This window comes from Sceloporus occidentalis, unplaced genomic scaffold (genome assembly GCF_023333645.1).
Source record: "Sceloporus occidentalis isolate IW3139 unplaced genomic scaffold, rSceOcc1.0.p SCAF_11, whole genome shotgun sequence".
In the NCBI taxonomy this organism is placed as follows: Eukaryota; Metazoa; Chordata; class Lepidosauria; order Squamata; family Phrynosomatidae; genus Sceloporus; species Sceloporus occidentalis.
The window spans coordinates 4,686,139-4,830,317 of NW_028316991.1; the positions used below are offsets into that span (position 1 = coordinate 4,686,139).

At 40.0% G+C, this 144,179-nt stretch overlaps 2 protein-coding genes across 2 annotated transcripts; both read right to left on the minus strand.

The window, feature by feature from the left end:
- Positions 1-55,049: 55,049 nt before the first annotated feature.
- On the minus strand, positions 55,050-67,593 carry LOC149305464 (PR domain zinc finger protein 14-like). The gene is made up of 8 exons (XM_089477526.1): positions 67,376-67,593; positions 60,901-61,583; positions 60,384-60,431; positions 60,134-60,291; positions 59,603-59,873; positions 58,527-58,729; positions 57,260-57,361; positions 55,050-55,277 (listed from the first exon to the last, which is right to left on the minus strand). The coding sequence occupies exons 1-8, from the start codon at positions 67,591-67,593 to the stop codon at positions 55,050-55,052; spliced, it is 1,911 nt and encodes a 636-aa protein (XP_089333652.1).
- An 11,109-nt stretch (positions 67,594-78,702) lies between these two features.
- On the minus strand, positions 78,703-118,036 carry LOC149305465 (nuclear receptor coactivator 2-like). The gene is made up of 20 exons (XM_089477527.1): positions 117,951-118,036; positions 114,225-114,397; positions 107,178-107,281; positions 102,182-102,359; positions 101,667-101,837; positions 100,427-100,528; positions 99,707-99,847; positions 99,462-99,606; positions 96,049-97,297; positions 91,371-91,584; positions 90,265-90,462; positions 89,647-89,859; positions 88,878-89,010; positions 88,496-88,661; positions 87,895-88,170; positions 87,495-87,584; positions 86,020-86,470; positions 84,692-84,866; positions 83,895-84,125; positions 78,703-78,886 (listed from the first exon to the last, which is right to left on the minus strand). The coding sequence occupies exons 1-20, from the start codon at positions 118,034-118,036 to the stop codon at positions 78,703-78,705; spliced, it is 4,680 nt and encodes a 1,559-aa protein (XP_089333653.1).
- Positions 118,037-144,179: the final 26,143 nt, after the last annotated feature.

The following is a 144,179-nucleotide window of genomic DNA, read 5'->3' on the forward strand; positions in this document are numbered from 1 at the left end:
CCAAATAGCTCTCTATAGCATGCAATTTTTCATCTTGTGACAATACCCCGGACCAGCCCCCAAGAGTAATCTCTCAAGCCAGAAAATAATGATGATGTTACGTTTTCACAGCACTTTTATAGTAACGCCACTCATGTTTGGTGGACATGTTATACATTTTTGACAATATAAAGTATGACAGTGGCTTGTGTATGATGTACCAGGAGATTTTTTTTTCTTCCACTATATTTTTGTTCCCATTGTTACGCATTGTCTTGCACAGTTCTAGCTCACTCTAATCTGGATTTCTCCACCATACACATTTGGTGCAAGCTAAGTCTTTAACATGATTGTTAGGGTTTTTTTTGTTATTTGTAGCAAATCAGTATCTGTTTCTTGTAAAAGTAAGAGCTATTCCTGTGTATTTGCAAAAAATCGTAGTTAAATAGACAGTCTGTGGTCCCATAGAGCCCCACCAATAATGAACGCATATTGAAGTACATTGTAAATACGTTCTATTTTCTTCTATTCATGCCCCTCTTGGGTGCACGAAGTAGCCAATCAGTGGCAAAAAAGTGCTCCTATTAAAACGAATGTGCATGTGAGGTGTCTCATTAGACCCCTTGGAACTCTTGTACAAGCCAGCGATGGCTTGAGTGTTGTACATACAGTGGCAAGCAGAAGCAGTCTTCTGATACACTCAAATCCATTAAACATTCTAAGCTCTTACAAAGAAATGACAGAGGAAAGAGGTGAAAGAGCCACAAAGGGAAATAAGTCCTCATAGGGCAATCTACACACCAGGGAACTCCGGTAGCCAGAGCCCAAAAGTTCCCAGGTATGGCATTCTAGTAGTGTGGCCAAGGGGTGCCACAACTGCAGACCTGTCTCCCTAGGTAGAACATACTGCTGCACCGAGCCCCGTTATTTAGACACCGCAGGCAACTGTCTGAGACACCCTGCTAAGACCAGCCATGACTCTACAGATCGTCTTTGATCGAGGTTAACATTATAAATAAGTCCAACCTATGCCAATAAAGTCATGTTCCTCAATTTACTTTCATTCATATTCCTTAATCAACCGTCAACAAATCGTCAAGAATATGACGATTCCATCATTTGCCACAAGGCACTTAGGATTTAGTGTGTCTAGTATCTTAGGATAAGAACATTTAGTTAAAATGTAGCTGTCAAAGTATTAAGTATTAAGTGAAAACAATGATTGTTTTGACAGAAAATATACAGTATGTGAAGTTTTTTTTTAATTTAAGTGGTTCTACGGATAAAAGCAAATATGGTGGAAGTACTGCATGTTATTCAGGGTCAGCATGGTGCTTCTCCAGAATCTCTAGATCTTCATAATGTTTAGTGAAGCTCCTAAAATGAAATGTTTAATGAATGGATGAAGAAACACCACTAACACTGACCATTTTTCCCATGGTCATTTGAATACAGTTATTTTCCGACCTCAGTTGATACCATAATGTAGTTTATGGATACAAACTGTTTACTTGGTTTGTGGTTTACAATATTTCTACTTCACACCATGCTCATCCCAAAACAGAATCTCTGAAAATGTTGTGGTTTTTTTCCTGGGCCAGTGAACTAATAACTGCGAAAGAACAAACAAAGGTCAAGCTTCCCTTCTGCTGTTATTCAACTACAGCTAGTTTTGTGGTTTGCAAAAATACAAAAGGAAATTCCAGCTCTCAAAACTCCAGACAGCTAAATGGCTGCAGGACACTGTGATGCCATTTTATACCCATACCTGGGAACTCTCCGGGTTTGACCCGGAGATTGCTGGGTGAGCGCCGCTCCTCCGGTTCTCCGGGCCAAGACCCGAATCCTCCGGGTTGCGGGAACAGGGTCTTGACACCCCGCCCATTTTTCCTTTAAATGGGAGTGTTTCCCCAGAGAGTAAACGCCCCCAACGTCAGCGGAAACTCCCATTAACGTCAGTGGGACTGCCAACATCACCGGGACCGCCCGCTGATGTCAGTGCGCAGTCCTGGCCGCATCCCGCAAGGGAAGCCAGAGCCGAGAAGTTCCCAGGTATGTTTATACCCTCTATCCTTTTTTCCTTTCCTCTCTCTTTTTAACACACCATCTCTCTCACTTAGCTCTCTGTGTTTTTGATTCGTCCTCTCCTGCACATAATACTATCCAGCACCCCAACAATCTGTGCACTCTGGCACATAACGTGATTCAGCAGCACCCCTCTTCCCTGCAAACAACATTGTGAGTCTCAAGAAAAAAAGGATATCAGGGTAAGAGAAGGGGAAAAGGGTTTGGGAATGAAAGAGGGACAATTGGAATGTATGATTATAAGGTTTAAGAAACTGATTTAATCCAAACAAAAATAGTGATTTATTAAATGTTTGGCTATTGTTTTCATAACAATGCAGCATTAATATTATCACAACCAATTGCCAATTGAAAAATACAATTCAGAAGTAAACTCCACATTACTGTTATTATTTGATGTAGGTTATATGCTTCGCTTAGCACAAGCGCTTTGTATGATTCATATTTAATGCAGTTATGCTGTCCTTAGATAACTCGAGACAATATATATCAACTGGCAGCCTCAGAATCTGTGCCAGCTAAGTATAATAACTCCCATCATGTGCAACTGTTGTCATTAAAATAACTTCAATAGTTAACACATTATATGCTTCCTAAATGGCCTTTCATCTTGGTGAGTTAGAACAATAACTGAAAAGATTAAGCAAGAATAAGAAACACAACAAGCATGACGCTCTCATATCTTATGATATACAAAATATAACCAAAAGTAAGTGGGCATCCCTCCTAATTGTTAAGTTTATATGATTCATCCACACTCATTGCCAAAGGGTATATAAAATCAAGCTCATAGGGAGCCATCCCCACCGACAAACATTGGCAGCATAATAGGTCATACTGAAGAGCTCAGCGACTTTAACCGTGACACCGTCATAGAATGCCAGCTTTGCTTCAATTCGGTTTGTGAAATGTTTGCCCTGGTCCACTGTAAGTGCTATTATCATGAAGTGGAAGCACCAAGGAGTGAGAAAAGGTCAGCCACAAAGCAGTAGACCATGCACACTCACAGAGGGGCAGAAGTGCAGAACACGTAACAATTGCCTGTACTCTGTAGCATCACCCACTACTTCCTCTGGAAGCAACATCAGCACTTCCGGAGTTTCATTAAATGGGTTCCATGGCCAGGGGCGTGCTGGGCAGGGGGGCAATTGCCCCCCAGGCCGCCCTGAATCCGGGCTGGCCGGCAGACGAACATTCATGGCAGCCGCAAAGTTAAAAACTAAGCAGCTGCCACCGGGACTGTCCACCGGGGGGCAGTCCGCCTGGAGTGCCGCTCACTGAGGGGTGCCGGCACGCCTCCAAAAACGATGCGCGCGGCAACTGTGGCTTGATGTCAAATCCCGGCGCACAACACTGAAGCCACGCCCACCGTCTTCCATGCTCTCTGCACCGGAAGGACGGGACAAAGAAGAGGAAGAATGAAGAGGAGGAGGAAAAGTGACAGTGCCAGAGGAAAGGTAGGAAAATATTAGTAAGTGTGTGAGAGTGATGGGTGTTATGCTATAGTTTATGATGAATGTGAATGAGGGTTTGAGATTGCATGGAAGTGTGGGGGGATACCATGGCATAGGGAGGCTGTCTAGGCATGATAGGAGTCTGATTGCTGTTATCATTATTTTTTTGTCCAACTGTGGTGTGTTAACAACAATTTTATTAAAAGTAAATTACATACCAAAATCGGACATAAAAATTCAATAACAGTATTAATAGATATATATATATGATTGCAAACAGCAATCACACGCCTATCATGCTAAGTCAGCCAGTACATGCTAGAACCTGGGCATGATAGGATTGTGATTGCTGTTAATTATATATATGTATATATAGGTATATATATATATATTAATATTGTTATTGATTTTTTTTTTGTCTAATTTTGGTGTGTTACTTTTAATAAAGTATTTTAAAAGTTGTTTTTTTTTTCCGTTTTTTTTTTCTTTTTGGCCAAATGAATGCAGAATTTTCAGTTTTGGTCCAGAATTTTCATTTCGCATCCCTACTATGTACTAAGCCAGTCACTGAAGTGGTAGGCCTACACCACATCAATGTTTGGCTTAGTATATAGTGATAGGGGTTGTACTGCAGTATTGTCAGTGTCTGGCTCAAAGTATAGGCACACATTGACGGTGGTACAGTGTAATCCCTAAGTATATAATGATAGCAGTTATGCTGTACCACCGTCAATGTGTGCCTCAGTATATAATAACAATTTTGCTGTACCCCTGTCAGTGTTGGCCTAACCATAGAAACTATGCAGTTTTAAAGTGTGTGTGGGTGGGGGTGCCACATACAGGATCTGCCACAGGTGCCAAATACTCTAGGTACGCCCTTGCGTCGTGCAGCAGTCAGGCCCAATGGCCATTCCTCAGCTCTTCGTCCCACGTCTTAAAAGGGGTGGGATAAAGAGCTGAGGCACGGCTATTGGGCGGCGCGGTGCGTGCACACCGGCCGCTTTAATTTCATTAGGCGCCGGTGGAGTGACTGCCGCACGACAGCCGCTTTCAATGTCGCTCGCAGCCGCTTTGGTGGCGCAATGGGCCACTTGACTAGACTTGCCCCCCAGGCCTTAGGCTGCCAGCCCTCTCCTGTCCATGGCTGACCAGCTCCACACAAGCCAGAGATCACTATGGGCAATACTTTGTGTCGACTGGAGTGATGTAAAGCACATCGCCACAGGACACTGGAGCAGTGGAAAATGCTCTCTGGAGTGATGGCTGAATGAGGATTTTGTAGATGCGCTGCCTGACTAAATCCATAACGACCACTGTAATGTAATGGATGAGGGACAATAGACTGGGGCTGTTTTTTTTAGAGTTGGGGAGCGTGGCCCCTTCGTTCCATCGAAGGGTAAGATAAATGCAACAGCGTAAAATGCATTTTGGACAATGCTATGCTTCCAACTTTGTGGCACCAGTTTGGGGAAAGCTTTTCCGCATGACTGTGTCCCTGTGAACAAAGCAAGGACCAGAAAGACACGATTGGATGAGTTTTGTGTGGTAGAACATGACTGCCCCGCACAGAGCCCTGACTTCAACCCCATCCAATGCTTTTGGGATGAACTTGAACATGGATTGAGAGCCGGGCCTTAACCTCCAAGGGCCTTACCTCACAAATGCTTTTTTTTGCCTGGATGGGCACACTCAGAAATATTGTAGAAACGCTTCCCAGAAGGGTGGAGGCTGTTATAGCTGTGATATTAATGCCCATGGATTTGGAATGGGAGATCCAACAAGCTCATATAGGTGTGATGGTGAGGTGTCCACTCTTGGTCATTTATGACACAGTATGTGAAGAGTAGCATGTTTAGACTGTTTTTTGCTGCCACCTTATGGTCACATGATGTATACTCTTCTGGCTTCATGATATAAGAAATGCTTTTGGGTTAAGACATAACAGATTTTCTTTCGTTGGTGTGATATTTCTTTCAACATTTTACATGCAGCCATGGAGTTATCCAAAGTGATATGCACAGTACTTTCGGAAAGTCTGTAAATTGCATAATTTGGGTATTCTATGATGTTTTCTTCCATTGTATTGTGGGCCATATTTACCTAAAAATGAAAGACTGACAATTTTACCATAGCATGTCACTTTTTGTGGCTGAATGCAGTAGTGTATTGGTAGTATTTGTTTATCTTTATATAAAATATGTAAATATTATCTTGTATAATCCAAAGCATTTTTCTCCTCTCTCTTTTATGTCATTAGATATACCGATCAGCACAATTTGGGGCGACAATAATAAAAGTGCATAACATTCGGTTGTGCCAAAATTTGGTGTAAGTGTAATTTTACCCTCATTTTTACCCTTTTGCTCTGATATTGCACCATTGACGTCTCTTTGATCTTCCAGATTTTAAGAAAGATATTAAAAGAAAATGTTACTGTAATTTGTGATGGGCCTTCTTTTCATCCTTTGTGAGTGCAATTCATTTATTTTTATTTTAGGTATAAACAGTAATTGTAAATAATCTCCATGATGTGCACTAAGCATGGCATGGGGTGTGCAATGATGTGGGGGTACAAGGCGAAGGGGGTTCATCAAACATCAGCAAGGGCTAAGTCAGGCTAAGAATTTGAGCCAACTTTTGACAAGCTGATTGCAGTCAGGCATTGGGTTCAAGACAACACAGGGATAGTAATTTATTGTATTGCAGTAGTGTGCTTATAACCAACTCAATTTTTTCTACATAGTTTTAACCCTTTGAATGTTATGGTCATTACATGTTTTCCACTTGGGAGGCCAGATAATTGTTTTGTAGTTTTGTTATTAAGATTTAAGCAACCACCTTACAAACAGCTTACATAAATGTAATGAAAAAAAAAATGATTTATGTGTGTTCATTATTTTTATATGAGGAAAAGCAGCCATAAAGGCAGGGATTGCATTAATTTAGATCTTGAGGAACTGGTTGATTGTTGTGGGTGATCAACAGTGTTCTGTATTAGAAGACTGCACATTTAAGTGTAAACTTCTAAGGAATCACTATGGCATCCTAGGCCCACTGTCGGGCCCTTGCCCCTGAGAGTTTCTGTTCTGTATATGTACATCCACTGTCTGCCAGCCACCAGAGAGGTCTTTAAAACAGGTCTTCCCCAGCGTTATTGCACCTACTACCTGGATGCCTGGAACATCTGTTGGAAATGATTGCAGACACCATGACCTGCACCTAGCTCAGTTAATTGATCATCAGTAAGTGTGACCATCTCTATAAAAACCTTGGCAGTTTGCTGATCTGGAGCATTCGGGTGTGTTTTAACACAATGCCAAGGAGGAAAGACTTTAGCAGAGTTATATGGACAGTCACCAATGTTCCCAGGAGTGGACGCAAATTCACCCCCAGGTCAGACCATACAATGCTCAGAGAAATTGCAAAAAAAACCAAGAGTTACATCTCAGACCCTACAGGCCTCATTTAGCATTTTCAATGTTAACAGTAAAATTAGAAAAAGACTAAACAAGTATGGTTTGTTTGGAAGAGTTGCTGGGTGGAAAGCCTATTTTATGGCAAGACAGGAGGCTCCATATTTTCATCTTTAATAAAATGTTTATTATCTCTACACCAAGGCTAGAGTAATCCCTAATTCTCTCTAAAACATGGCAGTAAGGCTAAGGTTTGCAAAGTTGCATTTGAACAAACCACAAGACTTCTGGAACAGTGTCCTTCGGACAGACGTGACCAAAGTAGAGATGTCAGGCCATAGTGCACAGCGCCACAAACCAAACATAGCATATAAGCACAAACACCTTATACCAACTGCATGGTGGTGGAGGGGTGATTATTTTGGCTTGTTTTGTAACCAGAGGACCTGGGAACCTTGCAGTCATTGAGTTGAACATGAACTCCTCTATATACCAAAGTATTCTGGAGTCAAATGTAAGGTCATCTTGAAGCTTGGACAAAATTGGGTAATGCAACAGGACAATGATCCCAAGATCACCAGCAAATCTACAACAGAATGGCTGGGGGGGGGAAAGAATCAAGGGGTTGCAATGGCCCAGTCAAATTCCAGACCACAACCTGACTGAAGTGTTGGGGGAGGACTTTAAGAGAGCTCCTCCATAACAATGTGAGAGACTAAGAAGGTCATACAGAAAGCAATTACTGTATTGGCTCGATTATAGGCTGCACCCTAGAAGTTTGGTGCTATTTTTAAGAAATAAATATTTTTGAAAAAAACACTCTCCCGCGCCCGGAACTGCATGTCCCGGGCGTCTGGCGATACAAATTGCGCATCCTTGCACTAAAGAGGAAGATCATGCAAAGTCACAAAGCGGGGTCACTGAGTGCTGAGGCGCTTGGTGCATAAAAGACACCAACATGCTGCTGATTTCAGAGCTGAAGAGTTCCAAACTTCCACTGACATTAATATCAGCCTGCCTGCCTGACCTCACAAATGTTCTACTGGATAAATGGACACAAATTCCCACAGAAAGCCTTCCCAGAAGAGTGGAAGCTGTTATAGCTGCAAAGGGGGGACCAACTACATATTCATTTCTATGTATTTAGAATGCAATGTCATAAAAGTTGGTGTAATGGTCAGGTGTCCCATTACTTTTGTCTATATAGTATATATATATATATATATATATATATATATATATACACACACACACACAGTACTTACTGCATCCTCCACTGCCCTCCATTAAGCTCCTTGTGCCTTCACTATGTTGCCCTCCTGGAAATGATATTATTATTGTTTTATTCATCATCTCATCATATAACTTACAGAAACAGATGAGGAGGGCCCTGCTCAAACGAGCTTACAATCTCTCCACCGTCATATCACTGGACCTGATCATATAGCCGATTCGTAGGACAGATGAGCGGAAACGGCCTCTCAGACCGATAGGGCCCTGGAGCTCTGTGTGTTTTGTTGTTAATATAGCCCTAACAATAAACCAGGGGTTTTGCAGGTTATGTGATTGCCAGCCATCTCTATGGAATATAAATCAAAAAAATAAAAGAAAGACGGTAATGTTTTTAAAAAATGGATCACAAATGCAACAGGAAAAAATTAAGGGTGGTAAGAAAGTAAAATAGCTTTACTGCAGAAATCAGGGGAAAGTTAGTACAATATAAGCAAATACCGGTATATGATAGGTATTAGGATATCCTGTCCTAAGACAAGGCCAAGACTAAATAAATGTAAAATATGCATTAGAAGAGCAAGAAGGTTCTAATCTATGGCAAGTTATGTGTTTTTAATGAGATGCTACATGGACCAAGTGCACAAAACTAGATTATTCTATGCGTTTTGGACTACAAATTGTGATCAGTTTGAGATATGTATGATAGCAGCCACACAATCCTTTAGGCTGATAAGATAAGGCATGCAATAAATTATGCTTTGATTATTTGTAAATCGTTGAGCCCCCAGACAAATTTGCCCTTTTTAAATTTATTTTTTATTCGGAGAAAAGCTTTTTCCAGTTTTGTCAGTTCTTGTATATGTCCACAAGAGGGCAGCACTCAGCAATTAATGTTTTACCTAGGTTTGGTTTTGGTTTCTCATCATGTATATACTTATTCTTGTTTTATTAATACCTTTTTGCTAGTATTTAAATGAACACTCCAGCCCTTTTAAGTAAAAGGCAAACGATTATACATGTTTGGCTAACATACATCCTGTTGGTTCCCTCTTAACCCTTTAAGTTTTAATGGCATTACAGCATTTGTTGGAAGTGTACTTGGGTAGGCTTTAGTGGAATTAAAGGGGAAGAAAGCAATTTGCATGCAGTAAAATGCCTTGAACTCCATGCGAAATTAACTCCAACTATTAAAAAAGTAGTAATTCATTTTTTACCTTCTTTACTACTTCCTTTTTGTCTTTATATATTATCCCCCCCCCTTTATGTCTTTTCCAATCATTTGTGTATTCAGCTACTCCTCTCTCTTATCTTGGGTTAACTGACACGATTACATCTACCCCATGTTTTACACCTCACCATTACATACTAGAATAGCATATTCCAAATCGTGTTTATATAAACAAACACATACATACGTGCAAATTGACATTTACAGTACATACACACATACACACACACACACACACATATATACACACATGGTATAAACTTGAATCTATTTGATTCAACTTTTTTTTACACTTGCGTATCTTATTTTCTCACTAGTACACTTTCTCACACAACTACCTTTGTTGGCCTAAGAGTGGGTGCGCCAGCAGCGGGTGAAAGCTCTTCTCTGGTGCCCCTTGTTGGGCCCCATCCATTGCCTACATCAGTACCAACTCAGTTACACCAGTGGGGCCAAATAAAGGCAGATCCGATTATCTCGCTCACTGGACCACTTGGAGGGAATGGGCCACAGTGCCTTGCACTGGCTGCACCCTCAATTATTCTGCCCCTGATATAATCCCTAAATGAACGTTGGGGGAAGATACTAATAGTTTATGCCGATAGAAGAAAGAAACAGTAAAAACCCACACTAAACTCAAAGGAAAAACCTTAATATGAATAAAAAGGGTTAAAACCAATATGCATAAAGTTATATGTAATGCAAACTTCCATTATAGAAAAAATGCTTGAGATGAAAGAATTCTGAAAAAATAACTACTAATGTCATGCTGTCAATTAACTGGCGCCACAAGATGTTTAAGTAAAAAGATAACTCCTTGTAGAAGCAATACCCAGCATGCCTGTCGGTGATTTAATATCTAGAATCGGTTAAGCGCTTTTAGTGCTTTTATTCAAAAATAAAGTTTCTTTTAAGGAAAGCACAGTAGGAGTAACACTTGTCCTTCCATGCTCACTGCGTGCCTGGGACACACGTGCCTTTCTGTATTACCCAGAACCTGGCGCAAACAGGTCCGCGTGCCGTCGGGCATGAGTAAGGTGACAAGTACCTAATTATTTTAGAATGATTTCACTTGTTTTCTTATTTGAGATTCATTTATTGTATGTATGACTTCCATTTCCAATCTTCCACCAAAATTGCGTCTTTTCACTCAGTTTTCCCGTTCCTATTTAGGAAATGTTACACATAAAATCAGAATTGTTTAGTTTTTTTCTGTGTGCTCTCATATTGACATATATTTGGCTTATTTTTCTGACTTTAGTAAACAGTGAAAATTAGTGGACATGCTTTGCTGTTTTAGGTGTACTATTTCATTATTGGCTGTACATATTATGCTTGTATCAGGGCCAGACTGGGGATGATTAAGTGGCCCTGCCAAATTAAGGGCAGTGGCCGTCAGCTGGATACACATGACCAGGGGAGGGCTGACAGCCTAAGGCCTGGTGGGCAAGTCTTGTCAAGTGGCCCATTGCACCACCAAATCAGCCCACCACCCATGCCCAACTTTTCCTGATTTTCTAACACATATTGATCTATTGTGATAGGATTGGGAGTACATCAGTACACTTAAAAAGTCATCATACATGCCTGAAGCCACAATGTAGTGCCACTAATCCTTTTTAATAAAATATGCAGAATGAAATAGATTAAATAACACAAAACCTATACTTTTCCTCTCACTAATTTCTGGGCCTAGAAAGTTTTGTTCTATAAAGTAACGACAAATTCAGGAGGGTGTTTTATCTCTGGATAAGTAAAAATTAAATAGTTCAATTTGTTCCTACAGTAAGTAACGTACCAGGAAAGAGATGGCCAAATACATAAACCAGGAGAGGCTCTGCCACACTGACACCCAAACACACACCAGGACAAGCTCTGCCACACTGACACCCAGACACACACACCAGGACAGGCTCTGCCACACTGACACGCAAACACACACACAAGGACAGGCTCTGCCACACTGAGAGCCAGACACACACACTAGGACATGCTCTGCCACACTGACAGCCAGACACACACCAGGACATACTCTGCCACACTGACAGCCAGACACACACACCAGGACATGCTCTGCCACACTGACAGCCAGACACACACCAGGACATACTCTGCCACACTGACAGCCAGACACACACACCAGGACAGGCTCTGCCACACTGACAGCCAGACACACACACCAGGACAAGCTCTGCCACACTGACAGCCAGACACACACACGCACCAGGACAGGCTCTGCCACAGCGACACCCAAACACACATGCACCAGGACAGACTATGCCACACTGACAGCCAGACACACACACCAGGACAGGCTCTGCCCCACTGACAGCCAGACACACACACCAGGACAGGCTCTGCCACACTGACAGCCAGACACACACACCAGGACAGGCTCTGCCACACTGACAGCCAGACACACGCACCAGGACAGGCTCTGCCACGCCGACACCCAGACACACACACGCACCAGGACAGGCTCTGCCACAGCGACACCCAAACACACACGCAGCAGGACAGGCTCTGCCCCACCGACAGCCAGACATACACACCAGGACAGACTCTGCCACACTGACAGCCAGACACACACATCAGGACAGGCTCTGCCACACTGACAGCCAGACACACACACCAGGAAAGGCTCTGCCACACTGACAGCCAGACACACACATCAGGACAGGCTCTGCCACACTGACACCCAGACACACGCACCAGGACAGGCTCTGCCACAGCGACACCCAGACACACACGCACCAGGACAGGCCCTGCCACAGCGACACCCAGACACACGCACCAGGACAGGCTCTGCCACAGCGACACCCAAACACACACGCACCAGGACAGACTCTGCCACACTGACAGCCAGACACACACATCAGGACAGGCTCTGCCACACTGACAGCCAGACACACACACCAGGACAGGCTCTGCCACACTGACAGCCAGACACACACATCAGGACAGGCTCTGCCACACTGACACCCAGACACACGCACCAGGACAGGCTCTGCCACAGCGACACCCAGACACACACGCACCAGGACAGGCCCTGCCACAGCGACACCCAGACACACGCACCAGGACAGGCTCTGCCACAGCGACACCCAAACACACACGCACCAGGACAGACTCTGCCACACTGACAGCCAGACACACACACCAGGACAGACTCTGCCATACTGACACCCACCGAACGGGCTAAGCTATAACAATAAAAAAAAATAAAAGGTCTTTTTCACACTGCTTTGTCGTTGACCCCTCCTTTTGTGTTATTGCCTTGTGTATCGCCCCCAGCCAGTACTATCTGTATTTATGCCCTCAGCCTGCCCCTCACTGTTACTTAAATCAATAGTTACTTAAATCAACGGCCCCAGCTTCCCCCCTTATGTGATGTAAAGTCACGTGACTCCGCTGGGTTCCTGCTTGTTCTGGGCGAGCAACGCAAAGCTAAGCGACAGGGTCCTTGTGGAAGTGATCACGGTTGCTGCAGGCTTTTGTCCCGCATTAAAGACGACAGCACGGCCGGCCTTTTTCTTTTGATTTATCCAGACAGTAGCCACACACTGCAGCGCCTGATCTGCCACTGGAGCACAGCATTATTAAATATAACACCCCATCCGACACCAGGTGGTCATTCCGGCCCAGTCTTTATATACAGTACTTAGTTATGCTGTTGATGATGTGTCCTGCAAACAGCATCGTTATGCCAGTGAGAAGAAATGTTTTATCTCAAAGCCACCAAAATAGACCAATATTTTTATAAATGCTGTGCAACACTGTATTATTCTGTCTTAATAATGTTTAATCTGCTGCATTCACTCATTATTCAATATTTAATGCATACAATATCGCTGTCATTATAGGACATTGCAAAAAGCGTAGCTGGTCAACCCTCTGGCACTAAAAGAGTTCATCACGTATCATATTGATAATGCAATTTAAGGCATAATGAATGTCCAGACTTCAATGTTCTCTTTAACAGCTGCAGTTTGTTCTTGCGTTATACATTTTTTAAAAACTATTTGTTTGGATGGTACATGAGACAGCAGAGTAAAAGTCCTATTACTGTAGCCATCCATGCCTTCTCGATGTCAGTCCACAGCCCCCCTACCAGCCACGATCCTCATAGAAGCACAGGTGGCTCATTCATTAGCACAGGGGGGATCTGTCAGTGGGATGAGACCCTGATTGCTCCATCTGTGCTCATCAGAATAAATTGAAAATTTGCACTGCTGAGGGTGTCCTGAATACAAAACTAAGGAGACCACACTGTCCACTCCTAACACCAGCATCTGGGGAACCTGGGGGTTAGCAACACATGTCATTTCTGAGACTATCCATGCAGTGAATAAAAAGAAAACATTTAAATGACAAAGTAACAGTGGTATAAGAGAAACAAAAATCGCTTGCCCAGAAACAGACATGCCATCAGCCTGATTTTTCAAATTTATTTACAAATTTTGTCAATTACAAATTCTGTATTACCAAAACTGTACTCAAGAGAACGTCTTGGCTAGTTAACCCCTTTTCTAGATAACAGCACGTATATCTTAGTTTTTATATTTTAAAGTCAAAGTTACAAAGTGATATTATTCAAAATAAAAGAACTATTAGTAATGGCTCTATATGAGGCTAACCATGAAAAAGAATAAAAAAAAAAGAATTTGATGGCCCATTTAGTCTGCCCATTTGTCCTGACGTAAAGACTCAGTCTGGTCTTGTCTGAGATTAAAGATAGTGAAATGCCTATCCAAAGCATGTTAAAATTAATTTACCGTATTACCCTCTACTACTTCTGATGGAAGGCTGTTCCATTTATCTATCACCCACTTGTGAAAAGTTTTTTAAAAAGTATTCATAAAGGGACCCCTTATGAAAAATTACTGCAGTTTTTCTGAAGTAATACTGCAGATTTTTGGACATGAAAAAACTGCAATACTGCACTTTTACTGCAGTATTACTGCACATTTACTGCAGTTTTACTGCATTTGTACTTCACTGTACAGCAGTATTACTGCACATTTACCGCACTTTTTTTTTATATTGCAAACCTGCAGTTGTACTTCAATGTACTGTAGCTTTATTGCATTTGTACTTCCGTACAAAAATAACTTCAGTAAAACTGCAGTACAGTGAAGTACAAATGCAGTACAACTGCAGTAAATGTGCAGTAATACTGCAGTAAAAGTGCAGTATTGCAGTTTTTTCATGTCCAAAAAACTGCAGTATTACTTCAGAAAAACTGCAGTAATTTTTTTGTAAGGGACAGTCTAATGTCCCAGGCAGCCTCCTGAACGACCTGCCTAGTAACCTTAACTGTTTTAAGTATTTGGCATTTGTAACTAACATAGAGTTGTGACTTTGGCCACTTAAAACATAACACTTGTGGATTCTGTAGTTTATTCAATGCATTTGCCACATTTAGGACTGACTTGGGTTAGGCAGCAACTGTAGTAATGCACCCTGATCATACCTCGGTGAAATATTTTGTCATTGCAATATCTTTTTTGAGCAGTGGGTGGCAGTGTTGCACAATTACTTTATCACCTACTGCATTAAATTGGATGAGTAACATTCTTCCTAGCAAAGAAACCAAAGTTGGCCAGTTTTGTCCAGGGACATCATACTCAATTGGGCAAGGGCCTCTTTGGATCTACATACTATTATTGAGGGCTGCACATTTATAAACGCAATTGTTCTTCACAGCTCACAGGCAGACATGAACACAACTCACAAAACCTAGAGATAGGCATTCGCACGAACAAATCAAAACATTCACAGACATGCAACTTACTGCATCACATATGTGAAATATAATGTGGGTTTACAGGATTTGCTTTCTATACACGGTACGAAAACATCATGACATTGCAGCATTCTGTTAATGGTACTTAAAATGTGGCAATTTTGATTTATTTTTGAAACCACTTGAAATATCAACATGACCCTCTGTCTAGTGCCATGTACCGTGCCACCACTATGCTTGCTGTGGTTACTTTTTTAGATTTTTTTTATATATAACAAATATTTATTGGGTATGCCACATCCCGTCCCATTGCAGAAAATTGTAACAAAACCCTTATTCATAGTAGCAGAATCACACAACTTACAGCTTTATAAATCACCCTGTTGTTTTTTTTTAATCTATAAAGCGGGATAGACTAATAACATTTCATTAACATCTAACATGTATAAAGGGAACAAACATAGTAGTGGTTGGCTCTATCTATTCACATTAAAAGAAGAATTCTACCTTTAACCATCTGTGAGCCTAAGCATTTTTCCGTTTTTGTGGACATAGCAAAATGTTTAAACTTGGTCTATGTTTGACGCCAATTCTTGTAATTAGCTTACGCTAAAGTGATTTCACAGGACGACTCCAGTCCCAAATATACTGTAAGGGGAAACTGTACATCATGTAATATAATTGGGAGTACCATACCTTAGCAGGGCCTTGTTAGAATGCATCAATAACATAGGCATCTAGTTCACCTAGACTAAAATAATTTTAGTAATGCATTTTGAGCGTCTGCCTGCCCCATCACACTCGGCTGGTCTGTTCCATGGACTGCAGCTTGTGATTCTCAGGAGCTTGGAAGTCATCTGTCTTCCACCCTCTTAATATGTTTCAGATTGTTATGGTTCGGAATTAAGCACTAATAAGATGAACATGTAGAAAAAGTCATTTGAATAGCCTGTATCATTAGTACTTAGCGAAGAATAATTCTGATATCTAGAGAAGACAATTTGAGGGTTAGGTAAAAATAAAGGTGTAAAGGGATTAAGGAGTGTGTGTGTATTTTGTGATTGTGACAATGCATAAGATTTCTCTTATTTGCAAAACATGAACCAAAAATTGTCATATTATATATTTAAATATCTGCTGCTTTTTTATGCCTAAAACTCTCCCCCACAAGGTATTGAACTTTCATTGTGTCTGTAATATTATTTACAATTGAAGGTGCTGTTCTACTTACACAAACATTACTTGCAGTCTATAGTCTAAAGGTTTAATCACATAAAAGCAACACATGAACCATTCTTCTATTTCTAGACTATCAATACCTGCTTTTGCGTAATGTGACCACTGAAAATAATGAATGAAGCAAAACTCTACTTGATTAGATAATTATTTCTGTGAAGGGTTTGGGCATTCAATAGTACTGGGAATTATGTTTCTTAAGCTGCACTTAGTTATACAATTGTTTAACATTCTTCAATGTAAGAACAGCACCTTTCAAATTCTACTTGCAATCTTTCCAGTTTCTACTTGCTGTATTTATTGTAAAGAACCAACCTTAGATAGTGTACCCATAAGGTTGGTTCTTTACCTAACAAAAAACCCAATAAAATTAGGGCTGTCCTGTCTTGACAACCTCAACAGGGTGACATTTCCATAACAGGAGGAATTGTTGTGAATATAGACACCCGTTCAATGCAGCTTTCAATAAGCTTTTTACAGCTAGAAGGTTAATGCTTATTAAACCAGTTAGACAACAACTCAGCTGGACTGGGATGCTGGATCGCATGATAATACAGCTATACGGGTACCTAATGAATAATACCAGATCTTAAATGCAATTTGGGTTAACCTTTCTATACCAAGTGATCTCCTTTCTTTTGTTACCCAGATAGTTTCAGTACCTCTGGGAATCCAATTGCATCTGATAAGGTTAAGTACCCGGCATTAGGAGGTAGTATATGTGTAAGCAATTTAGTGTATCAGAGCATGTTTACATTAATTAGGGGAGGGCTGAAAAGGGACACAGTGACCCCCTGGGTTGCTGTAATTTGAAGAATGTGGGCAACTAGTCCTTCCTTTTTAACATGCAATAGATAGATCTAGTTGTTACCTAAAATTATGTTATCAGTTTGTTCTAGTTGTGGGAAAGACACTTTGATCCATGAGCGGTAAAACTGACCCAGGATCCATGAACAAACCTAGCTAAGCAATGAATGAGTATATCCGTACTGGTGTACAATAGCGGACTTGCTCAAAATATTGCTGGGGGCTGGGGTGGTGCCACCATATAAACAGATTAAGCAGCTGGTTAGGGCCCTCCTTGTAGAGGGATGAGACACATTTCTTATAAAGTTTTATGACTGTGATGCATTTTCCTTCAAACACATTTTAGGTGATAGATATTGCGCATTCTTTGTATTCTTTGTGTTAAAGATCCTTTTGTGTAAGGTTGCCAACAATCTAGGACTTCCCTTCCATGGGGCAGCTCTCTGGGGTTGGAGGTACCATTGTTTGCCTTACCCTTGTGATTCATATCCGCAGAAGTTCTACTTATAATGAAATGTAACCCGTGTGCATTCACTCAATGGAATCAATCTGCGATGATTCTCTGTGCCAAAATAAACCCTTCTTATCTGCAAACAGTTCCTTGTTCGGATCTTACCAGCTCCTTAACAAGTTGGATAAATACATTATTCACAGCGACCCCTTATGGCCATCAACACTTGCCCGAGAAAAATATGCGCTCCCAGATTTTAAGTCTCCTTTTGCAATTAGATACTATTTTTAGTTGAATGTAAATGTATATGGTCCCTTTAAGGATTTTAATATAAGGCAGATATGTGGATCCCCTCTTTCCTACATACAGAAGCACACATGCTGCTAGTAAAAATGTGTTAACACCTACCGTGCTTTTGCATAGAAATCAGTGCTAAGCAAACTGTTTGCAAAGCATACATGAGTGTAATCTGGACATATTTGCCAAGCTGTGTTCGGTGTGACACTAACAATGACATCAGTAGAAATGTAAATGCTTCCATATTTAGCTAAAAGTGCCTCTTCCGTTACAGTGTTTGGCTTACAACTTACAGAACAGGAGCGAGCATTTTTCTTAAGTTTCATTTTTATTGATTTTCCAAAATGCTTAAAGAAACATGTTTAACTAATCTAGTTAATGCTAAATGCAGAATATTTGTTTGAGAAATGTATAATAAATTCTAATTAAGCAATTTAACAGAGTTACATTAGATTATATGGGGTGTATGTGTGTATATATATATATATATATAAAATCAGCATTACTGTTTATTTGTTTATATACTTTCAATTACTGAAATGCTAAAAGCCATTGGGACAATTTCCTTCACCCTCAGAAATAAAAACAAAATAATATTGGGTACAAATAACTTCATGAAAAATTTTTATTTTTAACTCCCTTTATAGTCTTAACTCACATTTAAATGCATATACTATCATACAATTACAGTACAAAAAACTGACAAAAATACAATTATATATATATATATAATGCTAATTAACTAGCCAGAGTTTCCTTACTAATGTTTGAAATTCTTTGCCCTTTTGTACATGATGACTAATGACACTGAATTCATTGATTCTGTATTAAATTATACCCATATATTGTTTGTTTCACAAATATCTGAAAAATAATCCTTGAGCAATTTGTGATCTTCGTTTAATGTATTGTCTAAATCTGATATTACAAGACTAACTGTTGTAGGGTTTTCTTTTATACGTGATTTTCTTTTATATTGTTTATTTACTGAGTGGAAATGTATTTGAATATATCTGTTGTAACTAATCTAGGGGTTTGCTTGGGAAGGCAGTCATTTCCGCTGAACCGTCCTTGTTAGAGAGCACTATGTGTACTTTATTGAAATGTATCTTTCTGGAGGCTGAATATGAAACCTTTTCATCATATATTATAATCGCTAGTATCTGACGTGCATCACAGACCAAAGGAGAGCAGCATGTATCACTCTTATTACTATGTGGGCATCAGATAGCCCCCAACAGTATGCAGACAGATGGCTCTGGCTAAAGTGCAGGATTGGCTAAATAGCTTTCCAACTGAGTGACTGTCTCAGAACACCGAGCGGGGCTGGGAATCTTCTAACCTCATAGAGTTTCCAATGGCAGTACGATTGTCAGTTACTCCAGAAACTAAGAAGTGTGCCCACCATAATGTCAGTTGTTAAGTTAATTGTGTGGTTACGATCTGTTACAACAATACATCTTCATTTTTAATCGTTGTTTTCTTGGCTTTTTTGGGAACGTCAGACAACTAATCATAGAAAAAATATATACCATATTATTCTGTGTGTTTTTCTGTTAAAATACCAGTTTTCTTGCCAACGTGGTTGGTGCAATTGACCACTGAGGGTTCCTTGTTTGCCTCATCAACTAAAATTGTAGTCTTGCTTGTCTAGATGAACACTACATCCTACATACTACATCCCTATACTCTCCTTTCGATTTTTTTTGTCTATTATAGAGAGTTCTCTATATGATGATGATGAACCATTTGGTTGGCTGTTTATAGAAAGTTACCATGCCGATGAATTTCATCTTATGTGAAATCTAATCTCCTCTTCCATGTCTATGAATAAGTGGGCACACGGTTGCAGGCATATCTAAGCTGCTCATGACCACACATGGAGAAGTTATTAATGGAGAACAATATTAATATTGTTCTTATTTCATATTATGATTGGGTCTTTCTTCATTTGTGACATTAATAATAGTTGTATTTATTATTATTATGTTTAAGCAGTTATTATTATTTATGTTTAGTGACAATAATAGTGCTTGCAATACATTGCATGTTTTAAAAAGAAGCATGTAGTCAAGTGTATGATTGTATATTAATCCACTCCTGCCAGTCCACATCATATGAGCCTTTTCAGTACCCTGGACAGGGGACATCATTTATAAGGCTATCTGCACCTAGGCTGAGATGGGTACATCGCACTTTGGGCCCTATGAAATGCGAGAATAATAGTTATTAAGACATAAGCGATACAACTGTATCAATAAAGTTGCCAAAAATGTGCCTTGTAATAATAGTGTCTCTCAATAGGATCTTTTGAAAATTCACTGTTTTTATACACATCTTCCAAAAACAAGTCCAGAGTAGGACCAGTGACGTACTCACTGCGATTGCAATGAAAATTCACTTTTTTAATATCAAATTGTCAATCAACAATCAGCTTCCATGATTGGTGAGTTAGGGAGTAAAGCAGGGCAATACACTTTAAACTAATTTTATTCCAAAATAAAACAACACATTTTTACTCACTTGCCAGAATCTTTAAAGTTACATCGAGTGCGGATATTGAATGCTTTATTTAGTCGTTCCCCATAGAGACACTTACAGGAGTAATTTGCTCGATGACTAATTGATCAGTGAAAAGGTTCCCTGCTTCCAGTCGCCGGTTGAACAGCATGAAAAATAGCTACAAGGGAACGACTCTGTCCTTAATCCATCCCAATTACAGAAAGTTAATATGCACAATAAACTTATCCCAGTCTATACTGAAAACGGTTTAATTAGCAGAGACTTCGTTTCCTACTCAATCATTTTGAAAATGTCATAGACGTTAAAAGTTATTCAGGTAGAAAAGTTCCGTGTCCTGGGATTACACTAGAATAACCTCATATGCCACAAAAGCTGCAGTTTTCATGACCCACAAACTGGTTGATCTCATTTGATCTTTGGTTCGCTACCACAGAATTCTCCAGTTCCACGTTTCTCATGGTTATTAGTCCCATACAATGGATACAGATGTCAACTGGGCCACTCGGCAACCTGATTCACAAAATATTGTGAATCTTATACTATGAAATATACAGTAAGCTATACATACACTTATATGTAATGTACAAACTGTATGTGTGAATTGTGTATGTTAATGCAGCATATTATTCTTGTGCTTTCATTTCAAGGGAATTATAGACTGTCTACGTATGTTTATAGATGTAGAACGTCTATAAACATAAAAAAACAGATTTTCTTCTACACCATTTACAATAAATATGTTTGTGCATTATATAAAATATATGTATTGTGTGTGTGTATATATATATATATATATATATATATTTATATATAGATGTGTAAATAGATAAAGGTTTTTTATTTTTTTCTCAGGTAATAAAATGGTTACTATACTTCCAGGTAGAAGCAATTTCCTAGTCACCCGAGTAAATATTGTAGGTTAAACATACAGCATGCCGTCAGAAAAAAATGTAGATAATTTTATACAGTGTGAATGGTGTCAATAAAGATAGAGAGGGATGTTAGAGGATGGGATAATGATGAATAATACATAGCTGACAGCTCAAGACCACATTCGAGTCAAGGTTAATAAACTTCATTCCCAAAGGGAGAGCTAATTCCAGAAAAAATGCTGTGTAGTGACTACGACAATTTAACCGTCAAGGTCAAGGATGTAGCCTACAGAACACATGCTATGGAGACCAAACGGCATTAGAAAGCATAATTCCCATTATATGTACATTAACAGAAAACCGATGTTCCCTTTAATTTGAGATTTCTTTTTTTTCCATCTATAATAAAATAATAATTACAATGTTTGTCATACTTGGGTTATAATTTCATAATAGTTTTGCAGTAGTTATTGTTGATAGGGTAATTTAAGCAGGTTAATAGCCCCTCTGTTTGAGTCACTAGTCAGGTTCTGGAGGCTTTTAAATGCAGGTAGATGGAAATATTTAAAACCAATCAGTTGTTTAACGTGAATGATTTATGTTGCTTATTTTAATGCACATGATCTTATTGTAATTGTAGTTGGAGAAGGTTAGTATATTTTTTGAGTTTCACTAGATTGACACACTTTTCTTTTGTGAACCTTCCAAAAAAATAAATTAATTTAGTTTAAGGGGAAAAAAATCATCCTAAAAAATAATTTGAAGAAAAACACCAAACACTTGATAAAAAAAAAATTGTCAAAAAAGTTAAGAATTTCATTGCACAAATTTGGGGAAAGGCGTGAAATTCTGATCAAATCTGAAAAATTAAATATAAAAAAAAGTATAACCCACAAATGCCCCGCAGTGAATCTGAAAACATCCTTGTCATGTACCCAGTCGTCTATTGACAAAGGTCAATCTAGACTGAAACGCTGAGTTTTAACACTAGGATGTGGTCTTCAGTGCGTTCCGTAAAAAAAAATGTATTCATAAATGTTTTTGTACTAATAGATAGTCATGCCCATGTATTTTTCATCAAGCAAGCCAACCATGCTTTTTTCCCCGTCTTTCCTCTAAACAACTGTCCATTCACTAAGAAGGTTTACTTTCCAAGCCTGCCTTCTGTGAGTCAGCTCTTCCTGATCTTCTGAGCATGCGCAGGCTTAGTTGACTTTTCCTTTAATCATGAATTGCCCATAAACAAGAACTAACTAATCCACATAATAAACCACATCCACAGCATGATATGCATTCACTATTTATTTATCTATTTAAATAAAGCAAGTCAAATAATTATAAGATTCTTGGGTGGTGAAACAAATAACTACACAAAATATAGTCCTTAATAGAACTTCAAACAGTTACAGATATCGGGGCTACCAGGGCTACCAGGGCCACCACTACTATATAGCAAAAGTAATTAACTGATCATGTAGGGGGTGCTGCTTGTGGTTATTTGCAGGCTCATGGAGAAAGGGGGCGCCACAGCACCCCTACAGCAAACGCTTGGAAAACCTAAGGCTGACCCAACAGACTGCCCCTTGTGTTTATCTACATCTTCTGAAACCTAATGTCCATAGCCTCACGCTTTCCAATAATCTACCCCAAGTGTATGCCTTTTTTTGGTTGAAGGTGTTCATTACAACCATAAAATCACAAATACTAGCAGACTCAGTTTAATTTTACCTAACAGGTGGACGTATTCTTGTCATATAAGAACATTCTGCTTAGTTTTTTCACATGTGAGATAATGATGATAAATACAGCCTTATTGATCCAAGGGAAGATGGAATCTTCAGTCAAAGGCGATACCTTTTATTAAGCCAACATAGAAAAATACGTAGTAACATAAGCTTTCAAGGCCTTAGCTGCGTAAACTGTTGGCGCTATATAAATAAAAGATAATAATAATAATAGCCATTTCTTCAGATGGAATCTTATATGAAAACAAGAATCAATTTAATGTATATGACCAGAAATGTTTCATTTTTATTGCATTTAGTATATAGAGATTGTCTGATTTTTGGGGGGTTTTAGTGTTTCTTGATGTTAGACTTATCTCTCTGTTTTTTTCTTCCTCAAGGGTTAATTTGAACTATTGTTTTAATTTATTTCCCCCAAAATGTATAGGTTAATAATATAATATTTAAGCCATTTTTTTACTGCCATGCTTACTCTTGAGAATAATTTTTCGCCTGTGCCAATGAGCTATAAAGGCTCTTAGCATAGTGTAGTTAGCAGTAGCGTGTTTTATGGTTACTATGGGCAATAGAGAGAGAACAGATAGCATTCTGTGCATTGAGACGTACACATCTGGACTGTAAATGGATAGCTCGATACGGTGTCTTCTGTTTACTTTGTCCTGCATCCTGTGTCATCGGAGTAGTGCTTCTTTACATACAATTAGTGGGAGGGCCGCGCGGAGTGTGCTGCACACGTGCTCGGCGCGATAAACCCCCATTAAGATGTAAAGTGTGCAGAGCCGTGGTAATTGTGACTGTATGTGCCCCCAGGCTTTGTTCTGATTGTAGCATCACGACTGTGTGGGCTTCTAACAACATTGCGGACTGGCCAACAAAGGGAGTTGGGCCGTAAGGTCTTTTGATGGGGGATGCACTCTGGTTAATCTTTTCTCTGTCATCATTGAATGTGTAGTGTTCTTTCAAATAGAGACAGAAGTTAAGAGCGGCAATTAAGTTCTTGACAGTGGAAGCAGATTGGTTTAATGCCACAAGCTGCACACAAGAAAAAGCCCATGTGTTAAAAATAAATAATAATAAATTGAAAAAGAATACATTTTAACGTTGTGAGTAAGAAAAGGGGCTCGAAGGTTTGTTGATCGATTAATTCGGGAGAAACTTGAAATGCTTTACAGTATTTTCCGTGGGATCTGCATTATAGTTCTTCATTAACGAGATAGCTAGAGTTACTTATTTCTAAATACAGTTTTATAGTGATAGGAAAAAATCCAAGGTTTATTTTAGCAAATCCAAATGTATATTTAAGATTGAAACAAGATCTGTTGGATAAAATAAGGCAAACAATGTATTTTTATGCCAACAATATAAAAATAAAATAATACAATTCTTTTGCATGAAATTAGGTATAATCCTCACCCGAGACATAATACCCACAAGGTATACTGATATAGCCTTTGTGTATATCATTTATATGTGATAATACTATTTGTTTTATACGATCAGTAAGACCTTTAGGACATTTTAATTGACTTCTAACATTCTTTAAGCTTCTTTAATTGAAAGTAGGAGCTTTGAATTAAACTGATTTAATATATATATAAGTTGTATTAATTATATAATTGATATGCATTTATTAATTATTTATTGTATGCATTTTCTTCATCAATATTATATTATAATATATATTATATATATTATATATATATAGAGAGAGAGAGAACTATTTAGCTAATTTCTGAATGTAATACTGCAAAGACTATCATTAATATATATATATATATATATATAAAAAAAAAAGTGCATATTAATAACATGTATTCATTATTTTGCACACCTGATCAGTATAATAATCAGTCAATAATGATTACAAGTGTAGGCAGGATTTGTTATACAGACTTAGACTACTCCATTCATTTCTATGGTGATAAATCCATTTCTCAAACCATCATTATATTAGATTGTAGAAGTGTTAGTGAAAAAACCAAAACTCCCTCTGTAAATCCAGTAAGCATGTTTGACAAATGACTATGTGTGCTATTCATAACAGGAACTACTAGGTGCTATAAAGGATCAACACTACTGTATAGTTATGCAATAAATGATGTTGCTGGTTTTAATTACAAATTTAACATTTTTAGCTTTTCAGGTATTATCGCAGAAGAATTCTGCCTTCTGTTTGTTATCATCTATGGAAAAAAATATTTTTGGGATTTGAAAAAAACTACTTATTGTTACCTTATTCCTGTGCCTTGCATTTAATTAATAGGTGTAAATTACCCCAAAGAATAGCTTCCACAATCATAAGGTAAAAGTGTCATGTCTGGAAGAGCAAATCACATTTTGTTGATGAAAGGGCATTATATTTACAAAGTGCTAAATCCCACAATGTAGAGGTGTCTGAACCTCTTGTCCCGAAAAAGCATATCTAATGACATCATTGTTATAAGGCTCTAGGGTGCACATCAAAGATCATTAGGCCAATTTCCTCATATATTACAACACTGACTGGGGTAATGAACCATCTAATAGGTCACCTTGGGTATTCTCTGTGTGTGTACTGTCTTATGGTGTTTGACCAAATCAGGCAAATACCTGTTTTATCCTTTCACCAGCTCCTATCAGGACAGGTGGGATTATCGTAAGGTGTGACAAACATGTCAGCTCTTCATGACTGAACTGTTAACTGATTTGTTATAATAGGGTGGCTTTGTGAATACTGTCCACACGTACTATGTTTGTGACAGGTTAAATGAAGATGTGCTGATGTTTGTGAAGAGTATGTTGAAAATACTTTACCGAAATAAGCAGGTAAAAGTAGTAGGCTAATTATGGTGACTGATAAGGGACCCACCCCTATGGTGCGTAAATGTACTAGGTAAAGGTACACAGGGCTATTATCAAGTATCTGTTATGGTGCCCTTGAGTGCAGACTCTAGGATGACCTTTCTACATAAACAAGTCCCCAAAATCCTGATACTCCCTTAAAAACAATTTAGTAAAATATCCTGTAAGAATCAGAAACCTGCTCAGGATGTTTCCATGTGCTGCAGGTTATTATTATGTTTTATATATTGGGGGGAAATGTTAACACTGAATACCAATGCTTAAAGGACCTTGAATGCCTCTCATGAATCATAAATGTTCAGATTATTAGCATAAAAGTCTTAACAGAAACTCAAAGATATTTGACTAACGACGCAGTTATATGAAGGCAATGCCAAATCCTCCGTAGGACAGGCTAGCCATGTGCCCAGAGCACTGCTGCATGCAATAGAGTAGAAAGGTGTCCCACCAACGCATACGTTCCTTGTCAATCAGAGCCGTGGCTAAACAGGCATCAAAGCTCTCTCAGCATTACGAGAAATATTTAACCAAAAGGCAACGTATGACCTGGGCTGGGATTTAATATCTGCAATTGTTCATATGAACGGTGAATACACTGGGCCAAGCTCACATCCGCTCAGAACAAAGCCGACTGTTAACTCAACTATTTGTGATTTGGGTCTCTGCAAATGCATGGAATGGGACCAATTCCCTGTCTGCTGGTAACCAGGCCCTTCTCACTATGGGGCCTCCAAGGCACGTGTCTGTCTTACAGAATGGGGAATCGAGGCAAAAATACAGATTACAGTAGGGAAACTTGCATGTGACCCTTCACATCTTTCAGTTCCTAATAAGCAATAAAAGAGGCTGCTCAAACATTTGTCATTTGTTGTTACTGCACAGCTGAATGGCCGCCAATCTACTATAACTACATAAAGCATGTCTGCTGCATCCCGTTATTTCAAGAGAATGTTTAGACATCCGGATTACTAGTTACAATAAATATGACAGAAGAATGGGTCTAAATGTGGATTTAAGGAAATGTTACATTTGAAGAACATTTATGGGACTTCCCTGTTTTTTTGAGTATTCTGATTCATATTTCAAAGCCTCTACGTTCTATAACATAAGAAAGATAAGACAGAAACGTAGATCTGCATCTTAGGAAGGCAGCAATGTTCACCGCTCTACCACCAAAGCTGAGCTTATCTGCAGATTTATTAGTAAATAAATATCAGTTTCTACCAATTATTAGGGTCCATTATGCAATCAGAGTACAGATCTATAGACCAGCCTAAAAACTACTATTGGGAAAAGAAAAAATGTCGGTGCGCTAAGCTAGTCACAGGCTCAAATAGTACAAATGTATAATATGAGGCCTACCAAACAGGTGTGAGCATGCTGCAAATACAGTGTGTTGGCTGTACAATGTATACAAAAAACAAAATACTGTCTGCGCTTCTTACCCTAATAAAGTTGGCAACAAATATATAAACATAATAATATAATTAAGCTCACCCGCCACGTTGTATCAGTTTATGGAGCCAATAACCTAACCACACTCATTAATAAAAAAGCACTATTAAGATCCAACCAGCAAAAGCAAAAAGCAGTGAAAATAGCCCATTGTGTGTTTTTGTGATCTGTGTCAGGTTTGTGAGGACAGCATTTGCCTTAGCTATGCTTTAAGTACTGCCCAAATAATACAGTCATGAATTGTTTTTTTCTTTTCGCTGTGTTCAAGCATTGTGCAAAGTATAATTTGAAAAGTTCAATATTGAACTCCATTTTGTAAACTGCTATAATTACATTGAGATTGGTGTTTCCATTTTACGTACAAATGTCTACCAATTAGTAAGTTATATCAAATCCGTTTTTACTCAGTATAGTGTGTATGTTTAAAGGCGTAAAGGCTAATTACAAAGTTAATTTTATATTACTTAGGAAAAATGTCATGGCTTAAAAGTAGCCCCAAAATACCCAAGGAGAAGAAACATTCTGAGATCATCGCATGATGAGATAAACATAAGACATGGTGTTCCATCTGCTACTGTAAACTGAGCAGGGCCAAAAGAAAGGGGTATTTCAGCACCTCGCTCCTTAGATGGCATTTAGAAAGGTTTCATTTCACCCAACTGTCTTGCAGTCTGGATCTAGAACAGGTGGAAAAGATGACAGATGTGCTTGTTCTACAAATCCCACTTTCAGCAACGTGTGACTGTATTTTAACCCCTTTGTTGTCTGACTGGTTTGATCAATCTAAGTAATCTAAAGAGACAGAAAGGTCAAATAAGACTCTCCTTTTGTTTAGTTTTTTTCTTGAGTTGTGTTCAGAGACAGTGAATTGTTGAACATGTATTCTTTTCAGGAATGCTCTTTGTTATGAGGTTGAATCGTGTTCACTGGTTAAGCCTTTTAAACAGCTATCTACACATTTTACTCAATACTCTTTAACATTCACAGCTCGACTATAATATGATCTAAAACATGGGTCCCTAGGGACAATTCCAGGCAGCACGATGCATCCCATATCAGCATCTGATTTCTCTGCTCTACTACAATGATTTTCCTCTGTTTCTGTGATTTTTTTAGTGATAATGTTCACAGATCACCATGAAAAATGTGGTGGTATGTCTCACCAAGGATGGCACATTTATGTGTTTTTTTTTCTCCTTTAAAAGGTTACCTATTGAATCAGTGAAGTGGAAAAGATATTTCAATTCAAAATTAGTAATCTACTGTGAGGCACCCTACTAACTACAAGTTACAATCTTAACTAAGACCATATGTAAGCACAGCATTGGTGGGGAGTTGTCAAACCATGTCATTAGAGTGACTTAGAGGCCTTCCATGTTCAGATGGTCCAGCATTGTTTGCTTCAGCACATGATGGGTTTCCCCACTTCACCAGCGATGTTACTGTTCTTCCATTAAGACAAGGAAAAAACCTATAGAATTACCTGGACTGGCCATCGAGTAAGCCAAGCAGATGCCTGGTATCCAGCTGGCGGCTGCACACCTTTGATGTATGGGCCACTGGTCCAGTAGCAGGGCCCATTTTTCATCCCGGTCACAGCAGCTGGGACCTGTCCCTGGCCAAGGTAGAGGAAAGTAAAACAAAAGATGATTTACATGGAAGGAGGGAGAAAGGTGGGATGCTGTGATAAGGGAGAGGTACTCGGATAGAAGGTGATATAGGAAGTCAGATGGTGCTTGTGTAACTGGTGGTGGGCCAAAAGCATAGGCTTGCCTAGGAGAGGTTGTGGGGTGTTGCCTCATCTATTACAAATGTAGTATGTATATCGACTGCCTAACATAATAATCTGTGGTCTTCCAGATTAAGCCTGATTTCCAAGCGTAAATTACCATGGGGTTACTCAGTTCTTTCCCCAAAATATTCTGGACAACATTTGCCAGCACCTTCATTCATTTAGGGTCTTAAGCAGCTGTAAAGCTTAAAGCTGGGCACATATTAGCAACAAAATGTATATGCCAGTTATACATAAAAAGGATGCACCTTGCTATATTCTCATTTTATTGTCATTCTCATTATTCCTATTTAATTATTGTTTAAGATGGATTTATTTCCCCATTAGAACTGAAGAAACATAGTTAAATTAATGGTGAGACGTTCACAGTAATAATACTAAACAGTAAAAACTTTTGCCCATTACAGGTATTAACAAACCATGACACCAAGCACTATTTTTTTCTCTACATTTGCTAGAACAGTTCCTGCATTAATTACAAAAGGTTGTATTTCTTGATCAATGTTTTACATTTTGATCAGTTAATGCATGTTTTTGTAAATGAAGAAGGGCCTTTAAAGACAGAATGCAACTTCCTATTTGCCATCATAAAAAATATAATTTGACAGCAAATATTTAATACAAAGGCGTAGGTCCTATATAATAAACTATGTTCTAAATGATTATTACACTTAAAATTAGCTCACATTTTCTTTTCGCTCCATCCACATCCGCATTTATTGTGTGGGGGGATGCATTAAACACATGTAGTCTCATGGCCCACAACGCTGCATGTTGGCACAATTGCCGGATTCAAATTAACGCAGAAATGTGATACCATTTGGTGAAAATAGGCTGCATTGTGTCGCATATAAAGGATATAGGATTTTCCGCATGTGCCCGTAATCTGCTAATTATTTTTCATTGTTTTGCTATGAGTTGTCACAAGTGCCAATTTTTGTCCTATTGATAAAAATGTATGTATGTGACACCATAAGTCATTACCATTGTGTATAAAAAGTTATTAGGTTTGATAAAGAAATTATTTATTTTCACAAAAAATGTTTAGGGCATAGGCATCACTTATTTACATTGATCCATACAATCAATTTGCATTGGATGCTAAAGTGCATAGTGGTTACATTTGTGTTAAAATGCTGAGTTCTCTCCTTTCTTACTTTATCTTTTTTTCTTGACTGATTTTCAGATGTTTTAGTAAACATAATTATGAAGTTGTGGGTTAAATTACTCAAATTACTTAATTACTCTCAGCGGTGATTTTTCTAAGGGGTTGATAGACTCATCTTCATGAGATAGTACTAAATGCGCTGAGATCAGATTATATGTTTATCAATTAGCTTCTTCCAAGATGCATTTCACGCAAGAAAATTATAAAATGTTTAGAATTGTATTACTGAAGGCAGAATAATGGTCAATAGCTTATTTTTTTGCAAGCAGAGAATGGCAACAGTTGTTATGTGTCGGCTGAGCAATTATTGAGGAAGTTGTTAATGTTATTATTTACCCTCTTCAATGCAGGAGTGCAAAGCTATTACTTATATATTTAACATTGGCAGCATCCAAAGGTCTTCACAAAGGGCTGGTACGGCATTGCGTCAGTATCTTGGGCCTGTAAAGGTGAGGCTGCTTGCACACGCAAAAAAAAATGCAGGTGATGTAAGAGAGTGAGGGAGGAAAAATGTATGTACGTTAGAGTGAGATTGCAATTATAATTGTGTGTATGAGCATGAATGTGTGTGTGTGTGAGCATGAATCTGCATGTATAAGTGTGTGTGAGCATGAATGTGTATGTATTTGGGTGTTAGGTGTGAGTATGTTAACATGAATGTGTATATGTAAGTGTGAAAGGGGATGTGTGTTCCATGAGTGTGTATGTGTGTGTGTAACAATGCAGGCCAGTGCATATGTGAGTTACAGGGAGACAGACATCTAATTTTCTACCTAACTAAATAACTAGTTTGCATGCAGTAAAATGGAGAGTACATGCAAATAGTTGCATTGAAATTTGGTGGATATATTCTATTTTATTATAGCTGGGTCGAGATTTCAGTAAAATCAGTGGGAGTTCAGCTTTGTGTGCTTGTGAGATGAGAAGTAGCCAATTGCATATACTCAATGCTCTACTTCCAATGTGACTAGTAGTACTCCAGACCTGGGGTAAAATATAATTAGAGGCAATGGGTTTTTTGGGTTGTTTTTTTTTTGCCCCAAACTAATACAATTGCACCTGAAGACCAAAATCAATTTATCTTAGAACACCGTTAAACATGTTTTTGTGTGTCATACCTCAGTGGCTTATTTCATCTTACTTATTAAACTGAAGGAGCAAACAGATCCTGATCAGTGCCACCTTTGCATTTCCAACAAAGAAGAAATGGAGATATGTGCTTTTCCTGCAGAAACATTTTTGATTGGCAACCAATAGCAGGATATACTGTAGAGCAAGATGGAAGTCATAACCCAGCACCTTCAGTGTCGGATGAGATGCCTCCACCAGACCACCATGGAGTAACCTCCCTCAGCAAGAAGGACTCAGAAAAGAATGTAGTTTGATTAGCATGGTACCATTGCCTTTTCATGGATAGGGTTCTGTCTTTGCTCAGGTCAAGAGCAGCTTTGGAGTGGTTTCATTTAACAGTAGATATTATTTTTGCTATGATCTAGAATGTTTCTTGGTTGTGTGTTTCGTATAGCAAATGAAATGATAGATGTCTAGTTCCTTATTCCTGTTTTCTTAAGGTACATCTGCCTTTAATTACCCTTTTCAGGGCCAGGAAGCTCTGATGACTTCATTAAGCTTTTCAGGGTAGTTCCAGTCCCTACCCTTTGGAGTAATTAGCCCAAACCTTATTAACTTCCCAATTGTGATCAATAAAGCACTGATGCTGAAAATCATACAAGAAGAGAGAGAAGGTAATTTCTAACCAGTAAATGACTGCACCTGAATCCCAGCCATCAACTGTTCTGCTTATATACAGTTAATTATATCCTTACCAAATAATTCTAGAAATAGATTAATTATATAAGCTAGTAATTTATAACATAATCATGGGTTTGTGCACACAGATATTTATTTTACGTCCTCACAGTAATTACAAAAGTGTGTTATCATTTATTTAAACTCAAACTTTTCACATATGTAGTTTAATTAGTTTTAAACTTTAGATTCAATATTCTGTAACTTTATTTTATGGATTGGTCTGATCACTCAAGGACGTACTTTAAATTTAAAGGATTTCAGTACCTCAGGCAATAGGTTCTGGCTAAACATTTTAAACCCTGATTATTTTACCTTTTTCCTGGAAATAGGGGTAGTGCTTGGTTGCTACATCTTTGTCCACCCCCCCCCTTAATATAACTGTGAACAGTGAAAGCTGTGACACTTTCTTCCCCAAAGAAACATTCTGGGGCTTTGCTCATGTATACATCATAAGGATCAGGAATGAGTAGATAAACTAAAAGGTTGATAATGAACAGTGAACAAGGGTACTGAGTCGCTATGAATAACTAGCAGTGTTCAGGTGTGACATAATTAAGCCATTTTTTGGAGGGGTGAATCGGCCTGCAAATGGTCTGAGTAGCTTCGCGCACCTCCATGATGCTATATTTCTAATGATTGCTTGGCGGAGTCCCTTTAATGTTTGTATGTTACTTTTTCATGAGTTTTCCCCTTAAAGCTAGTAAAGTTAGGCAAACACTCTTCTTCTTCATCAGGCATGGGCCTATAGTCAATGCTGGAAATAAATCTATCACTAGCACGTGAATAGCAGGTCTCCGCTAGAATTCAATATAAAAAGAGGAAACAAACTGAGATATTTTAGTCCAGTACATTAACTGATATCACCTTTTTTCCATTGAAGTCTTCAGGAAGGCAACATTGAATCTAGTTTGTGGTGTGTGCCTGGGTTGGGGCCAAAAACCTAGTGTTGACCCATGCTTTGTATAGATGCTCTGTTTGGGGATTGGGTTGTGATTTTGTTTCAGGACTGAGAACATCAAGGCTTTCTTTAGCTTCTTCTCTCTTATGAATGTATCGTATAATCCACTCTTACCTTTTCCAGTTGTGCTTAAGTTTAACAATAGTCTCAAAGGAAAAATCTAAAGTAGGTCTGTGACAAGAATTAAAAGAAAGCCCTGAGCTATAGCCTAGAGTCGGTGAGCTGTGCAACAAATGAGAGGGTACGTCTCAAGGAAAAGGGTATTAAGCAGAGGTTATAGAACAAGATGTTCAGGAAACCTTAACAAAGACATTGTGCTTTTTTTGTTTGCTTTTTTTGCACTCTAAGTGTATTAAACAAAGAAAAGTGTAGTATACATGATATTTTACAGAACGATTACAGGTTATGGGGGTCGATAGCTTATGACAAAAACAACATTAGCATCAACTTCCTAAAACTACTGTGCATACCATGTAACAAGTCATTCATTACCTGTGTCTAATACACAGCATGTACTTGGCCTGTGGTGACGACAATCAGATAATGTTCATTTTGGTCTATATACTGTAAACTGCAAGTTCTATTAAAATGCAGAGCTCTCCATATATAAAACACGGAGATGCTGAGCAATCCTGAAGAGTTCAGCTACCAAACCTAGAAGAACTGTGGCCTGGTTCATTTTAAGAAAGGATCAAAATAATACTTCTCATCTAAATTCAGCAAATACACCCCATAGTCTAATTCCAAAAGGAGTGTTAGTTTAAAAGTGTCTGTTTTGGGGAGAAGTGACAATTAGTATCACCTTTGTCATATCATCATGGCATTCCTACATCCATTTATTAAAATTACCCATGGGTTGTACTTTTTGCAACCCAATATAATAGCTATTGACATATGTATAAGAGTTAGCCTCATGGAAGCTGAGATGGGTGGCAGCCTGCGGCAGAACCAGTATTACCTAACTAACTTCCTATCATGATGTTCTCTCTCTTCTTCTCACACTTACAAAGATGTCCTGACACAATCAACCACAATCAGCAACTTAACAACAGGAAAGAGATAACCTAATTGGGGGAAATAATCTTTAATAAACGCTTTCTTTTATGCTATGCTCATCAGGTGAGTTTTGGTTCATCCATATATCATACTCCTAAGAATTCTCATGCAGACACGGAGGTAATTGGTGAAATACAGCTATATGCATATGTATTGAAGACCATTAGCTTTAAGAAAATCTTACAAGGCATTTCCTCTAGCTTGGACATCTCTCTGGTAAAAGCAAAGCTGATGTACAAACATGTTTATACAGTGCTAGATGTCAGCACTACATAACGGCACAGAATAAAACACCTTCTATTATAAACCACTATTAACATTTGTCTTCCTGCACTTAAACACACTTACTTGTTTCACTCGATTGATTGATTTCAATCAGGTCTTTTCTGTTTGGTCATAGAAAGTATATAAAAAAAAATCAAGGAAATCGACCAGTTTGTGTATGTAAAAAATTCATATTCTGGATATTTGTTAGCATAGAATATTATTATCAGATAATAATAATAATAATTAATAATGTGGAAATACATAAATATAAGAAGAGATCTACTTTGTGAAACAGCCATACTTTCCATGAATATAACCACTTTTTCAGTGCGAGTTTATTATTTAGTAGTATTGTGCGTTTAATTATATTGATAAAATGTGATTTTCCACCTGTTTTTTCACAAATGTGCAGGAGGCATCTCATATTTATTAGTCATTTCATTAAATCGTGATATTTTGGACAGACATTTTTGGAAGGCATAATGATGATAAAATCCCATTTAAAGAAAGATGCTGTTGTCAAATAATATCACATAATAAAATGTGTGGACTATTGAGACTATTTCTGGACAGACTACGAACATTTTTATAATTTTATCAGGTGCTCTCAATAAAAAGAAGAATGTTCTGTTTTTTGAAAGCTAAGTTTGATTGTTAATATGTAATATCTGTTAGGGAAATCTTGATTTTGGGACTATTATCTAAATAATGTAACCATGTTTCACATTATTGATACATTTGGTTATTTTGTAACAATTTCAACTTCTTTAGGCTATAACAGCAATAGAAAGAGAGGGGTGCAAGATGGGATATATAATCACTTGAATACTGAATAGAGAAGGCTAAAGTATCATTTATTCAGATTCATTTTACACCAATGTGAGATATTGACATTGTAATCAGCATTTCTAAACACTGCATCATTTAAGACGACACTCAAGACACATCATCATTTCCAAGATTTCATCAAGCCCCACGTGGGAATTCAATGATTACACCAGCTGAATCCACCCCTTGGTTTTTGTGAATTTTTCAAGGTGTTTGTAAAAGCTGGTTCGTAGAGGAAGGTCCATAAAGTTGATCCTTAAAATTAAATGTTAGCTAAGTAAAAATGGTATTAAAACATGCTGGATCGGTTAAGCCATGGATGATTTTCAGCCAACTGGCCAACTTTAAAGAGATGGACATGTGTGTACTAAAGAAGCATCACATTACATGAAATGTATCTGTAGTGCATAGCCCTACTGCAATAGAGGAACATTGAAAATTAACAGTAACATAAAAATGTACTATATATATATATATATTACACAATATATATTAAGACATACTGGTACTGCCCACAATGCTTGGGTACTCTTATGTTCATTGGAATGATGAAAGAGATCTGACCCTTAGATCCCACAACGTGTTTCTCTTATGCCTTTCTAGGCTATGACATTTTGAATCAGTTTGCTGTCCTGTGAAGCCACGGTAGCCCCAGCCTCTCACGCTGTATCGGTGCACAAGAAGCAGAGAAGTGAGATTAGTGCCACAACTAACATATATCTCTTTACTTCCTACTGTGAAATCTTTCCACCTATTACCAGGGCAGGTGATGAAATAAAGCATGGATAGTGGAGTGATCACATCAGTCATTTTATCAAAGGCACGTATACATTTCACATACAGAGTGCTGTCCTGCAGAGGGTCCCTGGCTTGCACCATGCTCCTACCTTGGCTTTTGCTTGGGTTTGGTATTTCTTGAAAACAAAGGTTAATTACTACACCATAAATCCCTTCCCCATATTTAAGTAGCTTGCTGGAAAGGTCCTCAAAGGTTCAAAACATCTCTGTAAACTTATCACACATGGAATAAGATAATTAAACTGATTACAGAAATGTTAGCAGCGCTCGATTGTGGGAAAATGCTGCTGTGTCACACACATGAATGGAAGCAGTGATCCGCTTTCCTACCAGATTAAAAATTTAGCATACAGTTATCCTTCAAACCAGTAACGCAGTGGAATAATTAGTTATGTGCATACCTTGCCAAAAATAAAGCTACTCAATTCTGCAATCCATCACCTCCAGCTTGCTAGTTTTCCAACAAATGGATTGCGGTGCCTAGAGAATAGTAAAATCCCTTTATCTTGTTTCCCTCTGGGGGATGGGTTGTACTGTAGCATATATCTTAGAACATTAATGGATGCTTCCTAATAAAGGCCTGGTTTACTAAACCAATGACAACCCGAGGTCACACTCCTTAAAATAAGATATATTCAATATAATGACTAGGAGCAGTCATGTATGCCATGAACAGGTACTACTGAATGTCAGTCATGTTGGGCATATTTAAGAACAAAGAACGATTAGCAAATGTAGCATGGGCACCTTTTTTGCTAAAAGGCTTTAAAAAATAAGAAAATCAATCTGAAATGGGAATCATCCAGCACAGAAAGGTAAATGTGTACATATTTTGCTTACATATCATGTTGGAAATCATAGCAAGAAAACGAAATGTAGATTGATGGAAAAAAGTAAAATGGCAGCTAAAGGAAATAAGAAAAATATTATTGTAAAGCCACTGGGGATTGAGCTTCAAGCAAATCCATGAGGTTTTTAAACTTGTAAACTACAGCAAGTGTAGAGAATCAACCATGTGTCCAATTGTCGGTATTAAGGGCTGTTCTACAAGGCAAGTCATGATATTTGGGTATTGTCTCACTGTCACAAGGATCATGGGCCGATTGGGGAGATTCTCTCATCTCTTCTGAGTGGCTCAAGGAGCTATACAATCAGTGGAGACTTGTGCCGCCTTGTGATGCTCTGCAGCCGAGCACCGCGAGGATGCACTTTGTGTAAAGTATAGGGTGATGGCCATGCCTGCAACCCTGCACACTCCTGTCTCTCACCCAGCCCTTCCTGCACTCTACCTGAAATTTTAGAGGGTATGCCTCTTCTGTTATTGAGTGTATCAATCCCCTCAATTGACCTGTTTACTACATCCATTTATGTCTATGCCATGCTAGTTTAAATGTCCTCACTGTTTCATGTATATATTGCAAACCTAAGCAGCTACTTAACTTGCTAATATGGTAACTTAACCACTGTCCGACATGAAGCTACAACATACTGCTATAGTATGGTTACTAATTGTCTCCTGAATTTGCTTTCCCTACTGATTCTGAGAAGCTGACCTAATGAGAAACATCTATGGCCAGAACAATATGGAGTCTTCGAGGAGCTCTGCCAATTAGTAATCATTTATAATAAATACATGCTATAAAAACATACACATATTTAACACCTTCAATCCACTCAAACATTATAAAGATATGCACACATTTATCATCATTATAATATTTAGGAGTGGCCTAGAGATGATACAACATTAAAAGAGCAAACAAGGGCTGATGCTTTACAGCAGGAGAAGACAACCAGTGGCAAACCAGCTAATGTGGACTATGACTTCCAGGATGATCGGCCATGAGATTAGTCATACACAATGAAGTCTTAGAGTAATGTTTCCACAGAGAACTAATAGCTAAAACAAGGTCGCACAGCTCTTTCACGGGCTAGTGTCTTAACCACACGGCTTCTACCGTTTCTTTCCTGTCTTACCAAAAGTGCTGCAAATGAGCTAACTAGGCTGCTAAAACTTAGAGGCTTCCTCTGGTGCATTAGGAGGGAGGTCGCAGTTAGTGCACATTAAAAAGGAAATGAAAGCCCATAACCGATCATTAATGTTTAAACATAAATGTTTACAATTTCTTCATCATTTTTTAACACAACCCACATTGTTAACTGTATCATGAATTGTTAAATGTACTTAGCCCATGTGTCCTATAGTTAAGACACTACATGGATTAGGCAGTTGTCACCTTTGCACTTTGTTTAATAGAACTTAACAATTCGAAACCCTTATATGTCTTTGAACTCATTTATTACAGGTAAATCCCACCATTTTTATTACTAGTATCAAATTCAAAATATGTTTTCTATTTTAAAACAGTTGTAGCTTTCAGTCATGTTTTCAGGCATGTGTTCCATCCAGCTCTGTTATTTTGGCCCAGTCTACTAGACAACCACCCTGACTCCTTATCATTCTGCCTGCGGTAAGCAATAGAATGACTCATTCTTAATCACCCGGCAGGACGCTCTGACTAATGAAAGTCTATGGGAGAACGGACTTAAGTAGCGTGGTCATAAAGAATCATCTCAGCAGTAGCGTACCTAGCGGGGGGCGGTCCGCACCGGGTGCCGCTCATCAGGGGGGTGCCAACTTGCCGGCACCCCTCCAGAGACGGACAGCAATGTCCGCCGCTGGAGGAGCAGGCTCGCAAGGGAGCGGTATCGGAGGTCTTTAGCAGACCTCCAGCTCCCTTGAGTGATTTTAAGCCGGGTTCAGCCGATATCGCTCCCTTGCGATCCACGCGGCAACAGCTGCTGTGCGCCGGGATTTGTTGTCAGATCCCGGCACACAACACTGAAGCCGCGCCCCCTGCCGTCCGTGCCCTCTGACCCGGAAGAAGACAGAAGACAGAAGAACTGAAGAAGAAGAACGAAGAGGAGGAAAAGAAGCTGTAAGGAGAAAAGAGAAAAGGTAGGAAAGCATTCAGTGAGTGAGAGTTGCTTGGTATGTGTGTGGATTGGTATATGTGTGGATTGGTATATGTGTGGATTGGTATATGTGTGGATTGGTATATGTGTGGATTGGTATATGTGTGGATTGGTATGTGTGTGGATTGGTATGTGTGTGGATTGGTATGTGTGTGGATTGGTATGTGTGTGGATTGGTATGCGTGTGGGTTGGTATATGTGTGGATTGGTGTGTGTGGATTGGTGTGTGTGTGGATTGGTGTGTGTGTGGATTGGTGTGTGTGTGTGGATTGGTGTGTGTGTGTGTGGATTGGTGTGTGTGTGGATTGGTGTGTGTGTGGATTGGTATATGTGTGGATTGGTATATATGTGGATTGGTATGTCTGGATTGGTATATGTGTGGATTGGTATGTGTGTGGATTGGTATGCGTGTGGGTTGGTATGTGTGTGGATTGGTATATGTGTGGATTGGTGTGTGTGTGGATTGGTATGTGTGTGGATTGGTATGTGTGTGGGTTGGTATGTGTGTGGATTGGTATATGTGTGGATTGGTGTGTGTGTGTGGATTGGTGTGTGTGTGGATTGGTATGTGTGGATTGGTGTGTGTGTGGATTGGTATGTGTGGATTGGTGTGTGTGTGGATTGGTATGTGTGTGGATTGGTATATGTGCGGATTGGTAAGTGTGTGAGAGTGATGGGTGTTATGCTGTACCATTTCCAATGTATTTTTCATTATAGAATTATGCTCTAGTACATCATAACTCCCATCACTCTATACTGTTCCATACAGTGGCAGAGCTGGGAGACAGAGGCCTTGCACCCCCACCGCAGGACTCCTGAAAGGTAAGTGAACTTCAAAGTGGGAGAGGGTAGATAGTTAGGAGGGGGTAGATAGGGAGAAGGAAGTGAGACGGGGGGATAGGGGGTAGATAGGGAGAAGGGAGTGAGAAGGGGTAGGTAGGACAAAAGGGAGTGAGAAGGGGTAGATAGGGCAATCATACTCCTATCATGCTAAATCTGCGAGTACATCCTGGAATCTGGGTATGCCTGGGCATGATAGAAATGTGATTGCTGTTAACAATCATATATATATATATATATATATATATATATATATATATATATATATATATATATATATATATATATACATATTGTTATTTAATTGTTTTGTCCTATTTTGGTGTGTTACTTACTTGAAATCAAAGTGTTAGAAATTTTTTTATGGTGTGGGGGGTAAATGCTGCATTTTCGGTTTCAGTCCAGAATTCGTTTCGGTGCATCCCTACTACTAATGAAGTGGTAGGCCTACACCACATCAATGTTTGGCTTAGTATATAGTGATAGGAGTTATGCTGCACTATTGTCAATGTCTGGCTCAATGTATAGTGATAGGGATTACGCTGTACCACCGTCAATGTGTGCCTCAGTATATAGTGATAGGTGTTATGTTGTACCACCGTCATTGTCTGCCTCAGTATATAGTGGTAGGTGTTATGCTGTACAACCGTCAATGTCTGCCTCAGTATATAGTGATAGGTGTTATGCTCTACCACCGTCAATTTCTGCCTCAGTATATATTGATAAGTGTTATGCTGTACCACCGTCAATGTCTGCCTCAGTATATAATGATAACAGTAAGTGTTATGCTGTACCACCTTCAGTGTCTGCGCCGGTATATAACAGTAGAAGCTATGCAGTTTTAAAGTGGGGGGGGGTGCCACATACAGGATCCGCCCCAGGTGCCAAATACTCTAGGTACGCCCCTGCATCTCAGTGTGGTGTTTGAGCGGGGAAAGTCAAGAAAAGTCAACCAAAATGTACCATAACTGGCAACAATAGCAGTTCCCAGGCCTGCAGGACGTTTATTGGAAAAAAATGAGATTGTTTTGCATGTGAAATATAGAGTCTAGTAATACAATATATCAGATTTTATATATAGGGATATATTTAATGGATGTTTGATTTACATAGGGCTTGTGAAGATGTTATCATGCAAGTGCAGGTATATGTATTGTAGTATTTTATCATGATTATGGACAACCTAGGAAATTTCTAAGTAAGCAGCCCCCAAGAATATATTAACCAATCAACAGGATTTCTTTAAATATGTGTAACTACCCACCATCTTGGATTGATAATTAAGCCGTGCCCCACCAACCTATGTTACTGTATCCAGCATCTTGTGGACACCAGAGCAAAAATACAGAAGAATGCAGAAACTTGCATGCATTAGTGCTTAATACAGCAGGACCATTTAGTGGACTCCTGTGAATCGTACATGCTACAGTCTACAATAAACACGCGCTACATTCTTCCATAAATAATAGCCAACACCTGCCTCATTCTGTCATGTAGTACTATAGTTCTGTTTTCCATATCACCCTAATGAAAGGGGCAATATGGGAAAGATACCTGCTTGTTAGCAACCGACACTTCTGCAGCTCAGATGTTTAATATAATCTGACACCGCCATTTCTCAAATTGCTAAACACGCGTGTTTCCATATAATACAAAGTATCTTCAAAATATTGTGTATTTCTGAGCTACATTTTAATAGCGTCTTTTAAATGGCATGCGGTGATCTGCATTTCAGCGTTTCCTGCCCCGACATTAAAAGGTTAAACTAGTTAAGGACAGGGGTCCTGACCCTTGCACAAGGAGCAGTTATAAAACACAACAATATGGCAGGAGTCAGATGGCAGAAGGACACTAGATATGGGGCTGGGTGCTTTCACACCTCACTGGAGCTTCAGCAGGAGAGCAGGAGAGCTATAAGGCTATTATCACAGTCATTGTCATGATGAACTTTAAATCTACTCCCTCACATTCCAGGCATCTATCAGGAAGAGACTTGAGGGCTGATTAGAGCCGACAAGGTGCCAAGAAGTGGAGGGGGAGGGGAGAAGGTCAGCCCCTACATAAATTAAGCTACAGCCTAGCTGCATCTCCAGCTTTGTTAATTCTGAGTGATGTTTATTGATAAGACGGGCTTTACCACCCATTCTCGTCAATCAGCGGAACAACCTTTACTCCCAGGACTTTTTTTTTATCATGTGTCTGCCAGTGCTTTCCTCCATACAAGCTCTTATCATATTATTGGTCCTGAGGGATTACATTATTAGCCTTCAACCCTTGAAGAAGGAGGCCATCACTGTAAACTAACCTAATGTTTTACTGTGTATTGCCTAATCTCTGTAAATCCACTAAACAGCTCTCACACATCAGCAGGTAGTCAAGTCGATGGCTGGAATCGGTCCCATCCTGCTACATGGCCTACATGGAGGGGGTTTTCCTGCGATGCATAGAGTTCTAGAAGCTTAGATTTAAGTAGCTACAATGTTTTTTTCAATTGAATGCAGTTGACATTTTCTTAATGCAGATTTTTTTCCATGAATTCTTAAATGGGCAAGGCCCAATCGTGATTAACTAAAGTGCTTCTAGAGCAAATAAGAGTAATTCAATCCTGGCCCAGTAAGAGCCATTGAAGACCAACAGACCTTCCCAACACCACCAAAGATGCGTCTGTCTGTCAATCACCTGAGCTCTTATCGAACACCACAGCTGAAACAATTAAGCATAAGTATAAAGTATTATTTTCTAACTGACTTGGTTTTAGTGTGGATTTTCCATGATTCATTGCCTTTTCAATTGTTTTCCTCTTTGTTTTGTAGTATATATATATATATATATATATATATATATATATTTAAGTCAATATAAGTATAAGAGATTATTTTGTATATAAATGTGCCTGGTGCCACTGCCAGTCAAAGTAAGCCAAAAAAAGAGTGCACTCATCTATCATTCCCTGCTGTGTACAACGGCATAGAATATGTCGGCGCTATATGAAGCAATAAATAATAATAATATTGAAGCTTAGACATGTTCATCTTTGCAACCCAAATACGATTGTTCGTTTTACTAGCCCTTCTTTGTAGCAGCTCAGTATTATTGTGATAAAACGGTTTTGTATTTTTAATGACATTTTGGCCAAGAGGACTGTTGCCTCAATTTACAATCCCCAAAAACACAAAGTCTACTTAGAAAAGAAGAAAATACTGCGGTCAGGAATTCTTCATTGGAAAAGGGCTATATGCACAACGGCCTTTAAAGTTTGGATTGGCAATGGTTACTTTTTTTTAATAGTAGCACCATTTCTATGCAGCTTTGCCCATTATCAGCTTATTATTAAGGCCTCATTAACTTCATAATTTACTATATTAGCATTGATTATTTCTCTAGTTTTCTTCCAAAGACATATTTTCAGGCTTGTCAACGAGGAGAGTCAAAGGTCACCTAGTAATGACCACAGCAGCAAAAGAAAGAGGACTTCACAGTCATTAACCCCTAATCACAATTCGAATCTATTACAAACAAAACACAGGGAAGAGCGTTTGGCTTTAAAATGGCACGTTTCGTTTAAAACATCTCAGAGGAATTGTGTATATAGTACTCGGACCCAGCACACCAAAATTCGCTTCGATGAAGTATAGGAGCAAACATGATAGGCTACTCTCATAATAATAGCTAAAACATACAGAACTAACTGACACTTTAAAGTGTACCTGTCTAATTTATCAGTTAACCCTACACAATATTGGTCTTGTAAAGATGCTGTTAATGTATCGTCAGTGGAGTATGTTTTGGGTAAATAATACTGGGATTACATGACTTCATCCACAGGTAAATGGAATAATTTGTCGATATTCAGATTGTAACATTTTGTATGTTTAAAGGTCCAGTCCGGGTCTTTTTAGAACATTTTACTACAGGCAATTCTGTACTGGCATTTTTTAGTGTTTAAGAAATCAGACTTTTTACTCATTTAGTCAGCTGCCTCTACTGAAAGCGGGAGAATCGGGATGTACATTGAGCTACCGTTGAAATGAAAAGCGATAGCAGCAGCTAATCCTATGTATGATATCTTTATAGTGATAGCTTACATGCAGTTGGCTGGTGCTACACTCATTAAAGTATGAGACATTTTGGAAACTGGACCATTGTTTAAAAAAACAATCATATAATTTCAAATATATGATATCATATAATTCCAAATACCATATTTGCTCGATTATAAGACGACCCTGATTATAAGACGACCCCCCAAAATCTGAATATTAATTTAGGAAAAAAAGAAAAAGTCTGATTATAAAACGACCCTATAGGAAAAAAGTTTTACCAGTAAATAATAATTCATGTCTATTTTTTTTTTGTTTTTAATTTCCTTTTATTTACCAACCTGCCCCCAGTTATGCTCATCTGCCGCCAGTTATGCAAATCTGCCCCCAGGCATGCCTTATACCCTCCTATATGCCACTCTGCCCCATATTATGCCTTTTAACCCCCTATATGCCACTCTGGCATATAGGGGGTTAAAAGGCATATCATGGGACAGAGTGGCATATAGGGGGACACTTACATACCCAGACACTAATATACCCACCCAGACACTTACACTTACCTACCCACTCTGACACTTACCTACCTACCCAGACACTAATATACGCAGGCACTTCACTCACCGCGATGCCTCAGCAGGCGCTTGCTGCAGCTCCCACGGGATTACGGCATGACGCTGTGTGACCCCGCTAGGCCCCGCCTCCTCCAGAAAATTGAAGAGGTCTACCGGATCTGCTTTGGGACGGCACAGTGCCGCCGGGTCCCGGTCCTGCAGCAATCTCCCCAACCGGCTCTGCTTCCCCGCAGTGGGTGGGCTATCCCGGGAGCAGGAAGGTACGCGCGTATGCAACCTCGGCTGCTGCCGGCACTTTCGCCGGCACTCGGTGATAGACGCCGGCAGCGGCTGAGGTTACCATACAGGAGGATCCAGGTCCCCTGCAGCGATGCGGGGGATCTGGATCTTAGTCTAATAGTCAGACCTCATTTGAGGTCTGATTAGAAGACGACCCCGATTACAAGACGAGGGGTATTTTTCAGAGCATTTGCTCTGAAAAAAACCTCGTCTTATAATCGAGCAAATACGGTATATGATATCATATAATTCCAAATATATGCGTTTACAGGCATCTGTGTTTGCTCGTAAAATGACCTTGAAGTGGTTGTTCTTTGGGAGGGAATAAATATACAGATGAATTCCCCATATTTTGTTCAGAGGGTCACCAGACCTCTGGGTCCAGGTGTTAAATCTACATGCAAGAGAGCAGAATTTGGTGATGCCCATTTCCTACCCTGGTCCTGATCCAATCCAGCCCTCTCCCAGCACCTTCAAAATTATTTACCCAATTTTCTATGGGTCGCTAGCCCTGTCACTTTAACCCTAATCGAGGTATGAGAGTTCCAATGAGACAGCCCTTGGAAGTTCCCCAGTAAGGGAACAGCATTTTCATCAGATGACAGAAAAATATAGAACAACATTGTGAGTTTGATTCCAGAAATATGGCATTAAAACATTATGTCATAAGCATAATTGTCTCCATTTGTTACATGTTTTTTACATTTATTCTTGGTTTGCCTTCTGACCAATACATGTTACAAACATGGAGTGAGTCTTCTTTACAGTTGTTGTGTCTTTAAAGGAGATCGGTTCACTCAAAGAGGCTTAAAGAATATTTTTTTTCTTTTCCTGGACACAAGTGAATAAGTAGCCAGAGAGATTTGCTCCACTGGGACATTGAGGTAGACAGAATTTAATCAAGGGACATAGAAGAGGAGAGTGAAACATCTGCCATTGGAAGGGAGTCATCTGCTAGGAATCCTTTCAAAGGGCACGTGGAGAAACTAATTCTACAGAGCTTAATTAAAGAAGGTGTCTTAGCCGTTTCACAAATGAAGAACATGATTGTTTTTGGAAAAATGGCACTGACAGATCTTACTCCTAGTTTTATAAAAACAGTTCTAGTTTGTGTTCAACATTTGAAACCATTCTGTAGGATGTTAACATATTTCACAGATTGTGGCAAAATAAGTGAATGCATAATGTACCTGTCGACAGAATGAGGGCATCAATAACTTTTGAAAAAGGAACATGTGAAAGAAATTGTGAATCATTTGGAAATGTAACATGTAACGTGAAAAAACTAAACAGAATTGATAAATTATTCAATGTGAATATTTATTAATCTGTGTTAATCTGTGAAATCTGGATTTTTAAGTAGAACACACATATTATTACACATATTATTACATTTATAAGGGGTTAACAGCAATGCATATTTATCCATGGAGAGCAACTGGTCCTAAAGAAGCTGGATGGAAAGTTGAGATGTGGGAAATTGGATACAGATGGTTTGCTGTGAGCGGAGGCTAATTAGAACCAGTGAGGTTAGTGGCTGGCCAGTGATTGAATGTTAAATCTTATGTTTTATAGGAATAATGGTCAAGTTTTGTAAATGTTATCTGGCACACGTTTGGCTTTTCCAGAAGCACTAATTAACCAATTGCTCTCTCTATACTCATAGGACAAGATGATGAGCCTTGAGGACAAGAGTTGGGATCCACTGTTCTGTAGGGTGAAGGCCAAGTAATGATAGGTTCAAGGAGCTGTTAGTGAAACATTACCTGGCAGCCGCACACTGTAACACCAAATCTGCCATTAGAGTGTCCGGACCTGCCTGTATACAAGTATCATTGCTGGGTAATCCTTCTATGTCTCATGATAGAACCTGTAATTATTGCTTCGGAGTCCATCACTTGTACCAATATTTTCAGAGACAGCCACAAGCCAAACTTACTAAGACGAATTCAGACTCCTCAAGTTTTAACACAGTAAAAGACGATCAGAAATCCCTGGTTTTGGGCTTGGGGCTTACCTCTTACATCTAGCACTGCAACTTTAACCAGGCTATCCACCTCCATGAACTAACATGGCAATAAATGTTCATATCAGGTTAACCAGACTTTTAGATGAAATGCATCAGGCGGAGCTCAATAGAAATGGCTGCCTTGTATAGCAAATTTTCTAATGTGTCCCTTGTAGAAGGAGCCATCTGGTAACCCTAACATTTACATAAAACCCACTAAAACTATTATTTAGTTGACTGCATTAACACTGAGAATATTATGAACCACCGAAATAGACAATTTATGTGAGCAAAGAGGTTACAAGTTGTAAAACCAAGCACCAGTGTTTAGAGAATCACACACAAGAAAGCCTTAATCTTAGCACCCTTTTGATGGGGTTGTTTTATAGCCCTTGCTTATGTTTGCTAGAAAAGTATTTCAGAAAGTACAATTTGTTTTTCCTTATTCCCTTGTTTTTGGGTAAACAAATATACTGGAGGCAAAAGATATTGCTTGGTGTTATTTTATCATGTTACAGCACGGAAATACATGTTTGCACGAGGAATAAGGGAATGTATCCATTTACTGCTATTGAAAAAAAACCTTTTAATGGAGTGTTTATGATCCCACTCAGCTAGGATGTTGGAAGCTCTCTTAATACAGTCTCTCTCCACCTTGGCAGCTAGCGGATAATCAATGCAGGTAATATGTCAGTCAGTGGTCAGCACTCAATGCGGCGGTGCGTCTGAAACAGTAACTGACAGGTAGCCACTCAGCGGCCGCGTGTGGGTGCAGCACAGTGAAAAATGACTCTTCTCCAGGGAATAGGATCATTGCCCTTCTACCACCAAGGGGCAGAGACACTAAAGCTCAGATGCCCTACAAAGAAACCATGATATGTTCTGAAAACAGAGCAGCGTGACATTCCTTTTAAACATTCAGTCGCCAGATGTGCGCTTAGAACAATGTCCATAAGTTTTGGTACCTTTATATCTAACATGTAGAGTCACATCATGTTTCAGATGTAATGCCATTTAGTCCACAGCCTTGGTGAAACCTCTTTGAGATTATGAATGCAAATAAACTGATTAAAAAAAAAATCGTGGATATATGTCCAGAGTATCAATATTTGGGAGGGGAGGGAATCTCTTTAATTGGTAATTGGCAACTTTACATTTAATGAGTGGCGCTTTTATAGAATTATACAAATAGACACTTGTATTAGGGGACGGTTGTATTGGCAGTGGCTGCGTACCGATTCAAAATTGTTTAAAAAGGGTCCTTCTGTCCGGGTTGGAAGGATCCTTTCCAAACTATTTTGAACAGACAAGGGGAGTCAGGAACATATCAGGGTCAAGTTACGTCACTTGACATGAAACCGAGGCTGTTCGCACATGACAGAAAGCTGCTGGAGGGGGAGAGGTGTGTGCGCATGGATGTGTAACTGTGTGTGTGAGCATGGATGTACAATTGTGTATGTGTATGAGCAAAGATGTTTAATTGTGTGTGTGATCATGTATGTGTAAGTGGGGTGAGATGGATTGTGTATTAGAATGAATGTGTATGTGTGTGTAATTTGTGTAAGTGTGTTTACATATGTATTCTAGAGTGTATGTTGGAGGGGGTCAAAGTGCAAAGAAGGCACAGGCAAGTTGTTTGGGGGCAATGATGGCAGAGACCAGCTGTTAAAATCAAAGATGGTGCAGAAAAGCTGTTTGAGGGCACAAACAGGCTGTTTGGGGATTAGAATGCCCTTGGCAATTAGGATTGCCTTGGAGCAAGGGCACTCACAAACTACTTGAGACAAGGGTGGCACTCACAAGCTGTTTAGGGCAAAGGTGGCACTGTGGGAAAGGTTGCTTGGTGAAGTTGGGGGGCCACAAGCAATTTTCGCCCCTATGTATAGGCAAACACTTTGCATTTAGGTTTAATATTGTAAAACCATTATCGTGACACAAAAATGTTTCACTACTGAATTTGTACGAATTTACACAATCATAAGAGAAATGCTAATTTCAGAGGGAGGTCCCACAAAATGAGGTTGTGATGTGTTTATATGCATTATGTTATGGTACATAGGCACTATGCCTGGATAAAACTTTCTCCACTAAACATAGCAATTTATTGAGTGACAGCAAGTAACTGGAATGAATGATTTGCCTGTAACCTGCAGGCAATGGTACCAGCAACACAGTGGGAATTCAATTGCTTCCTATACGTTCTACTGGTTATAGCCATAGGGGTTTAGCATGTACCTTCTGTGTATAGAGAATATCCCTCAACTGGGAGGGAACGATACTGGCCCCACACACGTTGTGTCTAGAGGGCCACATGACTGTGTCAGTGAGTATGTCATGGAGCATGTACTTTTGGCACACTTAAAATGCTGCATTATGGAGAAATTAGGGCATCAAGAAGTTTTGGGGCCCTAAGACCCGGAGTCCTCATATTAACGGGTGCTATATATATGTAAAAGCAAATGAGATACAGTAGCATCTACTCTACGTAATGTATTCTCTCTGTTTCCTGGTTTAACTCTCTCTCTCTCTCTCTCTCTCTATATATATATATATATACATATGCACATATTACTATGTATGTAACATAATACGTTAAAATATCCTGCCCACCATTTAAAAATTGTGGGGTTTTTTTGTATTAACAACACTGAAACAAGTGTCTTTTAGAGATAAAAAGACCCAACACCACATAATTAAACCTCTGAAGAACAAAAACTTTGGGAGCCTAGAAAGAAACATGGACATTTGGTAAGATGACAGAAATCAATCAAAGTGGAGCAGATGTCACTAGGCAAGTCTTTGTTTTAAGTCTTGTTCAGTTTAGGGTTTAGGTCCATCTCATTATTTCCTTCCATTGTCACTTATTTTGTGTTCATGGAGCTTCTTCTCCTAAATGAAACGCCATCCGACACCATACTGTTCCTGCAGAGTGTATGGAGAACTGACCAATCGCACCCAGACTTCTGCTCCACAAACATTTTTGGCCGATTCAAACATCTTCAAAATATATTATTACCTTATCGTGTGAAAGTACGTAACCAAAAAAGTAGATATGTAAACCAATTGGGAAAAGAACAAAATGTTTATTTAACAATGTGTAATACAACTCAATACCATAATTTGGGTCTTTTGGCAGGGCAGATATTTTGCCCAGATTTATTTATTTGCACTACAGCTGCCCCTGAGATGGACGCATGCAACCTGAAACATTCATAAGCCCCCAAATATGGGACAGAATAGCATGGGAAACAGTGGCGTTAGTGAGATGGTCAAATGCCTCATGACTCCCTTAACACAAGCTGTAGCCCACAATGGTTCATCAGAATATACAGGTCTTTCCTCGGTGCTTCCTCGATAAAGACCGTAAGGTCGAAGCGTTGCCCGACTTTATTTGTGATATCCTCATTACTGAGTGACATCATGGACTGAATGTGGGTTTTGTGAGATTATAACACAGCTCCCCCAGTCGCTCATGCAGAAATCCATGTGAGGGAACAGAATAAATCAAAAGTGCACTAGTGGAGAAGGATGGAGATGTGGAAGCTTATGTTGTCATAAAAAACAAAAATTCAACATGTGGAAATATTAGAGGAGATAAAAGGTCTACTAATCTGACACTACCAAAGGTGAAGCATTTGGAACGCTTCTGAACCAGTATAGAAAAGTTTATTTTGTTCTGTGAACGTTATTTCCAAAACGATGTAGCCACAGAAAAGGGCTGGCACATAGATGGCCTAATAATATAGCGGCCAGAACACACTTAGTAGACAAGCTCACAGTATATCACCCAGGGCTGTCCCACACACACTCACCAAAAAGCACTGCATAATAAAATCACATAAAAGACCACAGCAAGGATCTAGTTTTGGCATAAATGATTTCAAGAAAGAACGCCCACTATGTTCAATTATGTGAAACCCAGGATCCTACTGATATATCAGGAACACCTTTGGTTTTAAGGGCTGTGGTTACGGGTGGTAGGGTTACCAGGACTTTCTGTGTGACTGTGGCATATGGTCAGATATAATAAGACATAGTAATGTACGTATTTTCCTTAGACAATTTAGCAAATTCAATGCTGTTTTTGTAGACGCTGTGATGTTTAGGCTTGTAGAACACTTTGATATACTCATAACCAGTTCTAAAAGACGAACATGGAAGAGGAAAGAAGAATAGACACTTGGCAATTACGCCTACAAATGGGACTCTTCCATCCATTCTGTGTAAAGAAGCATAGTAATCGCTAAAAAGAATAACACAGGTGCAGATTAAAGGCACTATAAAGAATGACGGAAATAACCCCTAAACTATATTAAGAGTGATAAATATCTTATGTTTAAAATTGAAAAAAAAAAATTGTGCCTTACGTTACAACTGTATTTATTTTTTACACATGTTTATAATATGCATGAAAACTATCCAGAACATATTTGGTCCAGAACGGCATCATCAAAGTCTCAGGTAATGTTTTTTTTCATGATCCCAAAAAATAAAAAAAATAAACATAATTCTAGACAGTGTAATGTTTACTTTACGTAAAAGACATGAATTATTTATTTTAAAATCTCTACAATGTTACAATGTTTAGCAAAATACTGTTAGCCAAGTTTTTATTGCTAGCCGAGATTTTAGTAACAACTCAATTGAAAACATAATTACACGTAACCGTCCATTATTCATGCAGAACTTGTTGATTGTTCATAATGATTTTATAGATTGAGCCGGGCCCTCCTCACCTGTTGTCTCTGTAAGTCAATTTGTTATGTTGCATACTGCTTGGTTTGTCCTGTCTACCCATCGTACAGCGCTACAGAATTTGATGGCGCTATATGAAACAATAAATAATAATGATAATTATTGTGTTTCATAGAACTCGTGTCCAAAACGCTGCTGAACAAAGCTTGTTAGTTAAAGCTTAGCCAGCAGCTGGACACAATTCCATCGGGAGAAGAGGAATCAATATTTTACAGTAATGTACATGAATATTCCACTCCAAATTTACAGAAATCCTTCTGGGAGTGTGCCAGATTAAAGTTCAAAAGACCCTCAGTCCTACCCAAAACAGAAGAAATCCTATTGACCGACAAGCCAAACAGGCCACCCTGCTCTGTTCAATAGTTCATGCCCACAAGGCTAGCTGCATCTCAACAGAATGAAGAAACAATTTCCAACAATGGCCTATTCTCTGCGGAGCAGCCTTGCATACATCGCATTGTCCCTCCTGGGAGAAGACACCCTTGTCCCTTGTTCTAATCCTTATAGAGCGTATGCAATGCAAATGCCATGTTTACAATTGTTCTGTACCACACCATGTCAGGCCATTAATTACAAAGCCTTATAATGCCCTGTCGCATGGGGAGGGCTAAGTCTACATACCATGCGTTGACACAACCACCTCATTTTATTTTAGTTTTTTAAATGAACATGTTTAATAATTTGTAAGCGTTCAATGATCGGTTATAAGGACAACTAATAAAAAAAAAGGGAAATCTCAAATATAAATGGATAGTTCATAAAAGGGCAATTGCATTTTAAACCGTGGCTTGGTTAACGTGTATGAAGATGAGAAATAGGATAAAGCTCAGCTAGCGTCTGTAGCGTCCAGCACTGGTTGATTCAGTGGAATCACCAGCACGTTCTGTCCCTTCTGTCTCTCTTTGCTTATATTTCTGGTTAAACGTATAACCCATTGCACAGCGCCACGGAATATGTTTGCGCTCTTCAAATAGTGATAATAAGGATACAGACAGAGCAAGGAACCTGCAAATTGTACACATTAACCCCTTAAGGACAAAGGGTGGTCCCTAAACCCATTGAAAACAATGCACTTTGAGGCCGTACATGTACGGGCTTTGTCATTAAGGGGTTAATGTTTCTTTGCATGCTTTGGATTCGGAGCGAGTTTGTTTTTAGACATGACTAGGTTAATAAAAGTCTTACTCTATGCACGAAGATATTAACGGATACCATCGAGTAGAATATACAGTATATGGGTGCGTACGTATCAAACATCCTTCACTGCGTTACCGAAAAAGAACAGACTGATATGAATAACACTGCGGGGTTTAGATTGTAACCGGAGAAATACGCTCGCTGATTAAACTCACTTAATTCAGCAGATGCTTGTATAGTTTCTTTCCAACACCTGATAACTTAGAACATATGGCCGTGCATCACACGCCAACAAACGGGATATTTTAAGTAATCCATAGGTTTGTTTTAATAATAAAAATATAATAACAGCCCTTGCAGCATACTTTACAAAACTGAGCAGGCATATCAGAATACCATGAGGTGTGTCTTTTTCCAATTCTTTTATTTTAGATAGTTTTAAGTAAATATGGCCGTATGCACAATATGCAAGTATTAATGTTCTGGTATGGTGAGTTCCCTTAAATAAGTAATTAAGATAAGTCAAAATTGTTTGCAAATCTACTAGACAGAATTGAATTAGTAAATTTAAGTTGTCACAAAGCCTTGATTGTTTGCCTTTTTTGGATGAGATAAGTAACATTGATAAGTGAGGTTGCTCTTTGTTCCAACAAGTGCCAAAAACTGACCCCAGATACAATTTTCTGATTTCCAAATTTAGGAATACCCAGAAATCATTTTTTTGAGAAACAAGCTGTGATAACCCTGCTCTCGGTCACGTGAGTGCTCAAATCATATCACGTCCAAATATACAGGTATTTAGAGGCTTTACACCAAGGCTGGACCCTACCGTATAGGCTGAGTCTGCAACTACCTAGGGCACGGAGTCATTAGGGGCGCCGAGAGATTCTCTCATACGTTATCCGTGGAGGGACTGCAAAGACTCTAGAGAGCAAGAAACTCAAAGCGCCTTCCAATTAGAGGAGCTCATCTCACACCTACACCCATAGTATGCATAGTATGTAGTACTACTAGCCTTAGTTTTGTACTAGAAAAACCACAATTTAATGTGATGGATGTTACTAGCGATTTGTCTAACAATGCGACACAATTCACTGAGCCACAAATGATTGTCCATGTTGGTCAGCTGCAGGAATATCTATAAAAAATGATCTGATACTGGGGTTATGTTAGCCATATCCAGATGTGTACAGGTACACGTGTTTGCAGTTACATAGATTGAAAATTCTGACAAAACCCAGGTTTTCAGATGCCTATTCTACAACTTCATATAGCACATTTTTCTCATATCATATGCACCTCTCAGGTAAAGTCCTAATAACGTCCAGTGATGTTTTTGTGTGTAAAAGCATTTTGGTTCTTAAAACATGAGCTTAGTTAAGGTTTTTATTAAGCATTGGCTTCTTGCTCTGACATAATAGAAAATTAGTTCAATTCAGAAACGGTTGACAGAACTCGGATCTTTATAGTAAAATGGAAAGGAACAGAAAATAAATGCAAATTACATTTTTCCAAACCAGAAGGTGTATTTAGAGAAAGTCAAAGCAAACAAGCAATATATTAAATATTATTGTGATATACATGTTACAGATTTGAAATATTAACATTTAAGACACTTAAATCTTGCATCATTCCAGTGTTAAAACGATTATCTTCTGGTAGATAAACGGTGGGATTTGGAGCATATAAGTATCACTGATTTAGATTTCTAGCCGGAATTCCAACGAGAGGGAATACATCATAAGATATGAGGCGTAGAAAACGGCTTCAAACGTCTGGAAGTTCTAATTAGTCTTAACTGTGAAGAGGTGAAAATGGCTCCAATGTATCTAAAGAGCAGGAAAGATGGAGTTCCATACGGACAACGGATTAAAACCAACCACGGCACAAGGGGAAGAGTCTTATCAAGTACGTTAAGACGTATGGACAATAAGAAGACCAAATGTTGACTACGCATGGATCCAAACAGACTGCAGGAACCATCGACCCATTTCCAGCATTCCCATTCCCCATCAATCGGCTGCATTACGTCAAAAGTGGATACAGTTTTGAAGTTTCTCTCAAAATGTGATAACGTTTCACATAAAAGGAAATCCAGTAGTCAGGAAAGCGTTTTTACTGATTTAATAGGACTTTCAGGGTAATTTTCACAGCCAAATCAATATTAAATAATTTACAAAGGGCCGTCCGTTATCATAAATTAGGATCACTGGGTTTTCTTCAGAAGTCCGATCTTCTGCAGCAGTCCATACAGCACATATTAATGTATATATATATATATATATATATTAGCTCAAATATCTGAATATACAACTATTGACAGTGTGTCTCATAAATAACATTTATAAAATAAGGTTGGCACAGTCAAAGTGAAATGCTGAGTGCTGATCAGTGGCTAGAGAGCAGAGTGAATCTGCATGTGGTACTGGAATTCCTCGAGGTCCGGGAAGGTTTTGCCGCATAGAGCGCACGTGGAACCCTTTTCCTTGCTGTGAGTGCGACGGACGTGGCTGTCGTGGGCAGCGTGCGATGCAAAGGCTTTTCCACAGTGTTTGCATTTGAAAGGCTTCTCGCCGGAGTGCTGTCGGATATGCGTACGGAGGATGCTGGATGCTGTAAACGCCTAATTATGATAAAGAGCAGCGTTAACATTTTATTGCATTTTTACTTCATACAGTAGTTAATAATATAGAACAAAAAAAAATGAGATGTACATAAATTAGATAACTACCGGAATGAGTTTTTTAAGATACGTAAAGTCCTTCTATAACTCATTGTGGTGTAGAGTTGTGAGACAATCGCTTCATTCCTCTGATTTCCATGGCAACTGTTCATGTATTCTCTTGCGCTGTATAAATATGGCCAGTTCTACCTTTTAAGCGGGGTTATAAGTAGCCTTTGGGTGTAAAACCTGCCCTGCTTCTAACATGAAACAGCTTGATTGCCGAAGTGGGTGGATGAACACTGCCGGTTCATGCATTATTAGTATGGAGTATTAAAATGAAGCAGCTGGGCCAAGTTAAACTCTGAACGGAGGTCAAAGGAACATGTCGAGAAGGGGCTACATGAAAATGTATGCTATATGGCACCCTTTCAGTTACCCATGGATTCTACGCAGACTCTTCTACCCATCTTTTCAGCTAATAAATTGTAACTTTACCTTTTTGGGCCTTATACAAACAAGCATATTGCATTAAAAATGACATAAATTACTAATAAAGGAACATATACATTATATATATATATATATATATATTGTAGCTTGGGGTAGCCATGTTAGCCCACTATTGTAAATTGAAATAAACCATTCCTTGTCAAGCCAAAAGGAGTGAAATGCGTTTCTAACACACTGGCCATGACTCAATCCGGCCTTATTGTGGGGACACTAAGGTGTGTAGGAGACTATGCACTACATTTTACTTAACTAGTAGGCTTTCTATAGATTTATGGATTAGAAACTCACGTGAGCAGGGTCTGAATAATCCTTCTGTAAACACACACTAGTATGTGAATGACTACTGTTGTGTTTGCCCATTGTATAGTGCTACGGAATATAATAGTGCTATATAAATGTATTATATATATATATATATATATAATTTTTATTTTTTACACACACATATATATATATATATATATATATATATATATATATATATATATATATATAATCTCTTACATTTTGTAAATTTCAAAACAAGTTAATTGTAAAATATAACATATTTATAATATATGCACATACACAATTAATGCATTTGTATAAATGCTGGTTCGGTTTTTTTTTAACAAAAAAGAAGCTGTTTCTGTTTTTTAAATCGTAGCTGCTCAGAGATGAAATGTAAAAAGTAAAACTCAATTCACTGAAATTCTTGGGTGTGGGTGTAGTTCTTCCTATATAATGTTTGCTGGTTGTGTTTCGGAAAGCTTGTAATGAGTGTAATTTAGTGATAAGATCTAAAGTACATAATCAGAGATTAACCCTCCCTTTTTCTTTTCAAAGGGACACTTATCTCCTATTTACCAAATTAAGAGCCATTTTAAGGCATCCACTTGGCTATAGATAATACATCTCTCTTATCTATTGTGTAAGTGTATTCTAAAAAATAATAAGCAATCAGTAGTCTAACACTTAGATGGCATTGGGCCGCCAAATAGTTAATTAAAACCAGCTCTAGAATGGAGAAACCTTACAGATGGGTGGATTAGATTTATCACATCTCTAATATTTTATTTTTGTTATTTAAAATAATTATTTTCGTATACAGGAAAACATTGTTATTGCAGAATACACCTGGGAAAAGTGATTTTCATTATGTAGCTATATTAAAAATGGCTATTAAAATATTCTTTAAACAAAAATTGCATTCCATTCCTGAGAGTACAATGTAAAGTTGCAATGTATAGGTTGGGGGGGGGATTCTTTATGTCAATGTAATGCCTCCACTTTGGTGTCAAGAGGGTAGACTGGCGGCAAAGGTATTGTGCCCAGGATGCTTGAAACTGTAGCACATCTCTATTTAATTGGGATGCCAGTGGGTGATGGTCCAATTTGACATCAGAAGTGAATTTCTGAATATACTGTGACGTCATAGAATAAGATCTCACCTTGTTGCAATAGACACACTTGTAGGGTCTCTCCCCGGAGTGAACTCGCATGTGTTTGTTCAAACTGGACGACTGAGAGAAGCTCTTCCCGCAGACAGTGCACTGAAATCAGAGGATCTGCTCGTTAGACACAGCACTAATAGAGCAGCTTTATATAACCCCCAAAGCTAGAAGAGACTGGATATTATACAGGAGAAGAATGCAGCATTGAGTAAAGGAAGGCTTTGGGCTTTATTCACTAAAAGAAGAGTTAACAGGAGAGCTGTGGTTTCATTATTCACTTTAAAGGCTCAACACTTGCAGAGATGGCCCTATATAATGTATAATGTATAGTATAGTAGGTGATGAGTCTGGAGATACCTCATTGATGTAACTATACATTATACATGGCCGCCCAAGCTCTCCCTGCAGCAGCTCACTGAAGTTGGAACCACAACTCTCCTTCAAGCTCTCCTTTTAGTGACTAGATGCCTTTGTGAGTTCATTGCGCTGATAGCATATTATGAGGTGGGATTCTGCTCCCCCCATACAGGTGGTGACAGTAGACTCTCCCATCGATCACAGGCATCTCTAATCCCCCCACACAGTGCATTAGTTCCAAATATGCAGATTGTGGAGCGCTTCGGGAAACCAGCGCAGCCAATCAGCTGTTAAATAATGCAGGCGGTCACGTGATCTGGAAGTATGCCTTGTTGAGTCTGTTTACAAGCCTTTCAAATCTAAATGAGGGGCCGGCAGCCAAACGCCGCCGGCGATCCGCATTAACTCTCACATCCCGAATCAGCGCTTCCAATGCACGCCCTTGAATAATACGCGTCCCTGGGTTTAACCGTTTCTGGCTCAGCATCCCCGCCCATTTTAAATAATGCGGGTTGATGATTGTAATAGGGAGCTTCATTTAACATGATCTGGGATTCAGACGCTTCTATACAGAATAAAGACTCCGTAACATTTACATTCATTGCATGTATCTCTGGATTTATGTTTCCAGATACAATGTATCGGTGCGATCGTTACTTTCTGATCGTTACCGTGGTATATATTAACGTTAATAAAAACGAACACACAACTAAACTTTCGTTTTCATCCCCCAGATGGCGAATAAAAAAATTTCGCCTTTAAAGACCATCAGAAGCAAACACTGTCTCTCCGGCTAGTTTCTTCGTAGCCCTTCGCTACACTCCACCCCCTCCATTCCCACAATTACTATTACAATTAAGGGTCTGCACAGCCCAGATCCCGGGGCCGGCGCGGGCCATCAGCTGACCTTGTGCGGTCGGTGCTTCTCGTGCACGTGCAGGATGTGGATCCTCAGCCGGTCCCTCTTCTCAAACGACCTGTTACACAGATGGCACGGGAACTTCCGGTCCCCCTGATCCACGCACCGGGTGTATTTCAGATGCTTGTCTCGGTAATACTTGTAAGCAAACACCTTCCCGCATCGCTCGCACTTGTATCCTTCTCCGGCTTCTGGGGATGACAAACATTTATTATACCCCATATCCCAAAGACTCCGCTACTCAGAATTATCGGTCATTTTATTATTACGTATTCATTTATATAGCGCCACCATATTCCGCTGCGCTGTACAGTGTGGGTTGTGATGTCGCCACTATATCTATATATATTTTGAACGGAAATCACACACCAAACCGAAAATTAATATATCAAAGATATCCGCTCTAAACCGCTAATTATAGGAAAATCGGATTTTTTAAACAAATAAACCAAGACAATTATTATTATTATCATCATCATTATTGTTATTATTATTATTATTATTATTACTGTTCACATAAATTAAGCATAATTGTTAATACAAATTGCATTTTATCGTACAGTAACGGAAAAAAGAAAGGCGTTTGGTATTAATTCTACTAAGCGACCGGTCACAGTTAATTAGTATGTTTTATACATGGTACAGGTACAGCTATACATATAGGGATTTAGAGAGGAACCGAATGATTCTGTTTATTCGGTCTGAAACATTTTTACTGCTGTTATGTCATTACTTCCGGGATATTAACATTAACTTCACAAGGAAAAGAAACGAAATATTAAAGGGTTATCCCTTATTTACTCCTTGGTTGGAAAAAATACAAATCATCGTTTTCAAGAAGTATAGAGAGATGTGTAAATTATAAGCAACGCAATTCTGTGCTTTTTTCTGGTTAAATTTAGGAATTCGTTGTCTATTAACCAATTAAACGAATAAAAAACACTAGATGCTTTGGACTACCACTCCCATGGTGCTCAGGCAGCCAGAGGGAGTAGATATGGGTGAAGTATCCCTCGCCAAGTACCAAGCACTGTGTATACATCAGGCTCTGATAGTATCCATACCTTCCTGGTGGGGATATGGAGGTCTGTCTTCATCAATGCCCTTCAGACTAACTGGGATGCCCAGAAACTGCAGGTAGCAATCTCCATACCACACCAGCAATTCCTGCATGGGTAGGATCTCCTTACAGGTCTCATAGTAAATCTCGCCAACACACTGAATGGCGATTAGATTCTGCTCTTCCGGGAACCTGGCGCAATTCACCAAAGTCATCCAGTTGCCAGAGGCCCCCTTTCCATCTATAAAGTGACTTAATCGGCCATTCTCAAAGATCTGTGGACGAAATAAGAGTGGTTCTCAACGACTTGTACACCACGTCAAAAAGCTAAAACGAATTATATCAAATTAACTTCATGTAACTAATAAAAATATCAAATTAACTTAATGTAACTAATAAATATAATGTTATTGTAATATTATTATTATTATTATATAAGTACATCATTTAAATATTCCTTATTTTAAATAAAAAAAATACTGTTACTGTGTTTGTCAAAATGATGAGTAATAAAACGAATTTAACATTTACTCACTTCCCACATCAACGAATTGTCATCATATGTCTTAATTTCACTGGTGTTCACCACTTTTCCTTGAAATGGACCAAATCTGACGCCTTTTGGTATAATATTCGCACTGAACACTCCTGATTTGGGGATATCGCCATACATGGTTTTGAAAATACAAAGTCCTAAAAAAATAATTTATATAATAATGAGAATGATATATGTCAATAATAAAGCATACGGTATATATACACAACAGAATAATTATTTTATATACCTTCTGGTAATTGTAGTGTGTCCCTGTCCATTCCTTGCGATTCCACACCTGAAAAAACAGGGAATGTTAATTCATGTTTGAGTAATAATTTCAGGTCCTCTGGGTTTATGTTCACAGCTCTTTGATAAGATGTTGAGGGGCAGCACATGGATCACAACCAATCCAGCTGGGGCAAATACTAACATAGAAGTGTACCATTAAGTGATGAATTAAGTGGTAACAATACACGTTGACTCATAACCAAACAACATACAGACCTTCAGAAAAATTTACTTTTGGAAATGGAAAAGATTACTTGGTATTTAATGGGGGGGGGGGGGTCTGAGTCCTCCATCAAGGCTCATTTTACAAATTCTAATCTCCACCACACTAATGAGTACAATCGTGGTCTTATTCTTGTCTGGAACCCAAGATTAAGGGAAGTTTGCCCATGAGACATATAGCCCAGATGTAAAAAAAAAAATAATTCGACCTATCCCACTAAGAAAGATTTATCATGAAGGGTCATAGAGTTTACCTGCAAAGCTAGAGGGAACCCGTAGCCCCGAGATGGCATGGTTGGCACTGTGGTGGGTGCGCCTGGCGTCTGCCCCATGGGTGTAGCCATACAGGACTGTGTGAAGGTCTTCTTCTGTGAACTGGTACGTGCGGATGGGCTTCACCTCCACGCTGGGTATACTTGAAGACACACTTTTACCCTTTTTGGGGGTCTGAGAAGACTTTGGACATTCTGGGTGGCTGTGGTGGAACGGGGGGCTAAGTGCATTGCTTTGAACATTGAGGTCCTGCTTTGAGTATGGTCCAGGGTGCTGAACCTTAGTGAAGACTGGATATGAAATAGGCAGGGGGTTGAATAGTGGATCCCTCAGAGGGGAACTGTGGTTGAGTGGGGCAGAGAGGTCTCTGAAGCTGATGGGTCCCAAAGGAGAAGATTTGGTGACAAGCCTTCCCAGAGACTTTAGAGGATTAAACATCTCATGAGAGTTGGACAGGATATTGAGATAATGATTTGGGGGCATAAATGTAGGGAAATACGAGGCAATGGTGGATGGGCTCATTTGGAGAGAATCAGGGAAAATTCGTTCACTTGGGTTGGGATTGCTTGGTATTGACAGAGCCATGGGTCTGGGGTCTGTAGCCGATAGAGGTCCAGTGGACCAACTTGTGACCAGTGTTAACTGGGATTTCTCAATCACAGTCCTGTAAGAACAAATCAAGAATGAGATGTCATTACAACTACTGTACATATTTCTGTAATTTACATCCACACAGATTGTATTATTTTATCTAAATACATACCGATATACTTAATAAAGGAGAATTGATTAAGAATAAGGTGTCATCACAAGAAACAATCCTAACTAAGACTACAGTCTAATTATGCATTAACGACCCCATTAACCCTATAACATCAAATTGGGTATATGCTGCTTCAACAAATGTAAATTCTGCCAGAGGAATTGGGGAGGAGAGAAAGGTCTACAACAACCAGGGGTAACTGTTTCCCCCATTTGTAAACTGAGAGAAATTAAGCAAACGAGGTGGCCACATATGGTAACTAAACCTGGAACTGGTGATATTTACCCTGGCTCTAAGTCAGAGGGTTAATAAAAATGTAACTTTTTCAAATTTCTGTTTTTCAGTTATAAAAATATTACCAGTATTATTATTATTAGCTCCGTTTCTGTGCTGGTGTACTAAATACAACATTCTGGATATTTATAAAGCCCAAAAAGGACTAGCGGTCTGGAAATTCGTTTTTTTGTTGTTGGTTTTTGTTTTTAAACAGGCTTCTACCAAAAAGAACATTTATTTATTTTAAATGCAAACAGAAATGAATACACGGTTTAGGATATTTTTCAGGTATAGGTAACAGTTTCTTTTTTCCTTTTCTCTTGTTTTTTGTTTGTTTTCTTGTAGATATAAAACATACCCCTTCAGTAATTACCATAAAAGGGTACATTATAAACTGTAAACCATAAATTAGATAGATTGTGACGAATTTCAAATTAATTAAATATCTTACAGCAGAATACCAAGACATTTCATAAGTAATAAGTAATTATGAGATACAGGGTCCTGAATATCAAGACTAGGACAACAGCAATACAAAACATATCAGGGGAGAAATGTTAGAACAATAGGACAGATGTTTAAATGTACTGTAGGGGAGGATGGTGAAAAAAATGGAACAGCCTCCCATCAGAAGAGGTAAAGACAATTGAAACATGCCTTGGATAGACATGAATCTAAGACAAGACCAAGAGTCTCTACATCGGGGAAAATTGAGCAGACTAGACGGGCCAAATGGTGTTTACCTGCCTATGTTTCTATTAGGAGGTCCTTGGCAAAAGAATATATCGATCACCTATTATGTTACAGTCTAATTAATCAGATAGGGAAATGGACCTCAATAAATACTAAAAAATATTTGCACGATATAAGACTGGAAGGCACTGCACACTTTTAAGAAATACTACAATTAATTAATGAAGGGTAACTGGATCTGCTCAGCCACAAATAACTATATCAGATTGTCAATACACCGTTTGTAATGGATTATTGACCATCGTTCATATTACTGATACTATTTACAGATTATGTCTTTCTTAATTTGCTAATCATTAACTAAAAGCAAGAACGAATTATTCGGAGTTAGTTTCTAATTGTCTTTGTCGTTTTATGGGGAAAATGTATCAAGTTTACTTTCTCATTTAAATATTAGAATTATTTTTTTGTCAATTGCAATCAAACGATATAGACGTAAATATAAATTTATTATTCGTCTATAAATGAAAATAAGGTATGACGTAACACTTTACATAACGAAATCTTACAGGGGATTCTTTATGTAACGAATACATCTCAAGATTGCACTGTTCATTTTTGGAATGGAACGAATGGAAGAATGTCTATTGTCTAATTAATGTTTTAATTCCCATTTACGCCTCTGTTTTGTAGAATCTGAGGGTTACCTATTTGGTGACCTGTTTGTTTGGAAGGTCCTGTATTTACAATTATTTACTGTCTTTCATTGAATTAGCAGTCTGCTTGTTTTCATCTAAATCAAGCAATTATTACTCAAACAAAAGGCAATGCCCGGGGGTAATACAATTGGCACGATCACCAGAACAAAAGGAGAGACAATTTAGCAAATGTTGGGCTGAAATGTAGCTATTGCACGCAACAAAACAATTTAACCTGCCAGTAGGATCAGCATGCCTTTAGCAGAAAGGGTTAAATCGTGAATACAAGGGATTTTTTGCCAGCCTTCTGGGCCATTATTATTATTAGTATTATTATTCGTTTTCTATAGCGCCATCATATTCCACAACGCTAAACAATGGGACACCATACTTATTAATTTGTAAAAATAGGACTCATACAAGAGTAATAATTCCTACCAGAAATAATTACTATCCATGAAGCTGCTTCAGCAGAAACTGCGAATTGTATGCAATTATCTGTGTTAAGTAAATTGTATCGACTGATAATTCCGATAGAATTCATTAATAACGCGTTCTACAGGAGATATCGCTGCCAAATAAAGCAGATCGCTGCAATTAAATGATTGTGTTTTAGGGAAAATTCCCAGATTAATATTAAGGAAAGCAGGTGTAAATAGTTTGTTTGATTCCGACTCTTAGACATTTTTTTACTATAGGGATCCTCCATCACAGGGACCCCCTTACTGGAAAAATAATTTAGAGATATCTCGGATCAGATCACCTGTGTCCAAGCAGGGACTTGTTGGGGCAGTATCTGGGACATTATCGCATGCCTTATCAATAGTAAATCTGGAGTTTGGAGAATTTACATCCGTACATTAGCTTTGAACTATGTTAAATACGGAGATTTTCGGGTAGAATTAAAAATGTATCACTACACAATTAACCTTCGAAATCAGCCACAATGCAGTCGAGATAAAATATTTTGCCTTTTACGCCAGCCTTTTAGATGTACTTAGCGAGCGTAAAATAAATTCTGTTTACACTTTATCACGATAAACATGTTACATTCGCATCTGACATGTCGCTTGTGAGATAAAAGCTTAACAATGTATTTACTAACGCGGAGATCTGATCTATGCAAATTCGCTAACATTTAACCGAAATGCACAGAATTTCATTGTATTTGGGGCGACTTTCTGTATTGCCTATTTTTGGGGGATACCCGTTCCAATAGATTATATAATTATAATTAGAAATATTGAGTGATGATTGCGAGTGTTGTGGATTTTAGTAGAGTAAATCTGTGTTTCATTTATGTGGAAATACGACCGATTTATATTACTAACAGAGGACAGCGAGATATTCCTATGCTTTCTAGTTAACTAAATCCCAGAGTCTCGGCTTAAAATAACCATTTAATGATCAATAAACAATTGTTAAAAAGAGGAAACAGTTTAAATCTCAATGAATCTGATATAATGCCGGGAATCAATGAGCTTCAATAAGTAAAACAAAACGGGGTCATGACACACACATGGAGGAACATGGGGTCAGGTAAAAAGGTCACAAATAATGAACAGATCTCTCCACATTAAGAAAGCACTGAGGCACACGCCTGAGATCTGCACTGCTCCTCTGCTGTGATGGCACTAATAAATCAGGACAGCAATGGGGTTTCAACTAGATCTAGAGATAGATCTAATGATAATAAGGGGTCTTATGATAATAAGAAGAAAATAATCATCATCAGATTATCTCTGATCATTTCAATGCTAAGTGGGTAGAGAACCCCTTGAAAATAACACTTTTTTACAGAGTACTTACTGGTCTTCTCAAGTCCTGGTGTGCTCCTGGTAAACCCTGCTGAGGTATATTGAAGTCCAGTTTGGCATCTCATTGGATCTACAGGGATGTGGTTTGTCCTCCTGCTGGGCTGTTTCTGTCCATGTCTTCCTAGTTGAACTGAGATATGGTTTTAACCAATGCTGGTGCTGAGTGTGGGGTCTTGCTTCTGTTTGTGAGCAATTGGAGGCAGATGGCATTAAAAGGAAAGTCAGAGGAGGGGGGTCTGTGTGTGTGGACCAGAAGCCTGTCCTGAAAACCTGAATCTACCCCCTCCCTTTCACCCCCTTGACAGCAGCCATTGGACAGAGATTTACCCATCTCCCCCCCTGTCTACTGGGGACTATACTTACTAGCTGTACTGCTACCTTGCCTGCACTCCCATCCAGGCACACTTCAGATCCCTCCCTTCAATCAGATCCATGTCTAAGCTTTTCAAACTATAAACACAAAAGGAAATTGACACCAACTTTCTTGACCTGTGGCTTTTATCAGAAAGTACAGTGGTTCTTGAATACACTCACAGTGATCAAACAGTTAATCCTTTGCGTATAGATTAAAATATATTGATCCTTCTCATTAGATTTATTAATCTAGAAAAAAAAACATTCAATATCGTTTGCAGTAAAGATAGAAGCATCCGAAAACAGATACAAATAGTAATGATGGTAAACATTACTGTATTCTTTGTGTAACGCAGTTTAAGTCACATCTGTAACACAGGAGAGCATTATCTCAAGACATCACTAGCGAAATAAAATCAATGTGTTTCTCCAATATAGATGATACCCAGAAATGTCAAACATCAGGAATCTTGGAAGAAGTTATCAGAACGGAAAGACAAACCGTGCAGCGCACATGCTAAGGCTGCCATGATCCAGCATGTCATACATATCTACACATACACTCATGGGTTAACCATTTCATTACAGGAGAGGGAAACATTTTCCTTGTGATCAATATGCTAAAATGAAATGATGTTATAATATTCCTTGCATAACACAACATTATATCGCACTAGAGCGAACAATAATACATGCAAAAAAAAACAACTTTGCACAAAAATAAAACACTTTATAATAAGCACTTGTGGGGGCCTGGTAGCGCAGGGATCATTCGTGCTTCCTTATAGGCTCCACTTGAGCACCTTGGTGGCCTCTAAAGCCCCCTTTACTTCACCTACATCAAAGCCAATTTGTTAACATGTTTCTGTAGGTGAATAAATGTGTTAAAAGGATTAAAATGGGATTTCAACATTACAGCCTCTATGTTAATATTAATTTTTGTTTATATTATAAGCATTGCTGTGTATTGTTTTTAAACAGGGTAATTTTTTGAAAGATATTTAATTTTGTAACCTGAGATATGTGGCAGAAACGTGGCAATACTAGTATATGCTATTACGTTTCTGCCCTTAATTAATCTCAATTTCTTCTCGCTCACCCTTACAAAGGCTGCTTGAACTATCAGCAAACCAAACAATGGGAAGGAATAAGTAAGTAAATGCTGAGAAAAGGGAGTTTAGATGGCTGCTCTCATGGTGTACACATCGAGTGGTATTTGCTTAGTGAAGGCCCAGGAAAGAAGGACTCCATGTTAAAGGTAAGTACAAGGTGCTGTAATGCCAATGGGCACACCGGGTACGTGCCTGGCTGGCTAGTGCCTAATAACACCTCATGCTTACCTTTAGTATGGGGCCCTTCTTTTACATTTCTAGTCCCCCCATTTCTCCCTTCGCGGTATTGGCTTAAAAGATAAGAAATGAGCTTTCACACAATTTTATTTGTTGTTTTTTTTCCCATTGTCTTTCCTTTCAGTCTACTTTTGGCTGGTGACACTGGCAATGGAAATATATCCATGTACTATCCCGCCTCATTGAAAACTTTTTTTATTTGGATTCATAGTGGCGTCAAACCTCCTGTCAATGCAATGAAAATGTGCCCTGGAGCCATGTGATAAAAGGGACATCTACTAGAACCAGCGGGTTAATGGCACATGCGCCAACATGCTAAACCTGCTGGATTTCTGTCCCGTTATTGGAGCAGCCTATTTATAAGAAAAGTATAGTATATGGTGGTATCGCGGTGTCCAAATACATTTGAATTTGTGCGGTGTCCAAAGGAGCAGCTTCATGGGATGTCCATCTGCCTGGGTTTTCTGCATCATCCTCTGAGCAACATGGGGCAAGTATCCTCTGACCTTCTAGATTTAGATATGACCTCACGATCTCCATTCTGTCCTATGTTGTCCCCAAGAACAATTAAAACCTCTCTTGCCGTCAGCCCCAAATGCAACAAGCAGTAGTAATGCCCATGGCTGAACCTCTCGGTGACGATGAGCACGATGAGTAACTCAACGCAACATAACGGCGTCCCTAGTGGTGGCTGTAATTTAACCACAACTCCCACAATTCTCATCTAGCTTTTATTACCCCTGTTTGAACATAAACACTACATTATATTATATAAACAATATATTATATATATATTAACTTTTATATAAACGTGTATAACATTATATATATATATATTAATATAACTTAATATATTAATATACAAGTTAAGTTAAACAATCTGTGCCCACAGTAGAAAGACAAATAGTATCGATGTAGCCAAAATGTATCTCCTTTATCTCTAAAGCCTCATTTCAGAGGCGGTTCTGCAGTGCTTATAACTTTGTATCAAAATGCAGGGACTTTTTCAGGAATTGACACTGCACAAAGGAGCGTAATTATCAGGGGAGCACTGGCAAGGGAGGCAGAGGGGCAACTGCCCCAGGGGCGGCTCAGATTTAACAAAATTGGGCCAGAACTGTACTTGAAGCTTTTTAGTGACTTATGTTATGTAATACCACGCTTACCTGGTTCTTTATTGCTAAAGAACCGTCTTCATAAGTCGGTGTCCCACCAGTTGATTAAGACAAAGTCATGCTATTGTTTACCACAAGGTGATTGTCTAGTAGCTTGGGCTAATATAACAGAGATAGAACACATACAAATGGTTGAAATGCAGCTGTCTGAATACATTATATTGTGCAAAATCTACAACTGTTCTTGTAAAAGAACTTTTTTTAAAATCTGATACTACTGAAATTATGCAAAAATGGTGGAGTTCCCTTTTGATATATATTTTTTTAATTAAAACAATAATTTTTTTTTTATGCGACAGACAGGTTACACCTGGCAAAGATTATTGCTTTTCTTATTGTTTAATACTGGTTGCTATTTACTTTTTTTTATTTTTTTTCTCATAGAAATGACATTTGCGGGTTCTAAGCAAAGATTCATTTAAGCCAAGACTAATAAAAACTTTCTCTTCTTCCTGAAATCTAAGCCTTGCCTTTCTTCAACATGATAGACACATGCTGGACAGTGAGTCTTTACAACCACTTAATGGTCCGCAGGGACTGTATCCTATATAAACAGATCCATAGCATACCTGATGTCATTACTCAGAGAGAATGCTCAAAATACATTTACATCTGACGTATCTCGGGGTAGTAAGAGAATACTGATTTAAGAATGGAAGCCGAAATTCAGTATCTATTTATACAAAAGTAGGTTATCATTAAAACCGCACAATTATAATTAGTATTAAGGTCACAATTAAAAAGCACATACAATGGAAAAAATAAAAATAAAAAATTATTATATATTTTGGCCCAATTCCAAAAGCCAATTGGCCGCTGTTAATGTCAGGAGGTGGTCTGGTTTGCACCCCTTAGAAGCCCTCTGTGGTTAGAGAGATTTTTGCCACACCGCGGGTGGCTGAAAAATAATATACAGAAGTATCATGGACCTTGGCCCTGTTAGGGATTTTTTTTAAGGAGACAGTATATTTAAGTATATTTATTCTTTACATATACTAGAGTAAGCTGTTTTTGTATAAAAGCTGTCATTTTCCAAGTGCCTTTTTCCAATACTATGCTGTTAACTAATCATTATTTGACAAAGAACAGGCTATAATATGCTTTTCGCAGATAAACTACCATATATATTTATTGTTGACTGGCATCTATAATGATGAATTGGAAATCAATAAGTCATTGGATTTACAAAATTCTTATCTATTAGTGCTGGGAAGTCACTCATTTTTAGTAAGGGGCTATTTTAGGGTAAACTATAGTAATGTATAATACCATATGTGGCATATACGTCCAAATGGACACAAAGGGACCCTATTGTTTTACGAAGAGAGACAGGGTTTTGGTTAAGGGCGCAGGATTGAGGATCTCTTTTGGTGACTTCATAACCTTTGGATCAGGGCCGGACTAGGCCGCCCTGGCACTTTAAGGCCAGCGGCAGCCAAACTATGTAATTGTGGCTGCTGGCTGAATATGTGCAGCCGTATGCTACATTTATACACCAACGCAGCGTATGGCTGGGAATGTCCATCCAATGCCTGCACTTTGCAGCACCCGATCTGCTGCTAGAGCTGCAGAAGGTATAAGAATGGGGCGCTGTTGGTCCTTGGTTGAACAGGCATTGACCTGGTGTTCCAGATGGCCAGTCTGGGCGGCTTTTGATAAATATGTTATTGGGTTGACCCTTTAAAACAAGACAATTTTATTTAAAACGTTGTTGCGAATTGTATTGCTGAGGGTGGCTGTACACTCATCCTGAGGACCAGAATTTTGCATGTGAGTTCAATATTTCTATTCACGGACTTCACTGCGTGATGAAGGATCAACATTCAGAAAGTCAGGTGTGGAGCATGTGTGTTGCCCATTTGGATGATGGGAATTAAGACACCGCAGAAAGATTCAGGCGATGCAAGCATATGGTTACACAGGTGTAGGTTTAATGCTTGATGATCAGACGTGAAGGATCCAGATACGACTTGTTGATTGCTTGTCCAACTTGACCTCAGAAATCGAATATTCAATTTCGGTTTTTGGGTTTTGAATTGGTTGTCTAAATCAGTAGCTACATTGTTGCCCTCTTCTTCTGTGCCAGTATTCCTTAACATGTGTTAGTTAATTACATTGCCAATTTTACATTTATTATACTCATTAACATTCATTCTCCCCAACCTGCTCTATAAATATAATTCATTGTAATTGTGTTTCAGAGGTGGCTGGTTTACCCTTTTCCTGGGTAATATGAGTCGCTCTGCATAAACACGCTGCTCCTCACCTTTAAACTAGCTGTCAGGAGGTACTTCGTGCTTAGATTTGCCACAGAATTTAATCACTGATCACTCCATTTCCCCAAGTATTTCCCAAACTGTTTTTGCTGTAATCTTCAACTACAAACTGTAACTTGTAGGAAGGTGTCATTTCACACATTTGCTGGATTTGACCCAATTAGATGGGAAAAAAGATGTCCACGCTATTTTTTAATTATCCAATACAAGAATAAACGGTATAAATTTACCCAAGTTTCAGAAAAAATAAAGCAACTATAATAAAACGGCAGAGACGTGGGATGACTAAAAATCTGTTTGTTTTTTAATTTAAGGGACATTAACAATACCATTTCCTAGAAATTGACAAGTGCCCAACTACCCATTAATGATATATTCTGTAGCTGTAAAGTGTTCTGATTATCACATATCTCAATATTGTGTGTGTGTGATATTTTAGGATTAGAAATGTGTGAATAAGGCACAACTCAAAATCCAAATGTCTAGAAGGACTTTTCTTTAGGTAGCATCGATGAGACCATACCAACTGCTTCCAAGTGACTTCAACGGTTTTGGAGAGATATTTAAGAATTATTCAACATATTCAGATGACAGTCAATAGAAATTATTTACATATAGAATCTACACTGCTATTTACACATTATTGTAAGATTTAACTCACAATAAGAGGTTGTACCCACCACATATTCTGGGGAAAAAAGCAAACAAAAACTTGGTATTTGTAATATATCTTTTGAATTCGGGCCCAGCCCTGCCCCAGAAAACATTTAATAAGAGGCCACCTAGCATCACCCAATAATTTTATCTCATAAGCGCAGACTAGGAATAGCTATGTACACCTCATGTTGACTTTGTTGGATAACTTGATCAAAGAAAGCTTCACCAATGTAGAAAATGGTTATAGTTTATCAACTTTAGTTATCCACCAATTAGTCTAAATGTCCATCCACCTTTTAAATAGGACTTCCAATCTTTTCTTCCCACTGAGTGAAGAACCATACCCAAATCAACATACACATTACGGGGTCATGGAATTCCAAGGCTCCAGGTCAATAAGGATATGCTCACGGCCTGATGAAACTGGACAATACAGAGCATTAAGAGGCAACAACACAAATCCGCCTCCTTTCTTTTATACTGACCATTGGGTTTTGATAACAATCCCAAGAGAACAGATATGGCTAAAGTTCTAGAGCCTCTTCACCGCTAAAGACTTTGTGACATCTGTCTTTTAAAAAGAAGTAGGTGGATACTCAGCAGTTACTTAAAATCAGCTTAAACAAAACAACATCGGTCAATGTTGTAAATAGGCACAAAAGGCTGTGTAATGAAGTGGACACCAAATGATTGGTTGTATTCATGAAGCGCATACATGCCCTTTAACTGCTGTCAGAAACCATGCCTCTTGTTAAATCAGTTACTTAATTGTCAAAATTCTAAATATACAAAGTGATTATAAATACAGGATGGCAGTAATTTTAGAAACACATTTTTTGTAAAGCTACATAACGTTAAATTTACAATTGGCTTAATTCAACCTAAGGACCCAAACATTTTTGTAGAGATCTAAAACGATCGCGGTGTGTGTATGTGTGGTGGGAGGATAATGTAATCCAGTGGCTTTATTGTTAACTGGTAAAAAATGCTTTACATTTCTACTGGAACAGAAACCTTTTTAAGGACAAACACACATTACATTATGTCGGATTTCCATTACAGTTATGTATGCAGTGCCAGCAGATTCCATAGATAAATAAAAGAAAAATGTTCAATAGAATAATCTCTTCTGGTCATCTAAAGATCAGCATCGTGAAATGGACCACGTTCCCTGTAACCTTTTATAAGTTGCGCATACAACAGAAGAGGGAGCAGTGACGGCTCACTGTGTATAAGGATTCATAATACAGAGGATGAGATCTTGTACTTGCAGCCTTTTCGTTTATCAAACATGGTTCTCCGGTGCATTCTAATGCTAGGAACTAAATCTGCAAGAATGTTAGCTTGCGAGTCGGGCTCTCTCCACCTAATGTATCGGTTTGTCTTAGTCTATCAATCCTACTCTTGTCAGACCCCTTATTTATGTATTGTATTAAGCGCTGCGTAATTTGTTGGCTCTATATAAATAAACTGATTGGCTGCTGGCCGTAATCCAGATTTCTGATTGGCTACCTGCATAGCCTAAACAATAAATAATAATAATAATAGCCTACCTGAAAAGACACCAACGATCCAGCTTTTACCCTTCCTACCCAACTCACCTGGCTCACTCACTCCTAACTCATTGAGCAAGCAGCGCTCATTCCCCTACTCCATTATGTCTGATACCCATCATCATATCAGGTTAACCGTCTAAATCCCATGCATATTTTGCAAATAAAAAAAGTCAACTACCTAAACCCAAAGGCATTAAAATTTATTAATTGATGCAATGAACAATTCTTTATTTACAAGAGCATTATTTGACATCAAATAAGCAAGTAGCATCAGCAAAGCAATATTAACTTGCATAAATGTAATTTTTTTTCTAAATAGATCTACCTTTGCATAAACTGCTCACACTATAGAAATACAAACATCAATGCAGGTGAAACAGTGAGCTTTTAAAGGGAACTCTATTACTAAAAAAAAACCAAAAAAAACCAAGAACCTGCAATACTGTAAGCATTCTCCTGAAGAACCATAGTTTATATATTGCTTTATTTAAACCTTGTATACTTTTATTGATGTAAAAGCACGCGTACACACATACATTTCAGATGCCACTGTGCGATGAACCGTATAAATAAAATTCACAACCAACAAAAGGATGGGTGGGTAGGAAATTACATACTGATTTTGGAAAGATTTCCATTATTTCTGATTAAACAATGCCACTTATCCAAAATTGTACACAATACACTATACAAATATAATACATCAAACTGCTATTAAGGAATATACAATACTTAAAAACAGATCTAAGGCATTTTGCTATTTCTTAGCAATCTGAGGTTCTTGCACATAGCTATTTACCTGTAGTTAGAAATTGTTTGTTTTTTTTTCATTTTAATTTTTTTTTTTTTTTCTTCATTTTTTTTTACTTTTAGTCTCCAAAGAAGCAACCGGGAGAAAAAGCAGATGCTTTGTTAGTACAGAGGAGACCGGGATGAGGCTATATATATATTTTTAGCAAGTGTCAATCTCCTCCAGCACTAAAAAGGTATTCTAAAAAGCAAGGTACGCAAAACGTTGTGCAGACAAAGTTTACGCTTTTAGGCAGAAGACTACTTTATAAACGCTATAAAATAGGTTCTATACACAGAGGAAATAATGGCTTTCGTTGAGTTTCAAAATTGATTGTATATCTTTGGGTTTTGTAAAGTGGAGCAGTGCCACCTTTTAAACACGCTAAGTCAATATCAAATTTAACAATTAAAAATGCACATTATACAAACTGTCATAAATGTTGTAGTTAGTCATTACAGGGCAGAGAGGCTTCCGATGAGATGGTATTCAAGAACCACGTGTGACGCGGGGGACCAGTGGGTAATTAAAATAAGCTTGTGATATATTGTAGATCAGACATGAAAGTTTCACAACTTTTTTTATGGAAATCCTTATCCCTATCCACAAAATGTAACAAAAAGTTTGTATTCTGTCATCTTCCATCATTACTGCAAACGGATGTAACTGCGACCCGGTCTGCTTTTATTGAGAGCATTTTTTTTTTATTTTTACAGTGTTGGAATTTGAGGAAGCAGCTTGCCCTTTAGAAGTTACAGGCTGCTTTCTCTAAGCTGCCTGCCCAGTCTGCTTGTAGTCAGTGATCCATATGCCGAGTCACTCACCGCTTCTATAGTGATAAGCCCACATTTACCTAACATTAATAAATAGGATCTTAGCTACATCTCATGTAAGCAGTGACAGAAGATCTCACAGCCAATAGGCTTATATGCTCTCTGACATCATCAGCAAGCACAATTTAGACTGATGACGACCTAGAGCAAACACTGAGGGTTATTTACTAAAAAGAGAGAGAGTTCACAAGAGAGATGGGATTTTAACTCACCTATTTATTAAGAAGAGCAAAACACTTGCGTGAAGGCCTGAGCTAGTCCTATATAAATTATATATAATTGTATATACATTATACAGGGCCAGCAAAGCTGTTCCTGCAGCAGAAGCAAACCAGGGTCGCACCTTCTTAATTTATTGTGGTATCAAGCAGATGAAATATCAACTCTACCTTTAGTGGGTAGTCCTCACTGTGCATCTTGGCAGGTAAACCGCTCATGCAGCATGTAAAAAAGAATGTTGGTTTCTTCTAGAATTGAACTGTAGTTTGGGGTAGCCGTATTAGTCCAGTGTATAAGAATGCAAAAAAATAGAATGTTGCAGAATCTTGTAATACCTTTTTTTATTGGACTAACAGTATTTAAAATAATAGACGAGCTTTCGGGAGTCCTCCCTTTATCAAGTCAAAAGCATTTCAAGTCAAAAGCATTTTGAGAAATGCTTTTGACTTGATAAAGGGAGGACTCCCGAAAGCTCGTCTATTATTTTAAATACTGTTAGTCCAATAAAAAAGGTATTACAAGATTCTGCAACATTCTATTTTTTTGCATTCTAGAATTGAAAAAGTTATTACTAAAGTCCAATGTCTCTTTAAATACATCGGATGTGTTGGGGTGTTCCACGTAGTAAAGTTCCTCCAGGGCTCCGAAGCCCAAGGTTTTAGGTTGCCAGTGAGATATATATGCTTTTGGTGATGTTACCTGTACCATGTTACACCAATAACTAGAACCTTCTTATCAGCTAAAACAGCAATTTCTGGAAAGGGTCACCATTTTCTCATTAAATACCAGGGTTACCAGAATCTGTATGATCCACAATAATCGTGAGCTTATTGGGTTTATGCAAAATGCTATTTTCTCATTTTTATTCCCACGAGTCCACCTTTTTAAACGACAATATGATACAAAGGTGTCAGAAAGTGAATGTACATTTTAAATACATTGAGAGAAACCGATATCCTGTATATAATGCGGGAGAGGGAGGCAGAGAAAGCAGAGATAGAATTATCATTTCACATTATGCGCCTTTTCACATTTAGTAGCAAAAATAACAGAACACTGATTATGTTTGATCTATACAAAAAAAAACAAAAAAACTACACTCTGGTAATGTTAACTGCATGCAAAATACTGATAAAGGAGATGATTTGGCTTAAGTTTATCCACGTGATCAATATGATCAGACCAGCCAAGAGACAAGTGACTTGTAGCCGTCCATTCTTGGAATTGCCTCATACATTCATTGCTCACAGCATTATAATAATTTAAAACAAAAAAACAGCAGAATGATTCATACATCTACCTACGCTTTGCAGACTTTGAGCTATGGGGCAATTAATATTCTGCGTTAACTGATGAGAGATCTACTCACTATTATAGGCCTGTTCGTCTTACGTCTTGGACTGGGAATTCTGTATAACAAGTAATTTCATTCATTTTAAAAATTTTATTGCATTTTCTGTGCTTGTGTTGCAATATCCAAAAACCCTGGTGTATTTGAGACTCTCTGGGCCTAAAGTACACCATTGTATGCCAATTTAGCATCTACGGGGCACAGCAAATACAATGTATAGTTCTACAAGTGTTTCATGGCTGCTTGATACAACAGATGTAGCCGCAAGCTTCCACGGTGAGGATTGGGCTGATATTCTAGCTCTAAGTTCTATACATTTTGGTTTCAGTTACGACGTTTTGACAAGAAATTGGGATTTGGTCTGAGCTAAAAATGTCTTTTTAAAATCACAGACATGACCGTCAGCGAATGACACATCTGACAATCGGCACAGGTTCAGAAGGCAGCCCTCGGAGTTAGGATGAGGTGTACGTTGGACACATACGGTTTCTAAATCTTTCTAGTGAAGTACAGATCTAGAAACGAGAGACCTTCAGTTAATATGCACAGCAGAATCAAAGTCTAATGTGGGATATTTCTATGTCCATGGGAAAACAGGGTACATGCAGAAATAAATGGTGTCCCCAAAAACACGCCATATCAATAAGCTAATTTCATCTGATGTTTACAAATCATTACACAAAACGGTGATACAAGGGAACTTCCCCGAACGTTTCTAATTATGTTAAACCATCCAACTCTCTGGCCTGGAACCATGTACGATGACAGCAGTCCAGCTTGTATTGCGATGCCTACCTCTTCTTACAGTAGGGATATATGAATGGCACATGGTTTTAGATTTCTAATGGAACTATAGCTTTCATACTTTAAACCCAGGATTGATTCAGATATTAACACACAAGAAAGGCATTCTAGTAAGCGAAGCACCAATAATCTGCCAATGATAAGCACAAATCAATCAGAAAAAGTGGCACAGAAGTGACCATGAAATACTGGTTACACCGGTCGTGTAGAGAAAAGCCGCCCCAATGAACGATGTACCAGAGTGGGGCGCGGGTTCTGAAGCAGAATGAGGATGTAGTCCTAATAATGTGGTGGCAGTCATTACCAGAACAAATGAAGAACTAGGGAAAACAGTGAAGCAACATCCTCTAAAACATTTACTTTATCAATTAGAACCACTAAAAATATTAATTCACAATACTCCTATGATGGCTACACATCGCAGGGTATAAGTCAGAAGCTCCTAAACCTAAAAGCTGTTCTACTAAAAGCCCCCTGACCTTGAAAGCCACATTTATCTGTCACTGCTATGTAATTATTTCATACTGCAAAGTACCTTCCCATTGTTTTAACAAGACATAAAATGATCCCTAAAACAGTTCATCAACTTAAAATTATTGCCTGTCTACCCAGATGCTATTATTTTCTGTACCATAAACTTTTTCCACCATCATGTCATCAGGAAATAAAACTCGATGTGAAACCACGTGTACAACTACAAGTTATTTTCTTTAAGAAGCGAGGAATACCAACGTATAGAGAATCCAACATGAAAGAACGCCATGTCCCGCACACACATCTGGCCCAATTCACTTTACCAGTGTCACCATAGTAAATTACAGGGACAACCTTTGACTGCGCATGGTTACCAAAATGAAAAGATCCTGCCTTGTAGAGGCATTCATGGTCAATGCTCACCCCCCGGCAGCTCAAAAATATTTACAGCAAATGCCAACTCAATAGGGTAATGTGGCCTATGGGGATTACGCGCCATGTTCACACACTTAGTGAGCCAATAATTAAATGCGTAGGCATTACATATGTGCAGTCAAATAAAAGCCCATGTTACACGTTATGCAAGGCTGAGAAAGAGAGTTGGGCTTACACGCGATCCCGAGTCTTCCATCTTGGCCACAAGCTAACGGGGAGGGTGCAAGAATCTCAAACGATGTCCGCATACGCTGGAGAAGCGGTTATAAAGGCAGTGCTGGATCAAAGTTACAGCGGTCTACGAAAGAGTAGGAGCAAAGCGTCCTCTACACTGACTATTAATCCCGCATACAGATTGCTGACACACAGCGATCCCCTGGTTTCAATCTAAATATTTAATTTAATGAATGATCTCTGGACAGATGTAGCCGGTGCCTATACAAAGCGGACATTGGATGTAAATATATCTTTGTGCATGAAGTATGTGAATATCAGAGGGTTGAGCAATACATAGTATTTCTTCCCACCAGCTTTCAGCAACTTAAGGACTGCAGCTTTGGTGGCGCTCACATTCAGCAATGTCGTGAATACGCTAAAAATCAGTTCCATCTCCACTGTGGGGTGCCATATTCTGCCCCTTTTTTTTTATGTTAAAGACTAATAAAATGATTTCATTTACATACTTATACAATCCCTGCTATCTTAGACTATGATCAAAAAGGATTTAAATAGAAGTAGTCAAAACAGAAACTGCCTACATGTTATGCTATTCTTACCCAATCTGAGCAGTTTGCTCAAGAAAGAAGAAAAAAAAAAAATCAAAGGAAATAAAAAGTTGTTGGGTTTTGCTAGAATCAAATAAATGTTAAACAAGCCCGCTTCTATCCCTAACCGACTCAACTCTTGCCCACACCAGAATACAAGACATTTCTAAATCACGACATCCGCACCCCCCCCAAAAGCGTTACAACCACCACCCTGCATACGGTAGCAAAGGGACCTCCTGGGCTGATCACCAGAGGGGAAAATGAGGTTAGAAACCAGTGTCAACAACTCAAGAGAAAAACAAAAGGATGGTTTTCCTTAAATATATAAACTTAAATACATTCATCTCAGATAGTCCAATGAAATTTGCCCGTCTGTAACGACTCCGCAGAAGGTATATCTAAGTTGCACTAAGGTGAATGCAGTGAGCAGGCGGGCCATCCGTGTCCAGGCTCCCGAGTGCCAGGCGAGGAGACTTCTCTAAGAATAGCCACAGCTCTAGCGCAGAATAAGGGAAGAGCTCCGTCTCGCTGTGCTTGTTGCCCCGGGGAGAATACCACCCCCCCCCCGGCTGCCAGGACAGTCTGTAAGAATACTCCCAAGTACATGGAGCTCTTCAGAGCAGAGAACACTTCCAGATGGAAAAAAAGCACCCAAAGAGTCTTCAGGATCAGCAGTATTTCTGTAAATAAAAAGGAAAATCAGGGTTATAACTTTTTCAGAAATTCAACAAAGGAAAACTTCAGAATGTTTCCTTCTGTGCAAAGAGCTGCGATTCCACATCCAACCGGAGTCGCCAGAAATAATGGCGGCCCTTTTCTAAAACATCAAGCCTCATCAGGTCCTTGGCCTTTTTATGTTCAATACAGCCATATGCCTGTTTCATGTATGCTTAGATAGCCTCTACCACGTCTGCTGGAGAACTATTCCAGGTATCCACCAGCATCTCAGTGAAGCCAACCCCATTGCTCTGGAGAACAGGACACAGCCACATGGAATCGTATGATCTCCAGAATGGCGTAGCATCATTATGACGACACCTTGGATACTACCAGGGTCATGGCTAACTCGGGGTATTGGCTGAAATGTCCTGGAAATGTATATGTTATGCTCTGGTAGCATTTCTTTGGTCCTGGAGATCGCAAGATGACAAATAACACAAGATGCGTTAAGCTCTGAAGAGAAGTACCGACAAGCCAAGTGAGAAACGCACACAATGGGGATAAAACATTATATATTCCATCATACATGGCCATATATTACTAACCGCCCCCCCCCCCCCCCACTAATGCTAAAATACCCCAAGCATGGCAAGTCTTATCTTATAGAAGCGGTACTTAAAAAAATAAATAAAATGCAATTCAAAGCATGAAGACCAAATATCTTTAGAAACCGCTGAATGGCATTTTGACAAAACATCAGGTACGGGACAGATCTATCCCAAATGCTACCCAAAACGTGTTTACCCTGGTGCGTGTATATTTCAGAACGCTTAGCGGGAGCAGGAAAAAAAAATAGTAATAAGTCCCTTAAGAACCAACGGATAGCGTTTAATGAAAGCCATCTAAGCTACATTTAAGAAACAAATAGATTTATCCCTCCCCTGGAAAAGCAGTTGCTGTAAAACCTTTAAGATGAGGTCACAGCAAAACCCCAAGGAGATGAGGTCTGCTTTTAACACGGTATATATATATATATATATATATATATATATATATATATATATATATACATTAAATTAGCAAAACTCTGTTACAAAAGATGTGCCACGCTAATGGGCAACTAGTAAATTATTTATTTACGGTTCTTTTAGATACAGAAAACAACGTAAATCAAACGGAGGGAGACACCAAATAACAAATACATAAACTGGTACTTAAAAGACGTGAGGTTAAGCATTAACATCTATGTTAGAGGATATAAAAGGTTATGGTTCCAATCAAAGTACTGAAAGCTATTGCAAAAAGCCACAAGAATATAGTAAAGTAAATAACATGGCAGTAGCTTGCAAGTTTTACTTTATTGATTAGATAAATGGAACAGCCTCCCAGCAGAAGTGGTAAAGGCTAATCTTGTCAAGGAAATGTAAACATGCAAAAAGCTATCCTGAATCTAAGACAAAACCCAAGGACTGGTTAATGTTAGAGTCTCTACATGGGCTGAATGGTTGTTATTATCCGCTGGTAAATTCTATGTTCCTAAGTGAGGCAGTAGCCCCAGGTGGCACAAAGCGAGGGGCATGCTTCAGTCACCCGCAGGAAAATGCCCCTGTGACCCCTTCCCCTTGGAAAAGGGCACGAGACATCACTGCCGGACTTTCAACCCAGCCCTAGGCAACAAGAGCCTTCGCTACGGCTCGGAAGCTTTGCTTAACATATTTAAATATCTGCATGGCGGACATTTTTGGGGTTATTTTGTTTCACGCGTGAAATGGATTTCTTTCAGAAACATGGAGCCAGCCGAGAGGGCCGGATGCGATGTGCGGCTGGTCTTTATATAGATGGGGCTGGAATGAATGGTCTACATATGGAAACAGACAATGTATTCTCACTACACCTGGCGTTTACACGTACGGTGTCTGCAGGCCAATCTTGTTGCATGTTTTTTCCCCAATTACTTCTATTATGTTATAAAAGCAGGAAACCAAGTCAAAATAGAATGCAGCGCCATGGAATATGATGGCGCTATATGAAACAATAAATAATAATGTTTAGAAGAGAAAATTACTAATCTTAAAGCTACTTTGTTGCCATACACGCGGCTCATTCTGTAGAGGGTTCTGCAGCTAGTTTAAAAGCCCGGGATATAATATGATTTATATGGCTACACATAGCGAGTATAATCATCTCCATACTATCACACACAAAAAATCAGTTTAATTTTAACCATTTAATGGCGGCGAGCTCTCTCTTTAGAGTTCTAAGTTAGTAGACAGCTGCCAATTTATGCCCATAAACCATATAAAAGTGAATGGAATTAAATGATTGGATATATTCAGGTAATGCTATGGCAATACCATCTTTATAATAATAAGCCGTTCGAAATGAGTTTCTGACTCATGAGTGCTATGCATAAGACTATGTTACTTCTAATACAACTTTACTAATACCGTAAACGGTAATGTGCCAAATACATCTGCCGGCACACACACACACACACACACACAATGCTTTAAAGTGTCCGTGTATATAAATGTGTTTGCTTCTGAATGTTCGTCTAGTGTTAAGCAGATATACATACACACACACACACACACTATATACATACACACACATATGTATATAATGTGTGTGTGTGTGTTATTCCCCTAGAAATTCCCACCTGCCCCCCAGATATGCTTTATGCCCCCTAGAAGTGTCACCCCCCCCCCCAGACTTACCAATGCACCCCCAGACTCCCTGGTGTCTAGCGAGGCCGGCCGGTTAACGTCTGCACGATATGCATAGACAACCGCTGCTGCTGGCACTTCTGCCGTGGCTTCTATGGTGGAGCACCGGAAGGTTATGTCACGCTGGTGCTCCACCATAGAAGCCCCGGCAGCGGTTCCGGCAGTGGAGGTTGTCTACACACATTGCGCAGACGTCCGCGGCTGCCAGGGAGGAGCATCCAGGTCCCCTGCAGCGCTGCTGGGGATCTGGATCCTAACCCTGCTGCTTACCCGCAGCAGGGATAAAGGAAAATGGAAAAACAAAAACACAACACGAACTCCGCATCCCTGCACTAAACCCCGAATATAGGCCACCCCCCCCGCTTTAAAGACCTAAAGTGGGGGGAAAAGTGCGGCCTATATCTGGGCCAATATGGTGTAATAATATATATATATATATATATATATATATATATATAATATATATATATATAATGTAAATGGGTGAAGCCGTATTAGTCCAGTAGACACAATGTCAAAAAACAGAGTATTGGAGACTATGCGGCGATACCTTTTTTATTGGACTAACATAATATTGTATTGCTTCGGACCTGATAAAGGGAGGATAACTCTCGAAAGCTTGTCTTTTAAATATTATGTTAGTCCAATAAAGTAAAATAGTAAAATAAAAGGTATTACTGCATTCTGCAATACTCTGTTTTTTGACATCGTGTCTACCGGACTAATACGGCTTCACCCATTCACATTATAATATATATATATACATTACACACACGCTTTGAGTAGCTGCCGGTGAAAGGTGCCTTTTACTTTGTATGTAATCACTATCCTTTAAAACTCAAAAAATAAAAAGGTGAAAGAGTAATTAACGGCCCAACACATGCAAAACATAAAATGTCATTTTATATTGGTGGCGCGTTCAGTGCTATATGTCAACGATCAGAGGGACCCATAGTGATGACGTCTGCCGGACAAGTAACTCGACAGCACGCGGGTGGATGATGCTGGCTTTGTTACTTTGCGTCCATAGAAATAAATGGTTGTTAAAGAGATTGCAACTTAAAGCTATACCTTTCTAGAACTGGTGCCACCGGTTTATGGAAGATGATGACAGCGTACGATGATGATGTGGGGTGACTGCTACTCACCTCAGCTTTAAGGCATCACCAACAGCAGAAATAAAATGTATAGCAAGCTTTTCCTAAAAGCCACCATAATTAAACCACTTAGTACCAGCCACTGGAATAGAAACTTTCTACCAAGTGATCTCAGTGAAAAGTACATCACAAAACATCAGCACCTTCAATTATTCATGGGACTCGCGCTGTAAGCAACGGGTAATAAAACAGCGAAAATAAAACCCATCTTCAGGGGAACGCATCAAGTAAACCAGCTGAAGATGACGCATACGTCAAAGAATACAAGCGGATAACATCTATTTTAACAGCCCACAGTAAAATACTCCGTGACAGATGCTCCACAAAGGATCAACCATATCTTCCAAGGTTTAGCAGTTTTAGCCAACCAAGGAGAAGTCTCAGCCTTATTTTTATCCATTTACCTGAAGAGGCGTTCTGTATTTTAGGGTATCTTCCATAAAAAAAAAAAGCTTTTTTTTTTTTTTTTGACCTGGGAGGTTTAATTTAATGTAAGGAAGTTTTACTTCACTGAGAGGGTAGTAGATAAGTGGAACAACTTTCCAGCAGTTGTAGAAGTTAATACAGCGAAGGCATTAAAACTTGCATAAGAATACATGTCTTAATGGGCCGACTAGATGGGCCAGTTGGTTCTGTTTTTGTATATTAAACCTGAACACTGGATGAAGCGGTTTTATAATTCCTACCAACGGCTGACAGCATTATACGGGTACAAGCAGCCAAGGACACCAAATATTATCTTGTTACATATACACCCGTTTTTAACGTTATAACAGGGAAAAAATGCTAAGAGAATGATTTATACATCAAAACAAATATTTTTATTATACAGAATTTTGTCAAAAGCATTTAATTAAAACAAAACAAAAAAAAAAAATATGGAAACAATGAGTAAATATTCACATTGGCTAAAACAAAGTCATTAAAATATTTTAATTTAAATTTCATCAGTGAACCAGATAATTAATACTATGAAACATATATAAAATGGTCTGTCTTTCCCAAGTTCACGCGGTAACAACAAGTTCACAAACAAGCAGGAGGAAGTTCCGAGCAGCGACGAGGATACCTGTCCTTTCTGACAAACAACCTATTCTACAGTTACCCACTACCTAGAGAATTTCCCCCAAGAACTGTGCATATACCCATGCCGGTTATCTTCACAATTATTCACCTGCTCTGGACCCATTGAGGACAACCCTGACGTAGGCACAGAGGTCACAGAGGTCATATTGATCTGCCCAGTCATCTGGTTCACGCTGTTCATCCCGCTTGCGTTGGCTGCCATAGACACACCGATGTTCATATTGTTGTTGTTATACATGTTGTTGCCACCTTGCTGCCCAAAGTGGGGTGGCGATGGTTGCGAAAACATGCTACAATGAGATAAGAAAACAAAAAACAGTATTAATACATATACCTCTGAACGAGATCGCTACCAAGACACGACGGTCCACATTTGGCAGATGTTTAAGGGTAGATGGTATAGTGTCTTGGTTTGATACACATTTACAAATGAGAGAAAAAAAAAAAGAAAAGAAAAAAAAAATATATATATATCTATACACGTGGTGTTTAAGCAATGGTATAAATAGATTACTTAAACGAGTTGTGTTAGAAGCATTTGGGTACACCGGTTAGAAGCCGCAGCTACTGCATCGCTCTTGTAAATCCGCTAACCTGCAGGCTGGCCCACATCATATGTGCAAGATTTTATTTATTTTTTGTCCTAAAAAGATTTTTTTTTTGTCCTATTTTTTGTCAATTTAGCAATCGCCTCAATGAAAAGGAGTGTCTATTGCTGGCTGGGCATCATGGGAGCTGTAGTGCAGCAGTAGACACTCCTTTTCATGGGAGTGGTAGTCCAGAAGCTACCTCTTGAAATAGCTATGGAAAAGATATAGTCTTTCTGAAGCCTCGGCTCTTCACATGGTCCGGTTACCTGTTCCCCCCAGCGTTGCCCTGGGCCCATCCGTTCATGTCTGCCGTCTGGTACACGGGATTGCTCTGTGACTGCTGCATCATGGGACTCTGGGTGTGAGCCATCCGGGGTGACAGTATTGGACTTTGTGAAGTTGGTGCGACGGTATATCCAGGGTCTGACTGCTGGCTCATTCCTAAAAGCAAAACTTTTATTAGAGGCAAGACGGACACAACCGTGTATATAAACAGCAGAACACACAAAAACCACGCGTGAAGAGACCCCTAATCTGTTAAAGAACAAATAACAGCCCAAGCAACGCGACGCTTGAAAAGAGTGCGTGTCGGGAGGCCTCAGAAGACCGATGAAGACAAACATTTCAATGGCTCATCTTTTTACATTATCGATAACGATTAATCCAGAGCACACACGGACGTGCGTCTGTAAAGCAATCTAGCTGGAAATCAGGGGAAGCAAATAAAAGAGTGTATAACGGTGAGCGAGGACACAAAAATGAGGCATTGTTGGAACGTGACGGTGCTTTTAGAACCCACACAGATTTATTACGCCACGTAGTGCTTTTCTGTGTTTAAGTGAACAGTAAAGAACAGGCCGACATCCATAGAACACAAACATACTAAACACGCACCTCCGATTGCACCCCAACAGTAGCAGATAGAACATCAGAATCAGCCAAGCCATTGTATACAGTTCCATACACCGCGGAAGCAGGAAAGCGACAAGCGATGGAAGGACACCACACAGGTAGGAAATCTCAGCAGGCATTATAGAGCATACAGAAGGCCTGCGCATGTTTATAGGCTTGGCAAATTCAGTGGACCAGCCTGAATGGGTTAAAGTCTAACAAGTTAGGGTTATTTATTATGGCATTCAATGGATGTTAATGACACGTTAGTAGCCACATGCACTTTGGTGTTATATGATTTTGATTTATTTTAACAAGTGGAATATCATCCAAGGGCATGGGATCGAGAGAACCATCGCATCATCGTCCAAGTGTTTCACTGATGCAAATGCCAAAAAGACATTTTCACATTATAGCAGATCAATCACGATCTAAAGAAGATGTAAAGATTTCCCATGAGAGCCAGACCAGTCTTTTTAGCACCTGTAACAGTGAACAAGCTTGATAATAACGATCGGCACGGTTGGATGGCACGTAACCCAGGCACATCTGGGAACTCGTCAAGCCTATGAAGACCGCTGACATTTATAACCCCATGGAAAGCCAGGGGAGGACTGCAATGTACTGCTACGCAATAGGTTGCAGGCCTTTATGAGACTAGAAAGGTTAAGCAAGACCTGCACTTAAAAGTTGAAGGTGGTACCTGAGTTGGCAAACTGGAAGGCATTGTGCTGAACTGGGGGATTCATGACAGGCCCATACTGTCCTCCCATGCTCCCCATGATCCCTTGGTTAGCCAGATTCATCTGGGAGCCATGCAAAGAGCTGTGAGAGAGCGACTGTGACCCAGGGCTGGGGGGCACTGGGGAGAAAGGGCTGGTGAAAGGTGGTGGGGATGGAATTCCAGTACCGTAGTTCTGTGGAAATGGGAACTGCTGCGCATTGGCTTGTGGGATCCGTGGGCTGTTTATTGATGTGGGCATTGCTCCAGAGGCCACCATGTTGGGTGGCATATTAAGCCCTTGTCCTCTCATCATCATGGCCCTGTGCTGCACTTGTTGTTGCTGCTGCTGCTGTTGTAGTTGTCTTTGCCGTAGGTGCTGGCTCAGGATCTCCCTTTGTCTTTGGGCCAGCATCTGCGCATTGATCGGTCCCTGGAATCAGAGTACACGGCTGATCAAGGACATGCAAAGCACATCAGTCATCGTACATCACCTCAAAACCCACCCATAAAAGCTCAGCCTTCTGCACTGCACCGTATTGGGATGGCATTTAACAATCACAAAGTTTACACACCACAAGCAGTACAATAGAGACCTGAAAATAGAGTCCCTCCAACGAGATCCACCTAGCCTTTCTAAAAGGAAGGATCTCCATTGGTTTGGGTAGCGTGCGCGGTCCGAATTAGTGGTTGTTACTATTAAAAGACGGTGCTGTGCTGTCGTATGTGTAAGGCTTGAACATGTTGGATAAAGTATCCAACAACACAACAAAGAAACATCTAGTAATAGACATTATGAGCTTGTTCCGTTACTAGGATTCCCAATATAAGCCTATACAAAGTCATGGAATCTGTGGACTCTTTACACGACATGGGGGCTAGCAGAGTGCGTTCCCCGAAATGTATATATTTTACTGATTTATACGCTATTCACTATTCGAGTTAAAGCTCAAACGCAATGTGCAGAATAATGTAATATACTACTTTATCACGAAACCCCCCCCCCCCCCCAAACCTTGTATTCTTAGCACTGTTTAACTACAACGAGCAGACTTATTGTTCCGATTCCACACAAAAGAGATACCAGAAAAGAGTCCGGCTATCACAAAAGCAGAGATAAAATTAGAAACGTATTGTTAACGTTGAAACAAGATTTCTTAATAATGGACACAAGGCTGCCGATTTCAACAATTTCATAACTAAACGCAGTATTAGATACATCATTCCTAGTGCCGCCCAAATAGAAACACAATGAGAACTACTCAACCCATCTAGTCTGCCCAGGTTTCCTGATGTAAAAGCTTGGAACCTTCACCGGTCCTCATCCTAGATTCAGGATAGCCTGTCCCATGTATGTTTAAAATAGCTGTATTTTCCCCCCAGAAATCATGCGACAGTATGATTAATGCTTTGACTAAGTGGAACAGCACCTTTAAGATTGTCCTAAAACACCGTACCTGTTCCCTTATCTGCGTTGGTACTCCAGGCCTCAGCGCCAGATTCATATTCGAGACATTATTGACCGGATTCATTAGCGGCTGTCGGTTCTTATAGAAAGATAGAAAAAAAGAACTGTGCTCACTTTTGATTCTGGTTATAAAAGCAAAAGACACCATACACAATAGGGGGGGAAAGGAACCAGCACCACATAAGTTGAGAGGTATATTTTTATTTAGGGGAACAGCAGCGAACATTCTGGAGAGGCTACAGAGCGCAACAATAAGTGCCTTCTTGCCCATAATGAATATTTTTCATCTATATTTAACGAACGACCTAAGAAAACTATCTGCTCAACAATCATCATATTAAGGATCCATCCCGCAGTCCTAGGAAGTGAAATCACGGTGAAGATTTTACCTGTTGCGCCTGAAGCCGGTGCTGCAGTTGGAGCCTCAACTGGTTTGGCTGGCCCTGCACCATTCCTGGTGGCCTTAATCCAGGGCGCGTCTGCATGCGCAGCATTCCATAGTTTGGACGTTGGCCCATGGGGTGGAAACCTGGATCCTGCATTGGAGTATAACTATTCTGCGCCATCTGCCCCTGAGCAGCATATCCATGGTTAAACATCGGTGGTTTTTGCTCCATGAAATTTGAATCTGGACTTACAAATGATTCAGGATCAACAGTCTGGCTCTATCAAAATAGAACAAAAAAGAAAAAACAAAAAAACAAAAAAGGAGGAATTAGGTCAAAATATATTATACCGCAAAAGAACAAATGTCAAGCTACGCATCTTTGTACGTAAAATGATTTTCTACAAATTACAATGTAAATCATATTCTAATAAAAGTATAGAAGCTAGGATCAGTGGATATGGAGTACATATAAAGATATTAACGCAGAGCTCAGCTAGGGATGGTGAAATACGCAGCCCTTGCTAGGGGTAGGGGTTTTAAGAGTGGCAGATATCTGGGGAACGACACAGATGAGCACTGCTACAGATCTTTCCGATACACACCTGGCTAACCAGCTCGGGGATTCCTAGAGCTCGGTCAATCTCCTCCAGTCCATCAAAGTTTCGCAAAGCAAGATAAAGCTGATCCAAAAGGTTCCCCTCGTCTGCCTGAGAATCCGACGAGATGGGCTGGCAGAGCAAGTCATCTGGGGAGCTCCCAAAGGGCTGCCTGAAAACAAGACCACCGTGGTTACCGAACCATCACCCGACATATATACTTTTGCATCAATCGCGAGCAGCGGCTGGTTAAACGCAATCACACACATCATATTTCTAAAAGATACATATGTAAAGCGTTATTAAAAAAAAAAAACGAGCACACATATACCGAGCCAATACGTGCTCCTCTGTTCCGGGATCGAAGATTGGCGAACACCAAGCTCACCTGCTTTGATTGTTGTAAGACGTTTGTTCGATGGGCAGAATGCTGTCTGGCCAGGGTGCCGTCTGGTTCGGGGGAGCTTGAGGCTGGGGGTTGTACTGAGGGCCACCTACATTCAAGTCCAATTCAGAGTGTCCTAGATGCAAAGTGCAAGCCCGTTACAAAGCTGTAATAGTACTATTTTGTTAAAATAAACTGAGGAAAGGCCAAGATTCCTTATATTAACGCACTATGGGTTCTCTCAAAATAAAAATCCTACACTGGGTATCCACAAATAAATCTGCATTATACTTCCAAAGCCCATTGACTACACTGGTCAACATGCAGAAAGCCTCTCCAATTTATGAGCTTCTTGGAAGGATAACTAGTTAGTTTCAAATCAATGAAAATCCTTGGAAATTAGAAAATTCATTGAACGCTATTCCCAGAGCGTATCTTAGTTTTTAGAGCCCCAAACAGAACTGAAGAAGAATTTTAAGACTTCCAAGTCTGCAGCTCTTGAGGACTGGAGGATGGTCTCCAAACACTCCAAAAAGCCCAGATTCACTAAAATAGCATAAGTGTTTTTAAAATGAAGAACTTCAGGAACAACTACATTTACTTTTCACCAATCTCAGTTTACAGGTACATGACCAGGCTTGTAAACAGGTGTTATCTGACATATGACACAGCCAAGTTAATCTACCTACTTGAGAATATTTTGATTTACAAGCCAGGATTTTATTATCAGTATTAATTAACGATCCACACATCATAGCCGGATCCAACTTACCCATATTCATAATCTGTGACTGCAGCATCGGCCTCGGACACGCCTGGTTGTTGGGTCTCATCTGAATGCTTGGATTTGGGCTGCGGCTCATGCCCTGAATGGGCCGGTTCATGGGGCTGCCTGTGGTTGGGCACGTTCCTCTTATTGCCATCTGCTGAGCCCCCCAATCTCCTGACTGCATGCCTGCTCGGGGGTTATTACCAGCAATCATTCCTGCACAAACACAAAGAAAACCCAAATACCAATTTATAGTCTGGAACCTAAAAGCAGATCAGCAGCACGTTATCTTTCAGATTGACTATTACTATTCTGCCGGAGTTAGTGGTGATCCAGAAAGAAATACACTTTTTATAAACACTTTTTTTGGCACTTCCAAAACCTTATACGATATATTGGCCAAACTGATTATGCCCGAGATCCCTCTAGTGGCCTTTGTTTGATTTCCAGCTCTATTCCAACCAAGTCAGAATTCTTGGTTGCTCCAAATGTATAACCGGTTGCACAATCGTCTAAAAGATATAAAGTCTTTGAGGTCAACAGTCATTTCAATAATCCAAGACATGCCTGTACACATATCACACGCACCCTACGTGTTTACAGATTAAAGCTTGTGCTTACCGGTGGTATTGTGCCCCATGCCTCCTTGAGCTCCCATCATGCCCTGGTTGCCCACCATTCCAGACTGCATTGCAGAGTATGGACTGTTATTCCTCACTTGTGGGTAGGATCCCGCAGCGGTCTGGTTCTGTAACTCCATTGGTAAATTGTGATTTGGTAATAATCTCCCAAGCTGGCCCATTCGCGGGTTATTAAAAGCTGCACAGACAAAAGAGAAATTTGCGTCCTATGAGTTTGAGTTTTGGCATCACAGAAAACGGGACTACTTTCTCGCGTAAAAATCCGAAGCATGCAAGACTTCAAAAGACTGTTTGCTTATATAAAAGGAGTGAAGATTCTTTTTAAGTTTTATCGTAGGGTAAAGAGCGGACAGACAAAGTAGAATCCATCACACAAGCAACACAGAGAGGCTGGGGGAACTGGGGTGGAAGAAACGTTATTGGCTTTTAGAAGTATAATATTTTCTGAAAAATATCAAATGCCTCTTAAGAGTAATGCTCACTTCTTTAAGGAAGCTTAGTGGATACAAGTTATATTTAGGGGATGGGTCGCATGCGTTTCTCAGAACCATGGGGACCAATTCCTTTGCATTTTGCATCTTGAGATCTTTTCAAGTAGAGAAGTGTAAGCATTATGATAAATCCTCTGACAAAAGACTCTCTCTAATTGGTAAGCAATGCGAGGCAATTGGGCTTTTTCTCGTGTTAACTGCAAGCAGACTACATTTGCCCAAATGATACATCATTTCATTATAGAAACGTTATCGTTTTGAGATATGCTGCAACAGGAAGGAACATATAGTTTGTTTAACCTGCTTAGTACCATCAAACACATCCCCTTCGCCATAGAGAGCTTTCCCATACATTTATCAATCCGTACCGGTGAAAAGCGAGGAGGAAAGCATGTTTAACAAGAAGCGCAACGAAACTGGGCAGTTAGTGGTATTGCCAGCTACTATTCCCTTTGATGGGCAGCAGGGGGCGCTCTTTGTTAACACTGGGCTACCCACGCAACACATCTCGGACCAAAACAGAAAACACGCGACTGTTTGCTTGCGGAGAAGACGAGGAGGGACAGGAAATCGTACACAGAGGTCCGTGACTTACTGCTCTGCTGCATCCGGAGCATTCGCTGCTTCTGGACTGCCGGAGGTAGGCCTGCGCCGTCGCCGCTTAACTGCATCAGGTCATTGATGATGGCTTGTTTATCGACAGAGTTGGCATCTGGCCGCGTGTCTGTGAAGAGCTGGTTTAATTGGCTGTTCTGTAAGTCATCGAGGATTTCATCCAGGTTATCCAGATCGGGACTTGGCCGTGAATGCTGGCAACAAAAACAACAGATTGTTATAAGCGGTAAACGGGGAATTTTCAATTGGACAGCCACAGGAAACAGAAGATAACAGACCACAGACAGACACACCGTTCTACGTGAAAGATGGGTGGTCCCCGCTTTGGGGCTCATTTTAAGATTCAGGCACATTGGTGGGGGGGGTCCAACTTACGGCCGATCTAGTGACGCTGTAATTATGGAGCGCACATTAGTGCCATCTATTCAGACTGATACGATGGAACCATACAAGGTCGCTTCCTTACTAAAGGACACCGTGAGCGCCCCTTATGTCTCTTGTGCTTGGTGTACAGCGAGGTGGAATATGGTAGTGATATATAATTGTGTCAGTAAGAATAATCAATAGCTTTTGCACTGCTGAATCCCAGCCATGGTGTTAAAATGCAGTCTAAAGTAAGGGAAGGTGTGCCCATGTTTGACAAATGTGATCGGTTATCTCATCATAAAGATGATCATAAACCATATTAGAGCCGTCGGCACGGCAGAGGACACATCTGCTAAGCGGTACTAACACGGCGTGACACGGGGAGCAGAAACTCCAGTATAGCAAGTCACACAAGACAAAACCCACAATAATAACCAATGGACACGAACAAAACAACCTATCTCCAGACTGGAAGCTTCCGAGCAGACCTCTCATTACCGAACGCAGCCTATGGAAGTCACCGTCGCAGGCACATCATTAAATCATACAGTAAGCCCGTCTCCATGTACAGTACGTGAATAGCAGAAAGGTGCGTGTGCCCGCATGTCTGCATTTCCACGGCCAGCCAGCAGTATGCGAGGGGGATGGAATTACAGCAAACCAGGCAGCGTGACTGCAGACTCGGGTCGGCTCCTCATCACCCGGCGCATACTCGCAGCGGATATACTGGAATCCTCGCAGATCAAGCATTAACACGGGGCGGCAAAGGGAACGTTGAGGTTTACCGGCCGCCAGGTAAAGAGTCAATCGTTCACTTAGCATCCCCCTAACAACCGAATTCAACTTACACACAATCTTTTTTACGCCCCAAACAGCATCACAAACAACTAACGCATATTAAAGTTCTTTAATTGAGATTTGGGTACTAGATGCAGCCAGTCATCGCATGGCTTTCGGCACATGCAGAGCCCCTGGAAATCTCAGATGAGCGAGTGTCCGCGCATGTGCACTTAAAGGGAACAATTCTAGAGAGAATTCTCTAGAACGGAGGGAATTCACTGCAAATTCACCAATATTAGAAGGATTTTTACACTTCTACTACTACAGTGCATTTGTGCACATGCGCGTGCTATAAAGACATACGTCAAGCCAATAGAGAGAGGGGTTTAAATGTCTGCCGTTCTCTAAGTGGGACACAAAAACACAGTATGGCGATTTCTGCTGAACTGAAATGGTTTTGTGTTCCAAACTAGAACACCATGCATATTTTCCCAAAGGAAGATATATATTAATAGTAATTTAATTATGCAGCTTCTTAGCATTTCCCATCCTCGCAAAGTTCTTAAAAAATGCTCTTATCCCTGCAATGGGTTTCCAGATACAGCAGTCATGACGTCCTCGTACAAACTGGCAAACAAGGGGGATCTAACTAGATATCTCACACTAGTTATACAATAATTAATACAAAGCAATTCCATAGATCTAAGGTATCCATCTACAGCCTTAGAATAGAAACATTTAAAACAAACAAGACATTCTTGCCCTGCCACAGAGTGTTGGAATCAGCACATTCTAGAGCAGACCTGGGCAAAGCACGGCCCGCGGGCCACATCCGGCCCGCTGAATAGCTCGGACCGGCCCGCAAAGAGTGTCCTGGTGACTCACCAATGAGTCCGGTGTCCCCCCCCGCCCCGGTCACTTACCTTAAACTCCTGTGTTGGAAGCGTTTGTCTCGGGTGCCGGCGCTTTACGCTGGGCGCCGGCATATGACGTCAGACGCCGGCGATCAGCAGTGAAGCGCCGGCACCCGAGACAAACGCCTCACGCTTCCAACACAGGAGTTTAAGGTAAGTGACCGGGGCGGGGGGGGAGATCCTGAGAAGGGGGGGTTAGGGAGTTAGAGGGGAGATACTGAGAAGGGGGGTTAGGGAGGGAGGTCTTACTGTGTGTGTGTGTCTTACTGTGTGTGTGTGTATCTTACTGTGTCTGTGTGTGTCTTACTGTGTGTGTGTGTATCTTACTGTGTCTGTGTGTGTCTCACTGTGTCTGTGTGTGTCTTACTGTGTCTGTGTGTGTCTTACTGTGTCTGTGTGTGTCTCACTGTGTCTGTGTGTGTCTCACTGTGTCTGTGTGTGTCTTACTGTGTGTGTGTGTGTCTCACTGTGTCTGTGTGTGTCTCACTGTGTCTGTGTGTGTCTTACTGTGTCTGTGTGTGTCTCACTGTGTCTGTGTGTATCTTACTGTGTCTGTGTGTGTCTCACTGTGTCTGTGTGTGTCTCACTGTGTCTGTGTGTGTCTCACTGTGTCTGTGTGTGTCTCACTGTGTCTGTGTGTGTCTCACTGTGTCTGTGTGTGTCTCACTGTGTCTGTGTGTGTCTCACTGTGTCTGTGTGTGTCTTACTGTGTCTGTGTGTGTCTTACTGCGTGTGTCTTACTGTGTTCATAGCTTATTCAGTTATTGTAATAAATATTTTAGCCCATTTTTTAGCTCAAAATATTTTTTCCTTTTTTTTCTCCTCTAAAATCTAGGTGCGTCTTATCAGCAGGTGCGTCTTATAGAGCGAAAAATACGGTATGCACTCCGAAGCCTTGTTCATTTTGTTCACTTCTGTGCTGTGCTAATAGTTATTCAGGCCTTACTTATTCAAGCACCTCTACCAATGACGTAGGCTTGAATAACTTTATTAAACAGCACATAAGTTAACAAAATGGACAAGGCTTCGGAGTTTGTAGTTTGTAGAGGTCTGGCCCTCTAAAACCATTCCAATTTCTCATGTGGCCCCATGGGAAAATTAATTGCCCACCCTTGTTCTAGAGCATAAATCTACACATACGGCTAATGGAGAGCGTAGAAAGATAAAGCAAAATGAAGAAGAGTTCCGAAAGTCTCGATTTTATACACAAGTTAGTATTTTTGACAGCTACATACTGTGATGTTTTCAAAATCTTTGACACAGAAATGATGAGACTTGTATGAATTCCCAAGGCAGCAAACCACTGGGAACTTTTATTGCCATGTAGAGGGTTTGTTAGAAAACTAGAATTTTCCACACACAAAAAAAAAAAAGAGACACAACAACATTGCACTAAGCAATCAAACCAGAAAGAATCAAATACACGGTGTAATGAAATGAACCAAGTCCTGATGCAGCCCTGCAACCTGCAGAACATACTACGCGTAGCTTGGGGTTCGGTACATTTTTCAAGGGGATGAGCTTAATGAGGGCTTGCTGTCCCAGAAAACCAGAACAAACCATCAAGAAATAGTACATTGAAACCAAAATGGGGTGAAAAATACATTTTAGGTCACGTGAGTGCGTGTATAAAGAAGGAAGAAAAAGTAATCAATGTACAATAAAGCCAAAGTTATATAAACCCTGAGCCAGCCACTAGTAAACAAAGGACAATATTTAATGTGGCAATGGAAGAAGTAACATCAAAGTGAACACGAATAGCTTAGAATGCCTCTAGGAGGTGTCAAGAATCAATATCACCCAGAGAGGGAAGTATTCATAATAACTAAAACACCTATGGCTACCTGGGAAAATACAAATCATATATAAGTAATAGACAGGGCAGATACAGCCATAGGATAACTGGGATACAATATACATCTCACAAAGCAAAGCTGATCCTCTTGAAACTCTCAGGGTGCACTCCACATGTAGAAAGTACTTCTTATAAATAACATGCAATAAAGGTCCTGATGCTGAAAACCATACCATAGCCAAGCGTGTCACAATTTGATTTTGGTGTAAAACAAATTATTTAGGGATTGCTTTCAACCCCCGCCCGACCTTCTCATTGTTGAGGATCGCAGCTATTACAATACATCTAGATCAGATTACTTCCATACTTGTGTTTTAGCAAGCCACATATAATATTAACCATATTAAGTAATTACCTGGCCAAAACATAAGGTTACAACATGGCTTTTCCTTTAAGAACCCAAATTAAAACAACATGGTTAGTGTCTCCTAAACTCGGTTTAGCAAAAAACACACAACTGGCAACTTTCCAGTTGCTAATGGACTGACCCTTATTCAGACTCTAATGTGAAGTGTCGTACAGACAGAAGAAGACTTTAGGACCAAACAAAAAAGGTCAGTTCAGTTTTACCCATTACTTGTAGCTTAAACTATAACCGTAAAAGCATCCAAGAACCGGGAACTTTTACCAAGTGAGATGCAACAATGGAAGACTAAATATCAAGTGCAAACAGCAGGGAAATCTACCACAAAAAGTCACAAGCAAAGCAGTTATAAAAAAAGACGGACAGAAGACTTTCTTACCTGATCACTAGTTCCAAAACTTGTCTCTTCTTTTTCAGTTTTTACAGCTGAAAGATTTGTGCAGCTGGAAGAGTCTATCTTGTTATCCAAGCGCTCTAACTTGGGGGTTATATCTGCCAAGTTATCTTTACTGTCATCCTTATCCAGTAAGTAGCGAAGTAGTGCATTCTCTTTCTTCTTGGGGCTCACTGGTTCTTGTTTTATAGAGACCTCGGAGCCAGAGCCTGTGCTGTTGGACTCTTGGTTCAGTTCCTTCCCAGTGGCCTCTGCTGTGAGCTTGGCCAAGTCAACGGGAGAACTACTGTCCTGAAGGAGTCTGTGCAAAATTTTATGCTTTTCTTTCAGTGAGGTTCCATGTGTTGAGGCAGACATATTATTGACTGGAAAATGTCCCATTGAGTCCTTGCCGTTTGCATCTCCAGATGTTTCCATCTCAGATTTGGTGGTGAGCAACTGCAACAGTTTAGTCTGGCCTTTGCTGTCCAGCAACCTGTTCTGTCCTTCTGTTTTGTCCCCACCAGATGCCGTGTTTTCATGACAGTCTTTTTGCTCAGCCGAATGGCAGTTGTTATCTGCCTGTCCGGTTGCTCCTTCAGCCTGGTCTCCATACGCCCCAAACGATTCTTTAGAGTCCATGCTCCCCATCTTTCTAAGTTGGGGTGGGTTCATATTACCAGGTGAGTTTTGCAAATTGCCTACTTTCAGCTCAGGAGAAGAAAGCTGTGGGGCAAGAGGGCCACCATGGCCTTCACTGAGCGCCTGAAGTGCATTTAGAGAGCTGTTGGTGTAACTATGGCTATTTCCTGTGCTACTGCATACGCCAACTGGTGAATGCAAACTTCCAGCAGGGGAAAACTGACTGGGTGCAATACGAGGACTTCCCGCCACCCCTGGGCTCATGCGATGCCTGGGAGATAGCATAGAGTTAGGCTGGCCCTGACCCATGCCAGGACTTCCGTGTGATGGGCTATTCATTTTGAGTGCATAGTTGTTACCCTGAGGAGCATTTGCTTGCATGCTGGAGATATGGTTCATCCCCCCTGAAGTGACATATCTACCTGCTGGCAAACCCATTTGTTCCTTTGGGCCATTTATGGCGTAATTCATATTGCTACTTATGGTTGTGTCCTGACCAGGGTTCCCACTGCACATGGTTTGGTGGGCTGGACTGCCGGAGCTAACGGGGTTATAAGTCTTTCCCATGCCTTGTCCAGCCATGTCCTGATTTATTCCACACATATTATGTTCTCTAAAATCCAATGAAGAATAAAACAGTTGTCAATATTTTTCTGTTATGTCTAAGCACATATAACCATTCACCTAACTGGCAGTACTATGGAACAATACTCCCCCAATGCACAAACCTCAGCAATGTTTAACATTCCTTTTTGCATAGCGCCAACAACATCTATACAACAAGGTCTTACATACAAAAATATACATTGAGAAAGAATATGCGGCTGATATACTTTAAGATTTATATCACGTAATTCTACAAGTTAGCGGTCGGCATTTGGACTCTAATGTGAAGTGTAGGACAGACAGAAGACTTTGGGACCAAACAAAAAACCCACAAAGGTCAAGCCTAGGGCTGCAACAACGAATCGATAAAATCGATAATAATCGATTATGAAAATCGTTGTCAACGATTTTCATAATCGATTAGTTGAATCGATTTTTATCGATTTATAAAATTATGTTTTTCAGAGCAAACGCTCTGAAAAACTCCCGTCCTTCTATAATCCGATCTCAAATAGAGATCGGATTATAACTGTAGAATCCAGACCCCCCGCAAAGCTGCAGGAGACCTGGATCCTCTCTGCCACCCGGTGAGGGTCTGTGCAAAACACACAGACATCCTCCGCTTCTCCCCTCCACTTCCGCCGGGGCTTCTATTACTGAACCCGGCGTCATGTGACCTTCCGGTGCGGCTTCCATCATGGAAGCCCCAACGGAAGCGGAGGGGAGAAGCGGCTGTCTGCGCGCATCACACAGACCCCTACCGGCTGCCGGAGAGGATCCAGGTCCCGCTGCAGCGCCTGCAGGGGATTTGGATTTAAGTGGGCGATGTGCGCAACCTCCGGTACTTCATCTCGCTGCCACTTCCACCTGCCCCACCAGGGGTTAATATATCAACAGAAGAAAAACAGGACAAGTAAGCAGCACTGGGTAAGTATTATCTTTATTTTTATGCTCATTTGCCCTGTGTTTCTTCTGTTGATATATTAACCCCTGGTGGGGCAGGTAGAATTTTTGCGGGATCTATTAATTATGTGCATTTGTGGTTTTTTTTTATGTCTATAATATTTGATTTATTGTCCATATATTTATATATATTTATATTGTATTGTGTATTTTTTTTGTCTATATTTAATAAATATAAATATAAAAAACAATTTTAGTGATGTCAGTTTTTCTTATATCGGGGGGCACAGTGGCATAAAGGGGCTATAAGGCATATCAGGGGGGACAGTGGCATAAAGGGGCTATAAGGTGTATCAGGGGGGACAGTGGCATGAAGGCGCTATAAGGTGTATCAGGGGGGACAGTGGCATGAAGGCACTATAAGGCATATCAGGGGGCACAGTGGCATCTCAGTGGCATATAGGGGTAAAAGGCATATCGGGGCATATCAAGGGTAAAGGTATATAGGGGGCTATAAGGCATATCAGGAGGGCACAGTGGCATATTGGGGCACTGTGGCATATATGGGGCTATAAGGCATATCAGGGGGCACAGTGGCATATTAGGGGACAAAGTGGCATATCAGTGGCATATAGGGGGCTATAAGGCATATCAGGAGGGGTATAATGCATATCAGGGGACAGAGTGGCATATAGGAGGTATCCCCTTATACCTCCTATATGCCACTCTGTCCCCTGATATGCCTTATACCCCTCCTGATATGCATTTCTGGGACAGAGAGGCAAGCTGGGGGTGAGATGTGTATAACTGGGCAAAAATAGTTTACATGAATATTTACTAGTAAAGCTTTTTTTGATATTTTTTGAGTTCTTGTTAAAATATAGCTTTAATTATTATGTCAGTAAAATAAGAAGGCGAATCGTGAAATGCCATTGTAAATTATACGTTTTTATTTAAAATAAACGAAAAATTTGCATTTTTTTTTTACCCGATTAATCGAAAAAATAATCGACCAACTAATCGATTATGAAAATAATCGTTAGTTGCAGCCCTAGTCAAGCCCATTACTTGTAGCGTAAACTACAACTGTAAAAGCATCCAAGAACTGGGAACTTTTACTAAGTGAGATGCAACAATGGAAGACTAAACTAATACTAAATGGAAACTGAACATAACCATTTTAGAACTACATGCTCTTTTTGAGAACTCAGCTATGTGGTACATCTTCGCTGGCGCTTGTAGGGAGCAAAGAAACAGATGCAAATTACCTTTGAAGCATATGTATGGATATTACGTGCTGAGGATCATTAGTCTGTGAACGAATGAGCCTGCTCTTTGTCTGGGCGGTCACCATCGTGCCATCGGACAGAGAAAATCTGTACATCGGACTCAACGCAAGTCCTTGCCTGAGAGCTGAAGACATTTTGGATGTATGGTTAGGGAAAAAAGGAATATATATCACAGTATGGAAACAGAAGACACAGTTTTTATCTTTCCTGTGTACTACAGATACCTTCTTGGTGATGCCTCTTGCTGTAAGACATGTCACCGTCAAGTGAAGCATGGAACCTCTGTATGCACCTCCGCACCAAATCTTCCCACCCAGGTCTCATTGACGCCCTCATGGTGCTTGTATCCAAAGACGTGATCTTGCCTTCAGTTTTAAAGAATGAACAAATTGCCATCAGAATCAAATTGCGTGCAGCATGGTACATTGTGGTGACATTCACAAGGGTTAACTCACACAAATGACCCGATCTAAAAACTCCTGGAAAACTTTATTTATGAAATTGCTGCAAGAATTTACCAATGTAAAACAAAACAAAATCGTGTAATCCTATTTAGGTGATAATTACCGACGTGGGACACTTTATTTTCTAGATTTTTAGAAAATGACAATTAACATACAAGAAGTGTAAACTCATCAAATGCTCACGTTTAGGGGTGTGTGTGTGTGTAGGTGTGTGTGTAGGTGTGTGTGTGTGTGTGTAGGTGTGTGTGTGTAGGTGTGTGTGTGTAGGTGTGTGTGTGTAGGTGTGTGTGTGTAGGTGTGTGTGTGTAGGTGTGTGTGTGTAGGTGTGTGTGTGGTTTTTCCAGATTCTTCATACTTTCACCATTTGATCATCACTGTTCCTCCAGGGGAAAACAAAATACTCTCTCTACTATCTATACATACACCCTTTGAAGCAAGCATCAGAATGGCAGATTAGCAAGTGCGATGATGGATTATTACCTTGCAAGTCCTGACGTGTGGTAAATGTCTCTGTTGTGGGAAGCGGAGGCCTCTCTTTCATTGGAACTCTTCTGGCCACACAAATTAGGCATGACTGAAAATCTACAAATACCAAAGTTTAAGCAGCAAAATTCAGCAAGAGAAATTGGAAAATCAGTTCATGCATGATGGAGTTTAACAGAATATAATATGTTCACCAAACAACTCCAGATGAGGATGTCTACAAATTGTTTTACAGAACAGCTGCTCTAGAACATGAAATGACTGTAAAGACAGGGTATATCAAACTATAATGAACCCCATACTAAAGTCAATGGTGTTCCAAAGAAAGTAGTCATCAAGGGTACTCAAAGTGAAATGTTGGTCTTGATTGTGTTTTGTCTTGTGATTTTAGGCCAATAGTCCCTCCACACCGCAAACACACACACAACAAGAGGTGCTCAATTTGGCAAGTAAAAGATTCACGGAAAGTAGACTGAAGGGTTATTAACCAGCAGCTTAAACTGCATTCCTGGTAAATACCCTGGACTGAGTAAATACCAAATAAATCACAGCCCTAACAACAAAAAGGAAGATTAAACAAAATGTGAGTTACGCGATGCATAAAAGGTTGGTAACCTGCAGCTGGGCTCCAGCTGTTGAGACACTAATGGTGGAGGAGCATCAGGAGTCATAGTTTATTAAGGATGAAGATGCAGCTGGGAAGCAGATGAACGCTGGCAAAAGTTGATAGAGCTTAGAAGGCAACTCTCTCATCATCGCAGACTTCACTTAATTAAAACTACCTATAGCACGTGCTGTAAATCAGACATTATGATTGGTGATCTATGTAAGTGTTATGGAAATTCTTAAACTGAAGCTGCAATTGGTGGCAACATTTCCTAAATAAATTCCTGTCCCAAAGTTCTCCCCTTCTCCTCACACACCCTTCCAAAGTCTACCTGACTTAATAATGGACAGAAGATAACAGAAGGAATTATCATGCCAATCCTGAAAAGAGGAAGATGAGATCCCCCTGGTAGGCCGACGCTGGGGTGTATCTCCATTGAAGGCATTTCACATATATTGGTTATTTCTGTGAACATGATTAGCTAGGATGCTGCTAAATCAGTGAAACACACAATTTGCAATGAAACAATGACACGAGTGGTTACAGGAGGCTGCTTATGTTTGCACATCAGAAAGAGATAGCAAGCAGCTACAATATGATGAAACATTTAGACGTGAATCGTCATATTACCTTCTCCGTCCTCTTTAATGGACTTTGGTTGGGATACTGCAAAGCACTGCATAGTTTCATATTTCTGGTGTACTTCCTGGCCGTCATGACCTTCTTCTTCTGCCTCTGTCATTGGTTTCACCAACATACGGCAATTAAAGGTATGGCTATTACGTCTAGGTCCACCATTCACTGCGGGAAGGAGAAAAGAATGTTGCGTACACAAGACAATTTCAGTTCACTAGAATGTCAGAACACCTAATTTAACCAATAAAAGGCAATTTTATGCCGCATCAAGAATGACAACAGCACAAGTAGCTGTTAACCAGGCAATGGCCAATAATGACCCCAAAGAAAGAAGTGCTATCAAACAACGTGGGCTGTAATGTGCGCCAACATAAAATGCCATAATTTACGTGCATCTCTATAGAGAACATGAGTGAAGCTGAAAGAAAAAAAAAAAAAAAAAGGTAATAAAGGGCAATAAAAAAAAAACAAAAAACTCCTGCCCTCAAGTAGGAGGAATAAACGGTTACCTAAAGACTTTGGCAGCAGGTTTTTGATGAACTCGTTGTGATCTCCGACGTGCAGGATGCTGTACACGCTTGTATTCATGAGCTCTTCCTGGTTGTATCGGAGATACTGGGTCACGTTCTCAGAGACGAAAACCACACTCCCTTCCCGATTCACCACAAAAAAGAACCCATCCAGCGCCTGCAATCACAACGAAATAAACAGTCAGCTGGGAAAATGCGATGCCTTCATCAGAAATAAAACAAGCATTAATGGCAGTCGGTGGCTGCTGCAGGAAAAGCAGAAGTGACAAACGCTTGATTGTAATATCTAGAAATGTTTATACAATAGACGTACTTTAGGTTATTCGTACTTTTGGTAAGGGATCGGAGAGTTTATGAATTGTTGATTTAGTGTAAATTGTGTGAAAAGTAAATGTGGCCTTCCAGGGTGCTGCTTGAAAGCTTCATCAAAAGCATGAAACAAAACATAACCCTTAAGAGTTACCTGAAAGGCCGAAACAGAGGTAAGTGCCTTAAAATCTGCTTTATTACAAGGGGTTTTTTCGTGCTGCGTCATCGTCCACTTAAACGTTTTTCTAGGCAATTTGGCCGTGAATTGGCAGTCGGAGATTTCAATTGAGAGAACACACACACACACACACACACACACACACACACACACACACTAGGATGACCACATGTACGGATTGCCCGGGACAGTCCTGCAACGGGATTTTAAGTCCCAGGGAGTGAAGGAGGTCTAAGCCAATCAAGAGAGACTTCTCAACTCTACTGATAGCCTGAGAGCTCGGAAGCCTCTCCTGATACTCAGAGTTGGTGTGAAGGAGGGACTCGGCCTAAGTTGCAGCCAGCACCAGGTATGAGTGTTTGTTTGTGTGACTGTTTGTCACTGTGTGTGTAATGTCTGGTAATAGAGGAGTTAATGCTCTGAATCTACTTATGCCCGGTATTAGAGGGGTTAACATTCTATATCTACTCATGTCTGTATTGAGTGTAAAGACCAGGATGGTATCAAAAGAGTGCTGTGAATGTGTTATATATTAAATGAAAGCTTCCAGACTCAGGCGATATGAAGTATACTTGCCAGGATGTGAGAGAAACGTCACGGTAATGATTCATCTATTTATTAATCTTTACTGGCTCGAGTACCGTATATTACAGTCAGAATAAAAAGTCACAGCCCACACAGCAATGGAAAAAAGCTACCGGGATGCTAAGCAGAATCCGCTTTCAAATGAAGAGAAAAAAAAACACCTTAAATTTCATATCTAGATAAAAACCCAGAGAGCATATATATATATGCGAGAAGGTAAGTATCTTTAGAGTGTGTATACAATGTATACATTTTTTTTTAATTATTATTATATTGGAATTATATGGGGCCGCAATACTAATAAAAACAAAAAAGTTACTAAAATCGTTGGGAGAAAGCCCCCCTAAATATTTGCTATATTTACCTCTGCCGTATAAAGCACCACAGCAGCTCGTGGCACATGGTGACAAAGTATTACCGGCTTAAACGGTTCACCTGTATTTTGGCAGGACGGCCACGTAACTATATATAATCTTTTTATCCGGGATTCCCTACTGACGTAGCTTAGCTCTGTTTAAAGTAAAAATAAGCTGACCTATTTAAGACGCCGCTTATCTAAGGTGCTTATTGTAGAAAAAAAGGTATGATAAAGGATGGCCTGGAGACCACCTTGAAGTCTAAGACGCAAACCAAGTAGTCAAAAGGGCTGTATAGGATTAGACCACAAGGATTCTATAGGCGATTAAAAACACCAAATAATTTAAACAGGGAAAAAAATAATAATAAATAATTTATTTTTGGCTGGGGGCTAACGGAAAACCACCGGTACACGGGACGCCGCTCGGACAGCCTGATCTCTATATAAGAGGTAAAATGAGCTAGCAACAAGGCAGAAAGCGTGCATCTGTGCGGGTCACGTGATGTTTATTCCGCTGTGAGAAACTGCAGCCCTGTGTTTGGCTGCTTAGCAACAGCCATATACTTATGTTATGACACGCACAAATGTGCAGACATCACCAGAACAATTAAAAAGCAGATGCTTCCTTATTGATGTGCTGTTGACATGCAGCAAGATTAGATATGGAGCAGCACAATGTCTGGCTGATGAGAATCAGACCTGCCTGATACACAGACCGTACAAGCTGTCTGCTGCCATTACAGCCCAGAGGAGAAGACAAGCGGAGAGGAGCGGGGAATCCTCAACATCTCAAGCATCACATTTAGGCGGTTAGGATGAAAGTGGCCAGCTTGCAGCCTCCCTGTTAAACCAAACCCATCACTCACAGCCGGCAAATTACCATTTATCAGGATGTGGGAGTAATCCAGGATAATCACCCCTCTGGTAGGGTAGACCTGTATTTACCCAATATTAGCAGTACAGAAATGTGATCTGTTTATTTTAATTGCGCCATTGTACTGATCATTTCCAGTAATTAATTATAAACATTTCCCAAACCTCCCTAAAAAAAACTTGTCCTTTTTTTTTTTTTTTGTAATAGTTTGAAGGAAGCCAGCATCCAGATTCAGGTGTAATGCAGTATAACAAACGCAGATACATACGCGCCGCATAGAGGTTTAGCTGTTTAACCCCTTAAGGACCGGGCTCATTTTTCGTTTTGTACCCTGTGGGACCGAGGCTGTTTTGACACTTTTGTGGTGCTTGTGTTCAGCTGTAATTTTCTCCTCACCCATTTAGTGTACCCACATAAGTTATATATTGTTTTTTTCAGGACAAGATGGGCTTTCTTCAGATACCATTATTTTGATCGTATCATCTTATTTACTATAAAAAAATTAAAAAAACATGGTGAAAAATTGAAAAAAAAAAACATTTTATGACTTTTATTTGAAAAATCTTTTACTCACCTAAAAAAGCAAGTAAAAAAACTAGCTAAATAGATTCTACTACTTGTCCTGAGTTTAGAAATACCCAATGTTTTTATGTTTTTTTGCTGTTTTTTGTAAGTTATAGGGCAATAAGTACAAGCAGCGTTTTATGATTTCCAAATCTTTTTTAACAAATCTGGTCAGTCTGCCTCCATCTCCTCTTTGGAACATCTTTGAAGCCGGTTAACTCAATTTAACCCATTCAAACCATATATTTTTGAAAACTAGACACCCCAGGGTATTCCAAATGCTGTTATTTTAACCCTTTCCATGCACCAATTATACAACTACACTTTGTCAAACTTTGTAATAGTAATTTTTTTTATTTTTTTTTCACACAAATTGTACTTTAGTTATAGATATACAGGTCCTGGTATATGCCACTGTCAAACAACACCCCAATGTGTGTTCAGGAACATCTCCTGAGTGCAGTGATACCCGACATGCATGGGTTTGTCGGGTTGTTTCAGATTTAAAATGCCACATTTGGGAAGTGCGCTTTTTTTCTCCATTTTGGTCAGTCTGTACCTATGCCCTATCTTTGAGCTAGGCCACTCCAATTTACCCCATCAGCCATTTTTTTTATATATTAGACACCCCTTGGGTATTTGAAGTGCTTTTATTTTAACTCTTTGTTGAGATTTTTGAGAAATTTTAGCACTTGCTCAAAATAATAAACTTTATTTTTTAATTTAATTTTATTTTTTTAATACTTTTTTTATATTTTTTTTTACACATTTTGCTGGTACTGGATGGTTCATCTAGTGACATCACTGCATAATTATTTTTAAATGTTAGCACATTTTTTTTTAATTTTTTTTTCCCATTTTTTATTTATTTTTATTTTTTTTGAATATTTTACTAATCACATAGTGATTAGAAAGCTGGGCTCCATTGACTTGCATGGTTGAATGCAGTACCTGTATTCAACCAGCAAGTGGAGCCAGTTCTCTAGAGGGTCTGGAGACCCTCTAGCGAACTTTTTCGTCTTTATTGTTTTATTTCCCGGGCCGCCGCCATCTTGCTTGATGGCGAAGATCACCGGCAGCGGCGGCTGTGACCGCTCTCCGGAGCGGTCACAGCCCACCCAGAGGTAAGTGTTTGGTGTCGCTGGATGCCTCCTGATCGAGGCATTCCAGCGACACCATTTAAGTTTAGGAGGCGATCGTTGATCGCCTCCTAAACGCTTTTAAAACGGGCGTCCGCCGCCATACAATGTATGGCGGCTGTTGACGCCTCGGGGAGGGGCCAGACATGGCCCCCGATGCCGATCTCGGCCTTGCTGAATGCCTCGACATCGAGGCATTACAGTAACGCCGTTTAAGCGAAGAAAGTGATCGTTGATCACTTTCTAAGCTTATTTTACTTTTTGACGGTTCAGGACCGTCAAAGGTCATTTAGTGACCTTCATGTCATGACGGTCCTGAACCGGCAAAGGTCGCGAAGGGGTTAATGAGAAAAATGAATTAGCCTGGCGGAACAATAAATTATGATTGCAACAGGTCCTCAGGGAATTTGGGTAAAGAAGGTGAGCCATGGCTGCCGGTGGCAGATTTTAGGAGGATTTGTTATAAAATTATCATTTTGGGGGGGATGTCAGATTTGTATTTAAATCAGGGGTTCTCAAACTGCGGCCCTCCAGCTGCTGCAGGACTACATCTCCCATACTCCTCAGCCAGCCCCTTAGCTGAAGGAGCATTATGGGAGATGTAGTCCTGCAGCAGCTGGAGGGCCGCAGTTTGAGAACCCCTGATTTAAATGATGCTTAAGTTCCGTGTTTTATTGCTGCTGCAAACATAGCATTGATAAGAACGCAGGTAAATGAGAAAACTGAAAACACGAGAAAAAGGAAAAAATGTAAGGAAACACAAGAAACAATTAACACATACTATTACCACAAATTTGTTTCAATTCTGTGGGTTATAGCGATGTATCAACAGTTAATAATGAACAGCGAGACAAAGTCAATTCTCTAGAGGTGATTATTTTCTACTAGAAACGTGGGGAAAGTTTTCGGCGGGCCCCTAAACGTTCAGTGGTTAGCCATATCGGAAGCCATGCTCCTGCTGGTCATACCTCAAGCATCATTGGTCCAAGGGCATCCTTGTCTATGACGCTCGGGCCTGTAGAGGACACATCAGCCTTCTGAACTTCATCCTCATTTGCTGCTGCTGCTTTTTCTGCAAGAAAGTGATAGTTGTGTACATATTAAATAACAGCCACACACAAACGAACACCAACACAGAGAGCTGCTTCCCAACCCAACCTTCGAGGACACCATCTAATGTCCCTGTTGGACCAGACCATGGCAGCTCCTTAATCCTGCATGGTTTCTGGACCTCGAGGTCTGGCTTGGGAACAACTGTGCAAGAACTTCAAACCGCTCAACACAACACATGTAAGTCTGCAATGAACGTGCTAAGCTTTCCAACGCGGTAACAAGATAAAATGTTCCTGTGATTTCCACAACGGGCTTTTGCGAGGACGGTTTCTACACAAATAATAGGCACCCAACCAGCTCTTGACAAAAGTTTATTAACTTGTGAAACTAAAAATATCGCAGTGTTCCAAAGAAGAAGAAGAAATGGGATTATGAATTTCAGAGACGGGACACGTAATGATTTTATCATCGTGCTACGATGTGAGGAAAGGTGATCTGCACAGTCCAATACATGGAGTAGATACCAGGATCAATCCCTTTGGACGAGAATGAGATGTAGCTTTTACTTTTACTTGGTAGGTTGTTCCATTTGGAAGGTTTTTATTTTAATTAGTGTATTTTAAGCATTGAAACCTGCAAAAAGGATGTTACAGGAAAACACACACAATCATATTAATACCCCCACTCAGGTATCCAAGAACATTTTAATGTCTTGCCCTCCCACAATGTATCGCTCCCAATCATCCTTCCTTGTTATTTTATGACCCAGACACTTTGTTTGTCGATTTTTAATCTGTTAATTTACTTTTATAGCCAAAACAATTACGCAGAACACGTTGGGCTGATTACTAACAATAATAGTAGCGTCAGTGATAATATTTCTGGCGTGTTATGCAATAATCAACCACATTAACTGCTACTGCCCCAGTTAATAAAATACCATACTGTGTCTGAGAATGTCTCCGCGGCATTTAATAAGCCACCGATGCAACCAGGCCTTAGCTGTGCCAAGACATACATTTAGACATACAGGTTAAATTAACACCGTTACCGCAGCTCGTTAGAACTCTCCGGATTCAGAGGCAGAGGGGAGATGCTTGCCAGGAATAGCTCCAAATCCCCACATCAATGACGGTGGGGAGCACGACTACTCCGTTACGTTCAGCCAGGTTCAGTGCTAGCATATGAAAAATGTTCTTTAATCTGGCAAATGTAAGAGCAAACACACATTTCCTCCTGCTCTCTAGTAAAATCTGCACCGGGGGATTTCTTGGGTTTAATTTGAATCTTGTCCCAGATTTCTAACTCAATCCGACCTTTTATGAGAAGACACGAGTGTATGTAGGGCAGCAACGAAATGACTACAGGCAGGAGCATACACTGTAGACACCGAAACACCACTCAAAAAAGTTTGGTTAGTTAAAGTTACGGCCAGTATCGCCATCGTCTTTCACATGCTGGGTAAAAGGATTCTCATGTTATAATCCAGGATTGAATTATATATATATTTTTTTTTTATAATTATATATCACAGGATACAGACGGTCTGAAACACATTTCAAAATTCATATATTTTTTTTTGTTTGAGACCAAACCAGCTGGTGATCTAAGAAAGGCAGTCACGTCAAACACTAAATGCAATAAGGGTGATGTCCTGAGCTGCCACATGGGCAGCCATGATGCCGAGAAATGTTAAAGCCAAGCCAATGGTGAAAGAAGTTAACCTTATCCAAAATCAAGTGTGCCACTGTCCAATATCAAAAAGTTCACAAGCGGAGTCTGTGGCAAGCTAAAAGCGCAGAATCAATGAGGGAATTTCAAGACCTTGAACAATCACACTCTAACAAGAACACACAATAGGGGAAAACAAACAATCGCTAAAACTCAAGTGGCATGAAAGCCAGATAATATGAGTTTAAAAAAAGCTAATTAGACTCTTGTCTGCCCTTTCACGTGGAAAGAGTGCAAAGGTGAGGAGACCTTGAAGGGAAGAAGAAAGTGAAATCAGTTCAGCTGGAACCTCACCTTTAACGTATTGCTTATTTTTGACTCTTTGAACGGATGAAAACATTGTACTGTGGGTGGGGTTGGCTAGGTTACTATTACTGCACCAACATGTGATCTGTGAAAGGACTTTTCCTGTATTGCTTTCCAGACACTGATAACACACCTACGACCAGCTGACCTGAGAAGACATATTTCATGGCAACATCCTAAAAACATTTCACGAAGAGCGAGTTTCAAACAACCTACTTCACTATGCATTATGAAGGCTCAACACTACTCAACTTCCGCTGCAGGAAGAGCTTGGCTGGCCCTGTATAATGTGTAGTTGAATCAGTGAGACTTCATAACTTTATAGAAGGGAGACTCTTTCATAAAGTAGTCACGCTGGCACAAAAAGTATGTCATCGCCTCAACTCATAATTAATAAATCCCCAGTCTGCCAGCTAGTCACCCACTGCCCAGGAAAAGTACAGCAACGCTAAATAAAAACACCACAAATCAGACAAAGCCTACACTAAATTAAACACACATAATGGTTATGGCAAATTAAGCTACACAATGTATTAGAAACCCACCTACATGTTTGCCGAAGGAGCAGCCATCCCAACTTCCAGGTCTCAGGATCTACATGACTATTACTACGAGGTTCTCTCTCCCATTTCGGGGAAGCAGATGGTTCCCTTGGCTTTTGTAACGGTGGCGCGGTGGGGGAAAAGGACTTAACGTCACAACAGGAAATTGATGACATGAGCTCTGCTCCCCAAAACAGCCCACTACTTTATATTGTTAAACAATTACAATTTAGAGGTAGTTTTGATTAAGCATAGACCTTCTAAACATTATACAAATACAACAAAAATTATGTATTCTGGGCCAAAAAGTGTTTAGGAATGCTGCTCCAACTCCACCCGTTTCTGAACTAGCATAAGAACCATAAAAATAAGTCAAAAACGATTAAAAACAAACAAACATTCTAAAAGGCGACAGCTGTCTTCTCAGCAATATCGTTGTGGACTATGCCTTGTTGTTCTACAAGAAGAAGTGCTTGTGTAAGGAAACATTGTATTGTCTCAGCTAACATCTCTGCAGTGTAGTGGATCTGTGTGTTGGAAACCTGCCCTTCCAGTGAACGACGGACATCCATGTCCAGGCATGTGAGCTCTGCTTGGGTATGCAAACATGTCACATATGCGATAACATCTAAAACGGTATACTTTCCAAGACTGTCAGTCAAACAACGCCAATGGCAATTATAGGAAGATTACACACGCATGGGGAATGGATGCTTGAAGATACACCAAACAGTGGTGAGACACCTGCACCAATGAATGTTTCATGTTTTGTTCATATAGGCATTTTCATCAGGAAGAGGACACTACAGAACCTAAATTTTACTTTGTTTGGACCTCAACAGCTTCAAACAAGACAGGACATTTGCCTGCGATCTTGGCTCTGTGACCCTTAAGGCCTGGGTTTTGACACCATTGGTCTAGTGATGGTCCTTATTCCATTAAATAGGCGACCATCCCTAAATAAAAGGTTACAAAAGTAACACGACTCCTAGATTTGCCGTAGCTCTGTAGAACAATTTATTACACCATGAAAACCACACTTGCTTTCTTGTAAATACTGTAACAGCGGGACCTCCCCACAGTTACCAGAAAATCAGAACATGTCAGCAGTCTGACAAATAAACGACACGGCCTTACAAAACAATAAAATTAATAATAAATCTATATTTCTGTTTAATTGTAACAATAATAATAATAGTCTTAGCCTGATTAAAAGAAAAAAGGGTAAGAAATAACATAAGTAGTCAAGCACATAGTAGAATTCCAATACTACTCAATTAAATTTCTTATAGGAGTAGTGCTGTACAATGACATGCATACATACACACACACACACACACACATTATATGTATATAAAAATTACATACTAAACACAAAACTGAACCACTACATGAAAACACACTAGACTTGTGCATACAAACTAAACTGGTGTAAAGGGATAAAAGAACGGTGCCACTTTTCAACAGGACGCTCTTTATAAAGGGCATATTTAAAGCCACTTGATATGTATTAGAAGGGAACCATATCTTTTGAAAGCCAGGATGCCCTCAAAAGGATAAAGGAAAAATGTATGGGTGGGTAGCCAGCAAAAGTCAGCAGATTGTTGGGTGTTGTCATATAAGTGTAGGCTGTGCCGTTGCTTCAGTGCCTCGATTACAGTTATCCAGGTATAATAATCTGGAAAAAGAGACATAGATCGCCTTGAAACCTTGTCATCTATTATGCGTCAGGTAGCCAATAATTGTATCATTTTTACCAAACTTGCTTTTTCTACGGCTAACCGTATATGATATGCAGTCAGCTTAGGCACACCACGGATGCCGCTAATTCACTGTGGTTTCAGACTCTTCCACAAAAACGCTTTACAAGACATTGTAGGCCTTCCGGGAATTAAAAGGAGTTAAAGACATGTTGATGCTCAGGAAAGCTTTAGGAGGTAAGCAAGTGAGACAATTATACATCTGCACTATACTAAAATTAGAAAGGCTGCCATATGGCCGGGTGAAGCCAACGTCACGTTCGTTTTCATTCTGCTAGCACAGAAAACACACGGCCCTTCCTGTGCTCCCCGAACGGGTTTATCTTTTTAACACTAATACGCCATACATCATCTGGCTGCCAAAAACACCCACTGTGCATTAAAGAGCGATATGACATTAGGCACAGCTGCACTTTTTCTCACCGGGAGCAGCCCAAAGCGAATCTTAGCATCGCTTCCTTTTTTACACAAAACACGCATCACCCTCATTATGAAAATCACAGTTTCCCCCAGAAGAGATATCAGCAGTCCGGGCGCAATAGCGTCTTTCCCTTCTCGGCTGAGAAAGTGAGACTTTCGCTGCGCTATCGCCTAAGCCAGGAATTGCTTTTAGAGGCGCGTGACAAGATGACTAAGCACACGGAGGAGAGTTTGAGTTAACCTTCTGTGTTTCAGAAAGGGGTGAGTCACGGCTTGTAAAATACGGTTCACAACCCACCGCTATGGGGATCTCTACAGGCCCTGCTCTTGCAAGGGTTAAAAGGGCTCAAGATCATGAACGTATTCCCAGATTTCCTTATCAGGGACCGATACACACACAGAAATTCTTGTGTAAAATGGTTAGTGGTGCCTCCTGTTGGTTCAGCGGTACCCTCTCTACACCAGAACTGTGTAATAGGGATTCACAGACATCTTTGGGGTCTAGGAGCCAGTCACAAAATGTAGAAGCCAGACTGTATGCAATATATGAATTACATTATATATATAATACATACTCCCTTATTGTTCTTTCTTAATCGTTAGAACACTCGCACCTCTATACTGAAAGGAGTTTTTGCTCAGTTTAGAACTTCAACGGAGCCAGGTCATTCAAAAGTTGGCATCGCTGACAATTAAATTATGTCCCTGCCTTGTGATCTTAAAGTCTAGGCATGAATGACTTTTAGACATCAAAAGAACTCACGGAAACATTCTGCATGTAGTTTCAAGAAAAATGAGGGTCCTAGAAGTACTCTTCCTAGGACCCACAGGAAATATGCTGTGGTTTGTAGATATATGTTATCTAAATGATTTTTTTTTTTTTTTTTATAAAGAACAATACAAGCATGAGGCATGATGGGCACCTGCACAAGGAATTTTCTGGTTTTCAGTTTGTATTTAACATGATAGATCTGGAGTATCTAAAAAAAAAAAAAGTCTCCTTTAAGATATTCCACCAATTCTGCTGAGAGCACAATTTGGACAAGGGGTGTTTTTAGAACATTTAAGATGCCTTTCTCTAAAACATAACTCAACCGCTCTGAACGGTTAATACCGCGGCTACTTTATAGAGTCGTATACATATAATACAAGGGAGATACAAATAGGTATATGTTACATTCTATGACCCCACCACATATGTGTCCCCTTAGACAAGTTTGGGTTTTAAGTAAAAAAAAAAAACAAAACATCACATACGTCAACAGAACATCATCACTAAATGGGTTATCCGATCCAGTTTGTTGTGCTGGAGGGTATATATAAGCTGTATAACCCGTATTGTATTGCCCGTTCTAAAGGTTATACATGGAATTCACAGCAGCTAGTTGCAGATCTGGGGCTCCATTTATTACTCAGCCAAATACATACACTTACTGGAAGAATGAAAGCAAACAATAGTGAAACCTAAAATGCAGAAGTGAAAGCCTTGAGCCCAACACTCAGCTCGGCGAGAGGACAGAAGGAGAAACATTTCGGGCAGGATTAGGCAAAGAAAAATATTCAACAAATCATCTAGGGGCCCAGAACCCATGAGCGAAACCTGCGTGAGCCTATGAAAAAATATATCAAATTGTAGAAGACCTAAAACACTTCCAGGGTTACAGAATCATTTGGCACAGGCTAAAGTGACTCGACATACATCACAGGGCCCATTCCACGCTTTCCAACATTTGAAACGGCCTCAGATGGAACGAAAAGCACATGGAGTGTATCTAAAGGCACAGACGGTGACTAAAGAAGTTAAGAAAGGCATGTAAAAACAACAACAACAACATCCTACTGCTTCTATACACAGCATCGTGTTGTCTAGGGCTGAAGAACAATAGACATGTATACACAGCAAATATTGTGAGCGCCTAGAAAAGAAGACCATGGGGGGGGGGTTAACTCTTCCAACTGACAGCCATAAGTAGTCCCCTCTAATGACTCAACTGGAACATATGGTCTTAGTGGTGCAATATTAGACACCTCCATTTCGGAAGGACCTAAGACACAGCAGGGCTTGAGGAACACCACAAATGACACTGCTTCATAGATTTTAATTTCACCTGTTGCTATTCCCTCTGGCACATAAACAGTTAAGAGCCAAGCCAGCACACGAGAAGGCTTGTAGCATGTCTATCGCTGAATCTATAAATCTTACCTTGTTCTTTGATCTGACGAATTTGCTTCACAGTTTCCTTTAAAATGAGACATTTGTCGGGTTTAAAGTTAAAGTTGTCGATGTCATTAAAATTTGCAAAAATCAGCTCGGCGAGTTCTTCTATGTATTTATTCTCCTGCTCGCGGTTTCGCTTGTCATTGCTTCGTTTAGGGCTGGAAAACAAAAAAGACAATTCTAAAAATCTAAAATCACAACCAAATCTTCTCGAAAACAAAACATGTTCAAGCATGGGTATTTTCTGTAACACAAACAGCAAATTATCACCCGGGAACCTTTGTTTTCAAGAAAAAGCAGAGCTTGGATTGTTACAATCAAACTGTTTGCTAATTATTTTAGTTGCTAAAAAATATAGACATCACAGTACATCCTCTATCAAATATAAATCAAAAATGAAGTCCTTTGTTGGCTCCAGATGTGGGATTTCCTACTAACTCATTATCCAGCTAGAACATGAAGACTGGAGTAGACCAGAAATAAGAGGAAAAAGGCCAAAAACCTATCAACACAAGAGCTTCTGGAAACCACGCCATTTGTCAGGCAAGATATAACCGGGTGATTCATTGCAGCTGAAGAGTGCTACAGACATCTCAAAACTCTATTTTATATTTGGGAGAGCACCCACTTCATTCATCTCAAGCACTTTCAGCAAGCCAAGCTATTAGATCTGCATCAGACGGAACCGGTTCACAAAACATAGACATCACAACAAAGCAGAAGCTGTTTGGGTAGTTTAAAGTATATGACAATTTTATGGAGAGAGAGAGAGAGGTGTTTAGGTTGCGCTTTAAACTTACCCAAAAAGAGTCAATAAAAACTCATTAAAAAGTCAACAAAACTTGGGATCATATCTATCTCTTCAAACACTTTGAGAAGCAGAGAATATAAAAATTTGCAAAAGGAAACACTTCCCCGTCAAAACTGTGTTAAGCAAATGCTTACACGGACAATGTAAACATTAAAGTGATTTACAGTAAACATTTTACTGCCCCTTTAATAGAGATATGTAACTTTCTGTTTTGTTAGCAGTCTCTTAAAGGAATGCAACATTCTACACACAAGCGCAGTGCTATTTCTCAGTTTACTGTACATGTATTTCCTTGTTGAGGTCTAAAAACACCACCGAATCTGTGCCATCATTAACGCTGTAAACATTGGCTTAATCGTTAAGGTGAGGCTGTTTAACCCTACTCTTTCACGCATTACCAGTGAGCGGAACCCAACTGCCCGACAAGTGCACCTGAAGCTCAGTGTTTCTTGTGGAATTCCATAAGAAAATTTATATATATATAAATAAAAAAAATAAAAGTAATGGACCTGGTCTCAGATAAACAAACCCAGCCATATGTCAAATCTATTCGGAGAAAAAGAGTAACAAATTGATGTTCAACAATTTGTCCTTCGCTATTAAAAAGGGATAAAGAAAGGTCAAGAAACAAGCCACAGGTTTACCAAATATTTGTGTACAATCATTTTATATGCATAAATATTATACACAGGAAAGAATTGTTAAATGTTACCACCAACATAAAAATATGACATTAGAATGGTTCTGAATTTGTAAAATTACAGAATTCCTTTATTTTTTTCACGTGTAAAAAGTAACCCTTTAATGGCCTTCTATTAGTAGTGATGTAATCTCATGCTTCCAATACATGTGTTACAGTCATCTTTATTTCTACAAATTATCGATGTAAGTTTCTATATGGAATTCAGGAATACATAGAGTGAAATAAACAGACCAAAAAAATAAATTCTACAACGCAGCTTTTGCTCACACAGAAACTCTAAAGCCCGTCTGACAAGTTTAACCCGGCTGATAATTTAAAAGCAGTTGTAGAAAAAAATAGACATGGTTTAAAGGGTCTCTGGAGAAGAGTGCAAATATTAACCTAAAAGCCTCAAAAGATTAACACCAGCTAATTAATGTAATTCTGCTAAAACAATATTTCTAGTATATGCCCTCCAAGCAAAACATGTCAGTGAATCACCAAGCCGGTCACAAGGCTAGGTTACTCAGAACAGGCAAATTTGGGATCGAAGAGCCAGCTTTTTTTCCCCCTCAATCATGTTTTCACTTAATAATACAATCTCACTAATTTAAGAATGCTTTATACAGGGCCATTGGAGCTATTCTTAGAGCTGAAGTTCACCGGGATCGGACCTTCAGAACTTAAGGTCATTGAGAAAAAAAAAACGCAGCTCTCCAGTCAACTTTTCTTTAGTGAATATAACCCATTATCACACAGTCCTCTGCTTTTTTTTTTTTTTTTTTTTTTTAAATGTTCTAAATATTAACTACTATATGACTAAATACTGTGCAAAACATATGGGTTTCAAGTTATACTTCCCTTTTTTTTTTTTTTCCTACGTGTAAACTTTTGTGTAGCAGCACAAACGTTTCCTCATTCCTACTACATCAGTCTACGATCCCTGTATCTTCCTTGTATTATACAGAATATTATAACACATATAATACCCGGGTTTGTTTGTCTCGGTACAAAACAAGGAACTAGCAGCAATAATGTTGACATTTTTGTAAACAATTAACCGGAAACAATATTTTTGCTCGTGTCTGTATTTTGCGGTATATACCCTCTCGGCTTCTTCATACATATCCGACGCTGCACCCTTATGTACACGGCATATAATCAACACACCGATCCCTGTACAGCATTCTGCCACGTTCCATCTCCAACACCAGCGGAATCCCCGATGTGGAAATGCCTTCATACTACCGTGCTATCTGCAGGTTATCTAAGAAACGTACAACACGTCTATACTGTTTAAACCCGCGAGTGTGTAAGCGTGAATTTCTGTGCAAACTCCCAGCATACGTGGACTCAATCAGGGTCAGTTACATAATCAAGCTACAACACCGCTGCCACATTTCAATAAAACATGATGCAACGCACGGACTATTAAGGTTAACGCTTCTGGACCGGATCTTCTGCCTGGATCACTTCTGTTACTACATCAAATCTCAGATTTCAGCTCAGACTTTGCTTACAAATCATATAATACAAAAAGCTTTGGTGACTGGAAAAAGGGAACCAGACGGCAAGATAATTAAAGGGCAACTGTCACCAGGTATAACTAAATTCAATAATGAAGACTAGCTATTGCTTCTGATTTTCATTTGTCAATCAGTGTAATTGATTTAGCGATATTGGGGTTTAGCCACTACAGAGAGAGTTGTGTTTTAGCTCCTTGACCTCATCGTACATCATGAAGCTACAACCCCAGTGAGCTTGGCTGGCTCTGGATACCGTATAGTTTAACCAGCAAGAGTACTGCAGGGTCTCCTTACACATTTAACAATCCATTGTACAGGGCCAGCTCAGACCTTCTTGCTGGACAAACGTGTGTGTTGGTCCTTCCTGGTCATTGGTGACACAAGGGTTAAAAACCCTTAACTCTCTCTTTTGTGAATAAACCCCATCTACGTTAAAGTTTAACATCGTGAAAAAAAGCCAATGGCACAACCCGCATTACTTGAGAAATTGCATGGTTTCACTGAGCAAGTCCTGTATTTGAAGGTAAAAATTTGCACAAGAAGTGAAAAATGTCTAAAATTTCACATTTCAATACTGTACATTAAGGTGTAAACCTTTTTCATTACAAATTGATAGAGTATGATTGCACTCTCTTCAAACCGATCTGCAAGGATAATAACCCCTAAAATGTGTAGTTAAGATGGATCTTTACCTGGGGCCGAGCTGGTCTGGGCTTTCCTTTCGTTTGCGCGCCTCTGCCCTGGAAGGGTCAGACGTGTTTTCTCCAATCCCACTCATTTTGAACACATATCAGCAGCTACATAAAAAAAGAGCAGACAAAAAGCTGTCAAAACATGGGAAAATATAACAGCTGAAATTAAGCACAGTACCTGAAAACACATAAAAGCTCTGAACGTCCACAATATTTGTGATCAAGAATGGAGTTAAGCAATCTCTGCTTGCTGGACTACAATCGCAGTGAACAAGCAACAATTTCCTTGTTTGCAAGATCTCTAAAAACTCTTCCTGCTGTGGCATTAAAGGGAAACCTATAGCTGCTGGACTCTGTTAGGCACTCCTTGGTGTGACACTAGGACACATTAAATCCAATAGTGAACCCTGCGTCCAACAGGCATGGAAATGAGACATCACAGCCAAACATGAAAAATGTGTTTTAGGTAAACAGAAAAAAGGACTGTTTACATGTAAAGACACAAAATATCTGATATAAACACCCTTTATTTAGAATTTACGTAGCAGTGAAACTTTTTGTACTCTCATTTTGAAATCAAGAAAATAATCTGGAGTAGTATATGTGAGAGTTAATGGTGTCAAGCTCCAAGGCCCGAAATTCAGTATTCCTTACAAAGAAGTTTACAGATGGGGGAACCACTTCACGAGACTGACGCACACTCATCTAGACCGATGTAAACTCAGACCCACAGACCACTCTCAGCCAAACCAAACTCTACCATGAACTCAAGCCCACGGACTACCCGCCATACTCCCCACTCTCAACAGCACCAACATTCAAACACACATACCACTCTCAGTCAATCTAACACACACACACCATATTCTAAATCAAATGACACAGACCACCCCTCTCAGTCATATCACAGACATGAAAGCGATTCCCACTTATATACGAGAGAGCATCGTATGAAGATAGCAATAGCACCATTAGAAATCTTTGCAAAAGATAGGCCATTTTGACAATATTCGCATCAGTATGGTTTTGGTTTCTTTGCTAACCAAGAATTGTCACTTCTGCACCTCATTACCAACTTTTTTTCTATAAAAAAAGTTTTTCTTCCCTCATTTAGCAAATTTGGGTTCACGTGACCCTATTGAACACCTACCTCCCAGGTGCTGACAGGAGACAGGGATCCAAAACTGACACGACCGACTCTCTACATTAATAAATACAATGCTTACCCTTTTAATCCCCACCCATGCAAGTAATAATAATTGCAACCACAGCTCTTTGAAGCCTAAAGCGCACAGCGCCATAGTCTTGTAAAAATGCTGAGGTGATATTTTTGCGGTTTTGTAAGGCCACAGTTCACTAATTAGCCCCAGTCATCCCCTTCTGGGGACGCATTCCCTGAAAAGAGATATTTATTTATTTATATATATATATATATATATATATATATATATATATATATATATATATATATATATATATATATACACACACACACACACACACACACACACACACTTTTTGCTCGATTATAAGAAGACCCTGATTATAAGACTACCCCCGAAATCTGAATATTAATTTAGGATAAAAAGAGAAAGCCTTAATATAAGACGACCCTATAGGAAAAAAGTTTTACCAGTAAATGTTAATTCATGTAAACTATTTTTTTTTTAATAAAAGCTATGATTGAGAAAAATATTTTGGTTATATTTCCTTCTATTTTCCAACCTGCCCCCCCAGTTATGCACATCTGCCCCAGAAATGCCTTATACCCCCCTATATGCCACTGTGCCCCATGATATGCCTTTTGACCCCCCTATGTGCCACTCTGCCATCAGAAATGCCTTATACCCCTATATGCCACTCTGGCATTAAGGGGGTTAAAAGGCATATTATGGGGCAGAGTGCCATATAGAGCGTTAAAAAGGCATTCCTGGAGGCAGAGTGGCATTAAGAGGGTTAAAAGGCATTTCACAGAGCACTCTGCCTCCTGAAATGCCTTATGCCCCCCCTATTTAACACTCCCCCGCCCCCCCCCACTCCAGTGCGGGGAATTCTCTCTGACAGCCGGGGAAGGTCTGCACGATGGACGCAGACAACCCCCGCTGCTAGCCACACCTCCTTCCGGCTGCAGCGTAAATTGTCTACGCGAATTGCGTAGACATCTACACGCTGCCCCGGCTGCACACCGGGGACTCAGAAGCACCGGTAAGCACCGGTAAGTGGGGGGGGGGGGCGCGATACAAGAGGATCCAGGTCCCCTGCAGCTGCGGGGGATCTGGATCTTAGTCGTCTCATAGTCAGACCTGATTATAAAACGAACCCGATTATAAGACCTAGATTATAATCTAGCAAATACGGTATATTTTATATATATATATATATATATATATATATATATACACACACACACATACACACCATGTTCTTCTAGGAGAACCTAACCGTCAAGTTTTTCTACCTAGAAAACAGGTTTTTTGTTTTTTTTTTAATTTACAGTAGATACACACTATATATCCACATAAATTACTAGTGCCCTCTCTAAACATGTGTTAAAGAACAGCTGGCTCAATTATAACTGGAAATAAATAATTAAAACCCTGGCGCATTACGAAGTCACATTTTTAATGATTTAAACCAAGAAGCATACAAATGCATCCATAGGGCCAGCCCCAGCATTATGAGAGGCATCTGAAAATACAGACACTCATTTATCAGGACACGCTGAAGAAAGCTGTACATAAAAGCACCAGTATAAATCTCTGGCCTTGCCAACGTATTCAAAATGTGGCTCTGTCACCAAAAGCAAACGGGAGATTAAGACGGCCCTGTCCTACCCGGATATATATTCAAGTTGGGGACTGCAAAAGGTCCAGTCCAGGAAAGAGCACCAGATGCTTGAACACCCCCACAAAGCCACCGTCCCCTCTTCTGCGCTCTGTTAGAGAACTCCAAATCCCGGACGCGCGCATGCACAGGTAAGAATACCACGTAGGCTGTCCCGCTCGGCATAGACATCCCCCACTGACCTGCCACCCTACACCCAAGCCAGTAATTTAGGGAAGGGTACAGGCGCTCAACTAATTTAAAAAAAAAAAAAAAAAAAAAAAAAAAGGATGCTTCTAATCCGGCATTACATTCAGCAGGGTCAGCAAAACAGTATTTTTATTTTTTATTTTAGAAGTATAGCATACAGTAGAGGAAAGCATGATGGCCTACAACATAGACCTAAAACCTGCAGATAAATGACATTTATTTAAACAATATGAAGCAAAAGTCACTTCTTCAGTACTGTTCTACTCAATACAACACTGTATTCTATACACAAAGACAAATCGCTGCCATTGGTGCTTTCTCTTTAATAAATTATATTTTTGTCACGTCAGTAAATATACATCACACGACAAAATTTATCTTGTGAGGTTCATTGAGGAAACATTGTAGCAGCAACCGTTACCCAAAGATTTTACAAAGTCTTTCAACTGTACAAACCATCAGCGCAGACTTCCAGGTTACAAGGAGTCCGGGGGGGGGGGGGGGGGGTCAATCAGTTGGGTTTATTCACTAAAGGGAGAGATGTCATAAGAGCTTGCACTTCACTAATTATTAAGAAGGGCCAACACTAGCAAGAAGGGCTTAGCTGGCCCTGCCTAATGTACAATTCAATGAGTGAAGAGACTGAAGAGTATATGTTATACAGGGCCAGTCAAATGGAACGAAAACCCCAACTCTCATGTTAGGGAATAGATTTAAGTGGCTTGGCTAGTTTGCACGTATATGAAAGCTGCTCTGCTGGGGTTACAGTACATCTAGATACTCGTAGCCTCTGTCCTGAGCAGGTAGGTTTACTGGCCCAGAGCAGGAAGCACATACACTGCAGAGAGATTTTCTGGCACTATTCCCACTCAACCAACAGCTGGAAAGTAAGATCCCCCATTACAAGGAGTGCAAAAACTTTAATCCGAGAGGTTTATGTATACGTCCGGCACGTATATACTGGATAAACATGAACCTGAGTGGTCTGAGTGTGGGTCTACCATGTAAAAATGCCAGCGCTACTGTCCTTATCACATAACTTGCATACATCACAATGCCTTCATTAGCGTATATATAGGATATATGAGAGAGTGCACGTATACAAACACAGATCCTTTATAGGCTTCCCGATTACCGGACGACACCGCACTCATGCTGCAAACATGACAAACGGGAAGTTGCTTGCTTTCTGCAAGTCCAACAATGAAACATCTTGAGACGAGTTCATAAACAAGTGTTTTCGGCCCCTGGTAATCATAGCAAAGGGAACCACTAGGGATGTAACGCTGGATTCTGTTCTCCAGACGCTACCCACGGTATCTGTACCATGAAAACATAAAAACTAATGGGATTAGAGTACAACACGAGGGTTACTTAGAGGTCACCGCGCTGTCAGCAGAACCTACCTGCGTTTCAAACTAGGGATTTAAAAGTAAATAACCTCACCATATGGTACCAAACAGGTTCCTTTAAGTCCCATACACCTATATGATCACTTCTACAGGTAAGACACTATGCATCGAACATCGTGAACCATACACGCCATCTCAATAGGGCCCTGCTATAAGGATTCTAGAAACCTTTCATTCAGTCGGAGGAATTGGAAATACAGGAAGGTCACATACAGAAAAGGATAATCATTAAACTATGTCATTATTAAGGTGAAGTGGGAGGGGGGTGAATGAAACTGGTTACTCAGGTTCAGCAAAAGGAAACCAGTTGAGTATCTGCTTAACCCAACTCCACCTTAGCAGCGCCTCTGAAATACATTTAAAAAACAAAAACATCAATGAACCCTTTAAATGCCATCTGCGATGAGCAACATGGTACTCACAGGGTTAAAAACAAGCAGCCTGGAATGCAGCAGCATTGAAAAGGAATGAGAGCTGGAATCATGCAAGCTTTGATACATTAATGTTGCCACGGTAACAGAGAAGCCTCCTATTGGCTACAACAGACAAACCAGTTTCAGGGTAAAGTCAGTTACCAACATTATAAAAATAGACTTCCCCGGAACGACTGATCCACCAAGGGGTGGAAGGGGTTTTTACCCGATCTGTACAGTCTGCTCCCCTTCCTCTGGCAGATCCGTGACTATGCTATTCATATGTAAACCGAGTGCATTCACATGGGTTAGCAAATGTACTGGTAATTCCCAAAAGTCAGTGCGCCTGGCAGAGGGGGAAGGGGTGGGAGTACGGGGTAGGTTCACGAGCCCCGCAGCCATTCTACAGCAGGTTTGCACTTTCCGCGCAGGGCACACCGATGATCAGCATTTCCTCATTTCCGAATCCTTCGGACCCGGACATTCCAAGCGACGTACTTTGAGGATCTCCCGATCAGAGTTATACATGGGAAGCACGTGATACGCATCTTAACCCCGTGTGTGCCACAGGGGGCGTGCAAAGCATGGCACATCCCTCCGGTTCGCAAACAGTTAATAATAACAGCGGCATTAGTTATACTGATAGTGCGGCGTCTCTTTAACGCCCCAGCGGTTTAACCCTTCCGCAACCGCAGCTAAAGCAGCCCAGGCTTACCCCGATGGCTCCCGACAGCAGCCTTCCGCGTCTGTGTAGCGCTAAGACGCGATCTGCTTAATCAGCAGCCCCCGCAGCAAAGTTTCCAAGTAAGTGGCAGCCCAGCAGCCTCTGTTTACCTCCAAGCTGACTGTGTCCTGCGCTGCACATCACACCCGGCCTCAATCCGGATAAGGGGCTCATCTCCCTGAGAACAACATCCAACGCCAACAATCCTGCTCCTACGGGAGCCGAGTGAATACAGCGATAGGAAGCAGCGGCTGGAAACGTGATCAGCTGCTGCTGCTGCTAGAGTAAGCAGTGCTTCCCTTGTCACAGAGGCGCAGCTCCGCCCTCACTCACTCCCTGACAGGCGCCCAATTGGTTTGCAGGCTGCCCTGTGTTTACTATGCAAAGAGCCCTGCTCCCAGAGGCTGCGGCCGCACTCGGTTATTTACGGTCTCCTCCTAACGGGAGGAACCCTTTGGTGACTGCGGATTATGCAAGGAATCCTCCCAGGTCCTGCTCCCTGCTTAACCCCATGAGAGCTGGCGAGTAAATCCGCCTCCACATTCCCATACCTCCCGTGGCTCTCTTTTGCTCTTAACCCTCCCCCCATGCCCCTCTATTATATTATGTAAGGGTGTGTGGTAGGTATGAGCGTTACACCAACGTAACGTTACTGCAATAATCCGCCGTCCTACTTCATGCTTTACCCTGTTACATAAATCTGGAGGTCACAAAGTCACATAAAAAGTCTTGCTAAAGCCCCGCCCCTAGCCACACCCCACAAAACAAAGCCGCCCCCCCATGGCCATTTGAATCTTGGGGGTATGATTTCTATTGTAAACGGCGATGGCTGCTGCACCAGGCTGACCCTGACCTCGAGTGACTGGGCAACTAACCAAGGAGCAGCAGTGGAGCAGTCACCATAGCAACCCAAATCACCCCAAGACCGCTCTTAATAAATATGGACTCTAATCTCTCATATAGTAAAGCGAGTACTGCTGTCATTATGTGGATGCCCAGGCATGTGATATGTAACTTGGAATGTGGTTCACTTAACCCCAACATTATTATTATTTATATAGCACCATCATATGCCACATCGCTGTACAATGGGGTGTCTAACAGGGTGGCATTTAACCCCTAAATTGCCCTCATAGTTCTGGGGTTTGACTGCACCCCGACAATAACAATGCCTTATATATGTAGCAATTTATTCCTTAGAAAAGGGCCCACGGTCGAGATCGTTGACACCAGTACTTAATATTTGGCACCAACGTCACGTTGTAACGAGTAGTAATGCGCATGTCTAGTGTACCCAATCCCCTGGCTTGGGTTTATTTTGTATCCTTTTATTTTCAACACCCCAGCTTTATTCTCATCAAAACACAAGAAATGTTTCAAGTTAATTTCTTTTTAAAATCCGCACCGTTCAGGTCCGCTGTGTTTAGATCTCTTCTGAATAGGTTTGGGGATCACCCCAGCGAGTAGATTCCCGAGCTTATACCTGAAGACAGCTTACATGAGCACGGGTCGATCAAAGAGACTGCAAAACCATAGACCACACTTGTGATCCCCCGTACGTCCACCATATGCATTTGCAGAGCGTTGAGTAGACAGGAAAAGATATTTCATTGCCCGATGCTTATCTCAGAAACTACACGCTGAAGCGGTTTTTACATTTAATGGAAATAGTTACAGGTTACCGGCTGTCCCGCAGAAGAACATTCATACAAGAACGGTAGCTAGCACATAAGATATGAAATCTTTTCACCAAGGGGAGGAAGTAAATCTGAACGACATTAGTACATACGGGATTTGGCATATAAAACATACGCTTGTAAATTCAAACAGAACAAAGAAAGGGAGAAAAAGAGAAAACAATATAAGGTGTCAATAAAAGTGATATGGATTGTGTTTACGGAAGCACTTATCACTCTCACACCAGCCCAAAGCTAACCGGGTATAGTCAAGTAAACTGTTTGTGTTACAGTCCATCATTAAACCAAAAATAAACAGAAAAGAAACCGCAACCAGGGGAAGTGAGGAGGAAAGAATACTGCAGCAGAGGCAAGAAAAGAAATCAGACTGCACTACGTCAGAAAGTCAGGAACGCTGTTGGAGGTAACCCGATGGAACACGCTGGGCATGTGGACAACAGGAATGCCACATTTCAATTTCCAGCTGTTTTGGGGAGTAGAAATGCATTACTGTAGCCTACTTTAACCCCTGATGCAAGGAGATATTAACCAAACAGTTCCCGATAAAAACAAAATACACCAATTTCATCCAGTACACCTAGATTGTAAGCTCATTCGACGAAGGTCCTTAAAATCCAGGTATTGCTGTAAGATTTAAGAACTGTTGGCCCTACGTCTATCTGATAAGATGAGAAGGAGCTGGAAAGAACACGGTGATGTGAAATAAAGGTACAAATGTGTTGAGCAATTGAAACAAGAAAGAAGTAGGGATTAAGTGAGGGGGCACACGTCATCCCCTCCCCACCAGTGGTAAGTGTTAGCTATTCACTGCCAGATGTTTGGAGGCTTTGAAAGGTTAAGGCTGAGGTGAGATGCTGAGTTTGACTCACACATGAACATTCTCATCAACAACTCAACACTTCCTGCTTTCAACATGACGCTGCACTGAACGAAAAGCAAAACCAATCCGAGATAGACCAAACAAACTTAAGTGCCATGTATAAAAAAAAAATGGCGTTATTTCCTAAACTCATTTTTATGCAAAAGGTTTCCACAAATTCTGGAATTACTCATATGGAGGAGAAGGTGTCCTTGTAGATTAAGGCTAGGCAGATGCAGAGCGAGAGCTCCAGATCCTTACAATTTTAGGATTTTAATAGTGTGTAATTAATCACTAGACCAAAGCAAATTTTGCCTATTACCGTTTCAATACTTGGGACCACAAACTACCTGTTGCAACCCTCTCAATGGCATTATAAAATCATTTGGTCTTTATGTGGGGTTGGGAAATGGAAATATTATAATTGTTTTTGTATGATTCTTTATTTACAAAGTCTTTGTATGTGTGGACCTCTGTTGCGTAACTAGCGAGTCACATGAGAGACCTCTTACCTCCCCAACCTGCCCATGGAGAAGTGAACCATTGGGAGCCCAATAGCACGGATTGTTACCAGAATATACAGCTGAATACACCTTAAAATGATTTATACCAATAAATGGGGTCATATAACAAAAAGGTGGTGCTTGGCTCAACAATTTATATATTTCGCACCATCATAATCCATAGAGCTGTACAACCTGGACAGAAATAACAGATGAGGAGGCCCTGCTCAAACAAGCTAGCTACCTAGAGGAAGGCAGGTGTCCTACACAAGAAAGAGTGCAATATGTTGGATCATGGGCAATGCTAACCATGACAAACCATTTAAAAGTCCAATGTGCATGTGGAGCATCTAGTCATTAAGTCCAGTAACTTTGGGAAATGCCTGTCCCACGGCATCGCAGTACCTTCTTCAGACTGAGCCTGATATTATTTGGAGTTAAGCATGGGCTGAGGAACTACCTGTTGACGACCCTGTCCTAATCACGAAAAGCTGCATTAAGAGCTGTCAGCACTAATTATCTCTGTGGATTTAAAACCAGGATAGACCTATATGCTCAAGATTATCAAATTCTGCTCTACAAGCTGTGATCCTTGCACAGTTTGTGATTTGTGTTATCACAGGAAACAGAATTGTGCCATTTTTAAATCAGTTTCTGAAATATTCAGTTTATGGTCCATTGTTACTTCCAAGGTATTCCATGTAGAAACCACAATGAAGGCACCTTCAGAACACACAGGACATGGCAGTCACAACGGATCAACTGGAACTGGAAGGTTCCCAGTACTACAATTAACCCAGTTCTTACAACATCTTCAACGTGTGCCAACTCAGGCCACGCATGGCCAAAGAAGAACGCAGTTCCACAGGGAACTGGAGAAAATAAAAATGCACGCATTATTTCTGATTTTTAGCATCCAAGCTAGCTGATATGTCAACCACATACGAGATGGGGAGGTTTATGAAAGAAGAAAAAGTCTTTTTCACATACAATTTGCATATATATATATATATATGGGCGAGCTGGAGAGGCCCCAAGCTCAATGACTAGAAGGTAGAAGCCAAGGCCAAGTGGCTAAAACACCCTGCTCATGAGCCCAAAAGGACCTGTGTTTTCAGAGACAAATTCAGTTTGGCTCGTATGATGGCTCAAAGAACTGGGCCACTGTCTGGTACTGCACATGCCACAATACTGCCAGCATGCCTACCTGTGCAACATAACAATCCAATTGCGTGATTACGAAAATGACTGGTATGTCTTCAAATTAAGCTTAATTCATCTGCTGACCTAGTGTTCTCCATTGAAAGGTGTTAAATAACGAGGAGGTCTAAAAGGAAGCAGAGAGCAAATTAAATACAGAGAGGGAGAGGGTTAAATTTCTACAATGTACTTATAATAAACTTGTAATTCCAGTTATGCCATCTCCATAACACTTAAATGCTATGCATACTTGCATCACAACATATAACAATGCATGCCATTACATTAAATGGAATGCCCTGGATCTCTTTCCATGCATTCGTAGCGTCCAGTTTGGGCATTGCACATGAACGCTTGCCAGTTGCCAAGAGCCTAAACACTGGTCACAATAGCCAGCTGTTGGTCTTACTGTTGGTCTTACTGATCCTACAAAAGTAACAGGGGAATAGAGCCAGGCCCTGTCTGCTGAAAGAATTCTTTATAATGCCTAGACTCTGAGCCTACAGAAAAAAAATATTTTGTACCTGATAACCTAGATTATTGGCCACACTTAAGAAACCTGTTTAGGAATTTAGGGCATTATTTATGGACATTTAATCCACAATTTTATAGAACATTGTATTTCTGTGACTTCTCTATACATTAGATAAGTCTATCCCAGTGAGCTTCTCCTCCAAAATGACATTGTATGGTCAAGAGTAAGTTTATACACAGGGTTTCAAGCGTGTCCATTCCTTTTGCCAAGTCTGTGCCCCTCCACTGACCTGTAATTATAGTAAACCTGCAAAAAAAGTGTACCAGACAGGTAATCACATCTGTACTCGCAGTGTCCGGTCAGCTCACAAGGAGATGCCCTTATGCCAGGTGCTTGACCACTTGCCACTTGTGCCAAACACTTGCTAGATGCCCAAAGCCACGGACGTCAAAGGGTTTATAAAAGCACAAACATTTCATTACCTTTCAGTTTCTTTGGAAATAGAACCATCTTTAAACAAGGGGCAACAAGAACGAAGCCTGCAGTTTCTCACAAAAGCACCCTTGACATTATTGAAATTAACCCCCTTACAAGGCAGAAGATGGAAGTATAGAGTTGGGCTGAATACTTATTGAATGAAAAGCACCAGGGAATACAACATCCTTTCCAAGCTGAAACAAATATTGTTCGTATGGTAACAGACGGGCTTTCCATTTCCTAGAAACCATTTAAGTAAATGCACAAAGCATAATTCTTCATAATTAATCAGCAGTATGGGGGATGTATACTTTTATATTCTGAATAGGACCATGAAAGCAGAACTGATTCACAGGCCCAGGAACAGTTTAAATAAGGCCACGAGAATTCTCCAGCTCAGTTGTGACACTTAAGAAAGCAAATACTTCAGCGCCTACGGTACTTCCAAGAACATGGCAATGAGCAAAGAGGAGTCATTGGTCTTCCAGAGAAAACATCACACCTGAAACTCCACATAAAGTCAACATCTAGGAAATCCATCACAGAAATGCCCTTTTATATTGAGACACAATGCTAATCACAAAAAGGGCAGATATGGGGTAAAACATCCAAAATTGAGATTATAAATGGGCTTTGCGTTAAACGTTTCTGGAATGTGTGGCTCACACCAAAAAGTACAACTTCAATGAAAAGGTGCAATCAAGCTGTATAAAGATGTACGCTGATGTCAAAATACTTCTTAACGTTTGGAAATAAATGTTACAAAATAAACCACCAGTATCATATCAACAACATATGTACTTAAAAAGGCTAGTAATACCCTTTATACAGGAGCAAAATTAGGCATATCCCCTGTTATGTGTCTTCTCGACACATCTAGTGTAGCGTTGGAACACGAGAAGTTAAATATACAATTCAGTAACTATGGGATGACCTTTTCCATTTTTTTCTTATGAAAGTTGTTTTCACGTTATATACACAACTTTTTGTACATACATTTCTATTGATTTTAATCACCACAGTCGATTCTTGCAAAAAATTAAAGATAAAACAGTTTTTGGGCCGTTTTATCTGTTCTGATTTTATAGCAATTGCAAGTACTGAATTATTCTTTTAAAATTTGAATCTTATAAAAATTTGGTAGACCTGATAATATAAGTGGACATCTTTTTTTTTTATTTTTTTTTATGTATTTAAGGAGAGTAGAAGCAAAAAAATTATAATACAAATTAATTAAATTTCATCCCATTCTTCACAGCTTTATCATTTTATTTATCACCCTCCCCCCAACCTACCGATATGAATGTGATCATCCACAATAACCACCAACACATGAAAGTCTTTGTCTTGCAAAGCCTTAACATGTTTCCTAATATAGAAATAAATGGTAGTAATAATAATAAAAATAATAAATATATTTGGTTTCCAGAATTGTTCAAGCAGCCACAGACGGATGTCTAAAAGGATATTGAGATAGGGAGAATATTACACGGTGCTGAGGCAGCAGCACGTGGAATTGACACGTTGTATGCGTGTAATATACTGTAACACAACTGATGGTCCATCACGATGCCGATCTCTCTCACCAATTGAGGCTGCAGCACAGCACATTATGAATTGTCTTCTTGTAAGTATGAGTTCTTTGGCTTCATTGAATAAATTTCACTTTCCCTTTCGAAAGTGTTAAAGCGGAATATTCCACTTCCAAACCGCGCAGAGGAAAGCTCATGAATGTTTTAGTGCAAACTCCTCAACATGCAACCGAGAAGATGGTTTAATAAGCACACATTAGCCTGCAATTAATGGCTGAATTACTGCTTCCTGAGTACATTACAGACCTACTTTACTACGCTGATGCAATGCCTAATTTGTACTCTTTCTAAACATTAAGCACAAAACAAAGCTTTTTCGATTCATGGCAGATGTGAGAATGCAGAATGTATCATGTGTGCAGATCCATAATCCACATTCCTCTTCTGCACAAGAACAGTAGCTGGAGGACCTTTCCCGAGAGAATTGCTCACTCATTTAGGGGCTACAGCCAGACAATGGACCGTCGGATGGGACAATCTACCAACGTACACTCGCAAATAATCCTACTTTTCAGATAATCATACTTTGCACTGAACCGCTGAGCTGCATTAAAATGTTTATTCTGGGATGGATGTGTGAAATACTGTGCCGTTTCTAAACAATCCCTCGTTCCCGTGTCATTGCAGGGTGTGTAATGTTTCTGACAGTCTGGAGCAGGAGGCATTCCAGAAGGAACTGGCCGGAAAGGGAAGTACATAGCCAAAAAAGGCAAGCATGCTGGCTCCACAAACAGCATCTTATGGGGGGGGGGGTTACAACAAGGGCTTCTGTCTTTTGCCCTACTGTAAACTCTGCAATAGTAGCATTAGTTAGGATCAGAACATAAGAACAAAATCAGTTTAACAAACTACAGGGGATGTATATTTCAAAAGGTGGAGAAATGTTAGGACAAGAGGTCATAGTCTAAAACTTGGGCAGATTAGATGACTCATAGGGTTCTTGCTGTCAAAATCGCAGTTGTAATGTTTCTTTGGGTACCGATGTGATGTTTTTTCGACTTTTCAAATACTACGAGGTCTTGACTACCATCCATGTACCTGTGGTCCTATTATCTACCCATAAACTTGCCACGTAAATAAGAATTTTTAACTTCTGTTTGCAATATATGTATAGGTTACAGCTGAAATGTACCAGACTAAGTGATCTAAATCTTAAATTACCACTGTAAAAATGAAAAAATGCATAATTAAAATCTAAAATATTATGACTTGTTATGCAACCAGTAGGGGGTCCAAATACCCTATTGTTTTAATATTTCTTTAAACATAATATGTATCATCCATAGTGGGCCAGTGAAGAATCTAACTTTCTACCACAAGATCCACCAGCCATGGAGGTTTTCAGATGAATTACTCTCCTGCTTTTAATGCGAGGAGAAACCAGTAATTGGGGTTATTTGAAGACTAAAGTTGTGGACCTCTGGTTTGGCTGAACAGAGACACCCCTGAAGTTTCCAGAGAGCTCGGTAAACTATGTACTACCAGCTCAGTGTCCCAGACTGCAATCTAACTTGCCTATGCGGTAGTGCTCTGACCACTGTCAGTTGTCATATTTCATCACAGTATCGCACCAAACTCCAACCAAGATAAGATGCGTCCTGGAAAACCTGAATACAATAATCACAGCGGAACATGAGATCAGTTCCTGCCCGAGATGCTAATGATCGAGACAGTGCTATACCCATAGGACCACCACAAATAATAAAGGTGTCACCTTTCACACCCAGACCTTGGAGCTCACAAGATGGTGCAAACACTTTTAATGTGTGCCCAGGAAATGTTATTAATGAATACTATTTCATAGAATGCTCCAAATCTAACATCATGTGTAATATAACTGGAAATTACAAAAGAATACTGGCAAAAGCCTAGCCATGGCTCATGGAAATTGTACTCCAACAACATATGGAGATACGACTTTTGTCAAACCCCGTGTTTGGGCGAAATATATGTATTAAAGCAAATGTATATTAAATATACCCAGGGTCACAAATAACAAGACCAATCATACACACCATGTGGCCACAATTAAATAACAGATTTGTCTAAAGAATGTACTACAACCCAACAGTTGATTGATTACCAATGTTCATACCTGGGGCTACTAACCAATCAATACTAAATAAATTGACTTCTACACGTTAGAAAAAAAACAACAAGCCTGTGTGGTCAAACACACTTGATGTAAAATGAGGGTTTCTGTTCATAGATAGTACAATAACACTTCCTGCCACTGTAACTGGTGAGTTACACAAGTAAAGCTGTATTGACCATTACTCATACATAAGTCAGATCATAACAATAACACATGCTCTGGAATCACATTTACAGCCCGTTGAATGACATTTCCTGTACTCCACTCCACTCATGGAACTAAAATGACTCCTGGTATTTCCCATATACAAACGCCTCAGATGTTCAAATACAGAAAAAAAAAAAATTAGGATCCCAAAAATTCATATTTTTTTTGCTCTTAAAGCAAATCTATCAATTTTCTAAAATCGTACATGTTCCATGTTTACTTTAGTGTATTTACTTACGTAATAGTGTTAGCAATGTATATGTATTAAGAAACCCACCTTATGTGTACCACTATGGGGAAAGGCACTGAACTTCCTGCTCTTGGAATCTGTATGATTATTCCTCCCCATTAGGTTATCTGTCCCTTATTGTTAAGTCGCAGCTGTTGTAGGGGGTCTGTATGGAAGAAAGGGCTTCAGGACAGGAAATTCAAAAGTTTTGCTAGTTTTAGCACAGATCTAGACATCCCTGTGGTAAAATAGTGCCTTATTTTTACACAATTATACCGATTGACAAACAAATGGCACAGTTGTGATAAATTTAGTTGTGATAAAATCTGTGAAAGTTCTCATTTAACCATTAGGTTTCTTTGATATGCTGTCATGTTACTGGCGTGTAAACACCATGAGAGACCGTGAGGGCCAGGCATTCCTTCACTTCCATTCCATTGTATTGAATAAGCAATAAACTACATCACGTCCATGATCATGCATACATGCAGACATTCCCGAGTCATCAAGCCAAATGCTGACAGCATTACCTCCAAAAAACATTTCCCAGGAGCTCAAATAATTGTGACCACCACGGGCCCTGCTTGGACCAGAGAAGCACTGCCGGTCACTCAAAAAAAACCCCAATGTGAAGAACCTGGCCTTTAATTAACAGGAGTGCAGCGGAAGCCTCTACAATGTGCGGGTGATGTGCACAAGAGCTCTATGCCTACTTTGACATCAAAGAGGGAGCGACCACCTTTTAGACACGATTATCTATAGGGTCTGTGTCTAGTTAGAAGTGTATATGTTCCAATCACCGACTGGGTTTACCGCTCAATAAGACTCACGTCACTGAAGTCAACAACACGTCAATTTGTTCAGCAGGTGTTCCATTTTTCAGCAATGCCAAAACCACAAGCTGCACGTGCCAGTTTTTTGGTCACAATACTTTTCAGGGTTTTTAAAACAATACATTTAGCTCTTCTTTTTGCCAGAGGGGGTGCCCTTAAAGTGTATTACACGCTCGTTTGGTCCTGAAAGCACCCAAAATCGTTTAAAGTAGGATTTACGTATTGTTTTGTCCAAACAACAAAGCTGACCCACCAAAAGCAATCATAAATGCAGTAGCTCTAAAATATTCCGTGCAGGACAGGCATGTCCGATAGACAGGTTCAGACGGAGGGGAACCACCGTATACACCTCGCATGTGCTCCTTGCCCACAGAACTTTTCACAAGGAACTTTGCCTCGAGAGTCTGACAGAAGTGGACTTGTCATAGCCAATCAAGACTGCCAGCCTAGCTGTGACCGCAGTGCCTGCACCTTGTGATTTGAGGTCCTTAGGACACAAGAAGGCCCTAGAGTATACTTTCCAGCACACAGTAACTGGTGCTTAAAGACTTCTGGACACACGGCATGGAATAATGCACCCCTACTAACGAAGTTCTAGCTGGAAGAAGTTCTAGCTCGGAAGTCTCTCAGCTTTGTGGGATCACATATGCTGCCATAATGTAAAAGAGACAAGCAAAGTACGCTCCATTAGGCCCCAACACAAATAATGTACATACGCTAGGTTACAACATTCCTTCATTGAGCTTATCTTGTGTCCTCTACTCCTAGTGACAGCTGGCAAACCAGCTACACAAATCCCTGGGTAAGTGCTGAGAGATCCACGCCACCCCCCTCTTTACTGACAGGGAGGGGCGCTCGAAAATTCCTCTTGTTTCTGTGCTGAGGCTGCTAGAGAAGGCAAAAAAAAATGAAAAAGAAACCAAATCGTGGCTTTCTCTTCAGACAATTTGTCTCTGTCAGTCAATTTGTAATGTAACATACTAGTTATGTCCTGTCTACCCATTGTACAGCGCTACGGAATTTGATGGCGCTATTGTTTTTAAAAACAATAAATAATAAAATAATAATAATGAGTACTAGACTTGTTTATTCCCATTTGCATATTATTGTTTTTCACTCATGTTCTCTCACACACTCTCTCTTTCTTAATGTCTCTGTACCTGCTCCTCCAACCATTTCCGTGTCTCCTTTTCTGCAGCTCCACTTGTCTTCTCTTTCCTCTTGCTGTTCTTCTGTATTCTTTCTTCTGTCTTCTTTCTTGGCCCGCTTCTCCTTACTATCCTCTCCATTAACCTGGCCTTCAGGAGCGCTTCTGCAAAAGGGCAGACCCTCCACGCACACCCTCTCCCCCGAGTATAATATGGAGGAGGCTGTCCCTGTGAGTGCTCCACGGCCCAGCCCTTTTGCGGAGGTACTCCAAGAGGCCAGAATAATGCAGAGGGATCCATGGAGAAAGAGAAGCGCTTCTGCACAAGACAGCCTCTCCTCATTCCACCAATTGGGGAAGTTGTTGTGTTCGGAGGCTTCACCCTTTTCCTGAAGCACTTCGTGGAGGCCATGTTAACGGAGTAGATAAGCAGGAGAAGTGGACCAAGAAAGAAAAAAGAAGAACAAAAAAGAAGCAAGGGAAGTGGAGCAAAAAAGGAGAAAGGGGCACATACGCTATTGTCTGAGAAGGTAGAGGGACATTTAGAGACAGTGTCAGATGGAGTGAGAGAGTGTAAATGAGAGATAGTGAGGGAGGGTTAGTGACAACAAATTTTGTTTCCAAATTGAGAGAGACCCATCCGAATTTCATCCAAACTGAAATTGCAGGAAACTAAATTCATTATCTGAAAAAGAATGGACCAAAACCGAAAAGTTTTTGGTCAGTGTTCATGTCTAATGAGTACCCTAAAGAAATGAGCTTCCAAAAATGTCCCATTTCAACCTCACTTGGGAAGATTATATGATAAAAATAACCATAAAAAAGGACTAGATGGGCCAAATGGTTCTTATCTGCTGTCAAACTCTGTTTCTATGTAACATAGCAAGACTGGAAAGGAGATTTTGTTGGCACAGAGGGACTGCTTACACAGACCTGCCACTTCCAGCAACAGATCTTAATACGGTGTAATATGGGCTTTCATAGAAATCTAATTAAGCTGTGAAAATCAAATGCAAATAAATAGCCTCCCACAATGATAACCACAGGTCTCCATAGCTGATTCACTTTGAGAATTGGCAATAGTCCGTTTTTAGTACATGTTGTATGATCATGCTACCAGATAAGCCAATAATTTATAGCTAAATCCAGACAAACTGTCAAGTAAGTTAAACGGTAACTTTGTTACCAGGATTACTCACAGTAAAATCTGCCCGCTGTGCCTGATGGGCAGTCTGGGTCTGTTTGGAGTTATACATGAGAAGAGGTTTGAGGATCTCCACCATGATATATTTACACACCCATACATCACAACATAAAGTGCTACAAATTTGCACATATCTGCATTAGAGTTTTTTTAAATTTCATCTTTTATTAATAATAATAATAATGAGTCAATAAATCAATATTTTTTGTTTGGGATGTCAATCAGAGCACGTTGGCCTCTGCTTGACTGTGTGGCATTGGCTGATGCCACATAAAATAACTATTATGACTGAACATGATCGTGGTAAGCTGTGCAACGCCAGAGAGCTAAATCAATTATGAAATGTAGCATTGTGTGAGATAATGTTAGAAATACAAAAAAAGAATAGAGCTTGAACAGACATGAAGGAGAACATATTTTGACTCTTCCATATCATATTTTGACCTCCCCCGGGTTAGCCCCCCCATATTAAATTTTTTTACAAAAGATCATGGCATTTGTTAGATCTTTGTTAGATCAGGTTTGATCAACTGTTTTTTTCGTTAGATCTACTCTAAAATAGGCAATATTAACAATCTTTTTCAGGGGGGGCTAACCCGTAGCCAGCCCCCCCTCAACAAAAATTTCAACAAAATGTTACTGATTATGATAGCTCTACGTTAGATCAGGTTTGATCAGACAAAATTTTTGTTAGATCTAGTCTAATTACTGAGATATTGCATATTTAATGAGGGGGGGCTGGCCCCCCCTCAACTGAAATTTGGATTTTTGTTTATGGATCTTGGTAGATATTCGTTAGATCAGGTTAGATCAACTGTTTTTTTGTTAGATCTACCACGCAGGAGGCGGTATTCACAATCCTATTTTGTGTGCGGGGGATGGGTATACATACGGTCTGACCCCCCCTCAACTGAAATTTGGATTTTTTTTAATGGATCTTGGTAGATATTCGTTAGATCAGGTTAGATCAACTGTTTTTTTCGTTAGATCTACCACGCAGGAGGCGGTATTCACAATCCTATTTTGTGTGCGGGGGATGGGTACACATAGGGTCTGGCCCCCCCTCAACTGAAATTTGGATTTTTTTTTAATGGATCTTGGTAGATATTCGTTAGATCAGGTTAGATACACAGTTTTTCTCGTTAGATCTACCACGCAGGAGGCGGTATTCACAATCCTATTTTGTGTGCGGGTAATGGGTATACATAGGGTCTGGCCCTCCCTCAACTGAAATTTGGATTTTTTTTAATGGATCTTGGTAGATATTCGTTAGATCAGGTTAGATCAACTGTTTTTTTCGTTAGATCTACCACGCAGGAGGCGGTATTCACAATTCTATTTTGTGTGCGGGGGATGGGTACACATACGGTCTGGCCCCCCCTCAACTGAAATTTGGATTTTTTTTTTTATGGATTTTGGTAGATATTCGTTAGATCAGGTTAGATCAACAGTTTTTTTCGTTAGATCTATCTACTCTTCTTTTGATTTTACATATCCATGCCTGTTCATTTGCACATCAAGCCACAGGTGCATACCTCTCAACTGTCTCGATTAATGCAGTACAGTCACGATTTGGAGGCTCTGTCCCGCTGAGCTCTACCTCTGTTCCATGGAATTCGGGATTCAGAATCCTGCGGGTCCTGATCGTGTTCTCTGGTGCCTGGGTCACCAGAAAACGACTACTGGACATGCTCAGCATTGTACGCATGCGCAGTAACACTGCCAGCTTCAGTGACAGCACTAGCGCGCATGCGCGGTAACGCTGACACTCTGATCTTCACAGTTTAGGAAGAGTGATGGCAGCAATGCACATGCGCGCCAGCGTCCCAATTTGCCGAGATGTTGGAAGGTATGAGGTGATGTCATAAATAACAGACTCCACAGACACATTTAAAACACATTTTTCTCCGAATTTAGGCATTTTCTTGCAGTTTGCCTAACACAATGTATAGATAACTTTCAATATTTTTTTATTCTCTGCATTCACAGTATAAGCAATGTTTAGGTGATACAGTTGCTTTAATATTGGTGAACTAACCTGGCTGAGGTCAGCATATGTCATGCGTGGTAGATCTAACGAAAAAAACTGTTGATCTAACCTGATCTAACGAATATCTACCAAGATCCATTAAAAAAAATCCAAATTTCAGTTGAGGGGGGGCCAGACCGTATGTGTACCCATCCCCCGCACACAAAATAGGATTGTGAATACCGCCTCCTGCGTGGTAGATCTAAAAAAAAAACCAGTTTATCTAACCTGATCTAACGAATATCTACCAAGATCCATTAAAAAAAATCCAAATTTCAGTTGAGGGGGGGCCAGCCCCCCCTCATTAAATATGCAATATCTCAGTAATTAGACTAGATCTAACAAAAATTTTGTCTGATCAAACCTGATCTAACGCAGAGCTATCATAATCAGTAACATTTTGTTGAAATTTTTGTTGAGGGGGGGCTGGCTACGGGTTAGCCCCCCCTGAAAAAGATTGTTAATATTGCCTATTTTAGAGTAGATCTAACGAAAAAAACAGTTGATCAAACCTGATCTAACAAAGATCTAACAAATGCCATGATCTTTTGTAAAAAAATTTAATATGGGGGGGCTAACCCGGGGGAGGTCATATTTTGACATTTCCATTCTAAAGGAAGTCCAAGCAAAAGCACATTGTCGCAACCGGTCTGTGACACAAGTACGGGTGAGTGTGACACACGCACAGGGCTGTGCCCAGGCGGGTGAACGGGGTGCACAGCGCCCAGGCGGCAGGGAGCGGAGGAGAGACGGGCGCTGGGTAGTGAGAAAGGTCTCGGTGCAGCCTTGCTCACGCCGCACTCAGGAAGGTATATTTGACAGGATCCAGAGCGGGTAAACACAAATAAACACATACTTTACATTAATAACATTAATAACCCCGTTATGTAAGGCAATGATGTACTTAGGACCTGTTGCTGAACACAAACTACTCAGCAAATACTCGATGCTAAAGAGGAAATTATGGAGTATTAAAGATCACCGGTCAACAAGTGGTTAAGAAAACATAATTGAACATTCTAAATAGAACATTACTCATTTTTACATCTGTGTACTAAAAATGATAAATCGGTTATATTTCCTGAAAGTCGCCTTACCAATTGAACCATGCATTATGCAGGGCCAGCTCAACCACTTTGCCGGGGGGTCTTCCCTTTATCATGCAAAGAGAACTTCAAACAACTTCAGCTTTAGTGAATAAAAAACAATATTTGAGTCCCTTAAATGTGAAAATTAAAAAGGACCTATCATGGAATAAGTTGCTATACAATGTGTGCCAGACATAAGGAAGACTTGTGTAAAAGCCAATTGAATAGTTACCTTCTGCTTGACATTTGTAAGAAAAAGCAATTGCCAATATCGCGGTGAAGCTGGGCCACTTCTACCCCAAGAAAGCACGTCCGCGTCAACTCACCGGCTCCTTAATATGGAAATGCCCCTCCGGCTGCGCTCACGCAGGAGTGTAATACGTGAAATTCACACATTGTATCCACAACTGATGGAAAAATAAGAAAGAATGGAAATTAGCAGGAAATCGTTACTTCTTCTTTTAACAACAAAAACCCACCTTTAACAGGGCATTACGGACATTTTAATAGTACCCACTGCACGGTGCTGCGGAATATTATGGCGGATAACTCCAATATCCCTGAGGCCTTATTACCTAGAAAAATAGCCTCTGATATACTTGCTTATTGGCCTGTTAAATCTGCCTTTCCCTGTCACACGATTTAGAAACTGACAGGGGACCGGCTTTATTAGCTCTGTCACCAAAGCAAATGTTTAACCTTTTAACTTATACTAATGTATTTAAAGGCAAACACACCCTCTTATTTCATATAAGACGAGAAGATCAGTATAAGTCGCGTGGCACTATTAATACTAGGAAAAGTGTGCAGGGGGCTGTGTTTGTAGGAGATATGGCCACAAGTCAGCAGTGGATTTGACTAGTGTTGTTGGTACAAAGGTTCAAAAGTAAAACTTTGATCCCAGTGCTGTTACCGATCAGCGAGGAAGCGGAGGATGATATATGAGAGGCTCAAATCGCAGCGCTCCCTTCAACTAAACCACACGCTGATGGGACATGATGGGTGAAAATCCCTCTTACCCTGATTTCCCTCTTATCTAGCATATCAAAATGATTGTATCCCAGAGTTCTACAACACAAATCACAATAATATGTTTAGAATCAAGAGAACACTAGTTTAAGGGTATTATAAAACATGTTTAATCTTTTCATGACACAGGGTTTGCCATTTTTAGCATATCTTTGTTCACCCATGATTTCCCTTTTCCATTTTTCAAGGAAAGATAGGGCTTTCTCGATATACCATTTTTGTGTGCTCTGCCATTTAGTACAAATTAGATATAAAAACAGCAAAAAAAACCCCAAACTTTTTTTGTAAAGGGAGAAACACCATCCATCGGCCTGTATTGCTGATCACAGTACCTTGTTTCCACCAGTGTCAGGACTGACACAGCCAGCAATGTTCAGGCATTCGCCATTATTCTAGTGTAACCAGAGCTCGTGCAGAGCACCGTTAAACCAGCTCAGTCAGCGGGAAGCTAGTAATGCTGGCTCCTGCTGACAGGGGAGACCCCAAAGCTGCTGAATGACACTCCGTGTACCGGCGGCAAAAAAACCATAGGACGTACTATTATGTCTTCTGTCATCAGGAGCATGTTTTAGATGACTTAATAGTCACAAAGGGTTAAAGAACAGAACTTACCGTATATTAAATAAAAAAGCAAACTGTCACACAGAACAGAAAATAGTGGCATTGAGGCAGGAATAGCACATGAGGATGGGGATGGCTGATATGACAAATGTCCAAGGGCTGATGATCAGGAGAGTGAGGATTGGGAATTAATCCTCCTCTTCAAGATTGTCAATGATGGAGTAGTCTTTCAGCAAGCTGAGGATCAGCCTGTGACAGCCTGTCTCGGACAGTAACCTGTTCCCTACTGAGGAACAAGACTTCCCTAGCAAACCAAAAAGCGTCCTTAGCGCAACACCTTAGGCACCAAGGATCTTCAATGTTTATAAATGCCATTTTAATTATTGTTAAAATAAAAAATGCTGCATAGTTTGCTATATGGCGGGGAAACCCCGTCTAAACTTACACCAATCACAAAGAGAAAGAAAAACAAATGAATTATTAAAAGTTTACTTTTATTATATTCAATAAAATAACCCGAAAATAAAAATCGAAATCACATCACCCCCAGCCAACCACCAATCACATAAAAACATTATTAGTAGTAAAGCACTCAATAAAACATAAGTAACACAACTCCACAGAGCCCATAGGATAGCACAGATATAAAGTGGTCAGTATCGGGTCAGTATCTGGTTGTGAACAGCATTACAAGCCGTATCGTAACCCAATCGTTCCTAAAGTCTAACGGTCTAATCTACCAGTGGCAACGCTGGAGAGCCTCTGTGCGGTCACCCGACGCACGTTTCACCAACATGGCTTCGTCAGGGGCTAACCTAACCTCTATGATCGGTAGTAAAGGTGTCACCTTTGAAACAGGAATGAATAACTCAATATATTAAATATATTGTATAAGGCATGAATTTACGTAGTTAAATGTATATGAAAACAAATGTTTATATAATCCATCATGTTTAAAAGTCATTCTGTGTGTTGGTACAAGCAAATAATCATGGAAAACACTGCTTAGTTGTGCAAGCCCTGCATTCCAATGCTAAATATATACTTTTTAAACTCTGGCAGGGTGTACATCACATTCAAAGCTATACAAATGATTTTCACTCATAGGACTTCGTATGTACAACAGCAATGTGGATGAGCCTCCTGTGAGTAACAATATATCGGGTATTAGCTGTACTATGAAAAACCGCCCCACTGGTGGTATTAAAGGTATAATAAGCATGGAATATTTAACGTGGAATTAATGTTATCACATTTTACATTCTTTTACTGATGTCATGTCATCCACTATTTAATAAGACAAGCTTTTGATAAATTGCACCCCAAAGTGCATCTGCTTGATTTTACTAAAGCAAATAATGTTGCGATAACCTTTACAAACATATTATTGTCTTCCTTTCATGAAAACCAAGATTACAAAAGATACATATACTCTTCATTTACAGAAAACTACATCTACACTATATAGACAAAAATATTAGGACACCTGATCATTAAACCATCAGGGACTTGTATGACATTGCATTCTACATACATAGACAATCCTATGTAGTTGGTCTCCCCTTTGCAGCTATAACAGCTTCCAATACTGTGGGAAGGCTCTCCACAAGATTTTGGAGCGTTTTTGTGGGGATTTTTGCCCATTCATCCAGTAGAGCACTGATATTGGATGAGAAGGCCTGGCTCACAATCTCCGTTCCAGTTCATCCCAAAAGTGTTTGAGGTTCCCCATCGTCGTGTTATGGCAGAACACAGCTTCAATGCACTGCGAGGAGGCCACGTAGGAGATGTCATTCAGGTCTGTGCTGCAAAAGCATGGACCTCCACCAATTTTACAACTCGGTGGGGCAGTCTGGGGAGACTTTTTAAACTCCCCAACCTGCCCACAACCCCTACTACCCTCAAAAGCGGGACAGTGGGGCAGCTTGGTGGAACAGCTGTTAAAAGACAAACTATTGTTATCACATGTACCACAGTGATCTTACAAAGGACACTGCCCAGTCACTACTATTATCCTGAAACTGTGGCGTTTTCACTGTGTCATCTCCTGCCTTTACCTTCCAGAAATGGCTCTGACATCTTACACCTTGTATTAACAAACCTCTGGCTTACACGTGGAACCGGATACCACGATGAGCCATATGCAACCATGCAGCTATTATTTAACTAGGGCATATGACAAGGATGTAATGATTACACTATGAAATATACAAACAAGGAGACACAGCACACACATCTTTATACTCAATTAAGTGATTTGCAACATCCTGCTATCTTTTTATTTTTCTCACAAAAACAGCTATATACAGACCAGGACAGGCACACCAGGCAAATGTCTGGTGGGCCGGTAGCTGACAGAGCCCCCAACCCAGCCAATCTGCTAGTCCAGTGGCATATCAGGTGCGGCCACTGGCTGGATATGCCCAGCAGCAGGTTCTCTGTTTTGTGATATTTATGGGTTCCATCGGCTGGTGTGTTTACTACTTTTTGTTTGAAATTTGTCATTTTTTACTATGGGACCGGAATAAAGGATTAATTGTACCATTTTTATGATATTTCGTTTGAAGGAGTCCCAGCGTTTGGTCATTGTTAAGGTGCTGCTTCTTTATCCCCAGTCTGGTTATATACAGCACATAATGGCCACCGGAATCCATCAATACAATGAAAATGAATTGTCAGGATCTTCCCAAGGTTTATGCAGTTCTAATTATGTGCTATGTTCAAAGTTATGTATAACGTAGCAGGCATATGCCAATAAGGAAGCCCACATAACAGCGGGTAGGGAATCACAAAGTGGCATATACCCTTTGTCCTTACCGAAGGCCAATATTCTTTAATTTTTGGAAGATGGATCTTATACAAATGATATTGAGTAGGGAGAACAGTTACACAAGCCATGGACTAACACCACATCACATAAAATCACAATGACAAGCAACAGATCGAGAAAAACACCACTGGTCACGTCTCTAGCACAATGACTGCAACAAGTTCTGTGTCGCTACTCGCTTGGCATATTTCGGCTCCGCAAAGTACTCCACTCACTCCAATCTTCATAATAGAACCAGTTCATTGGCTGTGGCAGACATCATATTTCTACTAAACCGGCAGTAAATCTTTGATATTAAAGTTTTCCTTGCTAGTTCCTGAAGTCCGTTAAATATGGAGCTTATCATTCATAGAGATATCTATAACTCTTTTAGGGCCAGAGGGGGGTAAAAAGATCTGCCCAGCACAGTTGCTTAATTCACATTATTGCTATAAGCAAGAGACTTCTGCTGTGAAGCAGATCAAATAGTTTATGGTTAAACCATTGAGAACTCATATAAATTGTTTCATTGTGTTGCTACTGAGAGTAATTACACATAAGTGAAGGTACTGATGTGGAATCAAAATAAACAACCCTTTTTTTCCCATATGAA

Excerpts from the sequence above, each read along its gene's own strand:
- LOC149305464 (XM_089477526.1), bottom strand. The coding sequence starts at position 67,593 with ATGAGAATTGTGGGAGTTGTGGTTAAATTACAGCCACCACTAGGGACG. Across the intron at positions 61,584-67,375 it reads GTCATATCTAAATCTAGAAG|GACTGTGATTGAGAAATCCC; the intron begins GTCAGAGGATAC and ends TTGTTCTTACAG. Across the intron at positions 59,874-60,133 it reads ACAATTCGTTGATGTGGGAA|ATCTTTGAGAATGGCCGATT; the intron begins GTGAGTAAATGT and ends TTTCGTCCACAG.
- LOC149305465 (XM_089477527.1), bottom strand. The coding sequence starts at position 118,036 with ATGAGTGGGATTGGAGAAAACACGTCTGACCCTTCCAGGGCAGAGGCG. Across the intron at positions 88,662-88,877 it reads TCTTACAACAATCAAAGCAG|GCAGCCCTTTGGGAGCTCCC; the intron begins GTGAGCTTGGTG and ends TCTTGTTTTCAG. Across the intron at positions 87,585-87,894 it reads ACCGGCTTCAGGCGCAACAG|AACCGACAGCCGCTAATGAA; the intron begins GTAAAATCTTCA and ends TCTTTCTATAAG.